At 43.2% G+C, this 133020-nt stretch overlaps 1 protein-coding gene across 1 annotated transcript; it reads right to left on the reverse strand.

Moving 5' to 3' along the window:
• Positions 1-12565: 12565 nt before the first annotated feature.
• On the reverse strand, positions 12566-88982 carry LOC147884650 (uncharacterized). The gene is made up of 28 exons (XM_087397479.1): positions 88921-88982; positions 87549-87653; positions 87035-87132; positions 86802-86930; positions 86312-86486; positions 85370-85643; positions 83348-83493; positions 83101-83190; positions 82934-83002; positions 80985-81101; positions 80595-80828; positions 79918-80064; positions 79642-79756; positions 78522-78709; positions 78274-78393; positions 57442-57496; positions 57190-57326; positions 56938-57031; positions 49665-49723; positions 49459-49569; positions 49057-49180; positions 48764-48876; positions 40048-40246; positions 27055-27183; positions 26898-26926; positions 26562-26722; positions 26155-26385; positions 12566-12996 (listed from the first exon to the last, which is right to left on the reverse strand). The coding sequence occupies exons 2-27, from the start codon at positions 87552-87554 to the stop codon at positions 26157-26159; spliced, it is 3348 nt and encodes a 1115-aa protein (XP_087253605.1). The 5' UTR covers positions 87555-87653; positions 88921-88982; the 3' UTR covers positions 12566-12996; positions 26155-26156.
• Between the last annotated feature and the right edge of the window lie 44038 nt (positions 88983-133020).

The following is a 133020-nucleotide window of genomic DNA, read 5'->3' on the forward strand; positions in this document are numbered from 1 at the left end:
GAGGGCTAATGCCCTCTCTTGGGTAAGACTTAACTTCCCATTAACTCTCCTTAACCTCCTTAACCACTCTCCATTAACCACTCTCCTTAACCATCTCCTTAACCACTCTCCATTAACCCCCATTAACCTCCCCCTTAACCACTCACCATTAAGCAATCTCCATTAACCCCCCATTAATCCCCCCCTTAACCACCCCTTAGACCTCCTTAACCACCTCTCCTTAACCACTTCCCTTTAACCACCCTCTGAGACCCCTCCTTAACGATTCACCTCGTCCTTAACTGTCCTTAACCACCCCCTTAACCACTTCCCTTTAATCACTCTTTAAACCCCTCCTTAATCATCCCCTTAGATTGTTGGCTCTCTCTTTAAACCCCTCCTTAATCATCCCCTTAGATTGTTGGCTCTTTCTCATGGCTTCCACAAGAAGAGCAAGGTATTCTCATCAGTATGTAGGGTTTCAAGGCTTTTTGTCACCTACAGATATATCGGTGCAGTCGTTTGTAGTATAAGTGTAGCTTAGGATCTTGAGTCATATTCCGGTGAGAGACATAGGCTTAAGTGTGGTAAGAAAACATAGTGCATGCATGTGTGAAAGGAACATGCATCATCATGGTTGAGGTAATGAAGGCTTTCGCCTTCATTGGAGGTTGAAGGGTTTAGAAGGAGTTTAAGGGTTAGAGGGAGGTTTAGGGTTTAGAAGGATGTTCCAAGGTTTAAAGATAGGTTCCAAAGTTTAGAAGAGGCTCTAGAGTTTAGAAGGGGTTCAAGGGTTAGAAGAAGGATCCAAGGTTTAGGGTAGAGTACATGGTCGAGAACTCATCTCCCTCATAGTTCATGGAGGTTAAGGGTTGAGGAACTAAGGGTTTAGGGGGAGCATAGGAGTGGGAGAGAAAGAAGATGTAAGAGCATTGGGGGAAAGAAGAGAGAGGAGGGAGGAGGAGGAGAAGGAGGAGGAGGGAGGAGGAGGAGGGAGGACGAGGGAGGACGAGGAGGAGGAGAGGGAGAGGATGGGTTGCAAGGTTGGAGGAGAGGGGAGGAGGAGTTATAAGGTTAGGACATGCTTTTGGACGTGGAGTGCAAGGAAGCATGGACACTTGAGACAGTTTCTTGGAATACCAAAGTGGAACTCAACACAATGCCCCAAAGAGTGTGGGCTTCATTCCATTATGGGGTATTTATACAAGTTGGAGAGCTTCTCTGTCTACATGTAGGAATTGTAAGACATTCTCTCTCTACATGTAGAACTTGATATAGAAGCTGCAAGGAGTTGCAAGCTACATGTAGGAATTGCATGTTGCATGTAGGAGTTGCATGTAGAACTCGCATGTTGCATGTAGGAGTTGTATGTAGAACTCGCATGTAGGAATCACATGTAGGACTTGCATGTAGGAGTTGCATGTAGAACTCGCATGTAAGAATCACATGTAGGAGTTGTATGTAGAACTCACATGTAGAAGGTGTATGTAGAACTCGCATGTAGGAATCGCGTGTAGGACTTGCATGTAGAACATGCATGTAGGAGTTGCAAGCAGAACTTGCATGTTGAGGATTCCTAAGAGAGATTATTCCTAGCCTTATGCAAGTACAAGCGGAGCTTTGCCACTACTCTACACACACATTTTGTACTACCTAAGTCCATGTTGGTGCAGAGACAGCATACTCTCGGATCCATTTTATTACTCGTCCTCGAGTTATGGCTTATTGTGAGCACATAGCTGGGTTGCCATGTGTGTAATCCACTGGTTGTGAAACTTGTGTCATGCCAGTCGATCCTGTTGTAAAGCCTTGGCACCATACAATTTTTGCTCAGTTTCCAGGTAGCGTGTATCCACCATTTGTTCGAGCAGAGATATGTGGCATGCTTCTAAAAAGATGCCTCTTTGATAGAGTCGGCTTGTAATCTGAGCATCGATCCGTTCAATGGGATTGAAATTGAGTGGAGGCAAATGGGGCTATCGAGGTGACATGGGACCTTTAGAATGAATTCCAATGTTTTGTAGAAGATAGCACTTAGGCGAAGGAAGCGATCAATGTTGTCGTGCATTATTTACTCATGTTGTTGAAGTGCTCGAATCATTGTGCCTTTGATATTCCATTCTATACTAGAGTATGGTTGGATCATTGGCCAATTAATGGTGCGATCTTCACCCAAAGTGTGTATGTTGGCTTCCCATCTGTGACATCATGGAATTGCATAGAACTTGGGATGAGTCCTGAGACATGGAGGTGCATGTAGGTACTCTTTCAAGAAGATTACATCAAAGAGCTTGGGACGGCTCCAATTAGGTTGTGGATCAAATTGTTTATCCAATCTTCACTAATTTGATGCTGACAAAGGTTGGTAGGGAAGTTGTCCAGGGTCCATCCACCTTGAGTTTTCATATCAGGATTTGCTCCAAAATTCCTTGATGGGGTTACTGGGAAGTGGTATCTCATGAAAATCATACCCATCATTGGAATTTGGCATGGGAGCACGAATTGGATTATTCGGATCCTGATATTCAAAATCAAATACTGTGTGTGCAGAGTTTTTGTCCTTATGGAACGTTCCCATTTGATTGTTGGATGAGTGGATATGATCCTGATTTGGAGTTGGTTCCATTGGATAAGCACTGATGCATTGAGGTGATCTTCTACTTGTAGAGCAGCCACAAGCTCTTGTTATCACTGTTGTGCATTGTAGTGGGGCTTAATTGGTGTTGTATTCCATTGTCTCCTTGTTGTGCACTAGCAATTGGAGTTCAAGCTTGGAGATGATTATCTTTTGGGATTGCATCTCATCCATTTTTTCTTTATATTTATGGTAGATGGATGTATATGCCTCCTTAAGCTTTCTCATTTGCAAGGTGACCTTCGCTTATTGAGGAATGTCTTTAGTGGTGGTATTGGACCATTGGTCCAAGACTTGTGCTTCTGAAGTGCTGGCCTTTTGAGCAGTAGCAAGTTGGTCCTTTAAGATTCTGCATTCCCTTGTAAGCTCCTCAATGTGTGTATATTGCCATAGACGTCGCATGTCTTCAAGCTTGTCTTGGAAATCCTGGAGCTCTTCTTCTTTGTGAATTAGAGCGAGGCGAGCTTGTGCCAGTGCTTTCGTTTGCTAAGCATGTGTAGAGGTCAAGGAGTTATAGTAGGTTTATAGGATTGCCATTGCTTGTACTGCTACTATCAGTTGTGTTTGGCTTTGGTGGAGGTTACATCCCTCACTGCCTTCTCTTGAGCTTGGAGAGCTTGGTTCATGTGCACTTCTTCAACCTCCTTCTCATCTATTTGCACCTGAAGTGCCTTGACCTCTATGGCGATTGCTTGGAATTGGTCTTCGATTTCTGTTGCAGTCCATCTGTCCAATTCTCTTGCATATTCCTCCTTGGCCAAGCTAGTGAATAGTTCAGACATTTGTATCATTTAGCTAGCTTGATGATGGAGAATGACAGACAGTGATGAGGACTGGTGATATTACTGATATAATTGGTGCCCATGTAGCCATCCTAATGATTCTGTAGTACTTGTGGGGGGTTGTTCCAATGGTATTTCAGTCCACTGGGGTACAATAGTCATATTGTTGATCTGGCACTAGCTCCCCTTGTCGTTCATGGACTGCAATGGCGTCGATGGGTGATGCTGGTGCTAATGTAGCCTCAGGCTTTGGTGCCGACGATCTTGCCTCAGGCTCTAGTGCCAATCCTACCTCAAGCTCTAGCTATTGCTGCTGTTGGAGATATATTGGTTGCAGTTGTGCATTGACCTGTAGCATCTCGTGGGGTAGTTCCTCAATTTCAACCTCTAGAATAGGCATTTCTTCTGAGGTATTTGCATTTGCCAATGTGATAGTAGGAGAAGTTGGTGACGGCTCCCATACTATTGAGAAGGGAATGTCCAACTCCTCAATAGGTTTTGGTGACTGGGTAGAGTCATTTCTCATTCTTGTAGCTCTTTTTTTATGATTATAGCCAATAAGTGTGGAATTTTACATTTTTGGCCGCATGAACCATCTAGCTTTTTTCTGAAGAAGATGACTAAGTGTTGGATCTAGTCTTTCTTTAGTTTCCTACTCAACAAAACAAATGTGCAGAGTGGAAGGGATCGATTCTTACTACACTTAACCCCCAGGATTGTGGATAGGAATTGTGCTACTTCCTTGAGGCGAGGGTTAAGGATGGTGCGAAGTAATATCCCATCCCTATGGAACATTGTGCCCTTGGCAAGGAGAAGCTATACTTCAAGAAATTTAGCATCGACAGGCCATGTAGGGTATTTGGCACCTTGTGTTGGGAGTGAGAAAGCCCTTTGAATTACTTTACTGTGGAGGATAATGTTGAGTGGGCTTTGATGTACAGTGATGGTGCCATACTTGCCAACTTGTGTATTGCTGGAGTGGTAAGAATGGAGAAAGTCCCTTATGTATGTGGTCATTGTAGGACTGTCCTCCAAGGAATTTAGGCTCTCATACAAACTACCCAGACCCCTTAGCTCTAAGAAAGATATTATTGTGTTGGAGAGAGCATAAGTCGATATAGGTGGCCACACAAGTTCTAATGATTGGGCCATGTCAATGGCTGTGTAGACTGGTGGTGACTAGGGTGGCATTTGGGTCTCCATGTCATGCACAGATTCCTCCTCAGAGCTATCACTCTGGACCACAAATGCATGTGGTCACCGTGGTTGAGAGGAGGTAGATGGCTTCAAACTCTATAGGGGGTCTCGTGGTTAAGGCAGTGGGCTCTTTCTGTGCATCCTCTTTAGTGGCGGCATTTTGCTGAACCTGCTTTTATGTGCATATGGTGTAGCATTGATCATTAGATTAGTTGGCCTGAAGGTATGACATTTGTGCATGTTGGTGAGAGATCTTATTTTTACACATGCTTTGAGAGTGTGGAATGAAAGTGTGTGGCACAATTATTCATGCAATCGACTATGTGTCTAAGCGAAAGCGTGTGAGTGCACGTGACCTAGGAGCTAGGTAAGGACTAACTATATAACTATTTTTTTGTTGCTAGGATTTCATAGGGCAGCTAGAACTCAGGCATCACTTCTAAGCCCTAGGTTGAAATCGATTGATGCTACCTATATGTGCGAAGATGTACATATGCAAGTGAGTGCTCATGATACAATCTAATCCTAACTAAGGAAGACTTGGGTTTCCCAAATCTTCATTTGTGTCTAGGATGGCTTGCGTGTTGAAGTAGTAGTGCTTCAGTCGGCTCTTGTTGATGGTTGTGTTGAATTGGACTCCATCCAATGTTTCTAGTAGCACAACTCCGATGGGATTCATCTTTCTGACTCGATAGGGTCCTTGACCTAGTAGATACTTGAGTTTACCCTTATATACTTTGGCATTGTATAAAAAGCCCAAGTCACCTTCCTTGATGTCTTTAGCTTTAAGATTTCTGTCAAACCATGCCTTTCTTCTGCGTTTTTCTGTTTTCATGGCATGGTAGGCGACTACTCTTGTCTTCGTATGCTTCTGCAATTGATAGAGTCTTTCTTTCAAGGATTCATGATCTCCCATGCATTCTTGTACTGCTATGCATAGGCTTGGTATTACAAATTCTACTGGGACCACAACTTCAAGGCCATACACCAATTGAAAATGTGTGTTCCCTGTACTAACCTTCAGTGTGGTTCGGTATGCCCATAAGGCTGCATTTAGTTTCTCTACCCAATTAGAACACTGTGGTTCTACTACCTTGGTGAGGATAATGCACAGTATTTTGTTAGTGGATTCGGCCTATCCATTCCCTTGGGGGTAGTAGGGTATGCTTTTTCTATGGATTACCATAAAGCTAGACGAGTTCTTGGATTACCTCATTAACAAAATGTGTGCCTCTATTCGACACAGTTTCAATGGGGCATTTGTATTGGGTGATCACATTCTCGTATAAGAATCTTGTTGTACTTCTGGCATCTGCCTTTTTGACAGGTTTAGCTTCAGTCCATTTTGTAAAGTAATCAGTGGCCACAATGATGTAGCATGCCTATGTTCCCTTTGCTGTTGGATGGATGGGATCCACATAGTCAATCCCCTATTTTTCAAATGGTTTTTGTGCAATAACTATTGTTAGGGGATTGAAGTCTTTGTATTGTGGTTTAGTAGTCTGTTGGCATACATCATAGCCTTTGACATAATCATAGGCATCTGCCTAAAGTGTTGGCCACCAATAACCTGCGAGGATGACTTTTCTTGCTGTGGCTTCCCCTTGGAAGTGTCCTCCTACAATGCCTTCATGGACTTCACTCAGAATTGGCGTGATCTCATGAGGCATTACACATCTTCTTAAGACTTGGTCCTTGCCCATCTTGTATAGTTGTCTTGCAATGATTTGATAGGGTGCAGCTTTTAAACTTAGTTTTCTAGCATCCATTGCTTTCATTTCAGGGGGTGGTCTTACTTGCCAGATGCCACACTATTTCAAATAGATGCTATTCCAAATTGGTGTGGAGATATCATTGGGTACTTAATGGCATGCCTTTGCTATCTATTGATAGCTCTTTCTTCAATCACTGCATCATGAATATTGGGATCATTTTGTGCTGGAAGAGGAACCTACAAATTAGCATGGGGTACTGGTTGATCATTGCTTGTGGGAGGGCCTGCAAGAGGCTCATGTTGCTGGTCAAACTCCCCCTCTGAGGGAAGAAGAGGTAACCAAGAGTCAAAGGCATCAAACATGTCAATTTCTGGCTTAGCTTTGCAGTCCACAAGAGGAGAAGTTGAATGTTTATCAAAGATGACATCTCTACTGACAATAATCTTCCTAGTATTTGGTTGGTATAACTGATACCCTTTGCTCTCCTACCTGTAACCGATAAATATGCACCAAGCTTATGTCTCAGTTGAGATGGTACATGAACATATGCAAGAGACAAAAAAACTCTCATGTGTGAAAGTGAAGGCTTCCTGCCTTGCCATGCTTCATAAGGTGTAACAGTCCTCAATGCCCTTGTAGGTGATCTACTCAGCACATACTTGGCACACATCACTGCATCAAGCCAAAATTTATTGGGCAAGGACTTGGCCTTAAGCATGCATCTGGCCATTTCCATAGTGGACCTATTCTTCCTTTCAGGAATAGGATTATGCTGAGGAGTGTAAGGAGTAGTGCATGAGTGAACAATACCTCGTGAAGACAAAAATGTATCAAACTCCTTCGACATATACTCTCCCCCCTATCTGTGTTGAGGGTGACAAGCTTGCATCCTGATTCATTCTCAACCATAGCTAGCAAAGGGTGTTGACTCGTCGTTGACACAAGAACCTCACCAGGTGTTGGACAACCAGACACCCAGGTTGGCTCAGGAGGTAGTCAAGCGCCAAGCGGTGGAGTTCTAGGAGGTCGAAGGGACGGGCTGGCGGGCTTTATTTAGTAGGTCGGTTGCTAGATCCACCTGGTAGATGGAATCAGTTTATGAATCGATGATTGTAATAGAGACACAGGCTGCTTCTAGCTCATAGTGTCTTGTATGAGAGGAAAGTCCAAGTGAGTCTACAGTCTTGTTGCTTTGTTAGAGGGAGTGCTAAAGATGATCCCCCACTATGTTTGGGGTTGCCCGATGGCTCAAAGGATCTAGATAATAGCCCTCAAGATCTAGATAGCAGCTCAATGGCTCAAAGGATCTAGATAGCAGCCCTCAGGATTGTGGCTAATGTAGTAAAACTTCACTTGGGGAATGGTGGCATGGCTTTTCTATCGATCCAATTTTTCCATATTTAGGATTCACAACTAGGAGGCCTCTCAAATTGAGATTTGTTCCATGCATGATAGATGTTGTCTAGAGGATAGTGTTTGGGAGATGGCATCACCGCCTGGAACATCTGGGTAGCCAGATGTAGCCACTTGATGGGAGACCATCAGGTCTCTCCAACGGCTACCCTAGTTGCCATCTAGCAAGACATCATTTTCACCCTTTGCACCATTTAGGAGCTTGTAGGTATGCCCTCCATGGTGACGTTTATAGGCACATAGAAACGACATTTGGTAATGAACTATTCAATTTGAGATAATTTACTTAGATCAAATGATGACATTTAAAGTACCTATAAGGATAACTCTAAATCACAAATGAAAAATACATGGAATTTAACTATACTTTAAATGTAGTTTGAGGGTGACTTTTTATTCCATATGGCAAAACTTGCAAAACATCTCACATCCTGTAGGGAATGGTCTTGAAGGAAATCAGTTCAAGAAATTTTTCATCCTCTATTAAGGTTCTTCTTATCGATTCATATAAAGGTATTATTATGAATATCAAGAGAAAAATTGCATCAAAACATTTTGTAAGAGGTATGGGCAATGTTCATTCTTTCTTGATATTGAAATTTGGAGATTAGGTAGTCATATATTCTTAACAGAGTATGCCAAGAACCTTCTATAGCAATTTTGAATGCATGGTGCAAAGCCGATAAATATGTAATTGAATGCAATGTGAGATATTCATTGTATGCCCATTCTCTAGAGACAGTTTCAAAAGGTATCGTTGCTACTTAAACAGATCGATATACTTCACAGTCACATGGTAGACTCAAATTATGTAGTTAGAGCACTCTACCAAATTGGGAGAGGAGAAGAGATGGAGATAGGATACTTTGCTATCTCAAGTTGTACATATAACCCTACGTTGGGAACCAACTTTACATTAGGACCATGTCATTCTTTACCATCCTTAGATACACACTGATATATGTGCACCCAGTGTAATGTACAATCTTGATAGCCCCTATTAAATTTAGTTTTCATAAGATGAGAGCGGATTACACAATTAAGACTTTCGTGAGCATCTCTTTAAAAAAATTGAACAAAATTACAAATATTGGAGCAATGTCTCTATTACTCGCTCTTTTCAACATTATTTAGTTTTACATGTATTGAGTGAGTACTCGAACGACATATTTTAAATTTGGCCTTGTTATTGTTAAGTACATCAAGCTAGATATGGGTTTTAAATAGCTATTGAATTGTTTTTGCATGCTTCATCTAAGTGAGTGTAATCAACCAATTGATATCCAATTCTCAATCCTAAGAAAATAATGAAGCTAGCCATATGGCTACGAGTTTTGCACTTGATATAATAATAGGTTGGAAAAGCTCCCTTACACTAAGCTACATTTGCTATTATAGCATACGAATAAAGAAACAATTTCCTTATATTTGGCCCATAAGGAGTGCTATTAGCATTTTTCATTCTACTATAGGTATTGATATCATAGGACATATTTTTTTTTAAATTAAACAAGATTTCATATGGTCTAAGAGAGATTTGATTACTTTGATAAAGGTGGATTAAATCTTTTTAAGCATATACTCTACTCAACTAGGAGAAGAGATTATTATATTCATGAGATACTATGGAGTAAGATGGTGGCAAGCTGGATGTGCCAACCCGCTCTTCTATATCACATGTCCATATGCAAATTATCTTCAATTGCCACACAATATTAACTCACATTAGCCACCTTGTTGACTGAATTGCCACATGGGAGGGCTAGTCATCTGTATACTGTTGAAAGGCTATCGGCTTGAAGCTTTTCTAATCTCCTATATAAGGACCCTCACCCCCACCACTTCCAAGCAAGCCTCATGAGGAGATAGATCTTGCTAGCCATTCTACATCCTCCCCAATCCCACCCCCTTTGGGCATTCAAGACTCCCTACTAGCCTCTCATCCCATGATACACTCCCTTAGTTTCCACTTTCATCCTCTTGAGCTCCCCTCATTCCGCGGCACTGCATCCCCCTAGTTGCTTGCTTTTATGATGTATCTCCCCCCTTCGCTCATGCTATCCCATCTTCTCTTGCATATGGACAAGCATCTACATGAATCCCATATGTTGCTTTACCTCTCCTCACTCCATGTAGCTTACATGGTTATTATCAACCCCATCTTAAAGATTCCCCCCTAAGGTTTTGAGATGCAAATGGTGGCCTACTTCTATGAAATTTTTAACCTTATGGGGGAGAGAGGGGGGGGGTCAATGAATGGACTGTTATTTCCTATGTCTCACCTCTACCCCTAATGAGTCTCCCCGTTGTTGTTGTGAGTGTAGCATTGTAGATTATGTTGTTTCAACCTTCTTGAGTGAGGTTGAGATTCGCCTCCCTCATGGGTGAATCTACTAGTGTGAATCGAGCTATCCATCCTACCCAAATTTATGAATGCAAGTTCCCTGTGAGACTGATTATTGCCCCACTCCCTTCACTCTTTATTTAATTCAAGCCCTTTCCCCTTTATCCCACTCCCCCCTCCCCCAACACAAACTAATTAATTAATTGGCCCCAAATTCAATCTTGGGGTACCTATTTTATTCCTATTTGTTTTGGACCATGGAGGCTAATTAATATGTTTGTCCATGGATTAATTAATTCAATTGGGTTAATTTATTTATTTAAGCTATGTCTAAGAGGAGTGCACATTATTCGAGAGGGTAGGATTCTAACCCACAATTTTGTCTTTCCCACATGTGAGCACTAAGCTATAGGGTGGAAGAGCATACCTAGTGCTAACTAAAATATTATAAATGGTCCCTCTTCCCCCTCCCCCTTCAATACGTGAGTTCTTCTTTAAGGCCCCCTCAAATGGTCCCTAGTCCTCCTCCCCCTTTAGCACATGCCTTCTTCTTTAATGCCCCCTTCTTAAGTGGTCCTTCTTAATTGAAACTCCTCCCTCCCCCCTTTATCCCTTAGTTTAATCATGCTCTTTCCCTCATCTTTTTCACCCCTCTTCTCTTCTCCACAACTAATTAATGGGAATTTCCCGTTTTTCAATTTATGGGGGGACATACTAGATGGTTGGTATTTTTGTCTTCTCCTCCATTTGTCCCTTCCTAGCATTGGTTCCATCATAGCTACATGACATTCAAACCTCTCGCTGTCAACTTTACTTTGGATGGAATGCCTATGTTCCAACAAGCTATAATGTAAAACAAGCCCGACCCTACAAGTTCCTCCAGACTTAGACGAGGTTGGCTTCTTTTAAGCTCTTTCGAAGAGTAAGGATATGTCCTACGAAAGAAAAATCTGCAAGGAGAGTCGGAAATAATTTGAAAGCACAGTCTCATCCTGGTTGGGCGAGTCTATGTTCCCACAAGCTACAATGTTACATAAGCCTTCTTGGTGTAAATCTACCTAGACTGACGGTGTAATCTTCTTGTATGCTCTAGTTTGGCATACCCTGTGTGGAAAGAAAGAGAGAAAGAAAGTCTATTAAAGTCTGCAAAAGAGCTAGAATATCTCCTATAGAAGGTGGAGTTAAAAACGTGGGAAATACAACCTAAGATTGAAATGAGTTCTGAAGATAATTGGGTGCCATTGCTCATATGGTGACATGTTACTGCTTGAGGCGTATCCTTCTCCCTCCATATGACATAGAATTGTGTCAAACTAGGCACATAGTGCATAGCGCTTAAAAACTTATGCAGTGGAAGCCAGGTCAATCATTAAACAAAGGTAGCATACAGAGGTAGAACAAGCTTTGATCTACAACGATGGAAGCCGTGCTGAGGGGCTGTAGCAAGATAAGGACCATGAGAGGTGGCATTGCTAGCTACAAAAATGAAAGAACCAGAAGGGAAAACTTAAGAAAAGTTTTAGGACCGCTTTAGCTGGACATCATGAAGACCTTCATATGGTCAATGTTCTATTATGGGATACAACGACAACATTAGTGGGTGACAAAAGCAGGTGGACGAGAGCTACATGAAGGTTCTTATAACAGGGAACAGCCACAGATGGAGAAGCCACGGAAAGAAATTCAGCAGAGAACCTCTTCTCTTCTTGATGACTACCCAAAATTCTTCAGTCTCCTTTATATTTTTAATTTTAAGAAGAAAAATCGAAGGGGCTGATCCAAGCTTCTACTGCTGCCTAAGTCAAAGTCTCTTAAAGCCTTGTTCGTTTCAAGATTCGCATTTGTCTACCTGACTAATCCCTCTATCATCCCCCCATATGATTGCTATCTGCTCGTCTTCCCCATGTAACGGTCCCTTCATCTTTCAATAAACATTTTGATTATAGTCAATTATTACCCCCATCCTACTTTAGCTTCATTCCCCTATGCGCTTGGAAAGTTAGAGATTCTTCAACCCCCACATGGAATGGAAGTATCGTCCTAGAGAGGTTTCTTTCTCACCCTGCTAGAAGTGGCCCATGAGACAATCTTCCATCAAATTGAGAGCTTCAATGTATTTGGCTGTGCTACAATGGGGTTATCCTCACGAGTCACCATTAAGCGTCATTCTAGCTTCTTTGATGACCAAATTATGGGCTCCCATTGAGCTATTTTCTACCTATTATGTAGTTGTGGAAATTCTATTTGAGATTGCCTACACCAATTTTAATTCAGTAATCCGTCGCTCTGAATTGTGTTTGGTACCACCCTTTAAGTGAGACACATGGCAGAGTCTCTTTTGAATGCGTGATCTAGTGTTGCCTTCACCAAATTAGAATGACAGTTTTCAAGTTGCTTCCAGATAACAGAATAATTACTGTGCATGCTTTTGCATCTTGCTGAGAGAATGCCCCACAAAGTTGTAACAATTCAGGACTAGACAATAATACACATACCTGGTGTCAGGTCCAACAATTAATGCCAAATAATAAGTTAAAAAATATATTGCAGTGTACTTCCAACGCATCCACTGGGTTGCAATACCGTTGCCATAGCAAGGAGTTTTGGACTGTCAAAAATGTAACAGTTTCACTTATATATAAGACGTATAGGAAGAAAATCCATCGCATTATGAGTCTGACATGAAGTAGAGGACTGTTCTGTCGTGAAGGCTTCATTATCCAAGGTGTGGTTACAAAAATATCTCTTCTTCAGCATCAAGGGGTAACCCAAGCATGAGAGGGACATCTAATCCCCATAAAGATGACAAAGGGGGCACCCTAAGCATGACAGGAACATCTAATCCCCGTAAAGATGAGAAAAGTGTCATGCTGAAAATTACCAAAGCATCGTACTCAAGCTTATTGGGAAGGGACACCAAGGTCAACTCATCTGCCACCATCCCAAAAAAACAATAGTATTTAGCAATTCCAAAAGGACTGCAAAAAAGTTAGACAAGCTTCACAACTAGTATAACATTGTTATCCTTGTAAGCCCAATACGACTGCAATTTAGTGTTGAAAATTGCTGAAAAGGAAAATTCAAATCCTTGTAGATTACCACTGCTCTTTGTAAGCAACATTTGCCTTTTTAAAAATCTTGTAATATATATGTTCATAACATCAACAAGGCAGTATATATATTTACCAAAGTCAAATCACTGAAGGTGCAATAATATCCATGTACATCCAACCACAGGTTTTAGAACAAACTTTTATTTCACTTATTGGTATACAGTACATCGTTCAACCAATCAACATGTGACACAGTAAACTATACTACACTAAAACATTCAAGTCCCTTCAACCAAACAGTGGCTTGGCAAACTGAATAGGTAAGGTCAAAATCCAAACCTACAAGTAGAAACTCTACAACCTTATTCTAAATCTTAAACAATAAATCTTGTAACCAAGCAAGACAAGGTTGTATTCTGGCGTTACATTATTTAGAAATATAGTTCCCTGTGCACATGTCGAAAAGTTAATAATCCAGAAACAAGTAGTATGCTCTATGCTTAGATCTGCACCTCTTTGATCTTAACGGTTGATCCTTGTTGTTCAGGCCAGATATTTTGTTAAGCTCAAACCGTAGCAAGTAGTCACGAACTATAAAAAGCCCCCTTCCCGCCCACATACTCCATCAGCCACAGAAGCCCTCTAAGGCAGCGCAGAGCAGGAGAAGACACACGAAGAGTTCTCACCTTGAGCTATGTTTTGCCGACTATTTGGTGGAGGAATAATATCTGCATCTTCTCTCCCTTGTGTACGGTGTTTATGCTCTATCTTTTGAGTGAGGTATTCAAGTGTGGTCTGCATCATTGAGTGTGAGACGGAGCTGTTCCTATTCTGCATAGGTTGTGAGGTTAGAGAGATTCATTCCTTCATTTCCAACACTTCGTTGAGTCATACTATGAGGATAATGTTCCTCCTCCTTACAGACCTACACATGCTAGATCTTAGAGAGCATTTCAGCATGGCACATATGCAGGTCTAGATGCACAGAGGCAGTTGATGGCTCCCACGTCCACTCCTCTCAAACTATGGCCAGTATTTGGACAGACACTGTACACTCTGATGGCCATTTGGTTGAACATGTAGAGGTCTTCCTGGGTGGCCTCTTTTTTTTCGGAGTCCACCACAGCCTCAACCTTGGTGCTTTACTAGCTGTTGCTTCATCCCTCCCTTACCTACCCACCATTTTTGTGGTCGAGTGTGCAGTCTCTTCTTGTTATTCTTCCTCCTGTTTGATTTTTGCATGTCCTGCACGTGGATCGGTTGCTAGAACCACCTGGTAGATGGAATCAGTTTATGAGTCGATGATTGTAATAGAGACACGGGCTGCTTCTAGCTCATAGTGTCTTGTATGAGAGGAAAGTCCAAGTGAGTCTACAGTCTTGTTGCAAGGTTGAGTGATTTGCCTCGAGTCGAGTCGTGATTCTGTGCAGCCCCTGGCTTCGTACTGGCCGAGTGCCTTTGATAATACAAGTACCGCATTTCATTACCATATTGCTTAATACCTTCCTATACTCGCGTTGTTTCTCTTCTACTCACATTCATATAGTTTCCATCCACACAACATAGATCCGACGTGATTCTGCAACCAAGCACCAGTAGAACACGAACCAGTCACTGAGGAGTGCACGAGAGGGCATCTTCCACTGACGCACACTATTCACTGGGCACTGAGCACCGGGCATCTTGTAAGGTGAAGGAACCGGGAGCAGAGCCAAGCATCAACATTTAGCGATCCTGCTAGGGAAGGATACGTGTTGAAAGGTTTGAGCGGGAAAATTGAGTGGATTGAGAATAGAAGTCTTAGCTATGAGTGCGTAGAAAGAACCCCCAAGCAGCAGTTAATGCTCACGAGTTATGACAATTACTTGGTCAAGTGCAATATTTCAGAAAATTCATCCAAGTATGTGCTGTTGATTTCAGCATCTTATAGACCTGCTTGAGGACTGGTGTCTGGACTCACGAGTGCTCCCAAGCAATCGAAGATGTCTTTTTTTCAGGTGCTGAAAGTGTCATGACAAGAGAAACCACTAATCCGTGATTAGTAGACATTAAAACATTATTATATATAATACGCCAATGGTGTAACATGTATGTGTATTTATGATAGACACCAACCGATTTGTTATGGTGGTGGATCATCTAAGTAGATAGGACTAGTCAAGCCAGAGCCGTTGCTTCAGACGGCATCAAATTTGCACATGTGACACTTATTCTATTAATAAAAATGTGCACACACATGTCTAGGTCCTAGGGGCAATAGGAAGGGAAGAGTGCATTAAGGTGCATTGAATGGTAGATGTATGGGTCATAGGCTAAGGGTAGGTGTAAATCGGAAGATGGAACTTGAGTGATCTCAAGGGACATTAATGAAAGGGTATCACCCTTTCATTGTGAATCTCACATAGCATTCTTCATTCACCTTGCATTCATCTGCCATTTCTCTCCCTCCTTGCATGTAGGTTGAAATAGAAACAAGCATTCTCACGAGGGTGCTCTTCCCCATTGGAGGGCCAATTGGCATTCAAATTCTGCATGCATTGCACACATTAGCATTCTTGAGAAATTAGTTCTTCACAAAAAGAAGACAACGATATGTGGCCAAGAGAGAGGAATACCTACGTCGAGGCTACAAGGGTAGCAAGACTTGGGAGGGAGCAGTTGATATGGAAGAAGGCCCACTCCTAAGTGGCGAAGGCATGGGAAATTTTCCAAGAAATGAAGTTCAGTCTGAACTTGGCCGAACTATTGCAGATTGCTCCATATTGCCGTGAGTTCTTTCTACAACATCTCTAAACCGAAGATAAGCCATCCAAGAATGTGGGATCCCTGGTTGACCATACAGGTCATTGATACTCCAGTGGTAGATGGCCAAGCCCCAGTTATCTCAGTTAAAATCAGTTTATGGTGTCATCGTTGATGGAGGATCTGGAGTTAATATCATCTCAGAGGCTGTTGCTAACCGACTCAAGCTTAAGCGGTTTAAGCCATTTAGGATACGAATGGTAGATCAACGACCAGTGGAACCAAAGGTATGTTACAAGATGTTGTCATTATAGTTGGTGGAACCCACTATATAGTAAGTCTACAGTCATATCTATGGAAGAGAACGAATACCCGATCCTGTTGGGATGACCCTGTCTTAAGAGTGCAAAGGTAATGCAAGATACTTGATGACTATCAAGACAGGAGACGCTGAGATTCAAATCCCTACAAATCCAAGTAGTATACCGAGTAGTTGTTGTCCAACAAACCTAGACGTTCTAGACCAATTTCCTCAAGACATTGAAACTCGATTAATGGAGATGCAAAGCTTACCAGCAGGTGAAATTGATGTGTTCCAGGTCGCAACCGAGCTCAAGGAAAAACTCGAAGCCGAGAAGTTGGCCAAGCAACAACACTGTTACCCAAGCAATTTCACAAAAGATGTGGTTGGTGATGAACTAGCCGAGAATCCAATTACTATTACTTGGCTTGGTTCATAACATCTAATCCCAGAACCAACACAAAAACCCAACTTAGAAGCTGAGGAAAATCCTCGGACAGTAATCGCTGGCGTACATTTAAAAGGTGATCAGCTCCAAGCACTTAAGGATTTCTAATCCCAGAACCAACACAAGAACTCAACTTGGAAACTCAGGAAGATCCACGCACACTAATCGCTAGTGCACATTTAAAAGGTGATCAGCTCCAAGCACTTAAGGATTTATTTTTGTAATACAGGGATGTGTTTGCATGGAGTTATACTGATATGTGCGGCATGCCACCACACATCTATCAGTACAGAATACCCCTGGTTCCAAATGCCAAACCCATTCAACAACACCGATATTGTATGAACCCAAATTATGCCAAGCAAGTCAAAGCCAAACTGGATAAATTGATTTAGGCGGGATTTTTTTATACCAATGATCGAAGTGATTGGTTATTTTCAATAGTTGTAGAGTTACCAAGAAGAATGGAAAGCTCCGAGTTTGTGTGGACTACCGGAAGCTTAATGCTCAAAAAGTGCCAGATCCGTTTCCAATTCCTTTCACAGATGGAATTCTGGACGAAGTTGCAGGACGTGAGATGTACTCATTCATAGATGGTTACAGTGGGTACAACCAGATATCAATCACATGAAGACCAATCTAAGGCAGCATTTATTACATATGCCACAAAAGTGATGCCTTTGGATTACGAAATGCTCCTTCTACTTTCAGAGGTCACGGCGGACATATTCTGGGACTATCTTACGAGTTTTTTGCTATTTATTTGGATGATTTCTATGTACATTTAGAGACTAACCAACCTCATGTACCGGGGGAAGGTTTTCGCCAGGTGCAAACAAGCAAGTATATCACTTAGCCCGGCTAAAAGTGTTTTTGTGTATGTGTCGGTGTATTGCTCGAACACGTGATTTCTAAAGACAGTATTCGCACCCAGCCAGGTAAGATTCAGGCTATGGAAAAGATGTCAGAACCTGAGTTAGATAATTTGTGGGGTTTATTAGCTTCTATAAGAGACTCACTAAAAATTTTGCTTTCCCGGCTTCAGTGTGGGCATAGTCATTTATTTGGAGACAAGCACACGGTGCAATAAATGACAATCGCATCGCCACTAGTGCCATTTTTACTGAATCTGTCCTTACTATAGAGGTTCCCCATACATCTTCACCCCCTCTTGTTTTACAGGTTCATCCCCTGCTATTGTTTCCTTGACTGCAGGTCTGGAGTCCCCATCTACCTAGCCTCTTCAACTGGGGGAGCGACCTCAAATGGGCGAAGGATCTTGACCACCCAAGCTGTGTTTCCTCCACTAGGTTCTTCTCAGTGACAGGGAATGAACAAAATTTTCTTTGTTGAAGACTACTCTCTATCAGGAGAGTCAGGAGACCAGTATATAGAAGTGTGCCGACAGATACGTACTGAAGTCGCCAACGCCATACGGGCCATCTATCATGTCTCGCATGATACGAGCAACCAAGTACATCATGCAAGTCAAACTCACCTACAGATGGATTACAATGCATTGCAAATCGAGTTTCAAGCGCTGGCAAAGAGCAAAGAAAAGCTGAAGGCATAGCACAATACCTTGCACCTCCAACAGGAAGAAGAGAAGAAGGTGCTCGATGAAGCTGAGTAGCGGATTAACATCCTCAAGGAGAGGAACCAAGGGCACTTTCAGCGCAAGATCTGGAGGCCACTCAGGATTGGCCGACCCAGCCTGCTGAAATAGTGCACTTACAGGCCGAGAATGCGGAGCTTAGACAGTAGAATCTAGAGTACAAGGATTGCCTCCACACTCTCAAACGCATTGAGAAAATGTTCTGGCCACCACCTAAGGAGCACCATGCCAAAAGGCCGAGGAGGGACACAAAAGATGATGAAGATCAGACGGGCAAGGGATGGTCAGCTTATGGAACTCCTTCTGCGGGGGGGCGGCTACACCAGGGAAGATGGCGCGCACTTTCGGGCCCAAGCCAGCTGGCACCTGTCGTACCCAAGCAACTCGCAGCACTCGTGCCCACTGTACGTAGCACACCTTGGACACTTCTACAGCTTGTGCCCTATTAATGTTAGATGAGCTAGATATTGCCGGGCAGTCACCCATTTGGGAGGAACCTTCAATTTGAAATTTTCCGGAAGGTACTCTTGAGCCATCCCATCATGTTGTTGGGCCTCTATCTACTCCTTTGGAAGTTTTGCCTATGGCATTGTATATGCCAACAGATATTTTGCGTGCTATTCCTAGGAAGGAAGATTTTCGGGTCACTTACAGAACGATGGAGCCTGGAGGTAGCTACCAACCTCCCTCCCAAGGCCCAAGTTTTGTATCAGCCGTCGCTAGCCCGAGTCATTTCTTTGGAGTAGTTACTAGCAAAAGTATATTTTTGTGACCGGGCTGCGCATGAATTCGATCAGCAAATAAAAGCTAAGGAAGTTGGGCTAATTACAAGATCAAGCGTTGGGGATTTTGCAAAGCATAAACGAGCTAGCCCGTCCTATAGCTTCTACTCTGCCCGAGTATTTCAAGGCACTCCCACGACTAATCGAGAAATTATTGCAGGTGGCTGACTGAGAACGACAGTTTGTGGCAACATTTTGCCCAAATTTACTGCTCACCGCTTGCCAAGTTTACTGAGCCACATATGCCACAGAAGCCGTATAAATATAAGTTCAAGGACCTTGGCATCACAGACCAAGTCATGGTCCATGTAGTGGAGAAATGGAAGGAGGAATGGCAGATCCACCCCGACAAATTACCTGTCAGTATCAATGCCTTGCATCTGTGGCTGCCAGGCCCGATACCAGGTAGCCCTGATCCACTTCATGCCTATCTATTCGATCAAGATTCCCCGGATCCTCCTTAACTAAACCATCTGCCTCAGTGGACTGTGCCCCATCCAGCACCCGGAAAGCGGATGAGGTGGCTTCAAAGATGCTCCGCGTCCCATAGATCGCCTAATTTCAGAGACTGACTTCAATATGTTTCCTTCTGAAGACCTTGTCATCCGTTGAGACACGGATGAAGTTAAGCCGAGGTGAAATGTTGACTCGTGGTTGACACAAGCACTTGACCAGGCGCCGGACAATCAGGCACCCTGGTCGGCCGCTCTGCAGTACCCAAGTGCCAAGCGGTGGAGTTCTGAGCTGCAAGGATAAGCAATGCGTTGACACCGAAGTGGTCCAATAGTAGTTAGCGGTTGTGTAAGGCTCCCAGTTATGAACTAGCAGGTCGGTTGCTAGAACCACCTGCTAGATAGAACCAGCCTGTAAATTTTTGATTGTAATAGAGAAACGGGCTGCTTTTGGCTCATAGTGTCCTGTATGAGAGGCAAGTCCAAGTGAGTCTAGAGTCAAGGTTGAGTAGTTCGCTTTGAGTCGATGCGTGATTCTATGCAGCCCCTGGCTGTTTGTATTGCCTGAGTGCCTTTGATAATACAAGTATTGCATTTCATTACCATATTGCTGAATACCTTCCTGTACTCACGTTGTTTATCTTCCAACCGTCTCCATATGGTTTTCTTCCACACAACAGATCCATTAGTGCACGATGTGATTCTGCAACCAAGCATTAGTAGCAACGTGAGCCAGTCACTTAGGAGTGCGAGAGGGGGCATCTTCCACCGAAGCACTGTGCACACACTATTCACCAGGAATTGAGCACCGGGCACCTTGTGAGGTGAAGGAATTGGGACTAGAACCAAGCGTCAACAACGGGTGTTGGGCCACAACGGTATCCAAAGCAAGGATGCTTATTACTAATATTTGGCTTCTCGATCTCTCAATGTCCTCTATCATAATCTGGGATCCTCTTAAGTCCTTGAGCTCTCTGTCTCTGCCCAATGGTGTGTCCAGTTGCCATTCTCATAAGGTTATTGAAAAGGAGGGATGTCTTTGATCAAGTGTCTCTTGCACTGCATCCCAAGCCCTACGAATAGATGTTGCAAATCTCTCCTTTGAACTCTTACCGAAGCGAGTAGCCCTCATCTAGCCCTCATCCTAGAACAAATCCACCTAGTGTTGGATTCCCAAGGGCCCTCCAACTCTAGTAAAATCTCATGAAGTATGAGGAGTAGCAGCTCCTTTCACGGCTCATTGCCAGGCACCATGCCTCTAACAAATAATTTCATGAGCAAAGCTTTGCTCTGGCATTCTAGGTCTGCAATCCAAATAAAGTTCCCAATGACTCACTTCACGTGGCTGATGCAAGATCTAGAAAAGGCCCAACAAGAAGTTATGTACCACATAGTAGCAACCAAACCCTGGTTGGCAACCACTACTCATTGTGCCAAGGATAGCTTGGCGGAGCTCCAAAGCAAGACCTTCCTACGAATGCTCAAAAGTAATAGTGCCAATACCTGCTACAAAGTGATGTCCTTCCCTACATGTATCACAATGCAATCCCTGTAGGTACCCAATCCAGTCTGGGTGTGGAGTATCACTAACCCAAATCCCATAGGACTTGTGCCAATTGATAAGACCTCCTGAGGTGAGGCGAAACACCCCATGGCAGAATCCAATCTGGGTGTGGAGTATCACTGAACCAAATCCCATAGGACTTGTGCCAATTGATAAGAGCTCCTGAGGTGAGGTGAAACACCCCCATGGCAGATGTAAATGCCCTCAATTTTCCTATCCCTCCATCAAGATATACTGCCGTATCATCTGCAAACTCTATATCAAGAAGCTCCTCCAAAGCTGCAATGGGCAGCCTAATGCCATGAATACCCGAGCCTCTGTCTCTCAGAAAACTGCTTGTAGCTTCTGCAATAAATAGTAAAAGAAGAGGAGCCAAGGGACACCCCTATGTCACTGATCAGCTATATGAAATCTGTCCCCTTGTGCTCCCCTGACTAAAACTTGGGCTATGTGCCGAGGAATAGAGTGCTAACACCCTTGCTATCCACTGTCTTGGAAAGCCCATCTGCCCAGAGTCCCCTCAAGAAACTCTCATTCTGCCCTTCTCAAAACCAAGAAGAAAAGCAAATAAATCCTCTTGGCAGCACCATTCCAGTGCTGTGGCATCCCAAAAGGTCAACTTGGTAGTTAGAAAAACACTTTTATTATAATAGGGCAGCTAATTTATAATGCTAGTAGTCTCAACCTTCCCTTTTCTGATAACCAGAAATTTGCACCGGTCATTGAAGGAAAGTTACATAACCAAAAGGTAATTGGAGTAAGGCTGATTATGTAACTCCTGGGAATCCAGTGCAATAAATACAACATGGATTTTTATGCTAATGAGTATCAGAGTATCTTGACATGCTGAGGAGGAAGCCAGCAAAGGCTCATCAAAGACTAATTCCATAAAATCCTCATGCCAAACAGAATCCTTGTAAATCATGCAAACCATTAACTAAATGTCTTTTGTTATCCCAAATGGACATGCAAGGGTGTGCGTAGTCTACCACAAATGCACACTAACAACTAGATGCTTCCACATAAAAGAGCAATCACTGCACATACATTTGCAGCTTGCCAATACAATGCCCCCAAACCCCACTCCCTGTGTTTGTCATATGGCAGCATTTGGGCAATTTTCCAACATGGTATTAGAGCAGGGGCGGCCCTACAGATGGTGACTATTTGAACAAGTTGACACGTGTACTTGATGACGGATTCTGCAACTAATCCTTGACAATTATGCACTCACCAGTGGTGGTGACCCGCATGTGCTCTGATTGCAATAATGACCACCAGAGAATGGCAGTGGCATTAGTAGAAATAAAGAAACTTTTATTTTTTCCCTCCTGTTGCACAATGTTCAGAGCAGGGTATTGAAAAAAAAAAGCGGCTCGCGTGGGAGTTGATGGCTTGCATTAGCATCTTGTGAATTGACTGGCATTTGAATGGTTGAGCGTGCCCTGTGTGGATGCTTGACATCTGTTTGTTTGACCCTACCCTGTGTGGGTGGTTAGAGTTTGCGTGGCTGGTCTTGCCCTGTGTGGGTGATTAGTGATATTGCCCTAATTGCTCTCACTATGGTGTTTGGCCCATGGGGGGTGTTTGGATGTTGGGCCTTTGGGGCCTTGGTATGGTCCAATCACCCTTGTGTGGTACCTTGGAATAAAATGTGTATTTGGAGGGATAAAAAGCCTCCTTGATGCGACGAGTGACATGTGGTATTGGATGTGGCTTATCCCATATACAAATATGTATATCTAAGGACCTTGAATATAATAAGAGATAAAAACCCTCTAGAGCTATCGAGAGAGCTTTGAAGAGATGCATGGCTATGGGACGGGGTTTGGAGACCCCCGCCTGTGCTCCCTAAGACTGCCACGTGGTGGCACTTGGGCAGTTTTCCAACAGGCTAGAGTAAAATTTGGCCTTCTCATTAAAGGTGAGGGCAACTGCACTAAAAATAATCACATGCAAGCCCGTCCAATTATAGAATCATGAGCCGCTATTTAATCACATGCCACCACAATGATGTGTAATTAGTTTCACTAAAAATAATTTAAAAAATCACTTCTCAATGGGATATAGAATCACATGCAATCCAATCCAAATATGGCAAGCATACAAGGATCTGTTCAAGCCTTTGATACTTGCAGCAAAGTTTTCTTATTGTTACATGGTTTAGCCGCCAATTAATCAAACACACCTGGCCAACCATCATGGGGATTGCTAAATAGGCCCCAAGTAACCTCCAAGTAACCACCATGGTGGCCCTTACTTGAGACAACCACCACAGTGGCCCTCACTCTACTTAAGCCTCCACTATTCCATTTCATTTACTATTTCCAAATCCTTTCACTGTTTCATCTAGACCTTACTCCGTTGCCATTGTCCAGCAGCTCATGAAAGTTTATGCGTTGACTAAATCCGAGAGAGGTAGTTCCACTTTAGAAGGAGGCTCTGTTTGAATCCACACTGGGAGGCAAAAGCATCCAGATGGCTGGCAGAGTTCCCCCGGATCACCTTTAGACCTTTGATGCTATCAAAATCGTAATTCTAAGGTTGTTTTGTAAGGAGAAAATGATTTTGCAAACTCTGGAGGGATTGCAGGTCTTAAAGCAAGGAGATTAGGATGTGGAGGACTATGTGGCACAATTTTGAACCCTACTACAGTAGGTGCCATAGGCTCAATAGCTGGCAATGGAGGTGCTGAATGAGAGCTTCATCTTTGGACTTTCACGGGATTTGTGAGAGGTTGTGGCAACATTGGGCAAAGCCACCACGGCACTGGACGTAGTGATTGATCAAGTGACTCGAGCGGGTGAGTCACTACAAAGTCGACAGATCACAAATCTTCAAGTCCCATCAGGCAGAGCTGACACATTACACTCAGGAGCAGGCCCAATACACCCAGGAGCAGGCCTGCATTATACACGAGCACGGGACCCTTATCCAGGGGCTCAGACACGACATCACACAGCTTCAAGAGGAGCTCGGGACCCTGAGAGCAGCGCCTGGAGGGACCCTAGTCACAGAAATGGAGGCACAGATAGCCATGATACAGTCGGCTATAGCAGAGACGACTAGGTGGATGGACGTGGCGAAACGGGAGCCCGCAAAGGCAACCGTTTCAGCCGCCATATAGGAGCAGCAACAAAGGGCTTCGAAGGCCCACAACATCCGGATAAGAGGGATCACGCGAGACAACACCAGCACCACTATGACACCCATGGAGGAGGCGATCACCTTTGTGACCACCACCATGGGGGTCCTCGACCACGGCATAGAGGGAGCATGGCATGTTGGGAGAGACCCCAACCGAGAGCAGCCCCTAGTCATTCGCTTCAAAGATTCACATGCTCGACTAGCGACACTCCAACGTACTAGCGACACTCCGACGTCGAGCTGCTCTATGAGAGCATCCCACCCTGTCCATGGATGAGGATTTGACACCACTACAGATTGAGGAGCGACGAGTTCTTCTCCAGCAGCGGGATGTTGCCCGCAAGGAGGAAAAATGGTCGAGATGGTAGGTTGTTGACCGGCACCCGTCGGGCCCCCACCCGTACCCCTAGGGGGATGGGGCCTATGAGACTCAGGTTTCCGAGACCCTAGCCTGCACCATTTGGAACTGTAATGGTACCTTATGGTCAGACCCAGGGAACTTCTTGGAATCTTACACGAGACATAGTCTTTTACACGGAGACACACCAGAGCCCAGAGCGTCCACTATCGATAGTCAGTGGCTACACATGGGAGTCATCCTTCAGGGATGAGACGAGGGATACAGGAGGAGTTCGAGGTCAGGCGGGGTCGCAGTATTGTACAGGTCTTCCCTCGCTAGAGCCATCTCCATTGAGGAAGGACGCACACTCCCGATTCATGTGGATCCGGATCTGACGCACAGCCCCTCGTGACCTTTTCGCTCCTTTCCAGAACCCTCGCCTACCCAGATCAAAGATGCCTCGCGGCCTTCATTCATGAGGGGGTCCGACACAAAGAGCACTTACTCAGGTGACGGGGCTTGGCCACACCATCAGACACCTCTCAAAGCAGGATCATAGAGTTCTTCCCATCGAGTGACATTGATCGTCCAGTCTCTAGCCGCAGACGTGACAGAGACCCCGACCCGACGACCGTAGCACGACACACGAGACATCGAGGGGATACACAGATCACTCTGGGGGACCTCCCGTCATTGTTTAGACCCGAGATACGTCCCATAGGAGTCACAGTGGCTCTGGTCTTGCGCCGAGCCCCCTCTAGGAAACCGAGGTGCACGGGACCCCTTGATGGACGCCAACGTCCTATCACCGGCTATGCACCAACCATGGCGACATGACATACGAAGGATTCCATTCCGCTCCAGTCTTTTTTCTTTTCATTGTCATACCCAAATGTATTTGATTATGTATGATCAGACTTAGGATTCAGCACGGGTGATGATGCTCGTTTTAGTAGCTCCACCCTTACTGTGATTTGTATCAGGTTTTCTTTCAGTCTCATAGACCCATCGGTCTTCCGAAGACTCTAATAAAATTTCTTTCTTTCTTTCTTTCACCTTACAATGGCGATGGTTCTTGCTACTTGGGACTTCTTTTTTTACTTTCTCCTGTCCCTACTCACTAGAGCTTTACACAGCAATGAATGTTAATGAGACGCCGTGGCTTGAGGTATTATGTACGATTAGTGTGTTTAGAAGTAAGATGTGACTATGTTTCCACGCTCACTACTCAAATTGCTTCTCACAATTCTGCTTGTTTAGCAGCAAGGCACTACCTTGGTTTTATCTATGAAATGAGGAACCTTTAAGCCTTGACATGGTGAAGCATTCTAATTATCTCCTATAGTTATACTGGGGTCTTTTAGTTCTTTATTTTCCTAGGGCCTCTTAGGTTCCGTCCAAAATATACCAAGAGCTTGAAATTCTAACCATGATTTTGGTGTCAGACTAACGCCAAGGCGGAATCACTTTCACAATTTCAAAATAGATTGTGATCTACATTGACAAGATGCAAGCCTGGGATATTGCAATTAGTATCACTCTAAATGACCACCTGGTATGGGAAGCTAACAAGAAGTAAAGATATGAATGACTTTTGATAAAAAGGAAAGGCATATTACATATATATCGCATTAAGGGCACTCACTTTCAATTGACTTCCACACTGCTATCATGTCCATTTGTCTCATTTTTTATGTCTATTCCACTTTCACTTTGTACGGTATGCATTTCAGTCCCTGGTTGCTGTTGTACATGAAGTACTGGCGCAGGTCCAAACCATGAGAGTAAGACAGGTAATAGAACAAATCCATTCAAAAATCCGAGCACTCCCATAATTGTAAACATTGCAAAATAATATTCACGAAAAGCATGGTACCTGCAAATCGATAAAGCATGGTGAGTTATATCTCAAGTACTCTATGCTTGGTGAAGGCAAAAGGATGGTTTGGAAAGGGATTACAGAATGAACACCACGCATTGATTTTCACTATCCGAGGGGATCAATAATTAATTATGCAAACGTAAGTTGCATTCTGTTAATTTGATTCTTACTTGAGAAAAATAAGGGGAAAAGTTGCAGCCACTTGAGTTCCAAAGCCATGAAGCAAGGGCTCAAATGTCCACTCCAATGCCTTTCCCACTCGATGGTTTCTTGTACCATCCACAACTAAGAAAGACCTTGCTAAATAGGTGAACTCAGATGCCATGCCAACCTGCATTTGAAAATATTATTTTTTCATTTGAATAAATGTATATGTGTCATTTACTGAAAGATTTGCACCTATCGAACAGAACTGTATTCTATATTCAAGGAGAAATACAATCAAATAAAAAAGAATGAACACGGACTTTACATCAACATAAATCACATTTTTTAATCCCACTTACCACAATGCCTAGATTGACAAGGGAGAGAGCTGGCATGGGCACATTATTAAATCCACCATCGACATCAGTGAACACATATCAGTAACTAGGCAATGTCAAGATGCAAAAGCTACAACAGAAAATTCAAGAACAATTGTGTTTGAGAATTGGTGCTTACAGTTCAATTTGGCACCTATAATAAATAGAAAACCATAAACCTCAATGTCCACCATGAGCAAAACAAGGGCTATGATAAGGGAGATAACAAGACTAAACTGGAATATAAGCACAGCAAGGAATACTCCAACTGCAACCAAGCGAAGGTAGTTAGCACCTACATGTTGTATAAATTTCAAGACATTTAGTGTAAAATGAACCCAATAGACATAAAACATGATTTTTGGTGGATAAGATTTTCCTTAGAGTTAAACAAAAATGACTTCTATATCTCCCCCTATATGCCCTATTCGTTTTGCCAAAAGCATGTCAGCCACTTGCCATATTTTCACTGATACCACGACCCACACACCTCCTTGGCCAATGCAAAAACCTGGGCAATATACATTTCAATCTGTTTTCAAGATTTGCCTCTAGTCATTCTTTGTGAGCCACAATAATTATTTTATCATCTGACAGAGGGACAAGTGACACTTTTGGATAACGGACTTACTGATTTCTGGAAATCCTCACCAAGGCAGATTTTCTGAAAATCCACACCAAGGCAGATTTGCTAAAATGAGAAGCCAACAACTCATCATTGAACCTTACTTTATTCATCGTGGTTTAATAACCTTAAGCCACACCTTGAGAGGAATAACAGTATACTGAAGCTGCTGATGCTTGAATGCCGTTATCTTATGAACAAGACGAGCAAATTGAATCAAAATATATTCATATGACCACATGTACTGTATTGTATACTTCTGATGAAAATATCCTTAAAAAGTTCAGAATTTGTGAAATACGTTTTTTACATGATCAGCAAAATGATCAGCATAATTCTTCTTTTTCCATGAAAAGGGCTTCTATTAAGTATGAAAAACCAAGAGCAAAATGCTCAAGGCAAGAGTACATCATGCATAGCATGAGGAAAACCACAGAGGTTCAGAGACCCACTCAACAAAAAGAGCCTAGAAAAGAACCAGGGATGAGGTTGAGAATGCCGCCTCAACCTATAGAACCCTGAGGGGAAAAGGAAAAGCCTCTCCACTCACTAAGGAAGAAAGTCCTTTTGGTAGAAGCAGCCCTGGATGATCCCTGCATACTTGACATGTGACCATGAAATTGTGTACAATGTCTGTCCATATACTGGAGATGTTGTGAGAGGGTTGAACCTGGGAGCCATCACTTGGCTCTATGCATCTGGACCTCAAAATATGCCAGGCAGAAATGCTTGCTATGATCTCCCAACAAGTGTCCACAAGGCATGTGCAGGTCTCTAGGGCCCCAGTACCTTGAGGATAGAGGAGTCTCACATGCACTGAGGATTGCCATTGGATAGATGTGGGTCTCATCCCATCAACTGAGGATTGAGGCACGGAGAAATGCGGGCATACCCAAAGAGCAACGAATCTGCAAGCTATGTCAGTTTGGGGAGGTCGAGACAGAGGAGCATTCGTTATGTGCCTGCCCAATCTACTATGAGTTTTGAGGACGATAACATTGCCTCTTTCAGGAGGGACACGAGTTTGGGCCACTCTCACGGCTGATCCACTTCTAGGACCAGGTCTGCATTGGGCTCTATCTAATTGAGATGTGATGACATAGAGAAACACTATCGCGACATATCAGAGAGCAATAGGAGATGACTGCGACACACGATGTTGTGGTAGACTAAGCACAATGACATGTCAACGACTTTAATGCGTTTGAGTTAGCTCGAGAAGATGGTGGAGTGGAGGAGGAGCTAGCTGATATGAGGACATTAAGGATCAACGGGGAGAGATGATGCGATGATGCCGTGTAAAGGATACAAAGACCACACGTGACATGGAGAGTGACCAGAGCATGCACGATCAACCACCAAAGACGATGCAACGTTGCTGTGCAAGGGACGCAGAGACCACATGCGAGATGGAAGTGACCAGAGCACGCACGATTGAGGTCCGGTCTATCTCAGCTCTTCTCAGAGGAGAGCACCAAAGACATGGCGTCATAGCCCATCGGATACAGAGGTTGAGGAGACCACGTCCTCCGCCGTGTGAGAGACAACTCGACAGACACAGATCCAAGTTATCTTTGCAGCCCACCGAAGAGCCACCACAGTGCTGGGTTTCGGATTTTGAGTCTCAAAGTTCAGTTTTTAGTTTTGTCTTAAGTTTTTTTTTAAGCTCTTGAGCTTAGCATAGCACTCAAGAAGTTCCCTAGCGCGCGCCCTTTGCTTCAGCCCACCGAGGCCTGTATGAGTTTCCTTTTTTTTGTGTACTTTGTCCCATAGCCCGTGAGGGCTCCCGAGGATGTTAATCTCTCTCTCTCTCTCTCCCCCTCTTCCCCCCCCTCCCCCCCCGGCCCCCCCCACAAAAAAAAAAAATCCCTTCTTCATCTTGTCTCTTTCTTTCTCATATAGTGTGGACTAGTAGTCCCCACGCTCAGCCTCACCACCCCTACCCTCACTATTCCCACCACTGCTCAGCACCCAATCACTCCATCCACCCCCCTTGCAACCCTGCCCCACCCTCTACGATATATTCTGCAATCCTGCCCCCATTGCAGGCCCGACCCCCCCCCCCCGCGGCCCCCCCCACAAAAACAAAACTCCCTTCTTCATCTTGTCTCTTTCTTTCTCATATAGTGTGGACTAGTAGTCCCCACGCTCAGCCTCACCACCCCTACCCTCACTATTCCCGCCACTGCTCAGCACCCAATCACTCCATCCACCCCCCTTGCAACCCTGCCCCACCCTCTACGATATATTCTGCAATCCTGCCCCCATTGCAGGCCCGACCCCCCCCCCCCCCCTCTCATTGGCCATCCTGTTCAATCTCCCTTCCTATTCCTTATCCCCATCTCAGCACGAGCCATAGTTTGAGGATCAATGAGATCAATCAGATGAGAGACAAGAGGATAGGATAGGAGGTCCACCACATCCCCCCCCCCCCCGGAGATAGGACCAGACTTCCAAACATGGCAAGGATATGGAGAAAGAGAAGGAAAAAGAAAAAAGGAAGCATAGGTAGTCGAAACAGCAGGGCAAGGAAAATGGGCAGCATGAGAAAGACACAGAAAAGGAGAAGGGAAATTTTTTAACACCTCAAATTCGAGACCAAGCATCGCCTTCTTACTAAGGCAGCGACCAAACAAGAATATCACCGTCTGGCCCATCGAAAGAAGAGGGATTTCATCCATCAAATTGAGGAGGACTTACTAAAAGTTCTGTTTCGTAGTAACTCCCATTTGGGGAAAGTCTCTTGAGCAGAGGTCCATGTCCCCCCTTCCTCACACATCCTCTAGCATTCATATGCATGCACACTTTATGGCAGCAGTCATCAGCTAGCCCCAGGCCTCTCACAGCTACCCTACCCAAACCTCTTGTTCACTTTTTACCACCAATGATATCAAGCATGCAAACCTTAAGTTATACAATGATCAAGTCAAAGAAAAAGGGACTATACACTGAGTACCCTAGCCACGATCATGAGGGGCTTTGCACTAATTACATCGCATATGGACTGAGTACACTAGCCCCGATCTTAGCAAACCTCAACACCATCACAATTGGACCCTCAACACCATCATCCTAATCCACAAGGCATGAGCCCAAAAAACTATAGGACCATTATGATTGAAAATGTGATGTCCAAAATTTATCCCTTAATAGTCACTTTGAGCATGAGGAATTCAAAGTTGTTGGATATAGGCACGTTTGGAGAAGACCATGTGACAATGAACTAGATCTTCCTTATTGTTGCTTTGTGGAGTTTCGTAAGGCCTTTGACATAATGCCCGCCATGGGCTCAACTCCATAGGCATCTACAAGGTTTAGGGTACAATTGGGCATCATTTCAGCAATCATGATACTCTACGAGTGGGAATCCGGATCACGAATGGATGGACAAGAAGATCTTTGGGCAATCATGATACTCTACGAATGGGAGTCCGGATGGCGACTAGATGGACAAAGGAGACCATGAGCACGGTCAAACAGGGTTGCCCTTCATCATCGACATTGTTTGGGCTGTACATTGATGAACTTGAGTTGTTCATCGTTCATGACATTGGGTGAGGCAAGCTCACTCTTATCTAGGTCTTTGTTCCTAATTCTCCTATATGCAGATGATATGGCCTTACTCCTCATCCTCTAAGGGTCTCCAATGAAATCTAGATGCACTTCAAACTTTTTGTGAGACATGTGATCTAAAGGTCAACCTTAGCAAAACCAAGGTTATGATCTTCAACACGTCCTATAAGTACCTGCCCGCCGCATGATGGGCACTAGTGGAGGTTGTTCCATCTTATTCAATGGAGTTCTCTTTTCAAGCCCAATCTTTGGCAAAGACCAATTAAGCAGGACAGTTTGAGCAGAGGGTATACCGCAATTGCTAGACTTGAGCGTCAATGCTTCCAATTCTGTTTTAGGATCCCAGAACCAAGTCTCTCCTTTTTGGCTCCCAAGTGAAGAGACTACGTGTTTTACTTCTTGCACATAAGATCCACACCATATGCTGCTATCGGAGTTTGGGCTACTCCCCTATAGCTTGATGCAACCTTTCAGATAATCATGTACCTCCATAGAGTCAAGGACTTAGGCACTATGACATTAGGACAGGAACAGGCTTCCTTGGCTGGCCCTGACCTCATCTATGGCATTAGCAATAGAGGGAGACCAAAGGAGTTGGTACACTCAGACATGTTGAAGGTTTGAATGACTGGGACGCCATATGGACAGATTGCCTCCAATTCAATATAGCCTTGAGAAACCATCCCACTCACCTATCATGAAGGGGAGCCACATTATCAAAGAGGATCTCCCATGACAAACTTCATAATGCATAGCAAGGACTAGCTACTACGACATCCCCACTGACATCATCAACACCTAACGGTGGTTGTAAACCACAGTATAAACAAACGCTCTTACATACATATCAGCACAGCCACACATACTTGAGCATTGATTTATATAAAGTCTTCGTATTGATGTTTTGTTAGCATTGCTGAGGAAGGGCACACTCAACCATAAAAACAGTGTCTTCATATTGATGTTTTGTTAGCATTGCCGAGGAAGGGCACACTCAACCATGAAAACAAAACAGAGGGCTGATCACAAGTAGGCAATATTCTCTTCATTCAAGCTAAAATTGCTTGTGAAGACTATAGCATTTCATTTTAAATAAGCATTCCTAAGCAAACAATGCCTGTAAAAGATAGCTACCAACCCCATGGTCAAAGGACCATATCGAATAAATCCAAACTATGGTAAGGTGGTAAACATTGACATTGAGATAATGGAGCAAGCAGATTGGTTTACCTAGATTGGGTGGGTGGTATCGTCATTGTACCCAAGGCAAAGACATGCAGGCTTCAGTTTGTACGGACTAGATTATTTTAAACGCAGCCACTTTGTCAAAAAGGTCTCCTCTTCCTTTTATTGATAAGGAGCACAATTTGCAAGGCATATTCTCTATTCCATACATTGATATAGTGGGTATGACTAAGCGATATTTAAGGAAGCAGATCAATCCAAGACCCTTTTATAACACAATGGGAAGCTTATGTGATACCACCCAGGCTATGCCTTGGCAATTTCCAATGACTGGGTACAAAAGAGAACCTAGAGAAGTTTATCTACATCTTCCTCGATGGAGTCTCAACCTTCAATGGCAAGAGGACTTCACACCTTAGTCCTGTAGTGCAACTTAGTACAACTCAATCACCTACAAAAGTCGAGGTGGGTCTTTGACGAGTGTAGAGAGTGTTATGCTCAAGTTGAGGTAACATGACCTCGGAAGGGTTAGTCGACATTTTCCTTTAAAGAATCAATGTTTGTATTATATTTGTTGGGCTTTACGTAAATGATCAGAAAGGAATTAAAGTCAAGGTCCTTGGTGAGGGTGATATGGCACTAGACTAGGTGGATCTAAGGCCAAAGGGTCTAAATGCATTAAATGTGCCAAGGGGCAAATGATTCAATGTTATCCCAAGAGAGGGGTAAATGATGCATTTAGGAGGTACCTTAGAATGAAGACATGTGGCATACTAGATCCATCTAGGGAATTTTGGGGCTTGGTGGAATTTGTAAGCAGGAGCCTTCACGTAGCAAAAAAAGATATAGTGAGCTTACTACCACCGAGGTTGGCTGGGAGGATAATCCTTGTGCCTATGCTCGTGATTGAGTAAAAGTTTAGGCATTGACAGAATTTCACGTTTCATTTGGTATCAGAGCGGTGCAGGTGGATCACGAGAGTTGGAGTGTGGCTAGTTAGAAGAGCTATGGCTGGGTGTAGGTGTGCTGTGGTGCATCATTGCAGAAGTCACTGAAGAGCGGCGTGTAGAGGTGATTGGCTAAGCTCGCTGGCAAGACTTTGGTGGGAAGCCTTAGGTGCTTGACTGGAGGTTGTGCACGTTGCTTAGGGTCGTCATTTGCAAAGCCCGTGGTTGGAATGTTGCTTAGTCGTTGGAGAGCTGCTGGTCGTCGTCTTTGGGCTTGTCGTTGAAGAGCAATTGTTGGAGTATCTGCTCAAGCCGATAGTTTGAGTTGCCCATTGTATTGGTCGTGCAACGTTGATGCTCGCAAGGTCGTTTGTTAGCAGACGTTGTCGCATGTGTACAACTTGGTACCTTCAGGGCTCTTTGGCATCGCGTGAGGAATTTGGTTAGTGCTGAAGACTGGGACAAAACATTATATAATTGGCTGGTGTTCGTCTCATGGGTCGATTGCGGTGCGAAGTCCGTGAGTAAAATAGTCACGTAGATCAGTTTTCTTCGTCATCGAACATGCGTAGGGCTCTCTTCATTTGAAGGCGAGGTTACTAGAGTTACGACTACCTGCAAAGAGCTACTATGTGGTCACGAAACTTGCTTGTGATATTTTGTTATTTGGAGATTTCGGTTATCAACGAGTACTATGCAAATAACAGACGATAACTGTTGAAGTGAGAGCTGGGGTGTTTTGGGTCTCCAACGAGGGTGTAGCTGAGCCACAGCAGGAATATTCATCTGGTTCAAATACAGGAACAACTTGATCTCTCTATGCTACATGAATGACCAGGGAGTTTTCTATGCCTTCTAAGCTTATTTGCCTCCGTGTTTAAGTTAATTCAGATTATAGGAGTTTCCCCAGCATAGGAAAAAATGGGTTTGGTTGCAGTGTGATTTCTAATGTTGAGTTAGCTGTAAAATTGGGGTTTGGACTTTCGACTTGTAAATACAGTTTCAAGCCGTGTTTTATTATTTATATTTATTCAAAAAAAACACCCATCGACCTAAATGGAAGTCGAAGAAGAAGCTTCTAGGATGGATTCCGTAGAGTCGGGAGTCCGACCGACCCCGCAGGTGTCGCGCCCAGCAGGCCATACACTATTTGACAGAATTGCAATGTTAGAGGATGCCTTGCAGGAGATTTTAGCGCAACAGTTACAAGCAAATGTAGGGTAATCTGAGCTCAGAAAAATGGTTCATAGTATGTCTACTAGACCATCTCGTGAAGAGAAGGGTGAAACCCGAGTCCAGTGTTCATACGGTTGAGCCTAGGAGGACTAAGGTGCCTAATATTGCCAATTATAGGCCAAAAAAGTATTCTGGTCGGATATCTGACCGTAGTTCCGATATCATTGAGACCTGGTTACACAAATGGGACGAGGCTTTTGCCATTTGTGAAATCAGGAATGATATGAAGAAAATCCGCGAGGCCACCCATATGTTTAATGAGGCAGTGGATAGGTGGTGGATAAAACAGTCAGAATGGCATATGGAAGTTCAACTGAAGTATCAGAGAAAGTTTGTAGTACACTTTATTGACGATATTCTGGTATTCAATAAAAGTATTACTGAGCATCACGAACACTTAAGAATAGTGTTCAATACTTTGAGGAAAGCCAGTCTTTATGTAAATAAAAAGAAAACTATACTGTGTATGGTAAGACTTGAATATTTAGGATTCATAATTACTCCTGAGGAGGTAGATATGGATCCAAAGAAAGTGGCTGCGATACTGACTAGGCCAATCCCTCAGAGTTTGACCGCTTTGCGATCATTCTTGGGATTTGTCCAATTTTATCGAAGACATATCAAAGGATATTCCGAAATAGTATCGCCATTGACTGATCTGACCTCAGATAAAGTACCTTTTATATGGGGACACAATCAACAGAAAAGTTTTAACACCATAAAACAAGATGTGGTCTCAGGACCGGTGTTAAAAATAGTTAATCCCCAGAAACCGTTTTTCCTTGAAACCGATGCAAGTGGCAATGCAGTAGGAGCAGTTCTCCTCCAAGAGGGAAGGCCAGTAGCCTTTGAAAGCAAGAAGCTTTCTCCCTCTCAACGAAATTGGCCAACTCATGAATTAGAGTTGTATGCAGTTGTCCATGCTCTGAAAACATGGAGACACTATTTGTATGGGTCAGAGTTTTATGTTGATGTTGATCATGATACTCTGAAACATTTTTATAAACAACCTGACCTGAGAGGCCGCCAAGCTAGGTGGGCAGAACTCATGCAGGAGTTTAACTTGATGATTCGGTACAGAAGAGGGAAGGATAATAAAGTTGCTGATGCGTTGTCACGCATTATGCATAATATGAGTTTCACGGTATTAGAGAGTGCTCTAATGACCGAGATTAGAGAAACTCAAAAGGTGGACGAGTTCGTCCAGAGTCTTTGGCCTAAGGCTCAGGTATTCAAAACCCAGGGAAAAGGATGACCTGGCATCTAGAAAAGGCCAAATTTATGCAAGATATGCCATAAGGGATGGTATGCTGAAAAGAAATGGCAAGTTAGTAGTACCTAATCAGAATGATCTTAGGGAGAGAGTCATTCAACAATGCCATGATAGCCCATGTGCAGGATATCCAGGAGTTGAGAAGACATGTGATCTCATGAAGCGAGATTTCTTTTGGCCAAAGATGAAAAAGCATATTCATGAATATGTGACACGTTGTTTTTCGTGTCAGGTAAGTAAAGCAGAACGGGTGAAGCCACCCGGACTTTTACAACCCTTGGAAATACCACTAGGTAGGTGGGAGAGCATTTCCATGGACTTTATTGTAGGTTTGCCTACGACACAAGGTGGATATGATTCTATCCTTGTGATGGTTAATCGTCTTACCAAGATGGCTCACTTCATTCCAACTAGAGAGTCTGTTAGTGCCCCGCAAGTGGCGGATTTGTTTTTAGACATATATTTCGTTTGCATGGATTACCCAAATCCATTAGTGTCAGACAGGGATGTCAAATTTACCGGTCATTTTTGGACTGCGGTGTTTGAGACACTAAGGACTGAGTTGGGAATGAGTAGAGGGGATCATCCAGAAACAAATGGTCAGACGGAAAGAATCAACCAAATTTTAGAGGATATGCTTAGAGCATATGTGTCATTGAGGCAACATACATGGGACAAGTGGTTGCCATTGTTAGAATTTGCCTACAATGATAGAAAACATTCCTCTACAGGGTTCAGTCCGTTTGAGCTGAACTATGGTTATAGACCAGCGAATCCAACTATAGTTGAAATACCTCAGAAAGTGCCTAGTGCCGCGAACTTTGTGGTTCAGATGTGGGAGATGCTAGCACTTGCGAGAGCTAACATCCGCCAAGCTATGGATAGAGCTAAGGCGTATGTGGATGAAAACAGATCCGTTAGAGAATTTAAGGAAGGAGAAAAAGTTTTTCTCAAAATTCCTTCGCACTCAGTCTTTAACTGCAGGAGAGTGTGCTAAGTTATCACCTCGATATTGTGGGCCATGTTTGATTCTAAAAAGAATAGGCAAGGTAGCCTATAAATTAGAATTGCCACAGGATTGTAAGGTGCACCCAGTGTTTCATGTTTCTCGTTTAAAGAAATTTTTGCATACAGGTGACTCACTAATCGAGTGTGTTGTTTTGTTTCAGGAGAGAGAGGATAATGCAAGACACAAACCAACAGGAATCCTCGACCGAGGAACAATGCAAGTACACAATCAAAAGATACCCACGGTGTTGGTTGCATGGCATAATTTACCTCTATCAGAAGCTACCTGGGAATCCGTATACCAGTTACGGAGAGTGTTCCCAGACTTTATCATCGAGGACGCTGATGCTTGAACAGGGAAGGAATGTTACACTCAAGTTGAGGTAACATGACCTCGGAAGGGGCAGTCAACATTTTCCTTTAAAGGATCAATGTTTGTATTATATTTATTGGGCTTTACGTAAATGATCAGAAAGGAATTAAAGTCAAGGTCCTTGGTGAGGGTGATATGGCACTAGACTAGGTGGATCTAAGGCCAAAGGGTCTAAATGCATTAAATGTGCCAAGGGGCAAATGATTCAATGTTATCCCAAGAGAGGGGTAAATGATGCATTTAGGAGGTACCTTAGAATGAAGACATGTGGCATACTAGATCCATCTAGGGAATTTTGGGGCGTGGTGGAATTTGTAAGCAGGAGCCTTCACGTAGCAAAAAAAGATATAGTGAGCTTACTACCACTGAGGTTGGCTGGGAGGATAATCCTTGTGCCTATGCCCGTGATTGAGTAAAAGTTTAGGCGTTGACAGAATTTCACGTTTCAGAGAGGCACACCTACGCTTAGGTCCAAACATGTTCTTTTTCTTGGCACTCAAGATGTTCTTTCGGGCAATATCGTTTTAGCGAAAGGCATGGCTATAAATCCAGACAAATTGTAGGTCATCACCCATCGGAAGGTCAAACTCTTCGTAAGGCATGTATGTTATTACATATAATTTATTTCTTTTTATGTGGGTATTGCTGAGCTTGTTAGAACTTCTTTACTTGGATAGCACTCAACAACTCTTCCTTAAAGACTAGTAAAAGCACACATACTATGTCAACCCAAGTGAGAATCATCTTACATGTCCATGTGATGATTATTGCATGGCAACTGGTGCAGCCTTGGACCAAGGTTACAAGGTGGGTACTCAACGATTGCCAAACAAAATTATAGTAGAACTAAGAGAGAGGATTTGGCAATGCTCTCTGTCATGACGAAACATAGGCATTACATATTTGGGGAATAAATTCATGGTGATCACAAATCAATAAGCTCTAAAGTACTTGTTAAACGAACCCATTCTTTATCCCAAGAATTGATTTTGAAATTTGGGTGCTGCCTAAGTTAAGATTAACCAGCGGACCATTTGTCAAGAAGATCTTTGGGAGAGGCAATCACCATAGAGGTGATTGTAAAATTAGATGCATGTTTGTTTGTGGAATAGTGCCTCACCATGGTACAAAAATGTAGTTCACATCTTGTCCGCAAGAAAACTGCTAGAATGGCTTGTCACCAACTAGGAATGTGAAAAGAAGCCAACACATGGTATGATCCTTCTCTAGCTTGTAAAATTTCCTTGTGGTCAACTTCAAAGGTGTGGTTTGAGCTCCCACATGGAACCCAAGCAATCTTACTAGACACCCTTTCAAGGTTAGGTGGAGGACACGTAACTCTAGAAGCCATTGCCAGATATGGGTTCTAGACTCTAGACTTCGTGGGACCAATTATTCTGGCTTAAAAAAAGGATACATATTTATTGAGGTGTGGCCACAAACTATGGATGGAAGCTTGGGCACCTCCATGTTTTGTATGGATGGTGGCTACATTCTTATATAATCCTGGATATCCAATGAAACAAATGACTCATTGAGGCAATCATTTTCTAAATGAGGTAGTTGAGGAGCCGGCCAGACAGTCAAAAATTCTGCAGAAGACATCTACACCCTATTATCCACGGTACAACAGTTTGGCAAATAGCTCCAACAATTTTCAGCTCAAGCTCTACAAGAGTTGTCTGTCTAGAAGTTGGGATATATTGCTTCCCACTACATTGTTTGCTTATTGAAGGACCTACACGTTTGGAATTGAGTACTCTCCGTTTGAGTTATCATAGAAGCCACTTTGACCCATGTATAGTGGGCACTTTGACCCATGTACATGTATTGACCCATGTACATACCACTATAGAAGCCACTTAGCTACTATGCTAACAGACGTACGGCTTAACTATTTCTAGCACGCTCCCTTCAGCTGAGCATCTGTAGAAGTGCACTTCTCTTCCAACAGTCTGAAAGATCAGCTTTTAGAAGGGTCCTCGTTCATTGGCTGCGTTTGCCTCCACCTTTCCATTCTTGATGTCTTCAAAGTTCTTTACAAAGTGATGGGGCTTATTTCTTTATTCAAGTTTCCTTTGGCCCAACTTGCTAGAATTCGAACTTGCATGGACAATTTCTGCGTAAAACACTCCTCCTGACATCGATTCGATGTCAATCCATTGCTTTTGGCTATTCCCTTCTTGAAGCACTACATTCAAATGCTCATAAGATCCTGGGTGTGGGTGTTGATATTATGCGCCGCTTCCAAAGGTGGCTATTTTCTCCTTTGAAACGATCCACTCCCTTCAGAAGGCCTGTTGAACTGGGAGTCGCTTTAAGGTTCTGACGTTAAGATGAATCTGGAGTAGCACTCCTTTTGAATTTGGGTTTGGAAGGCGTCACGTTGGCGTGACCCTCAACTTTCAATCTTCGAAGTGCTCCTCCTTCCCAAAGTTACTCCTTTGCTAACTTGATTTGAGCGTGCTATCCGTCGTCGTCAAAATGAACATCTTTTGTATCTTTTTTTCCTTAAGTCGAGGCTACAAATTCTTCAAAAGGAGTGCAACTCTCTCTCTCTCTCTCTCTCTCTCTCTCTCTCTCTCTCTCTCTTTTAGAGGGGAACAGATGAGGGAAGAGAGCTGGAGGGGAGCAGCGAGGGGTCTCAAGCGTCCTTTGCTCATCGCTTTTGCTTTTCCAATCCCCCTCTCATCCTCTTGTTGCCTCATACACCCACGCCGCTCTTCCTCGGATTATCTCGTTTGCTTGCTGCCCGGTTTCACAAACAAGACGGCTGGCAAAGAGTTCCTACTAGACTTTAATCATATTATTATCCAAGGAAAACACTAGGAGTGAAAGATAAAAACATGTTATCAAATTTCTTGAAAGGCGCATGCAGGAACAATTAAATTTGGGAATACAAAGAGGAATACCTAGAGCGAATCCAACAACCAGGTACAAGTCATGCGAGCTATGTAGGTATTGCTCAAAGAAAAGAAACGGGTAGCCATATACATATGCAACTTTAGTTCCATTGAACTGCAATTCATTGAATGTATCCACAAATTCCCGGGTCTGCCTAATCATATCCAGATTAGGTTTTGTGTTGGCTCCTAAGTGTTCCGCAAATATCTGAAACAAAACCAATCAGGTCTAATTAGACAAATTGCAGAGTGAATGGGTACAGATTAATCATTTGCTGGATGCTTGAAGACTCCCCTATGTAATTTTCGCAAAAATGTGCAACAAAATTCATGGAGTACTAGTATCATGATCAAAATTTTGTCTACACTGCATACTATGGACAAGCCTATGTAAGTAATCCTTTTCTTGAAGAATGAGTCCCCAATTACGTCAAATTTATCCTCTCTTTTTTTTGGCAAAAAAGTGAACAACTATTAAGTATGACTGAAATACATAGGAACATTATAAAATCATGTAAAGCCTCACACAATATCATGGAGTACTAGTATCATGCTCAAAAAAATGTATACACTTCATACTATGGACAAGCCTATGTACGTAATCCTCTTCTTGGAGAAAGAGTCCCCAATTAAGTCAAATTTATGCTCTCTGTTTTTTTGAGCAAAAAAGAGAACTCCTATTAAGTATGGCCAAAATACATAGAAACATTATAAAATCAAGTACAGCCTCACACAATATCATGCGGAAAAGATATGAGGCTGTTATAGCCAATCCGGAGAGTAGAAGTGCAATGAAGGCCCTCTGAATCCATATGGGAAGAATGAAGTCCTACTCACTCATGGATGAAGCTCTCCTAGCCGCTGGCAGCATGTGAGGAGTCTTGAATCTTGCCCCAAGCGGCCATAAGGGTGTACAAGATCATCTTCCATGTAGTAACACTAGCATGATCTCTCAAGCCAAGGTATAAAAGGAGACTCAGGTCTGTGTAAAGAAACACGCCTCCTCTGTGCAACTCCAAATGCAAAGATGAATGGACTCTAAAGCTGTGAGAGATTGCAGGCATCTAGGGTCTGCACAGCAAAAGCCTAGCTCCTAGTAAAGAGCGTGAATCCATGCTGGTGAAGCAAGAAGAACATCGAAATCTCTCTTTTGTTAGGATGTCCAAACCCATCTCTGAAAGTGAGCATTCTTATATACCTAGATGAATCCAGGAACATTCCCAAACTCATCCTCTAAAAACACAACATAGTGCAGTTTCAATCTCATGATAGTCACTCACAAGGTTGAAAACCATAAACTCCATCATGCATAGCGGGGACTAGCTACTATGACATTCTTAATTGCTCTCTGGATGGGTATGTATTGCAGGCTCTGAAACTCACCTCATCTAGCATCGTTTCCTGTGTAATCAAAGAATTAGAGTATTCTACAGGGCAATGCTTCATCAATCATTGCCACTCTCCAGGATCCATGGTAGGTGGGCATCCACCATAACGCCAAAGACGCCATGGGTTACCCATGATGAGTCACAAGATCTCGGAGGGAGAGGGTCTATGTACCGTCAGCCATTAATAAAGTGAACTGCTCTGATCGTGTGGAGAATAGCATCCTTAGTGACTAGATTTATCACTCTGACTAGTCTCAGCTGTCTACAATCTCGTAAAGAACTCTCTCCCCTCCTGGTCCAAAGGATGCATATAACTTGTAAAGGAACAATTGTACCGGAGAAGATGCCCAGCCATTGAATCTGTATACCCATAGTCTAATCTGCTCTCTCAAGCCAATCAAGGGATATTGCTGCATCAATCTGTAGGGTGCGCATGTGTGTGCCTCACAAGCCCAAAGCTATCATGCAACGCTAGAGCGAGGTCTGCTCCCTAAAAACTCTCCAAGCACCACCTTGGTGGTCTATCCCCTCTCCCATCTGGACCATTGCAAATCCTGTGTCTACGAAGGAACCCATGAGAGGGCTAGTTTGATATGCGACCAAGCTCTGATGATCGCAGCCAAGAGGGAAGAAGAAGGGGGTCTATTGTGGTCATCCGTGAAGATCCATCTCGTGTTTGGCATCCAACCATCACCTTTGTGGGAAGTACACCTCTGTATCTGCTGAGAGAATAATATCCACTGCTTGCAAGTTGAGTTCCCTCTGATCCACTTTCTCATGGGCCTCCTCAAAGTCATGCAGAAATATGACCAGAAGCTCCTTGGCCCATTAAATTGGTAGCCAGAATGAGAAGATATTATCAAAGATGCTCTTGTTCTGTATGAAGTCTGCCTGAGGCGACATCCAAGTGAGTCCTGATCTCTGCTCTGACCAAACTAGGCATGTGCTCCCAAACTCTATGCTGATCTTTGCATCTGGCTAGGATGGAGGCCTTGGTAGAATAGAGAGCGTAATAGTAGTCCGCAGCAATTCGTCTGAAGAACACTGAGAGAAGTGTGTGGCTGCCTGAAACCCTTCTTTCTATGTCTCTGTCCCATGTGTCCGGTTTCCTCACTGAAAGATCTTCCACCAAATCATAATCTCCCTTCTCCTTCCCCATGGGATAATCTGCTGTTCTGTACTTCCTTCTGGGCTTCCTGCTCTTCTTCTTTTGGTAGGTCATCATCTCCTCAGACTGCTTCCCCTTCTTTGCACTCAGACTAACCTCCTCTTCTGTATCTCTCTTCCCTAATGGCATGACATCTTTAACTTCCTCCAACTCCAACAAGCCAAATGTAATTGCCTTACCTTTCCCTTTCTCTTCTGCAGTGGCTTTATGGATTCCAGAGGTACTAGGCTGACCTGCATCTTTTACTTCTACACTATGATCATTCACCCTATTATTTAACCCTGTTGGCAATAGATAAACATCACCTCCAGCACGAGGAGGCTTATCACAGTGTGTGCTGTAATGTCCCCACTCTCCACAATTAAAGCATTGGACACAAGGTGCAAATGACCCTTGACCTCGTCCTGCCTGCCACGGGCCTGAATTATTTGAAGAAGGCATGCTGCCTCTGCCATAAGAACCCGATGATCTACCTCTTCCCCTACCTTCATAAAATTCAAACTCAAACTCTTCATAAGCTCTGACATTTCATGAATTTCTTCTTTTATATTCTCCTCCTTCTTGACTTCTGGCTTCTGTATTTATGGCTTCACATGAGAGAGAATTTCAGGCACATGCTGAACCATTGGCATCTCTTGCATCGTTTGTGACAATCTTATCTGCTTCCTCTCCTTCTCTTTTGCTACCTTAAGAGGATCCTCATAAGTGACCAGCTCTTTACATTCAATCTTTATCCTAATCTCCAGCTTCAGACCAGCAAAACAAACCTATTCTTTGTTATGACTATGGGAGAAACTTCAGGTAGTAAGGCCACCTGCCATTTATTCCACAACACAGTGAACTTACCGACATACTCATCCACTAATTGAGTCGGCTGTTGCTGCAATAAACATAGCTCTCTCCAAATTCCATCAGAATCTCTAACACACACAAACCTGTCCAGGAAAGCTGTCCTCACCTCTGGATAAGTCGGGTTTCTCTGAGCACCCTGATCATCACGCATCCTTGCAGAGAAAGTCTGCAGCCAAGTTCTCGCTTCTCCCAACAGACAAAAGGATAGAATCTGAAGAAGGACTTCTGGAGCATTCTTGTCTTTAATAGGAGCTGTGAACTCCAAGCACTCTTAAAACCTCTCTGGGTCTTCATTGGGCAACCCGTGAAATCGAGGAAATTCATGAGCCATCTCTCCTCTTGACTAACTTTTCTCAAACACACTTCCAACCAGAAATACCACCCAACCTCTTCTGGGAAGAAAACAAAAATAATCACTCTACTGAAGAAAACTTAACCTGCATCTGACTGGCATTCTTCTTCCTAAGACCAATCACTTTCAAAGCCTTTTGAACCTTAGCACGGAGACGTATCACCCGAAGTTCAACATCAAGGCATCTATCTCTCTTGTGTTCACACTCCCCACATAACTCACAATGAATCACTCTCATGCAAGGCTTTGTCTTCATAGTTTCAATCCCTAACCACACAGAAATTCAAGCAAAATTCCCCAGTCAATTCTTCTAGGCCGTTTTGTCTTGAGTACCCAATCTCAATTCAAACTCCTCCTGTCCCCAGCAGGATCGCCAAAAAGATGATAAGGGAAAAAAAGGAAAGACAACTAGGAATTATGTACTTCACCACATCAGATAGGTGAGACTTCATAGGGATCAGCTGCAATGTGGGCTCGTAGATGATGAGCTTATGAACGAGATTCCAGAGTATGTGTCTTTGTAATAGGCACCGAGACAAACCCCCACAAAAAAAAAACTGAGTGAACAGGATGACACAGACTCAAAGAGAGACAAAAGACTACACGGCCTGATACAAATAAACTTAGAACTGAACTTCCCCCCGAAAATTGGAGAACAGTCAGCCTCAGAATACTATAAACCCACAGCCAAAACTCCTAAGCTTCCATCAAGGACAACAGCTCGTAACTCTCCCCAAAGCTGCAGGCAACGACCAAAGAGTGAAAGGGACTGGAATATCAGATCGCATCAACCATCTCTACCTTACAAATCCACTTCCAGCGTATGTATCCTTCTCTTGCCCACAGAGTACTCCACGCTCATACTTCACGTTGCCAACAGTCCTTCAGCCAGCAGAAAATGATACACAGCTACGCCTCAAGCTTTACTAATCCATAGCTCATCAGCAATCACGCACAAACCCAACGGAAGACACCTCCAGCAACAGCCCTTTCATATGATCATAGCCAGACAACGCATTCTCTACATCATTTCTGTTATCACCCACATTCCTTCCTGTAACATTGGATAGACAAAAGCAGTAGAGCCTAATCCGCCTTCACAGCCACCCTCATCCACGTTTAAGACAATAGAACAACACCATCACAAGGAAAAGCAGAGTTACGAGCTGTTGTCCTTGATGGAAGCTTAGGAGTTTTGGCTGTGGGTTTATAGTATTCTGAGGCTGACTGTTCTCCAGATTTTTGGGGGGAAGTTCAGTTCCAAGTTTATCTGTATCGGGCTGTGTAGTCTATTGTCTCTCTTTGAGTCTGTGTCATCCATGTTCGGTCAGTTTTTTTTTGTGGGGGTTTGTCTCGGTGCCTATTACAAAGACACATACTCTGGAATCTGGTTCATAAGCTCATCATCTACGAGCCCACATTGCAGCTGATCCCTATGAAGTCTCACCTATTTGACGTGGTGAAGTACATAATTCCTGGTTGTCTTTCTTTTTTTTCTTATCACCCTGACTACCCTAGCCACATCAACGATAGCAATGGTGCTAACACCAGCAAACCCTCTTTCAGTTAGATCATATCACATCTGGGATACAGAAGCCTTGGCTATCATTGTACATATGACAGAGGATATAGTGCTTCCTCACATACACATGGCTGACTCTTCTTTCGAGGCTTGGACAACATTGAGGGATATGTACGAGGTGAGATTTTGGACCTCGAGACAGAGCTGTATGGAATGAGGATGTATGAAGAGGAATCGACACAGGAGCACATCACCAAGATGGAGGTGGTGCGGGATCAGCTGGCGGCAATTGGTCAAAGGACGAGCTCGACCACATGGCAAGGCTATTGATGGGAATGCTCGCTCCCCTAGCGCTATAGTAGTTTTGTGACTACGATGATTGCAGGCCAGAAGACAGCATCGGTGATTTTCAAGGAGCTGGTTCCATCGGTGATTTTCAAGGAGCGAAAAGAAGAATGATGGTACGGATAAGGATGACAAGGCCCTAATAGCTCAGCACAAGAGCAAAGGCAAGGGCAAGGGTAAGCCTAGCAAAGGCAAGCCCAAGGACGAATCTGACCAAGGAACAGACTTTTCACGTGAAGACAAGAAGAAGAAGAGAAAGAAAGAGAAGAAGTGAGCCATGTCATTGTGTGAAGGATTGCAAAAAGAAGAAGGCTGATCATCAGAAGAAGGGTGCTAGCTCAGAGTCAAAGTAGTCAGCTCAGCTGGTGGTCATAGAGGAACTTTTCTTGGTGGCAACTCTGAGTGCTACTGTGATTAGGTGTATGGACACTAGTGTTACTGTCAAGATGTCCAACATTGAGGATTGGTCAGGAGAGTAGTCTGAAAACCTTGTGAAGGTGATGGATAGTGATGAGTGCCTGAAGTCATCTAGGTGCTTGGCTGGTGTTGCTAATTCTTCGACGTGACCTCCTAAGGACTCAGGGTCAGACAGAGGCTGAGACTTAGAGGGGGACAACACAAAACCACAATTAGAGGTTCATGGTCCAGGTAATGCTTGGGAAATGATGTCTCGGGTATGTTGTTTGGTTGCAGACCTAGCCCAGATGGAGGACGGGTTGAAATAGACCCTGAGAGCTTGGTGCTTGGAGGACTTCAAGCTATTCACTCCTCATGAGGAGCATAGTTGGAGAATGCTAGTAACTAGAGTGCTCGAGTTCGAAGGCCGCCTCGTAACGGAAGGTGGAGGTGCCATCAAGTGTGGTAAGGATGGACCTGTGTACCAGAATGGTGTGCGAAAGCAGAATCGGACCTGGCGGAGAAGGAGCCACTAGTTGAAATCCCAGGAAAAGACTATTGAGGATACCAAAGTGTTCCAAAAAACTACGACACGGGAGCTACTCGAGCATCTTCATTGACAGATTTGGATTGGGCCAATGTGGGTTGGTGAGACGGGGTGTTGGATTAGGGTTGGTCACCTCCCGGCCCCCATATGAGGAGTGCATTGGGAGGGTGAACCATAGAATATGATAGGATAGGACATGGGCCTGCCACATGGGCAGCACATGAGCTGCCATGTGGGCAGCAGAGAGGAAGAGAGGAGATCCCTGGCACAGGAGAGCCACCATGGAGGGAAGATCTGGTAAGGCTGTCTACAGATGGAAAGAGCAGATCTGGGCAGGGTTTCCAGCAAGCAAAGAATACAAGCACAAGGTGCTGACATCAGCATAGGCCACGTTGCTGTCCGGAAAGCCAGCCTAGGTGGGAAGCACCTCAAGCGTAGCCTGCAGCCGCTTTCTGGGTCTCCTTCACCTCCTGGATAAGGCCCAAGGAATCCCTAACTGCTGTCTGAGGGCTGCTCCAAGTGATACTGAATGAGGCCCTTGGGGCCCCCTTTTATAGGGCTGAAGCCCCTGCAAAATAGCCGACTAAACAGGCCAACTCAGCCTGTCCCTGCCAGCGGACTTGAAGGAGACGGCTATAAATGTCCTCCTGAGCCTCAATTGGGGGCCTTTGCTGGCCTGTTGGACCACGTGGCTTCCAACCACTGGCCTAGGCTGCTCTAGCCAACTTTCTTGCCCCCAACCACCTCCTATACTCCCGCACACCTGTGCACCTTCTTCCTGCGTCTGCTCCGCATCAAACCAGCTCCAAAAATGATCCAGAGATGCCCATACGGTCTGGCGCCAATTCCTCTCTCCCCTCTTCCCATAGCTCCCCCGCCCTTGCTTGTCTACCTTCCACCCCTTCTCCTGACCCCATAGCTTGATCATACCCGTCGAGGCATCCACTCTCCCTCTTCCCCTCCTCCCCTCCCCACCCCCTCCTAGCCCTCTTCCCCACATTCCCCTCATATCTTCCAGCCTTTCCCGTCTCCTCCATCTCTGCAACACCTCCTATTGTCTCTCCCTCTTCGATGCCAAAGGTGGGCCACTATTAGGAGCTCATTAAGATCTACATGGCAGGTTATTTCGATGCCGTAAGAAAAAAGGAATCTGCTCCCTCAGTAGCATCTGGAGGCTAGGGAGCTAGCTGTGCAGCCTCGAGGTCCAATGCCTGCAGTCGATCCCTATAAAGAGTTCTCCCTTCCCTACTCCCAGCCCTATGCCTTCACGGGGGAGATCGAGGGTCCATCTCCAAGTACCCCAGTCTACTTCCCTACGTGCTTTCCTTAATTGGCTCTCCACTTCCCATTTTTGTCCACCTTGTGTCTATGTCCCATCTGCCTTGCTTTGTGAGTCTAAATCAGGAGAATTATATAATTGAGTAGAAAGCTTAAATGCCCTTTATCTACTCAAACTCAAGTCAAAATATTAAGGATCATCCATGCTAGAGTCACTAGAAAGAAGAAGATCAGAAGCTTTCTTTCATCCTGAGTATGGGAAGTGGGAAGAGGATACGGATGTCCTGCTTTTGTTTATGCCCCTCACCAAATATGCTGAGCTTGAGACTCCTTATTGGTGAGGTGATCTGAGCCAAATTGCATTCGATCTAAATCAAAGGAGCAAGGACATTCTAATGCAGCAATATATGGCCTGGTAAGGATGCAAGAGTCAAGCCCAAATTTGTTGGATGGAATTCATGCCTACAGTAAATTAGAGCAGATGGAAGGTAAGCTTTCTTATTTAGCTAGGTTCAATATCACAAGAGGTTAACTCGAGTTCCCTATCCAGGGAGGAGGATTAAGTGTTCCCAAACCCCAGCAGACCGTACTCTTTCAGGAGCTTTTGGATCCCATAAAGAAGAACATACTTCCATTGTGAAGAGAATTACCAAGATGACATGATTTGGAGGCGCTCTAAAGGTTCCATTTACTTTGAACATTAAATCAGCTCAGTTTACAGTATGGAATGTGGTGTGTAAGAATGATACCCTCTGATAAGTTTAGTTTTTTCCTACTTCCAATGTATAAGCATGCTACATGCACTAAATGCACATTTGAATCCCATAGGTTTTCCTTGTTTATTCTACTGGCATTGGGATCAAAACGAAGTACATACTGCTGACTTTGTAGCCCCAATGCCCCAGTGAGAATCAGCTTGTTCAGCAAAGCAACTCGTTTGGACTCCTGTCAATGTGTTGAGACAGTACAAATCCTGAAGCGAAAGGATTCCTGTGCAATAATTCCCAGTGATTACTCTACTTCAGTCTCACAGAAAATACATCATGGAGCATGTATATATGTCTAATATCATGGATTTTAATGACTGTAATAGATGGCTAGAACATTCAAATTTTGGAAAATTATAAAACGCCCTAAGTCAAGAGATAGCCATCAGCAGATAATTCATACCAAGAGTAGATGTAGTCCAAAGTTGAGTCAAGTTGTAGAAAGATGGGGGTGGCAAGGGATATGCAAGACCAACTGACTGATTCATGGCCAAATATAGATTTCCCAGCCATGAAAATTCAAAAACCTGCACAAATTACATGGTGTTTGTGTCATCGATACTAAAACACTACAAGCAATGAAGACAACATGTTCCTGCCTATAATTATCAACAGAGCGAAGAAATAATGTATAAGAATGTAGTTTTTTTTCTCTTTGAGGTCCTGGAAAAATGGAATAGTAAAGGAAATACATATTTGAAACAGAAAGAATTGCGATATTCTGACAACGTGATGCCATAGAACTCTTGATCACAACGATTACAGAATGAATTGTTCCAGCTATGATCATGTATACAATCCTTACTTTGGGTTGAGCTGGTGTCCAGTAAGAAAGATTTTTCTGAGCCAAGGTGTATAGATTTATAAGATTCTGCTGCGCTTCTGAATAGTCAGCTATATTTTGTGTCACAACCCACTGGAAACAAGGAAATATTGTATCAGATAAGGCACCCAATATGAAGACCATGTCATGTGGAGCCATTTGTAACAGACAGGCTATTGATGTCTTACAATGTCATAGTCAGGAAATCTGTCTTCTGTCACGACTGCATAATCATGTTGATAGGAACCTGCAAGAGTGTGATGGTTGTCACTACATGAACTGGTTTAAAACTCATAACACCGAAGTATATCAAGTTTGAAATCAACGGCTCATATATGAGCTAAAGAATCGAACCTCAGAGTGAAGAACTTAAAAAATCACAATTCGTCCTCAATAACGACTCCTACAGTCTAACAGGCTCAATACTGAGAATTTCAACTTAATAGTGCAAGAAGTCGTGAGTCCACAGGAAGATGTGGAAAACTAACTTCAAACCTATTGGCTACATTTAACTATATTAATCTATTTATCTATTGGGAACCAGAAGACTACATTGATTTAGGCAAAAAAGATTAGAATAAATAAAGATATCCACTTTAGGTAGCATTTACAGACCAAACAGACCATTAACACAAGACACACAGGCAAACAAGGCCATATCCATCCTTCTATAAAAGATGTGGAGACATCTCTTTCTCAAGACTCCAAGGACCTTGTGGTCTCCCCCTGACCATTCGCAAGCTGCCCCTCTCAACAAAAATCTGCTGTAGCTTGCCATGTGTGTAAAAGCACAGCTCTTCTGAGCCTGGCCAGGTGACAGAAATTTAGAGAGCAACCTTGTGTTGTCAACTAAAAATCCATCATTGGTTAGCCCAGTTCCAGGGACCTCTGTCATATGGATAAAAATCCATCTCTCACCTTGGTTAATTCGTCGACCTCCTGACCTGAGTCTAGCTTCTATCCCTCCTCTTCCAATCCGCACTCCTACTATTTTTAACAGTGGCTTGCTTCCCAAGGGCTATAGCCTATAGGTCTTGGTATTCTCTGATCTTAACCTTGGCATTCTCGGAGGTTGTATTGTCAATATAAGTGATCCCATTTATCTTCTTTATTCCGACTTCCTTTTTTCTGTTATTGTGGTGATATTCTTCCCTGCTTGTCGTAATGCTCTTCTTGGGTGTTGACTCTCTCTCTCTCTCTCTCTATATATATATATATATATATATATATATATATATGTCTGGCTGCTCTCATTCGTGAATTGTCAGAGTAATTTTGTGATGATAATATGGATGTTGCAACTTTGATTAGTTGCGAGAGAATGGAAATTTACATCCCTTACAATTTTAGCATGGATATTTCCTTTGGCCTTTGGGTTGTTATATATGATGTGGGATATGTTCGAAATTTTAACTTCTTCTATCCTCCTCTCTCTCCACTATCTCTCTACAGCCTTTTCCGCCCCTTCCTTTATCACTCATCCCCACCATCCACCTTTTCCTCTCCTTATCTCCCTCACCTTGTTGTCGTCCTGCTCCATCACGATTCCACCTCATCCTCTAGGTGCTTGTACAAAGTAGTACCTATAGACTCAATGGAAGAGTGAACATTGAAAATAAATGATTCAACTGAATATATCATCCCCAAGCAAAGATCCCCTTCAATTTCAAGCATGGCCACTTCTAGGCCTCTCCACAAGCCATCATAGAATAAGACCTCAACCAAAGATTAGCAATAACAAGAAGAGGGCCTACAAAGGAAGAGGCGCACAGTTGCAATTTTAAGGTCCCAAGCATGTCGTTAAGTTGTACATTTCACACAGAATACACCTACCATAGCTAAATATAAATACAACAATCTGCTTGCAATTATGTACTCATAGGTATAGTAGAACTCGTGGATGTATAAAGACGACTCAAAGGCCAATGCCCAAACTGCCAACTTAGGGGCAGGAGGGGGGCAGGAGGAAAAAGAACTTCATTTCCTTGTCACCTTGTAGTGCCTCAAAAAGGGAGTAAAGGTAAGAGAGGCAACCAAAGAAAAACCTTGAAGGTAAGCCTGGCTAGCCGGTAGTAATTAAACAACACTGAATCACCACCATTTCAAGCATTGTCTTTTATAGGCTGTAGTTCTATAAGCAAAAAGTTTTAACTTATCTAATCTGATTGATATTGATGTGAAAGATTGGGATTTCTGATGACACCATGACAAGGAACAAAAAGAACAAGGATTTGGTTTCCATGGAGGATGCCACTTCGGACTGATTGACGCATAAACATGGGTACAAAGTACGCTGCCCACGGCCTGTTCGCTCTCCTGCTGCCCGCCCTGCCTCCCCTGCTCCACCTCCGCCCCCTGCTCCACCTCTGCCCCCTGCTCCACCTCCGCCCTCGCCCCTACGCTCCACCCTTACCCTCTGCCCTTACCCTCGCCCTCGCCTTACCGTCCGCCCTCTCTGCCTCCCCCCGCTCTGCCTACCCCGCTTTGCCTCCCCCCGCTCCACCTCCGCCTACCTCCGCCCCCCACTCCGCCCTGCCTCCCCCGCTCCTCCTCCCTCTCCACCTCCGCCATCTCCCCCGCTCCACCTTTGACCCCCGCCCTGCTTTCTCCCCTGCTCCATCTCTGCCCCCCCACCTGTTGCCTTCCCCGCTCCGCCCCCCCCTTGCTGCTCCCCCGCCCCCTCCCTTCCGCCTCCTCGCCTCCCCTCCTTGCCGCCTCGCACCTCTTCCCGCCCTTCTGCCCTCCCGCCAGCGCGCCCCCCCGCCATCCCACCTCCTCCCACCTTCTTCTCCTCTTCTCCCGCCTCTCCTGCCTCCTTCCTTTTCTTCATTCCTTCCTCCTCCTCCTCCCCTTGCTCCCTCCTTCCTCCCCTAGCCTCTCCTTCTCTCTCCTCTGCCTCTCCGATTCGTCCCTTTTTCATTTGCCTCCTTGCAGTGGGAGCACTCGTGTTTGCTATGGTGAAAGAAAATCTTGGTGGTGACATTTGGTCTGGCCATAGGGGCTCTATGGCAACACCCTCAACTCCCACAGCCGTTAAGGTTCTTCTTTCCCCAGCTGACAAGCAACAGGTACAGTAGGCAGTCCAATCCCTCCAGGACAAGGCGCTTGTGGGTAGAGTTGCGGGCCTCACGCCTACACGGAGACAGGTGTGAGAGTGGATTTAGGCGAGCTTGACATTAGAGGGTGGCCACATCCAGGAGGTCACCATCTATGGACGAGGTGTTCTCCTCATCCAGTTGAGCTCCCTTGACACCGCCTCGACACTTGTGGAGCAAAGCCCCATTTTCCTTGGCCTGCACCTTGTCTACCTCTTTTCTTGGTATCATGGATTCACAGTGGAGGACATGGATACGACACACCATGTTCCACGGTTTTCGGTTACACTCGGCTTCCCAGGGCTCCCCAAGGAGTATCAAGCCATCCTCCCTTCCATTGGCCGAGCATTTGGCACGCTGTTCGAGTCCCCGCCAGACCGCCTCTGTCCTAGCAGATGATGGAGTCCCCAGGATCAACTAGTGGTGGAGAGCCCGGAGTCCCTTCTAGAGCTGATCCTTCTCGAGACCCTGGCAGGGGGCACAGTTCACTAGAGGGTGGAGATCTCTGGGCTATCAGGCCAGTGTCTTCGTTGCAGACAGATGGGTCACCTCGCCAGAGATTGTCCCCGTGGCCACCCTCGTGCACCTCCCCCCCCTCCTCCACAAAGTAAACAGAGTCAGCAGGCCCGAGTTCAGCGCCCTCTCAGGCAGGAGCAGCAGGAGTCCCAGACCCCATGGGTTACCCCCTCCGAAGGGAATTGGGCACAGGTTAAAAAGAAAAAGAAATCAAGCAAGCAGGTGCGCAAACGCCACAAACACAGGGCCAACAACAAGGAGAGGGATAGGGTTGACCGAGAGGCCTCAAAAGAGGAGCAGCAGGAGTCACCTCCCCCACCAGCAGAGGCCACTATCCATCAAGTCAATCCTCCAACTTCGGAAGTTCATCCTCCGCACCCACCCTTGTAGCAGCAGAGAGCCCCAGGAGCTCCAGATGCGGCAATGCTGGAAGCCACAGATGCTAGCCCGACGAGGGCCGTGAAGGAGCCAATCCAGAGCCCCGGCGAGCCTGATCAGCAAGGGGGCCTGTGGTCGCCCTTTTCCCTCCTCCCCCTGCCCCCCCTCCCCCAGACCCCTCCCCCTCCTCCTCTTCACTTCCCCCTTCCCCGAATTTTATAGCCAGCTCTTTCAGATAGAGAGGATGACCCCAGCTGGTCTTGTGGCCTGAGAGCTAGTTTGATATCATGTTCCGATAGTAGTCTTGCGGGACTTATGCAGCAGACTTGAGGAGCCCTTCACAGATGAGGAGCTTTGGGAAGCCCTCAAGGCTCTCCCGACCCAGAAGTGCCCGGGGGAGGATGGCTTGACTCCAGCCTTCTTCTGGAACTTGTGGGAGATTATCCTACCCCCTTCTGTTTAGCTTGCTAGGAGATTTTCAACACAGGCCTTCTTCCTCAGTCCTTGTGCAACGGGTGGATTTGTTTGATCTCGAAAGGGGGAGATAGGTAAGATATTCAACAGTGGAGGCCGATCACTCTGCTTCATATTGCATACAAGATCATCACCAAGGTCTTGAGTTTGCAGTTACAGCCTCATCTTACCGACATCGTCCATGACACACAGACTAGGTTTGTCCAGGAGCACAGCATCCTCGACAACATCTTCACATTCTGGGAGGTAGTGGATTGGTCCAGGGAGGAGTCACAGCCACTGGCCATCCTTCTCTTGGACTTTGAGAAGGCCTACGACATGGTGGAGTGGTCTTTCCTAGAGGGCACTATGAGGAGATTGGGTTTCTCAGAAAGATGGGTCAAAGGAGTTTCAGCACTATATGCAAGGAGCTCTAGTCGGATGATAGGACACACAGGTGAGGCCTTTCCTCTCTCTCGGTCGTTCGCCAAGGCTGCCCACTAGCTCCCTTCCTCTTCCTGTTTGTAGCGGAGGCTCTGGGCTACTTTTTGAGATCACACGTGGCGGGTCTCAAAGGGTTGAGGCTCCCAATCAGGTAGGAGGAGGAGCTCCTTGACTTAGAGTTCGCAGATGACACGACCTTTATGTTGAGGGCACCACAGCGAGTCTAGAGAGAGTTAGAGGCACCTTGGCTATCTATTGTAAGGCCTCGGGGACATGGATCAATTGGATAAAATCCATAGGCTTCTTCACGGGATTTGAGGAGACACAGGAGATCCGTGAGTGGGGGAGTGACTTTGGTTTCAGATGGATACCGCGGGGCCAGACAGCAAGATACCTCGGATGCCAGGTGGGTATTAACATTATAGCAAAGCAGCAGATTGTTGTCCCGGTCCTTGAGAGAGTTCGGCCCAAGCTTCTCTATTGGAGCTCGGCCAAGCTCTCCGTTGCAGGTTGCGCCTTAGTGGCAAACCAGGTCCTTCTTGCCACTTCCTGGTATATTGCCTCCTGTTGGTGCTTTCACAGAGGATGCATTGGGCAGCTCTGACGGTTGGTACGGCAGATAGCACGAGGAATACTAGGGCCCGAGTAGCTTGGCAGACGGTGATCATGTTGTAGGCACTGGGAGGCTTGGGTATCATTGATTCGGAGATGTAGAGCAGGGCCCTTCTGGGCAAGCTGGGGGTTCGTGGCCTCACCCCAGGTGCCGAGCCTTGGAAGCTCCTCTTACAGAGAGGGCTTTTGAGAAACACCCCACACACTGGGGGACAGTGGCAACCTTCACATAGATGGATCTTCTCAGAGGCCCCCCTTACGGGGAAGGGCTCCCCCCTAATGAGGAGTCTTCACAGGGTTTGGCAGAGACTAGCAAGGGGTCTCATCCATGCTTTGCCCAGATGCAGAGAGGAGTTCGAGCGTCAGCCCCTTATGTGGCAGCTAGAGATTAGAGATCAGGAGGGACGTATGCTTGGGCAGTGGACTCACATTGGTTGGGCATAGTGGGACAATGGTCCAACAGGGTCTTTTGGTCGCTGGAGCAGACTACCTATGGAGGCAGAGACGAGGCTTGACGCCCTAGCGCATCTGAGAGGGGCAGGGCAGCGGATGGGCGAGATCGAATTAGCCATTCCTAAGTCATGGTGGGAAGGACTTCACATTTGGAGAGAGAGCACATGGCTGGGGCAGTTTTTCCCTACTGGTGTTCCCTTGAGGATTTTGATGCAGCGCGGCAGCACGCACCCCGGCTTCTTCCATGTAGGACCTGGAGGCCTGCTACAGCCCCTCACTGGGAGTGACCCTAAGATGGATGGGAGTCTTGATGGGATACATTGGTAGATGATCAAAGTGGTAGGATGCTTGGGGAAGGAGTGGCACATCGATCCTCCCAGTATCTCAGAGCAGGACGCCTCTAGATGGCGCCCGGCTATGGGAGGGTAGACCCTTGAGGGAGGTCTAGTGGGACCCCGAGGAGTGGTTCTGGCCCTCCAAGGGCAGCCTAGCTGAGACGATAGATGACGTGCCTTTCTTTTCCTACACCACACGGATTGGCAGGAGACTTCAGATGGATTCGTCGCAATGGACTCCCTCAAGGGAGAGACACTGGGAGACCCAGAGAGTGCCCCGAGATGTTCGCTCTAGGTTTTGGATGCAGTTGTGGCCTGGTTTGCGGCCGAGGAAGATTTCTTACTTCTTCTGGCTGGTAGCCCAAGGAGGATTGCCCATCGGCCCGTGGTTGGAGCAGATGCGAGTGGAGGGGCAGTGCCATTGCTGCTGAAATGGTGTCCTGGAGACTATCCCACACTGCCTATGGAGCTATTGTAGTGCAGCAAGGATCTGGATGAGAGCCCTCAGGATCATGACACGCATGCAGAGTCCTCACAGAGACTACACCTGGGAGATGGTGGCTTGGCTGACAGAGGGAGGACACGCATTCCAGATTGATGAGATCTCCCAAGCCTACTAGATACAAGGTCAGAGCATTCAGAGGATTGCACTCCACGAGGCAACCCCCCCTGACGCCCTAGCTCCTCCTTCCCCTAGGGAAGACAGTGTTTGGGAGGTGGTAGCCACCATCACGGCTTGGAACATTTAGGTGGATCGCTACAGTCTCGTGATGGAAGAGCACCCGGTTCCACCCTCGGCTACCTTGGTTGCCATCTGACAGGATATCATTTATACTCTACGGTCCACCTGGGAGTGTGGGACGCCAAGCTCTAGGGTGACTATTGAGAGGCGTGCTCGTTTCTGCAAGGCTTGGCCTGCAGGTGTTTTCCACATCTTCACTCCACGAGGGTTTCTTCACCTTCGGGGCTGTTGTCTTGTATGAAATCTTTCAAGCATTAATAGAAGGTTCCTTTCTTTGGAAAAAAAAAAAAAAAAGATTGGGATTTCTGCCCTATTTCACTATGATCAATGACTACAAAAATGTTTTAGGACTATAGTCTAGTTTTAGTTACAGTAATTCACTCATATACAAGATATAAGCCTCCAAAGTTTATAAATTCGACAATGATATCACCTTTGAGTGTAACCTCAGATAGTTTGAGACCATGCTCTACTTTCCAAAAGCCTAGATAAGTCATTGATCCCAATAATGCTGCAAAAAATACAATCTGACACAAGTGGATGGTTGAGCTATAAGAGCAGTGCTAGAATACTTCAAAGATAAAATTAACATTCAAGAAATCTTTGGTAGACTATTCACCTTAGTAAAGAAGTACACTTGATGGTACAAAAAACAGATTTGCACAAATAGATAACAAGACATTACCACAGAAACTTTGAAAATATTGCTGTTGAAGAGTGGTGCATAATATTTGGCCACTGCAATAGATATTGGTGATGTTGCACTGCTCTCTTGAAAGGATGACCTCTTTACCTCCCAACTTTCTGTATTTTTTGCAATCTCTGTGGATAGGTTACATGATTCTTGTTATCAAATGAGAATGTATGCACATTGAATTGGATATTTTTCTGATAAATCATAAGGAACCCACGTTAAAGGAAAGCAAAACATGCTTACCTTTTTTACTCCGTATCCCAAAAAGTAGCCACAGATTTGGATCATTGATCTGCGACTGCAAAATGGAAGTAAAGGGATATAATTTAAAACAAGCTACCTTGCAAATATAGAGATGTGTCAATGTCATATGGGATGTTGATGTTTGCACGAGTTACTCTTGGTTTCTTTGTAACTTTGGTTATACTTAATACAAGTCTACTTTTGCACATGTACATTATACTTAATACAAGTCTTTGTAGCTTTGGTTATACCAGTCTACTTTGGTTATACTTAATAGAGGTCTACTTTTGCACATGTACATATGCATACAACATACGTGCATGCATGTGTGCGTGCGCGTGCGTGCGTGTGTGTGAGTGTGTGTGTGTGTGTGACCTATGAGACCAAAATTTAAAATACATTATGCTCATACACCTCAAGTAGGGAAACTAGATGTGCCTAGCACACCTCTACTATATATAGTGAAAGTAAATTATAAAACCAATACTAGAAAAGCAATACATCTTAAGAATCAAGTGTAGGAGAGAGCTAGGCTACTAATGTCTCGGGGGAGAGACCCTTGTTGGTCCTCACTAACCTCATACTGAGTTCAAAATGGTCTGGGTGTTTCGGCGAGTAGGGCATATGTTTAGGAGTGAGAGGAGAATCAGCATCTTTCTCATATTGTACCTCGAACACCTCTCACAAAATCACCTTTACTCAGCCATTAGTAAACTAGGATGCCTCGGGAGTGTTTGGTAGTTAGATCCATCCATACTAGAGTTGTTGCTGAGACGAGGTTGTTGAGGCTTTGGATATTTCAAGGGAAACCTCTTGGTTAGTTTGACTGGGATCCAAGGGAGTGGTCTTGGCTAGCTTCCACTACCCCTGATTTTATTGTTCCATTATTTTGGTATTCTACAAGGCTTGGATACAATTTCAACAACAGAGAGCCACCCATCATCTACCCACAGATGTTCAGTACTGGCAGGCACACAGAGCACCATCTGTCGAGTTTTTGGTCTCATTTCTCAACATCATGTGTTCATATTGTGTATAGCACTAGCATAAAGAGTGCTATAAAGGCCCAAGGGTTGGAAACCTAACCATAATCCTAAAAAGGTATGTATACATTCGTTCTTTTTTAACTAATATACTCTACAATTAGTCATTTGTGGTGTGCTCTCTCATTGTGCCCTCTCGTCTCATCTCCCCTCTAGCCATGCAATACTTGTGAGGGTGTGAGAGATTCAAAAGAGAGATTCCTTTGAGTGTTCACTCCACACCATTCTATATCCTATGTTGAGACTCTCTTCTATTCCTAGTTTTGTTTTTCAAAAAAGAGAGAGAGCACTTTGAGAGAAACTTATCCTATCTAAAGTCTACTTATGAACGACAAGAAAAGGTTTATGTATCTACTTCAAAGTTGAACACCAAGCATCAATACTCTTTTCCTTGTCAAGGTGCCCTTGCTTGGTCTCAGAGTGCTACCATCATAGTGTATTACTAGAGGAATGAGCAATTTAATGATATGAAATTCATAAAACCCAATGGCTAAGAGAAAGCCAAAATGCACCTTGCCTAAGTGCATTGTAGTCATCATCATAGCAACTAATCTAGAAAACAAACCCGTCTCCAATATCATGTGACTATAGCCTGCTTTCATGTGCATCTTAAGATTTGCTATTTAAGACATTGATGTGCCGATATTGTGAACAATTTTCTAGTAATTGCCATGGCTATGTGATTAATTATACTAATAATTTTATTGGATGGTCTTGTTCTAGTAATTGCCATGGCTATGTGATTAATTATACTAATAATATTATTAGGATGGTCTTGTTGTGTGGCCTAGACCTGGATTGGGAGCCCTCGAGTATTGATGAGATAGGATGATATAAATGATCCCAACAAATGGTGTAATATTGGCCAATATTTATCAATAAAAATATGTACTCATACATCTAGATCCTAGGGCTGTAGGACAGGAAAGGGTGCACTATTCACCTCCAATGATGTCAAACATGCAGCTTTGAAGCTACATAAATGCCGAGCCAAATGTGAAGCATTCTTTTCAAGATGCAAGGTTGCCAAAGCAAGATTTCTTTATTGGCCTTGAGTATTACAGCTCAAAGTGTCTAACCAATTCAAGAGTTTATCTGGCTCTGTTTTCTTGTCAGATTTTGAAATATAACCCTTTCCTTTTTTTCAAATTTAAGTTTTTTAGAGATTGACGCTTCCCAATATGGAGTGTCCACAAATATTTGACATATGGTGGACATATTTTCTTAATGGATTATTCAATGAGAGTATTCATGTGGCCCACTAATCACTCGAACATATCGCTCTTAGGTGGAGGAGATGAATCTCTAGCCAATGGTACAAGCAGTAAAGGAGGTTGCTTTGTTGGGCTGCTATTAAAACATGTTATTGCCCTATGACTAATTGACTGTCCCAAATGCTAACTACAACTAATGCCCTAGGCCTACAAAGAAAAGTACTCCTAGATATATGTAGGATGCGACGACCTCCACCGATAATCTATCAAAGGTGAATTGCTCTCCATGCATGACTACCCTAGATGTGTTGAGATCATAACCTTGGGTTTACCAAGGTTGACCTTCAAGTCATGTGCCTCGCATGGATTGTGTCGTTCGAGATAAGAGCGGTGCAAGACCACATCATCTGCACGGAGGAGAATCTCAAAGAAGGAGCGGACAAATTTTGAGATTGCCCCTCCTAGTGTCTAAGGCTTGTCGATGTAGAGGCCAAACATAGTTGGTGATAATGGATAACCTTGTTTGACCATGGAGTTGTTCAGAATCTCCTCTCTATCCACCCTGTAGGCCATCCAAATCCTACCTAAGACTCTCATTAAGTGCCAAGACTACCCAGATGATCTCTTGACTGTACCCTAGATGTTGTAACAAGCGCCTGATGAGGCGAGCTCTTGGCACTTTATCAAAAGCCTTGCAAAAATCCACAAAGAAAAAATAAACCGTATGTTCCGTGCTCTGGCCTCCTCAATGACAACTCATAGTGTGAGGATGTGATCTAGAGTCACATGACTAGTGCAAAAGCATGCCTGTCCCATCAGTTCTGAGTCTAAAAACCTCATCTTTAGATTTATGAGAAAGAGATGGCAGCACAACTCAGATCAAGCTTCTGATACTTTCCTTGGAATTTAGGGAGGAAAAGAGGAAGATAAAATTGTTAAGGACAAGACAAGTCCCAAGTTGAGTAAGGTTCTCAAGCTTGTTGAATTGACTGAAAATTGCCCTAATCTATCACAAGAAACAAAAACCCTTTAGCAAGTTCATAGTAATAAGTGTTGCCAACTCCTCAACATTCTCAGTCTATGGAAGTGGAAGTTTTCCATGAGGATGGAGCACATGCTTGCTTCATTACCTCGTGGTGATCCACTTTTGGTTCCCGTGACCTACTTGGGATTTATGGGATTCCTAATGGGAATTGCAGCCAAACACGAGCCTCTCCTACTAGACAAAAGGTCAGTATCTGTAGTAGCACTGCAGGTGCATTCCTATCTTTGATCAGAGCTGTAAACTCCAGATTTTCAATAAACTTTTCAGGATCCTCATGTGGCAACCCATAGAAGCGGGGAAATTCATGAGCCATACCTTCCGGTTCTTGCTTATCTCTTGTACATAGTAGTCCCTCTCAGAATCCCCATCCTTCAGTGCCAAGCTGTAAACTCCAGATTTTCAATAAACTTTTCAGGATCCTCATGTGGCAACCCATAAAACTTTGATCAGAGCTGTAAACTCCAGATTTTCAATAAACTTTTCAGGATCCTCATGTGGCAACCCATAGAAGCGGGGAAATTCATGAGCCATACCTTCCGGTTCTTGCTTATCTCTTGTACATAGTAGTCCCTCTCAAAATCCCCATCCTTCAGTGCCAAGCTTGCATCTAACTCTGCATCTTTTTCTTCTGGGTAGCTTCTTTGAGGACTCTTTGGATTATAGCTCGAAGACGAATCACACGTAGTCGGTAATCAATGCAATCTTTGCTCCAAGGACCACACTTTTTACATTCCTTGCAAATGATCACCCGCATACGAGGCTTCGTCATCAGATTCTTCTCTCCACACTTCTGGGCATCCTTGTCATGGATACACACATCCCAATTCAAGACACACATGGGTGTCCCTAGCAGGATTGCCAAAACAGATGATGAAAGAAAAGTGGTAGGGGAACTAGTGAAGAGCCTATGCAACTGAAGACAGGACGGGTGTGAAGCAACTCTCTTTCATTCCATGGAAATGTTTACCAGTTCAGCATGCATGGTCATGCCTCAAACAACCAGGAGTAACTTTCATGAAAGCAAAAGGAGAGAAAAAAAGCAACCAGCGATCACCATTATTCAATTAGTATTACGAGAATTGAAATTATCCCATTAATTTAATCCTTTAGTATTTAGTTTAGTGAGATCCAGCATTTTTGTCGCGTAGTTGATGCATGTGTGCTCGCTGTTCCGTAGTGATGCATGTGTGCTCCTACATGGCTGGATATATGGCTGCGGGCTAAATGAGTGTATAGCATTGTGTACACCACTTACGTGATGACGGTATGTGTAGCATGTGTGCACCATCTGTATGATTTTATTCATGTGTAGCATCAGGTACACCATGAGATGGTATGTGTCGCATGTGTGCACCATTCATCAGTGATTTATTGATTTGCGTTGCTATAATACTGAAAGGTTGATTGATTGTGGTGATTAATTCCAAGATTATCTTATGCTTGAAATATTTCATTACTATTGATCGTGTGAATCCACGGGAAGAGTAATTGATCGGGCGATGGCATCTGGCAAGCATGATCCGCCATATTTTGGGCACATAGGCACAACTCCAGTGATGCGGGGATGAATAAGGCTTATGCCTAATTTTTGATATTACAAAAGCTTATGTACATATTTGAATTTTGGAATATTAGTGGCCTGGCTAAGTGTATAAACTAAAGTTAGAAAAAGCTTTATTTTTAGAAAAAGCTAGCTATTCTAGAAGGTGGATGGGCTTTTTGTAAAATGGTGCATGGAGGAAAGCACAGAGGCTTTGTATGATTTTTGCTCAGAAGCTTTTTGAGAAATATATATAAATACATAGGAGGTGGAAGGAGAGCACCACTTCTATGGGGGGAGATTGTACCCAGCACGCTTGTTTTGTCTCTTCCGTTTGTGAGTTTTGAGAGTTTGTGCATATTTTTGAAGAGTATTGCTGTGTTTTTCAAGGATTTGTAGGTTCTGTGAGTGTTTCCCATCGCAATGGTATCAGAGCCAAGGTTCAGCGTCCATAGCACGGGAAGCGCACGCACCCCGCGTCCTCGAACAAGAAACTGCATTGTGAGTTTTTAGAGTTTGTGCATATTTTCGAAGAGTATTGCTATGTTTTTCAAGGATTTGCAGGTTCAGTGAGCGTTTCCCATCGCAATGGTATCAGAGCTAGGGTTCAACGTCCATAGCACGGGAAGCACACGCACCCCGTGTCCTCGAACAAGAAACCGCAACACACATCAGATTGCGGACACCGCGCACAAGAGCGCAGTTCGAAGCAATAAAAGCAAACAACGTAGAACGGTTACGAAAAAAAATCGCAGCAAAAGAAGTCATTCGTATGTAGACAGGTCAAAACCTGTGAATGCACACCCGTGCCTTAGGTCCTCCAAGCATACGACAAAGGCGGCGACCAAGGCATAGTCCTTGGCATACCTGGCACTGAAGGCACCGTTGGCTGCATGCGAGGAAGCCTTGGGAGATTGCTCTTAAAACTTCCCGGGAGGTCCCCCATCCCGGTACTATTCTAGCTCAAGTCCCCTTAACAATTGGTGACCATCCATTAGGTCAAGTCACTTTGTTGCTCTATTCTTTGAAGTTCCTAGTCATAAAGATATCCTTCAAGGCAAAAGTGCAAACACGGGAGCAACCCAACGGATTTTGGAAGAGGAGAATCTCAAAAGCAAGTGTTCACAAGAGTAGGAGGCAATCTACAAGTGCTATCAGACACGAGCTTTGCTTTGTACCTTGCAATGTGGATTCACTTGTTGAAATCATGTGAGTTCGAGAGCCCATAGAGATACTATTCGACAAATAGCCGCTTTCAAAGCTTGAAAATCGAATTAAGATAAGTCTTATGTTTGTGTGTATTTCCTTTCATAGTGATTTCTTCTTTGCACCGTGCACATACTTAACTATGTTTGGAAGGCGTATTCCATCAGAGATAGGTTATCTTGAAGATTTACATCATGATGAGGATGTGGAAAACGATCACCATCGGTCAAGAAGAAGTTCAACACCGATGACACTTACCGAGGAAGAATGGCGAGAACGCTATCAGCAGGAGAAGCAACAACGTCAAGAGATTGAAGATGCTCTATGCCAAGTGACAACAACTTGGAAGCCACCTATATTGATTGAGGACGAGGAACCTACACATGCATCATATTCACTGGATGCATGGAAACATCATGCACGGGACCTTGAGCAGGAACTTGAGTACATGCGCAACATGTGCGACACGCATAAAGCCAACGAAGAATGCACAAATCGAGTGTTAAAAGAGATGATTGAAGTCACAAAGAAGCGTATGAAGGACAGAGATGATGAAAAAAGTGAAAGCAACAAATCATCATACACCAGTGATAGTGAGCATGGAAGAAGCAAGACGAGACATCAAAGGAAGAAGAAGCGACATGTGAAGACTTCATTGCGACGACATCATGACACTACTCCTTCACATGAGTCCAGCGATAAAGACAATGTGAGAAATGCCATCTTGAAAGCACTCAAGCTTCGTGATAAGAAGAAGTCTGGTAAGATTAATCGCAAAACTTTTTCTTTTCCAAAATATGATGGTAAAAGAGATGGACAAGCTTTACTTGCATGGATTAGTTCTTTCAATCAATACTTTTTGGGAGAATGGTACGAAGAGATCGAGAAGGTAAAACTTGCTGCGAGTCACATGACAAGCAGTGCACAATTATGGTGGAGTGTGGTTGCCAAAAGCACTCATGTTCCATGTTGGGATATCTCAAGGTGTATGCCTCAGGCACACCTTATGTTTCTATGTGTGAGTGCTAGAGACACAGTTAGGTGCCCACAAGCACAGTTAGGTGGTGGAGAGCCACATAGGATGATTGAGAGAATCTAGGAGCAGATTGAGGAGATGATTGTGGAGCTCTGAAGTCATCAGTGATGTCAGTGAGCATGTATGAGGTGCCTACTTAAGGACCTCACTCTTCTTCATTCCATAAGCAAGTATTCTGAGTTTGTGTCCACTCTACTCTTTCTTTCAGTGTTCCAACATGGTATCAGAGCCATTTGATCCCCCTTGAGCCCATTTCTGTCACATCATCATCTTCTTCTTCATCTTCTTCTTCACCATCTCTCCCTCTTCTTCCAAAATTTGCTTAAGCCTGTTCTCCTCCGGTTCTCAACCATTTCCCACGCCCTTCCTGCTGGAGATCCACCTTGAAGGGGCGAACTTCTGGCTGAGAGGAATTGAAGAAAGGCGCGCCCGTTTCGTCGCCATTACACGCAGTTCGTCGACCTCTGTTCCTGCGTTTTCTCTCAGCACACTCCATACTTGTCTAATTCCTTTCAAGGGAAGCTGGTCCATACCTAGAGCTATCCTGTGCTGAAATCTGAGCAGCAATGGCTGCATATTCAAGGAGAAAACAGAGAAAAACCAGTCGACTTTGAAGAGGGAAGATAAGGCGACCTGACGCGTTTTTGCACCTCTTCTTCCCAGAGGATCTTCTCTGGTATACCAGCTCTCTTTTGCCTCAAAAACCCCTCTTTCCTTTGCTTTGAGGAGTGAGCTACAAGCCTTGGAAAGTTCAGTCTTTTAGTTTTGACAGTTTTGGACAAGTTTTGAAGATGATGCTACATAAAATGCTACTCTAGCATTTCTGAGTTTTTGAAGTTTTCAATAGCATCAATACAAGTGTGGCTTCAGTTTTGCTTTGATTTGTTAGACCTGTTTTTGATTGGAAAGTACTCATTTTAAGCCACCTCTGTGAAGCATGTAAGAAGAAGCATCATTGATTGAATATTGGTCACTAGTATTTACTACATCAAGTGCTTATGTTTTGCAAGTCTTTCAGTTATTGTTTTTGCCTTGTAAGAGAGAAAGACACTGCCCAATATCTGGGTTAGACCCTCTCATGGCTACCCTATTGAATCTAGAGAAGTTCAATGGAAAGGGCTTCCACACATGGCAGATGAAGGTGAAATTTGCATTGATGAGGGAGAACTTATGGGGACTTGTCAAACCTACTCCTACCACTACTTCTACGGCCTCCAATGCTGGAGAATCCTCAACTCCGACACGACCGGCAAGGGATCCAGCTAGAGAAGAAAAAGCATACGGTATCATTGCTCTTGCTTTAGGAGATGATTATGTTCACCATATCTCTGACTTGGAGTCCCCTTCAGAAGCTTGGCAGAAGCTTGACTTAATTTTTGGTGCTAGCTCTCACATCTCTAAACTATCACTTAAAATCTCTTTCTTTGAATTGAAGATGGCTAGTGGTACTACTTTGGCAGCTCATGTCAACTATATGCGGAGTCTTATGACTCAATTAGCTTCTATCAACTCTCCTATTTCTCCAGATGATGCTATGGCAGTGTTACTTAAGAGTATGCCTGAAGATTATGATCACATAGTTACCACTTTGAAAAATCTTCCTAATTCTAATCTTGAAGGTATTATCTTTGCTCTCCAAGAAGAAGAAAGGCATATGGAGCTCAGGAAAGGCAATGACACTAGGACAGGCAATGACACTGTTTACGCTGTAAAATTCCAGAAGGGCAAGTATACCCCTTGCAATCACTATGGAAAGACAAATCACCTTTCAAAGGACTGCTTCAAAATTAATCCATGCAAGCACTGTGGCAAGAACAACCATAATGAGAAGTTTTGCAGAGACAAAGCAAAGACAGAAAATGCACTTACAGTTAATGAGCCTCCACAAGATGAGGCATCCTTTGAAGATTATGCATTTTAAACATCTCTATGTATGCTCCAGATCTCTCTTTTTATGTCAAGGTACTCAGCCTGGATAGTCCTCCAAAATGAATGAAAATAAACTATTGTGTTTTGTGTGTTTTGTAAACACCTCTGGTCACCTTATGATGTAGGCCATGTGTATGTTTTGTTCCATGGTACCTCCTGCAGACATTATGTGCATGTACATGCAGGGGAGATAACCATTGGAAGGTCTGTCTGTATCTTTTTGTTTACCTTATACCCAAGGGAACCCTTGCTAGCATGAGAACCTAGCCATAGATTTATCCTTGACCACCATGAGATGGCATGAGAAACTATAAGACTAGATGTATCCTTGACATAGCCTGAGGCATTTCCTTGAGGGGGGGTTTGTTGGGATATCTCAAGGTGTATGCCTCAGGTACACCTTATGTTTCTATGTGTGAGTGCTAGAGGCACAGTAAGGTGCCCACAAGCACAGTTAGGTGGTGGAGAGCCACATAGGATGATTGAGAGAATCTAGGAGCAGATTGAGGAGATGATTGTGGAGCTCTGAAGTCATCAGTGATGTCAGTGAGCATGTATGAGGTGCCTACTTAAGGACCTCACTCTTCTTCATTCCATAAGCAAGTATTCTGAGTTTGTGTCCACTCTACTCTTTCTTTCAGTATTCCAACATTCCAAAGATATGGGAAGCATTCAAAGATAAAATCAAGAAGCGCTTCCTACCTACACAGTTTGAAGAGGATACTCGCAGGCAATGGCGAAGATTGAGGTAGTTGGATAATGAGAGTGTGGATGCATACACTGAGAAATGTCTTCCTCTCTCCTTCAATTGCAAACTATTGAGAAAGTGTCCAGAAAGGAGCAATGTCGTACCTTTGTAGAGGGTTTACGCCCTACTATTCGTGCTGATGTACTTATGCTTCGACCATCTACAGCTTCTGATGCTATGGATTTGGCATTAGAGTCAGAAAGAAAGCAGGGAAGAAGCTTTGCTACTTGCATCCCTCGAGCAAAGAAGCATACTTCATACTTCAAGCAGGAGGGTGTAAGTGGTAAAGTTGGTAGATATAATGGTAAGTCTAATTGGAAACCTGCTAAGTCACGTATTAATCGAAGAACCAAAGAACTTGTCACATGTTACCAATGCAAAGAGAAGGGACACTACTCTTATGAATGTCCAAAGAATCCACTTGCTACACACAAGACAGGTACCCAAGCAAAGAATGCTACCAACAACAACGGAGGCAATGGAGGGAGAACCAATGGACATACCAACAGTAATAGTCACCGCAACAACTCCGCACGGATCAACTACATTGATGATGGATCCCATGATAAATCTTTCAAGCAAGAGGGCGAGGATGAGGACAACGACACTGAAGATGCTGACTACACTCCTTCAGGTACGTGTTATTCAGGTAAAAGTGCATCTTATTTTCGTACTTCTTTGTTACATATGACTGCACTATTACACGAAAAAGAACATAGTGCCTTATTTGATGATGGAAGCACCCATGATTTCATTTCGCAACGTTTAGTTGAAAAGTTAGGGCTTGCAACCATCAAAACAAAATATAAAGTCAAATCAGCTTTTCAAGGATCAAATTATAATTGTTTGCAAATGGTTAAGGATCTTGAGGTGACTTTAGGGCCATTAGTTGAGAGCCGTGATTTCTTAGTCACTCCTTTGCGTGAGCAAGATCTCATTCTAGGATGCCCTGGCACGTCGATCATAATGCCAAACCTGATTATCTTGAACGCACCATTATTGTGACTCAAGGCACTGAGACTATGACTCTAGAATGCAACAAGAATCTTCCCTCTTGGCCTATATTGTCACATACCCAAGAAAAAGAGCTTTACGTAAATGTGAGAAGACATATCTGGTTATGGTCAATAAGATTGAGGCTAGTCGTGAGACTAAGAAAACTAAGCAAGAGCCTTTGGATCCTTTTCTAGCTACCTATGACGATTGCTTTATGGAAGCCCTTGGCCTACCTCAATCTAGACCTGAGGATCATAAGGTTGACCTTATTCCAAGTAGCGCACCACCATGTAAATCACCATATAGACACAATCCTACTGAGCAGCACGAGATTCAATCCCAAATAGAAGATCTTTTGGTTAGAGGCCTAATTCAACCTAGTAGCTCACCATTTGGGGCACCCGTTCTTGTCAAGAAGAAAAATGGAACTTTCCGAATGTGCATCGATTATCGTGTCTTAAATAAAATCACTGTGAAAATTCGATACCCCATTCTGAGAGTTGATGATCTACTCGACAAGTTGAAAGGATCCACAATCTTTAGCAAGATCGATCTTAAGCCAGGATATCATCAAGTGAGAGTGATCGAGCCCGATATTTTCAAGACTGCTTTTAGAACCCAAACTGGTCACTATGAATTTCTTGTTATGCCTTTTGGATTGACCAATGCACCTGCCACATTTAGTCGGATGATGAATTGTATCTTCCTACCCTATCAAGACTTTGTGGTAGTTTTCTTTGATGATATCATGATTTATAGCAAGAGTCGAGAGAAACATGAGAAACACTTGGATCTTGTTTTCTCTCTCTTACGTGAGAATCAATTGTATGCCAACCCAGAGAAAAGTTCTTTTTTCCAGCCTGAAATTGAATATCTTGGATACATTGTTTCAGCTGAAGGCATTCGAGTAGATCCCAAGAAGGTAGAAGTGATAGTAAACTGGCCACAGCCTAAAGATATCCATGAGTTATGATCTTTTCTAGATCTGTGTAGTTTCTATCACAGATTTGTTAGAAATTTTGCACATAAGGCACGTCCATTGACTGAACTACTACGTAAGACTCGTGCTTTCTCTTCGGGTGAGCAACACACTTTACATTTCAACGACTTAAGGGTGCAATGACGCACACACCAGTTTTGACCATGCCGGACTTTACAAGACCCTTCTTTGTCATGGTTACTGATGCTAGTGGATAGGGTTTTGGGACTGTGCTCATGCAAGATAACCATCCAATTGCATTCGAGTCACATAAATTAAAACCAGCAGAGCTAAACTATTCCACGTATGATAAAGAATTAGCCGATGTGATGCATGCCCTTAAACTCTGAAAACACTATCTTATGGGTTCCAAGTTACTCATTAAGACTGATCACCAGAGTTTGACATCTCCTTACTCAGCCGGTGATCTCGGATTGGTACATTAAATGGGCCGCCTTTATTAACAGTTTTAAACCGATGATCCAATATCAACCAGGCAAAGACAATGTAGTTGCTAATGCACTGAGCTGTCGACCTAGCATAAATAATATCTCAGTCATCGAGGGAGACCCTTTCGAGCCTATGAAGGCGGACTATCCTATTGATTGAGACTTTTCAGAAATCTGGCACAAGATTAAGCAAGCTAATAGCACCCCTATGGCCTCGTATTCCATTCATAATGACTATCTATTCTACGAAAAGCGCTTGTGTCACTGCACCATTTCGACGCTTGGTACTAGAAGAGGTACATCAGCCACCCTACATGGGACATAGAGGCGTCGCTACTACATATCAGACTGTAATTCAAGATTTTTTCTGGCCTAAGCTTAAAGTTGATGTTGCAACTTTTGTTGCACAATGTCTTATTTGTCAAAAAGTCAAGAGCTACAAGGGCAAATATCAAGGTTTACTTATGCCTTTACCAATTCCTGATGCCCATGGGAGCAAATTTCTATGGACTTTATTACTGGATTTCCTACAACTAGCTCAGGTTTTGATATGATTTGGACTATCATTGATAGATTTAGCAAGCAGGCTTACTTTATTCCTTGTAAGAAGACCTTGACCGTAGTTCAGGCTGCTCATTTGTTCATCAAGCACATCTTTATACATCATGGCCTTCCAAAAGTAATCGTGTCAGACCGGGATAGTAAATTTTGTAGTAACTTTTGGACCGCACTCTTTGATAATCTTGGTACGAAGTTAGATTTTTCCACTGCTTTTCATCTCGAGTCTAATGGTCAAACCGAGGTCACACAAAATACTATTTGTGACATGTTACGTGCTTAAGTGTTTGGTCAGCCAGGCAAATGGGACAAATTTATACACATATTACAATTTGCCTACAACAACACTAAGTACTCTGCTACGGGCAAATCTCCATTCCAAATTGTCTATGAAAAGACCATTCCTACTCCATTGACCCGCCTTAAGTACCAAGTAGAGGCTGCTGATTGATTTACTAAAGATTTCTCTAGCATTTTGACTACTGTCAAAAAGAATATCGAGCATGCTCAAGTTATGTATACTGCACGTGCAAACAAGGGTAGAAAGAAAGTTGTATTTGCTGAAGGTGACCTAGTCATGTTACGTATTGAGAAGCGCAGACTTAAGAGTATTGAGACACACCCTGTAGTTAAGTTTACCCCTAAATCCTATGGTCCCTTTAAAGTTTTGGAGCGCATTAATGACAATGCCTATTGGCTCGAATTACCACCCGATTGAAAAATTCATAATTCTTTTCATGTGCACCTCCTGAAACCTTTCCATGGAGACCCACCAGTTCGACCTATTTTAGATGATGCACCTTTGCTTCAAGGAGAGACCCAGCTCTTAGAGCCATACCAAATCATTGATCAACAAATCACTCAAATGAAACGAGGAAACTCGTATCCTATTTATCTTCTTACATTTAAGAACCACCCCGTTGAGGATGCTAAGTGGATGCCCGAGCGATATTTTCGCCAGTACCCTGATTTATTGACTACTTTTTTATCCCGCAATTGAGAGCAATTGCGATTTCAAGCAAGAGGGATGTTACGAGAATTGGAATTATCCCATTAATTCAATCCTTCAGTATTTAGTTTAGTGAGATCTAGCATTTTTGTCATGCAGTTGATGCATGTATGCTCGTTGTTCCATAGTGATGCATGTGTGCTCCTACATGGCTGGATATACGGCTGCGGGCTGTATGAGTGTATAGCATTGTGTGTACCACTTATGCGATGACGGTATGTGTAGCATGTGTGCACCATCCGTACGATTTTATTCATGTGTAGCATCAAGTGCACCATGAGATGGTATGTGTCGCATGTGTGCACCATTCATCTGTGATTTATTGATTTTGCATTGCTATAATACTGAAAGGTTGATTGATTGTTGTGACGTCAAAAATTGATATTTTTAACTTGGCATTGATATTGTTTTTCTCTATGTTTGATAAGGGTTTGAGTATTAAGTGATAGCCTAGCAGCTCTCACTTATTTCTATTTTGTATGATATTGTATGGGATGGAGAGGATGAGTGGAATGGCTCATTGTAAATACCATAGGTATGAATTATAAATACCTTGGTATGGGGTGAGAGTTATTTGTGTATGGGATATTATGAGTTTTCTAGAAAATAGGAAGAGTGAGTCATATAAAGAGATGGGCTCATGTCCATGTGTTCCAATAATATAAGAGAGGCCACATGCCAAGCGTGTGGAAGGCATGTGGAGGAGTGTGAAGTCAAGAGAAATCTTTCTAGAACTCCTATGTGGAACAAGGAGGATGTGGACATGTGGAAAAGAGAGGGTCCCTATGGGCTCCATGTGAGGAGACTCTTGACTTTCTCAATATTTTAAGAGTCTTGAGCATCTTTTGATGGGACACATGGCAAGAGTAGCCAAAAAGGACATGGATGGTGACATACGTGCTTATGTGATTGATGGGGAAAGGAATCTACAGGCAGCAATTGTAAATGGGTGAAGGAGGGTAACAAAATCTCTATAAAAGGAGCCCTCCTCTCCCTTGTTCATTAGAATCTCTTCCACCATTGGGCCTTATGTTGCTGTAGTTCTAGTCTCCCCAAGCCTCTTCCATGAGCCTTCTCTTCCTCTTGTAGATATTCTCTTATGTAGACTCTTGAGTCCTTCTCTCTCTAGTTTATTCTCTCTCTATGAGTAGTCTTGGAGCTTCCGCTCCCTCTTGTATGTATGAAACCTCTTCTTCTCCCTTGTGTTTGTAGTGTTGAGGTGGATTCTCACTCTATTTGTAATGAAGGTCACTTCAGGTTCTCTCTCTCTCTTGAGTGTCTCTTCCCTTTTCTTTCTTTCAAAGCCTTAAAAGTTCTTTCTATTCGGCTGCTCACTGTGCACACAACACTGTGCACACATGGTCCATTTGTTTCCCGAGCTACTATGCAAACTTCTTCCCCTCTTCTAGGCGAAATCTATGAGGGGGGATCGTTGATGAAGGTGGAGTCTTGAGGGAGCATCCTACTCAGGCGAAATTAGCCTGGGTGGAGGGTAGTTTTCATGATAGTTTGACCCCCTATTAGTGTTTTGCTCATAACTTTCTGCTCGATAGTCCGATTGTAATGAAATTTATATCAGCGCGAAGCTCTCTTCAAGGCGCATGTTGCTATATAATCAGATCTTGAATCAGATACTACTGCAAAAAGTTATGAGTCTCTGTGTTTGACAGTCTGTTTTCATGACAGTTTTTACCCCCTTCCAGTAAACTGTCCATATCTCTTCAACCGTCTGTCTGTTTTCAATGAAACTTATATCAGCGCGAAGCCCATCTCAAGGCGCATCTCTTTGTGTACTTGAATCTTTGATATCATGTCTCTACTGAAAGTTATAGGCCTCTGTGTCTAATGACAGTTTGTAGAGTGTTTTGAGCTAAGTATAAAGGTGTCTATGAAGGAGGTGCAATGTTTCCTCGGAATCTACCCATCCGACCTAATCAGCCCCTTCAAACTCCTAGATATATATCAGTTCATGTCATGTTGAGCCGCAAGATCTTCTTTCAACAACGTATCGCTCTTCTCTTTGGTGCAGATCGGCTCGCTGAGATTATGGCCTCTACTGATCCTTTCCTTCTCCCTATGCTTGACTACAACATCACTTGGGATGTTACCATCTTCATTCTCATCTAAGGGAGGAAAGTATGGTGTGGTATCTTGGCATAAAAGCTTCTTTCTAATGTCTCATTCTCAATGATAAGTATCTTTGGCAGTCAGTTCGAATGCTGCAGGAAGTGAAGAGGTGCGTGAAGTTTATTACCCCCAACTTCATGTCACAATTGTCGTGATTAATTCCAAGGTTATCTTATGCTTGAAATATTTCATTAGTATTGATCGTGTGAATCCAAGGGAAGAGTAATTGATCAGGCGATGACATTTGGCAAGCATGATCCGCCATATTTTGGGCGCGTAGGCATAACTCCAGTGATGCGGGGATGAATAAGGCTTATGCCTAATTTTTTATATTACAAAAGCTTATATACATATTTGAAATTTGGAATATTAGTGGCTTGGCTAAGTATATGAACTAAAGTTAGAAAAAGATTTATTTTTAGTAAAAGCCAGCTATTCTAGAAGGTGGATGGGCTTTTTGTAAAATGGTGCATGGAGGAAAGCACAGAGGCTTTTGTATGATTTTTGCTCACAAGCTTTTGGAGAAATATACATAAATACATAGGAGGTGGAAGGGGAGCACCACTCCTATGGGGGGAGATTGTACCCAGCACGCTTGTTATGTCTCTTCCGTTTGTGAGTTTTGAGAGTTTGTGTGTATTTTCGAAGAGTGTTGCTGTGTTCTTCAAGGATTTGCAGGTTCCGTGAGCATTTCCTGTCGCAATTAGCTCTGTAGATGAGGTCGGAACTCCCTATGGGATTAGACTACCATTATGGGCTCCAATAGAAATAGAACGAATGCACAATGCCTAGAGCATGTACTCGGACCACAATGACTTGAGATGATACCCTCAACAGGCCACAAACAAGCACAAAGACACCAGAAATACTCTCAATCGAGATGGTACAAATGACACAATGAACAAGACATGGTCAAACAGAAACAATGCACATCTGTGCTACCACAATCGATAGGAATGAGCCACAACTCATGCAGATCATCCAAGATCCTCCAGACTTCAGTTGAGTAGGTCTTCATTCTTCCTTGTCCACACGTATGGACAGCTTCCCTTTCAGCGTTGTCTTCACGTATACATCAACCTCTCCTTAGTGTATGAAGAATCTCCTGCGCAATCCTCTGGCTCTTCTCCTCAAATTCTTGTTCACCTCAAGAAAAAGCAATCAGCAGCTCCTCAAGAACCAACGACAGAAATCCATCGAAGGGGGTCAGCTTCGTGCGTATGCCTCAAGCAAGCAAAGTCTCTCTCTCACAATCAACGCACAGGCACCCTTCTAAGCGCACTGGCAGCGTAGCGACGTGCATCGGTGCACTCCTCTTCTCAAAATTCTAGAGTCGTCACCTTCTCGCCCGCTTGTGGAAAGCCTCTCTCTCCTTCTCTACACTCCGTGCTCCCCCTTTTCCAATCGCAGCCTTGACTCGTTTTTGGAAATCCCTTCATGCCACCCATGTAATGAGCCAAGTCTCCACGTAAAACATAGCTTCCTCATGCAAGCCACCTCTCCACTTCATTTTCCATGTCATTGCCTCCTTTTACCACTCTTCTACCTTGCCTCAAAAGCCATTGCACCAAGACTATTGCTCTCACAATTGGGGTCACATTTCACTAGCACTAAGCAACATAAGTCGTATGCCAAATTTGTAGTTATCTTTTTGCATGATATTCTTCTTTTCAATAAGACAAAGCACGAGTATTTGCAGCACTTGAAGTTTGTCTTCAAGTTGCTCAAGCACCATAAGATGTATGCCAAACAACCTAAGTGTGACTTATTTTGTAAAGAAGTCAAGTGTATGGTTTTTATATTATCTCTAAAGAAGGCATATGCACCTAAATAAAGTTAAATCTATTCTAGAGTGACCTCTTACTACTTTGAAGGACCTTCAAATATTCCTTTATCTTCCGAATTTTTACCAAAGATTTGTCAAGGATTATGCAAAAACCATAGTATATAAAGGACGGATCAGATTAAGGAAAAGAAAAACATCTTTACTTGGACTAAGGGAGCTAGAGGGGGGGGGGTAAAGTGAGAAGTTATTAACCAACTGGTAGTTACTGCCACAATTTGGGAGTAGTTGATCCTAATGAACCTTTAATACTTGAAACTAATGCAAGTGGTAGCTATGAATGCTTTGTTGATCCAATATGGATGACTGATTGCAATTGAAAGCAAGCCACTAGCCCCAGCTCAGAAAATTTATTTAGGATATGAGAAATAACTTATTATCCATGCTTTGAAAGCATGGAGGCTCTATTTGTAATGTGCTACATTGGAGATTCTTTTTGATCAATAAATTGTCAAGTGGTTGTGCATGGAATGCCAAATGGATTGAATTGATTCAAGAGTTTGATATCTAGTCAAGATATCATAAAGGGAAGTATACAACGGTAGTATATGCATTGAGTTTAATGCCCATGGTAAATGGATTGAGCTTCACTTAGGCTCATAATGAGTTACTCAAGTCCTTGAAGGGTAAGTTTGAGCATGAGCACTTTTACTTGAAAATCTGAAAATTGGTTGGTGAAAGGGCCTCAAGGAGGCTTCATATGTGATGAAGTAATTGTACTTATGGTTGGTGACGCACCTATAGTTGCCGACTAAGGACAAAAATGGGACAACTACACACCGTAGTAGATGATTATCTACTTCATAAGCGTAGATTTGTGTCCCACATAATAAACACATTAGGCACCAAAATTGATACAAGTCTCATGATAGTCCGAGAATAAGAACATCCAAGGATTCAAAAGACTAATACTCTTCTTAAAACACAAATTCAAAAAAGCATAGTCCTTCCAGCCTCATATGAATAGAGACATCCAAGACTATGTTGTAAGTGTCAAAAATGCCAAGTTAATAGGGTAGAATGTCTCCTATATCCACTAGAGATTCCATCTAGCAAATAGAAAAGTATCTCTATGGACTTTATTATTGATTTATCAAGAATGTATAGAAGTCATGACTATGTGGATCGACCATGATGACTCATTTTACTCCAACTAAGAAAATATGTGAAAACTCGTAAGTTGGCAAGATTATTTGTCAAAGGGCTTTTCAAGTTATATTGTCTACCTACTGGAACTGTTAGTTACTGAGATAGTAAGTTTGATAGCCATTTTTTGAGGATTCTCTGTCATGAGTTAGAAACTAAGCAGGTTTAATTATCCAGAGTCAAATGCTAGATAGATCATGACAAGCAAGCTTTGTAAGATATGTTGCGTGCTCATGTTAGTAGTAAATGGTAAACGAATTGGACAAAGAATCTTCTAATTTTAGAGTTTGCATGTAATAGTGCAATGAATTCAACCTCCACAGAGGAGATGACTTCAAAAAGATCCATGAAGCATTGAGCTAAGAGAAGATGGAATGAGGAACAAGAGAAAGTGAGGGAGTAAGGAGAGATGGAAGAAGAGTACAAGAGTAAGGTTGTGAGATGGAAGAAGAGTGCGAGAATGGTAATGAGAGTACACTCCAAGGCGAGATAGAAGAAGAGATTGAGAGCAAGGTTGCGGGTGAGATGGAAGGAGGAGTAAGGCTGAGGATAGGAGAATGGTAATGAGAGCAAAACGGAAGAAGAGTTCGAGAGTAAGACTGTGGCAGGATGGAAGGAGGAGTCAGGCTGAGGATAGGACAATAGCAATGAAAGCAAAACTCCGAGGTGAGATAGAAGACGAATGACTAGAGAGGGATTTAAGGAAGTACAGACTCATAATGTGAGATGAAAGATTTAGAATAAAGAATTGGGAGAGGCTGAGATGTCGTTATGATGATGGTTGGAGAACGCTATTACTAGATTGGGTGAAGTAATAGATGCAAGACCGTAATGTGAGACATGTGAGATGATAGATTTCGAATACATTGAAATCTGTGAAATAAATATATGGATTTTACCCTAGGGCTCTACCATCTATAGGGCTTGAGAGAGAAAAGATACTAGTGGCCATAGGCTTTCTCCAAGATGTGCATCAGATGTTGAATTACCATCAGCTTTACCCAACACAGATGTTAAGAAGGTCTTCAACATCTTCCAATCTTGAAAGCTCAACACAAACATTGAACCCACGTTATACCTCTAGTAGTGACTCATGAAGGACAGCTTTGCCGCTCCAATTACGATAGAAGACCCTTCAAGCAATGATAAGTTGACTGAACCAACGTTCGACATGATGCAAGGTTGTGTAAGCTAGTAGCTCAAAGGGGCTATGAAGGTCGATCCCTTAGCAATAACATGTCCGTTATGTACGCTGACGACAATTCCAACTTTCCAATCTCCTCCGCTCCCGACACTCTTCTGCCATGACAGTTAGTCTTTTCGGAATTTTAATGCTGTTGATCCACACAAAGAGAGAACCAAAGTTTGTCTTTACAAAATTTCCATGGTGCAATTTTATCATCTTCTACATGCATGCATGTGCACGTGCATGTGCATGTGTATGAGAAGGACAAGTACAAAGACCTAAAAGAGAAGGCATGTGTAACTAACAGCCAAACGATTTGTGAGAGGACTATTTTCCAAGTATTGACAGCAAGAGACTCTTCATGTTCAGCTTTCTATATTGTGAAATTATATAGTAAAACAGTATTAAAAGCAATACCGCGTTATCAATACTTCTCTGACACTAGGAGAAATTATATGTCTGGTTTTAGCTTTATTCCTGTTCAGCTGAATTGCAATTCTTGAGTCTTAGCCATTGTGTTTAGATAATGTTTGTGCCTAACAAGGAGAAAGGGCGTGAAAATGAAACTGTTCAGAGCAAAGAAAGGAACTGCAGATCATTGCGTCTGGTTTTTATTGACAGATGCCACTGTTTGCCAGAGACAATAAATTGCCCTCAATGTCCGTGAGCATTAAACACTGGCAATTTTGAATGGAAAGCTGTATATGGATCTAATGAAAGCTTAATCATTAAAGTTTGAAAAGGGGCGGGGGGGCGAGAGAGAGAGAGAGAGAGAGACCTTTACTCGTCTTGCATCTAAGGCCATCAATGGAATGAAGATAAGTAGCATCCCGCATGTATGAATTGATGCTGTAATTCCCATTTGCCAACAAAACCAGCGAACTAGCGGCATTGGATTCTGTTTGAGAAGAAGAAACATTATGTAAAGCAATCAAAACCTTAAAAAGAAACAATGTGTAAAGCAATCGAAACTTTCAAATGTCAGAGATTATAATGGCTCCTGAGCACAGTCACCATCTTACTCACAATAGAGGAAATGAAAAACGATGCCAGAACTGACAATGTTGTTAGTACAACAGAAGGTCCAGCCAGGGCAGTGGTCAATCTCATTTCATGCTCTGGAATAGTTGAACCATGTAGATCGATTGCTTTCACTTTGTCATCTTCCAAAAATGTCCTTAGTATGCTCACAAGTACAAATATGTCATCAATACCTGCAAACAATTCCATATTACTTGTCAATCTTAGCAGGTTTGGCATTTTCCACATCAAATATGGCTAAGGAGCAGGGAATCAAATGCAACAAGAAATTAGCTCCGCTTTTTTTTGGGTGCAAAAAAGTAAACAACTATTAGAGCATGACCAAAGTGCATAGATGAGAGAGAAAATGGCCATAGAGGATTTGACTCTTTCAATTACTTTCTCATGATTGGTTGCGACTACGAACATGTGAATCCCATGAGATTGTTCTTGATGTATAGGACAACAAGAAGCGGCCAAGACACTCCAAGAACATGGGAATCTCATCAGATTGTCCTTGATGTAGTAGAACAACAAGAAGTCACCGAGACTCACTCTTTGGACTATAGGATCTATTGTTGTATTGGTAAGGGATAGATAAACTTGTTCAGCAGCTGTCCAGCCTCTTTTTTTCTGACTTAGGAAGGAATACCCTTGCTTACTCAAGGGGAACGAGCTTCTCATAATAACAGTGCCAAGAGGAGCCAGCTTCGCAAGTTTGTCCAGGAATCTTGAATCAGATCTAGGGCAACCAAATGACTCAGCCTCAACTATCTCAATAGGTTAGGATGAAGTTTGGGGAGATGATTTTGCATGGCATATCTGGAGGGATTATTGTCGTAAGGTGCCACATGGACATACTGCTGATGGCTCGAAGATTCTTGCATACATTCAGACCAATTCAAATTGGGGCCATTATTAGGATCTCATGTCACCCACCATTCGTGCTCCCCTCATTCTGATTTTTTATTACTCTCAATCTGGTTGCCATTCCTTCATTTTTTATCTCATTATAGAGGAACCTTTATGCGAATTTTTGTAAAAGAAGACGTTTCCAAGAGCTTTTTCAATTGTGCTAACGAAAGCAAGCCAGTCTAAAGCATCTCTGTAAAGTTGATAAACATACCTAGACCCAGCGCAAGAAATGGCACAACTGAACCTGCCAAAGGGGTAAGTTTGATACCAACAGCAGATGTCAAGCCAAAACCAGCTACAACCGCAAAACACACCACAAGCAATCCCTGAAGAAAGAACCAAAGGTGAAATGTTGAATGAGAAAAGACCCTGCAAAGGAACAATTCTTCATGGTGATAGTTTGGCTGTATAGTATCTGATACGTCACCAGATTCTGAATGCATATGTGCATATTGCAATAAAGAAAACTCTGCCAGAGCACTCTTACCGTGAGTACAAGCCAAGTGTGAGAGTGGACAGGGTTTCGAAGGTTGAGAAATGCCAAGAAAGCATACAAGGAAACTAGAACAGCACTCAACAGAAGTTGCCAAATAGGAGTCTTGTTGGCATCCTTGAGAACATCTTCTGATGATCTCTGCAAGAAAACAGGAAAGAGCTCTCTTAGTATAGTAGAACCGTGTTCAAGTTGTCAATACCCTTTCCTTGTAAGTTAGAGCCTTTTCTTGTTATCAACACCCTCTCCTTGTACATTACCTCTTACAAGTGAAAGATCCCCGTCATTTTTCTCGGATCAATCTAGTGTATTGAAATTGATATTCCTGGCAAATGCAGATGTACAAGCAATGTTGGCTCAAGAAGTATGGCCTTTGCACTTGTGATTGTGTGGGATAGAAGGGTCTTACTAAGCTGCGGGCCACAGATTGGTCCTGCTTCTTATAGGAGTACATATTTTCAAGGGAGGTTTAAAATATTTTAATAATCGTTTCACTCCTCACAACCCCCTCGCTACATAATAAAATAAAAAATTATAGTGGCACAATAAGAAATACCTTTCGGGTTGGAATTTATTCAGCAGATTTGGATTTAGGAAATTGACTCTATATTGGCTCTATATGCTTAAAATGCAAAGGTCGTCCTATTTTCTTGATACAGCTTTTGACTTACCCACATGCTGAACTGAACTTGTAGGTCATTATAATCCCCTCCAGCTGCAAACTTTGTTCCATCTTCATTTTCCCTTAATGGAGCAAGCCTATCGATCATAAGATTTTCCCAACCCACTACCAGATCCTTTCTCTCAGCTGTAGAAAGGCTCCCATTTAACCTGTTGGTTACGTATTCCACAAAAAGAGGATGATCTTGATTCCAATGATTTGCTCCCCATCGGATAGCCCCAATCTGCAGTAAATCACTAAAGATTATTTTTGCATGAAAGATAGTTCCTATCCGCAGTGCATTTAATGATTCAAACAAAAGTATCCTGTTTACCCAAAAACATGAATGCATGTGTTCTTTTGCAAAGATAACCCAAATAACACCCTACAGGATTCATACCCCAGTTATATTTCCAGAAGTATCATATTCAACGCTACCAAATGCAGCTGTGATGGGAATATGCACACCAAACCACGTCAAACAGCATGGCTTATTGTCCTGTATGCAGTGTAGAACCTGCAACATCAAGTCAGGAATCTTATTAGCACTGTGTAGACAAGTTAAACACATAATAATTATTTGCTCATTCGTTTAGCCAAATTTAAGTGAGCGTTCAAGGGCTACTGGTGGCTTTATACTGATCAGACATGTGGAAGCCTCTATGCGACACCATAGAAGTAAAGAATACTTAAGTACCTTACATCATGCATCAGGTTGTATTTGTATGAAGTTTCCAAAAGAATTAATGTGTCATTAAAACAAAGCACTCTTTTCCAAGGGAGTAATTATATTCTTGGTGATGTGTCAGAAGCATGGGTGAGATAAAGTGACACGTTGACAGCTATATCATTTATGGTACAACTGATTGAAATTTTTAGTCTCTTTGTCCCCTTGGGTTGCGTTGGCTCCTGAATTAAGAATTAACCAACTGTTTACTTCATCGACTAACAGAAGGATATTCTCAAGGATCCTGGTATGAATGCTTGTATATTTCAAAATCGGACCATATGCAGCTGGAAACAACTTGGAGAGAAATGGGTGGGTCCCTTCAGTACATTTAGTCATTGATGCAGCAATTGGCACGTTTGAATGCTCTGGTTGATGATGAGCTTGCAAACAATTGTTGCTTACAAACACAGTTCAAGAGTATCCAACCATATAGCTACTACTACTAGCATCAGTGAAGGTTTGGATGTGTTATGATCAGACTGTGCCACCCATGCAGGTGAAATTCGAGCATACTGACAATACAGCATATCTTATATGAAGCTGGATACAATCAAGCTGAAGGCCAATTTTTTCACTTTGCAGCTTTGTTTTTTATCATTTAATGAGCTGCTGTAAGCTTGGTGGTCTTTCCATGCATTACTGTAGGAAATTCACACATGTCCCTGGGTAGGTTTAAGTGAGCTTCCTATTGCAATCTTGGGTGACCGCCCCACTCCAAAATAGAGGAGGTGTTGGCTTATGTGATTGAGCATGATCAACATCATAGTATGTAACATGTCCTTTCTTAATAGCCATAGAGGGTGGAAGATTATAATTCACCAATATCACTGGCCATACACTGTAAGAGGTGCTGAGATCAGTACCGCATCTTCTAAGTATATCAAATAGGGACAGTGGTGGTCAATGCGTCAATGCTAGTGATATTATAAAGTGAGCTTATATAGGTGACTCACAATTGGCCATTTCCTGCAGTAAGTTAGGTGGTTAGGTTAGTAGTTGCCAATCAAGCGGAAGATATGTGAAGGCATTTGTATTGAAGTTGATGGGAGGTTCATCTCTGTTGTTCTCTTTATACGTATGCAACATTCTTGCTCCTCCTTCCTTCAATGAGAGTCTACCTACACAGCCTTCCGGTTTCTACATGTTCCTGTACATTCACAAGCAAGTCTGCTACAGCCATCCATACATGTTCTTATTGTGCAAACATTGACTGTCTCATAGCTTGAGAGCGATCGTATCTTCACAGGTACTCTAGTTGCTGATGACGTTTGTGTAGCTTGCTGTAGGTGTATGCAATCTAAGCCCAAGAAATGCCTTGAAACAGAGGATTGATCACAAAGGTCGAGTTTTCACATTCTTCTATGATGAAGTTGTCAATTTATAACACAACAGAGGACAAACTGTTTTATGTGGGAAGCACAATATCATTAGCACAACGAAGAAGCTTATTTTACACCAATAAGCATCCCAAGGATCTAGATAAAACAAGTACATGTGCCTTGAATCTTTAAAGTGTAATATGTAAAAGGTATATAAAAGCAGGAAAATAGCAATGGTGTTAGAGTAGGCTAGACGCTCTCTCTTTATCAGGAATTTGACATAAATTAAAGAGAGATTACCGCAGGATCTGTGGGATCTGTACTCGCACTCTTTCCATTTTCGATTGCATTATTGAAGTATTCCAAGATCTGAAGATACACAAAACCAAAAAGTTGATCACCAATCTTGTGAGGCATAATCATTATCTGAAAACTTTGAATGAGACAAAAGATCATAAATTATTTACCTGACTGCTTGTCATTGACTTATATGATGCACGCCAGTTATAGCCCCAAACTGCAAAGAGTGCCATCAGACTCTTTAGACTGCCTATAATCTGCAAAGTTTCCAAGGATGATGAACTTGGTCTTTCGACGACAACAGCTGAGGATTTTTAATATGTTCTTGAGAAAAACAGAGCAGGTAAAAAATAATCATCTACATCCATATGCTAGTGAATGTTTAGATCTCTGCATGGAATGGGTGAAACTTACATTGTTAATCTGCTCTGAGCTATAGTTTCCACTTTTGGTTAAGTCATAGCTCAGTACAGAAAGACACGGATAACTGTTGTTAGATATAGTCGTTTCATAGGCGAATACGAGCTGATTCAGTGGTACTGTTCGGTTACCCACAGTCACTACAAATAAAGATAGAATCTGAATTAGTAATCCTATTGCACTATTTGTCAACCCTGACCTTTGAATAACAGTTAAATATAGAAGGCAAATACATTAAAGATATCTTAATTCCACAATGCCAAGAAGGGCACCTGGTGTTGGAAAGATCACCTCCCCATCTGTATGCCCCCAAATGAGGAGAGCGTGGGGGATGGAGACCTAGAGCAGAAGATGCCCAAAGAAGAAAGAGAAAAGGATTGTACCTGGAAGGACCATTATGGCTGCAACAATTGGAGCCTGTGGAAGAAGCAGATAGCAGGGACATAAGGCCCTGGATCTGGCCAGACAAAAGGCAAAACATGAACAGCAGCATGGCAGGGTTGACCAGGAGCATAGGCGCCTATGTGGTGAGCTGTTTGGAGGGGTCTGTGGGCAAGTACACGACCTGCAACAGGGCCTAGAAATGGTGCAAGATGGCAGGACAAACCAGCAGATAAGTCGGCCTGATTAGGGAGCTGGTTGGGCTGGGAATAGCCAGCCAACCAGGCTTATTTATGGGCTGGGTACTAGGCCAGGCCATGCATGGAAGTGTGGGCCAAAGCTCTAGTAATGTGAGCCCCTCAGGGGCAGTTTTGCTGGTTGGCCTGTTTGGGTCAGTCAGAATCAGCCTGCTGGTTGGTTTTCTTGAGCAGGGATTTTGCCCTATAAAAAGAGGCACTTGGGCCTCATAACATCATTCACTTGGAGCAGCAGTTGGGAAGCAGACAGCTGCAGCCATAAGCCCACCCTTTGACCTACACACAGGAGGAGAAGGAGGCTGACATAGGGCTGCAGACTGAGCTCAAGATGCTGCCCACCTGGGCTGGCTTCTAGACAGCAAGGTGGAAGGGATCTGGACGGAGAGTCTACATACGCTCGAGGTGGAGCACGCGGACTCAGGCTTCTCGAGGAGACTAGCAGATAGAAAAGGACCTTTTGGTAAAATCAGAGTACCACACCTTGGTGCGACTTTGGATCTATCTCTTGTATTGTGTCCATAGCTTTGGACGGAAATATATTGTTTTGGAGGATTCTATATCTAGCTTTGTCTATTGTCTATTTCGTGATCTGCACATGTGTGAAGCACGTTAAGTAAAGAAGTTTGTGATTCCACTCCCCACACACATTGTGTGAGCTCCAGGGCTATTCTACTTGTGTGTGGATATGTCTGTGTGCACTCTATGTATTTTCCAAGTATGTAGATGCGTGCGCGCGTGCAAGAGAGAGAGAGAGAGAGAGAGAGAGAGAGAGAGCATGAGCAAGCACGGATATGTGCAAACGTGTGCATATTTGTCATATACTATGATTAAAAGATGCACCAAGGATAAGAATTATTGGCTTATTTATATTATTGGCATTACAGATGCTCTTATGCATCCTGCATGAGCACTATGACACACAAACATGCACACACCACCACAAAAATGCATGCCTGCACAGTGAGTGTGCGCGACAAACACACACACACACACATTTTTTGTGAAAATTGAGTTGCTTTATATTACAAAATCATCATCCCAAAATAGGCTAATGAGAAAAACACACACACACACTTTCTTTCTTTTTTTAGTGAAAACTCTGAATGCTTTATATTACAAGGAAAAAAAAACTGGCAAGCTGAAATATTACATCAAGCGAAAATGTCCATGTAGGACAAATATACATCCTGATCTATGCAGTGAGTTTGCAAACAATCGAAGAGCGATTGCTGCAAAGAACGACAGAAGAAAACAAAAGAACTGGATCACCAAAGACTGTGATTTCTAGCTTTCCAGACAGTCCAGAGTGCCCAGTAGCGAACCCAGATAAAGAAAACACACACACACACACACACAGAAGAACTGATGACGTTCTCACCAGGTTGTTCAAGCTGCTGAAGTGCTTCAGGATAGTCGAAGTTTTGGCCTTCCCTAAAACAATCCATCGGGGTGAGCTTAAAACAGGGGAATCTATCAAAGCCCCAATCAGGTGGAAGCTCATACTTTGTGCTGTTGTAGCCCGGAATCGGAACAGCACCTATGAACTTCAAAACACAAGATGATATGCTGCGGTAACCCGAAGCCAAGTAGTTTTCAGGACCTATCCCCTTCTGAAGAGATTTGGGTACTGGTGGACGCTCACAAAAATCACCCTGCACATCAACAAATATTGCTGCATCTTTTTAACTATGGAAATTATCATTCCTTGGTAAATTGGAAATGGACCAGAACCAACTACATTAATAAACAGATTAACAAGCTATGCCCGTATTTTAGAGACTGGGAACCATTCTTATAGGTTAATAGAATTCAACTTGGCTTAAGGAGAGTACAATACTTTTTAAATACATTGAGAATCTAAAAGCTAATTTTCGTCTTTCTCTCTCCTGCATCACAGAAGTAGAGTGCATTTGTCCTGAACTTTTAGGGCTAATACTATCTTGTAAATGACGTGGTTAGCGATCACTCTGATGTCATCACCCGATCTAGTATCGTGTCCTTTGAGAGAAGCATCCATGCCTGACATTTTGAACAGACCATATACTGATTTTGGACTTCGAGTATGATAGTAGTTACAGTTTAAGATTCAAGGTTTATGGTAAAGCCCCTTTAAGCTACTGGGCTTTCTGTTTCACACATATATATCAGATAAGCCCAGTAGAGTTCATCCAACTCCTTAGATTCCTGGATACGTGTAACTATACGACTTCCACTTGGCAAACTCTCCACGTCCTGATCATAAGTTGTAAACTGACGATATATAACCTTTAGAATTTCACAACAGCAATGATTGGCATTGCTTATCAAACCAGGGGCATACATTATTGAGCTCAAACTTGCTTTGACCACGTGTCACGTTCCAAGTAAGATCTGTATAGAGTGGTGCAATTGCATCTGTCAAAGCATCCATGGCATGCCCATAATCCTTAAAATGTTCATCCAGAGATTCCTTCAAATTTATGGTCACTCCCTCCTTCCGTGGAAGGCCTCCAAAGCTGCATCGAAGGAAAAGTTAACAGCATCTTTTAGGTGCAAGAAGCTGCGTGCAATCACTAGAAAAAATGACAAGCAGTATTCCAAAAGTTTAATGACTATGTGCGATGACAGCACAGACATGAAACAAAAAGTTTGATGTGACGGGGGAAAGTAACTGCAACCTTTAACTGAAGATTTTGGGATCATTGGACACAAAATTCGAATGCAAATTGACTCCATAGAGCCTTCAGGTTTTCTCGAGTTCCTATTATAGTGTTTCGCTTATGTTTCTGTTTTAATGTTGCAAATTACACATGTTAAATGTATTAACTTACTGGGAATCAAAAAACTCCTTTTCTGGAACAACACGGGAATTCTGTTCTACCCATAACTTTTCTAGATCTGTCTCCTTTTCTGCACGCATGAGCCCAATGCACAATGCCCCAAGCAATAGAATTCCGAGCCTGCAAGTTCCAAAGCCTCAAATTGGTTAATGATTCAGAACTGGAAAACGAAAAAAAAACATGAAATCTGCATAAAAATGCGAGAGAGGTTTCACAAAACATACCCGAGTGGTACGAAGGGACGATTTGCAACAAATATACCATATTGGGAGAATAAGTTGTTGATTGCAGCATGATACTTTCCCAACAGATTCTGGAGGGACTGTGCAACAGGAAATCACGTTCTCTATCAGAACCTCAGAGATAAATTAGACATGCAGACACGTACATACACAAGAAAATTTATTTAATGGGAAGGAAAAGGGAAAGACAAGGAAGAGTGGGTGGAAGATTGTTTAGGTTTGAACAACAAAGTCGTTGGCAAGTTGATTAACCTGCCACTGAAGTCACCATGTTATGACTACTTTGCGAGAAATTTGGTTTTGTAAGCTTGAATTGATATGTTGTTTATGGGGGGGGAGAGAGAGAGAGAGAGAGAGAGAGAGAGAGAGAGAGAGCTTCTATGAACATCCAATAAAACCATGAGACCAAGCAATAGTGATACGTATGTGCCAAAAGGGAAAGCCTATCTATGATTCTCCTGTCAACTGAAAACGAGAGAGAGACAGAGAGAGAGACCCCCATGCTCTATAATTGTCTGCTTCTGGGTACAAGTTTACACCAATGTGCTCTATAGCCAATGTTGTCCTTCAAAGCAGTTGTATGTCAGCCTTGACTGCACCTCTGTAATCAAAAGCACTTGCAAGTTTAGCCCAAAACGGCCTTGAGAAAACATTTTATCAAGGTCCACAGTAAGACCAAAATGGTCCATGAGACCAATAATTAATACATGTATATATGTGCCGAATGGGAGTGCTTCCGAATACTAATTATAAACCTGAAAGTAGAGAGAGAGAGAGAGAGAGCGCTATTCTAGATGTATGTCTGCCAATGTCTATCCGGTAACACATCTGCATTAGGGCGCCAGTGTACACTAATCTACTGATTCATCTATAAATGGATGTATGTATGAATTGTAATTTGTTTATTTGTTTCTATCTTAATCATTTCTATACCTTTGAGCTGAAATGGCACTGTTTTATGGGTCATTTAACGAGAAGAGGGATGGGGTTAAATGTGCAAGACCCATTCATTGGGATTAAAACTGAGTGTAGGCAAATGGGAATCGAGGTAACATGGGACCTCCAGAATGAATTCCAATGTTTTACAGAATATAGCACTTACGTGAAGGAAGCGATCAATGTTGCCGCGCATTATTTGCTCATGCTACTACTGAAGTGCACATACCATTGTGCCTTGGATATTCCATTCTCCCTTGACCTTCCCTCAAGAAAATGCAATATTTTTAAAAGGGAAGATTTCATTTCCAAATCCAGATAAGTGCATCATATCACGAGCTCTTGGGGGAGTGCCACGTCACTCATCCCAGACAATAATTTTAAAAGGTACAACAGGCGGCGGAGCTAGCAATAATCGGTCTCTGTCACGAACAATATTGATGGAGAACTAGAGTAGATCTTGAATGTAAACCCACATCATTCCATACTTTTGAGAGCGGAAAGAGATGCCGCACTCCTATACTTAAAGAAACTTCTCCAGGCTGTAAGGCGAAGTGGGAGTCACCGAAACAGTAACCATATCACCCCCGAATAATGTGTCCCATTACACAAAAGTATCATCTAATCCTTACGACATCACGCGAAAGTGGACCAGCAGCAGAAAGGCGAAAGACTCATTTTGCCGCACTGGTGCTACAAGCAGCATGAGATTTGCGATCTAATTAGGCTGCAGGAAGCCTTCGGCAAAAGTCTGGCATTTCGTGCAAATATCTAGTGATTGCTCAGGGAAGAAAAGACCACCCCTTTTACAAACGTTTGCGAAATAACGCTGGATCGTAAAGTGCATCCGTAGCTCTGAGATTGAAGAGGAAATGTATGACAATCATTGCAGATTAGAGTCTTTCAACAACTCAAGCTGGATTGCAACAAACCTGCACAAGGAGGCCACAAAACTTGCTTCACTTGCACGTATAGAGCTCGACGTCGTTTCGTGCAGGTCAACGAGTTGAGATATCAGAAATCAAGATCATATTTGGATTCGCGCACTTCATCTGTGCGCAGACGAGTACCAATGAAGCACGTCAGCAAAGTCCATGAGGCCCTTGGCGAGCAACTGTCAAGCGGATTGTGCATTAAGGAATGTTATGTAGTATGATCACCCGGCAGGCAGAACAGAGGCAATGACGACAGGAGTAGCTAGTAGCTACGAAAGCTCCTTGAGCAAAGGGAGTGGTTCACTGGCTCAACGGCTGGATCATGGATGTCCGATGGAGTGCCTAAGGATAGTGAATGTCAGTTGACCCTGGTAGGCATGCCAATTGAGTGCAAGGCCGTGGGAGGAGAACAAATTTGGAATTCTAGTCTGAATAGAGAATACGGTATCGCCGATCGGGTCGACTGCAGTAAAGAGTCATAAAGGCAAACAGCTGCTTAGAGCGGCAGAGTTGAAGGTTTGGTTGCTGAAGAGCGCGGTGAGTGAATGATAGTAATTAATGTGGAAGGTGGTCGATGAAGGACGGATGATTCAGGAACAGGAATGGAAGGGGATGAAATCTGTTTAGGTTGTTGTTGTTGTTGTTGTCGGAATTGTAATCGTTGGTTTTACGTACAGATTCCGTTTGTTGTCGTTGTTGGAATTGTAATTATTGTTGTTTACGACGGCGGCAGGCCGTTCCATCATCCATGCAACAACAAAATCGAATAAATTTTACATTGCTTATTATCGACCACGTTGTTGACAATCGTTGTTATTGCTTACATTGTTGACAATCGTTGTTGTTGTAACTTTACAATCGTTATTTGACGTCCTCCAGTTGTGTTTACATTGTTGACAATCGTTGCTGTACCTTTTAATTTGTAAAGTCGTAATTATAATCGTTGTTTACGACTGCAGCCGTCTGCATGCTCTGCTCTTAAAATCCCTTCGAACTTTCAAGTTTCCACCTCGTCTGCATAATATAACAAAACTTCCCATGCAACAAAAAATCAAACAATCCTGGCCATCTATCCATTCACCCACAATCCGACAATCACCTACTCCTCTCATGATTCTTTCATCATCTCAATTTCACATCTTTCGGTACGTATGTGTTGTTGACAACGTTGTTGTTATGGACCTATGGTTGCTGCAGCAATTATGATCGCTGTACAAGCAGCCCGTTTTCAAGCTCTAGAGTCTATAATAAATCCCTTCGAACTTCCTTTTTAAAAAACAAAATGCAATCCTTTAATTCATCCGTCAACCGACACAATCATTTTCTCCTTTCATCATCGTTATTTCAATTTTCACGTTCTCGACTGAGTGATTCAAATTTCCGTTCGTGTAATATGTATCATTTCTGTATACTTTACGTTGCCAACGTGTTGTAATTGTTGTAACTTGTATACAACTCTCTATGGTAGGCTGTCTTCATGATCTGTACTAAAATTTAAATCAGTTCGGCTTCGAGCTTCCCATGCACAACAAAAACAAAAAAACACATGTCTTGCCATCCATCAACCCACAATCGTACTCACTCGCTCCTCTCATCAGCTCTTAAATCAGTGTTCACGATTCACGATTCACGAATCACCTGGTCCTGTATCGCCTCCTCAATGACTGAATACGTGTATTACGATTCATCTCTCATCACGATTCACGTACTCTCATCAGCGCCATTTCATGTCCTCGAGATTGTGGGTTGACATGGGATGGAATCCGATGGATCGTTTATTGTTCCAGAGTTGCAATGTCGCGAAATGGAAAGTCGGGTTGGCAGACGGCCTGCCGTCGTATAGCGATTATCACGAGGCATTCCAATTTCCCAGGCAGCCGCCCGCATACGCCAACGCGAACGGCCAGGCCCTTCGATTCGGACCGCAAATCCTCAGCCCTCCAAGCAGTTCAAGCTTTCGCTTGCATGCCATTCTTTCCTCTTCTCCAATTCTCCAAGAATCTCGCGTCTTCGTGATTCGAATTTTGTCTCGACTTAAGATCCCATAAACGTGGAAATAGTCGACATGGATTTTTACAAGGCCTTCAAAGCCCATCTTTGCTCGAAGTTAGTACGTCACAACCACCACACCAAAGAAAAGGCGATTGTTCCCACCAAGGTCGTCCTCATTTTATGGCGAACATTCACACTTAACAAGATAAATGATAATAAATCATTCATAAGGCCTGCCCTACATCAAGGATTGGATGTGTAGCTCAAAAGAGAGGGCGGAGACTACGCGAGATGATGATGATGATGATGATGTGTGTGTGTGTGTGTGTGTGTGTGTGAGTGTGTGTGTCTGTGTGGGGCGTACGGTGTGTGTGTGCGTGTGCAAGGCGTGGATGGTTGCTGCTCAGCCTCCCCAAGCTCCCGTACAGGCCCGCGCCAAGCTTCCGTATAGGTCCGCGTCCTGCCCGTACAACTGTACAGACGCCGTACAAGGAGCCCATTTCCTCCCTGTGCAGCCCCGCCGTATCTGCTCGTCTTTTATCATTTCCCCTGCTGTATATCCGTACTCCCCGTCCCTTTTCGTACAGCTTGATTCACCGTACTGCGTCACCATCCCCGCTTGCCTCTGCTCTCCGTACAGCTCCTGCGCACTATGACAGCTCCCCGTACGACTCGGCCTCCCTCGTAGATCCTCTTCCGTACACCCGTACAGTTCGTACATTCCGTACAGTCTGTGTAGCTTGCAGTCCCACCCTTTCCCTCGTCCGTACTCTTTGTCTGTAGCAATCCTGCTGTACAGCTCCGTTCCTTTTCTGCAATTTCATCAATCCTGCCCTACTTACCTCCATGGAGAACCAGTTTAAAAGTTACTCCCGCGAGGAATTGACGCGAGACTCCAAAAGATAGCAAGTTGATTTCTCCACTGCAGATTCTGTAGATGCTCACTATGTTTTTGACATGCTTAAAGATGAATTTCATCACAGCCGGAAGGAGTGGGCCAAACCTCCCCCGGCCATTAAATATAAGTTGAAGCTGCCTTCATTGCTCCTTCATTGGTCGCTCCTCTTCAAAAGTTCTCTCAGTAAGCAGTTATCATTTTCTTCCCAGGAAAATTACCTTTAGCAAATGATGTGGCTCAGTGGGTTCAGGCTTTGTTGGGAGGTTGCTTTGTTGAAGGAGTATACTTTGCTTCTAGAGGTTTTTATGAAGTGCATTTTTTGGATGCCTCATATCGTCAACATATATTGGAGATGTCACCTCTATTCTATGGCAGACAAATGGTGCATGTCATGCCATGGTCGCCTAACAAGGACTACCACAGTCTCATTCATTAAGAAAAAAGGGAGCTCATTTTGGGGCCTTTTAGAAGAGAGAGAAAATAGGCTCTCAACCAATCAGGAGTGGGCCAATGTAACGCTGAAAATTCAACAAAAGAAGATGAAAATAAGAAAAAGAAATAGTACTATATGTTCGTAGAAGTATGTCACATTAATGAGGTGATCTGATTTGAATCTTTAAAAATTTTATTTTCTGTGCAGAATTTGGTGATTCTGACACCGCAGACGCATCCGGAACGGCCCAAAACCCTAAGAACGGCACTGGAAACGCTGGAATCGGACTTTCAAAAGTGCCAAATCGCGTTTTGCTGCAAATCGCATTTTTCGACCTTTTTTGGCCGTTTCCGGGCCTCCGGATGTCCGATTCCAGCGTTTCCAGTGCCGTGCCTAGGGTTTTGGGCCGTTCCGGACGTGTCTGTGGTGTTAGAATCACCAAATTCTGCACAGAAAAGTATTGCTCTTATATGAACATTGAATATGTGAAAGAATATATTTATTCCTTTTCACACTGACATTTCTTATGCAAGTATTTATATTTTCTTGCTTTTGTAGAGAGAGAAAAGAGAAAATAGTGAATTTCTTATAGGGCCCCAAAATGAGCTCCCTTTTTTCCTAATGCGACATCACTACCCCGTATGGGTTGAGGTAGTGGATTTTTCGGACTACATGAGGGCTGAGTTACCAAGTTTGGCAGCTACTTTGGGGCAAGTTGTATGCTCACCCCGTCCTTCGGGTAACCGCAATCGGTTTTGTGTTCTTTGCGATACAGATCACCCAACCCCTCCTTCCATTGCGGTAGAAGTGGAGGATGTTCCCCTCGGTGAAAAATATTTTGATTTGAAATGGGGAGTTTTTGTAGGTGCTTGTTTCACATGTCATAAGTTTGGCCACTTAGCCTCACAGTGGCTTGCAGTCCTGCATCAGCTCCCACCTACAGCTATTGCTCCAGAAAATACTCCCCCCCTAACTTATGGCCTAGGGCCCAAGGCTATGCCTACCAAACTAGGTGATGTGGCATCTAAATCTGTCCCTCCCAAAGAAAATGTGGTTCAGGGTTCAGCCAAGCAAAAGGATAAGGGGAAGGGCAAAATTTCAGAATCTCATGCCTCTCCCCAGGGTGCCTGGCAGCAACCCAAAAAGGTATTCGCACTCAAACCACGTCCGTTACAATCTCGCCATTGGGATGCTTAAACTTCTACCCCTGGTCAAACCTCTACCCCTTCTGACAGCCTCACTTCTCAACTGTGGGTTGATGTGTTAAAAAAGGGGCATCCCTGTATGTGACAATGATGAGGATCATAGAGCTAATGATCCAGGAGGCTAGGTGGATATTGATGTCATGCTGAGGCCTGACAGCTTTTACCTTACTCTGCTTTTTGATTTGACTGTACATATCTTCTATGTCTACTTCAATTACTTGCATTACATACAATGTTCAGGGTCTTTGCAATGTCAATAAGTGGAGACTTTTCTGGCATTATGTACATAGAATGCACCCCGATGTGATCTCTTTACAGGAACACAACCAACACTTCTTGGCTGGCCAGCAAGGCCACTATGCTGGTTATGATATCTTTTATGCTGGTACAATGCACTTTTCGGGGGTCTGCATGCTGGTAAAACATGATATGCAGCCCACAGTTGCTTACAATGACCCTCAGGGACGATGGATGGTGGTCAGATGCACCTGGCAGGCTGATCTCTATGAAATAGCATCTGTTTATGCCTCTCAAACTTCTGCGACTAGAGCTCAAATGTGGGCCTCCCTCAAACAATATCCATGGCTGTCCAATGCCTTTTTGTGTGGAGACTTTAACAATTCGCCTGCCATTCAAGACAATACCACTCATCGTTCTCACATGATCCCCACTGAGCTTCGACATTGGGAAGATATGCTCTCATTCCTGCATGCAGAAGACCTATGGCTCTCAAAAAGGGACAGAGATATGGATTATACATATCATCACAATGCCTTTACTCATTATTAGGCTCGACTTGACAGATGGTATTTGCTGCATGCTCAGCAATATGCTGATTTTACATGTGCACTATGGGTCGATCATTCCCTCTTGCTATCTGATCACTTTCCACTATGCTTGACATTATCTATAGCACGTTTGACAGATGATATGCCTTTTTTTGGTCATCGCCTACTCCATGTTAATAGTGCTTATCTACTTCACCAACAATTTCAGAACATGGTGAGAGTGGCTGTCCGCCCCCTCCTCTTACATGCTCAGGAGGACATGGATTTTGCTTAGATCAGTCTTACTCGTCGCTTGCAGGCTGTTATTCAAGATTATGGACGGAATTACATGGGAAACCTCAGGCTCAAGCTGAAATGGGCTCAATCTCACAAGCAACAAATGGATGTAATCAGTTCTCATAGGCAGCTTACCTCTTCTGAATAGGATTCTTGTGCTTATGCGGTTCATATCATCCATCCAAATGATCTTTGCAAATTAAAGAAGTGGCAAATCCGAGCTCGCATGAAACCCCTTTTGGATAAGGGCTGCTCCTCCAAAGCCTTTTTTAAAAGTCTCCATGCGGATAGGCGAAAGGAGGATATTTGCAGGATCAAGAAATATGATGGCACCTGGACCACCTCCAAATCAGAATTGGAATCACAATGTTCTAGTTATTTCCAGCATCTCTTTTCTCTTCAGCCTGATCATTTGATGCAAGTGAATGCAGCCAGGTCTCAATTTCTTATGCATGTCCAGCCCATATTGTCTCGGGAATAGGCTCATGCATTGGAGCAGCCTTTTATGCTTAGTGAACTGGATGATGCTTTGAGTCATTTACGCAAAGGCAGCTCTCCTGGTTGGGATGGATTGACTGTTGAATTTTTCCGTGCATTTTGGGGTGATCTCAAGAACACTTTTCTTCTAATGATCAATCATGCTTGGGCAGAACAATCTCTTCCTCCATCTTGGAAACATGGCCTTGTCAAATTGATTCCCAAAAAAAGGTTGTGTGAGACGATGGCTGATTGGCGGCCTATATCTCTTATGCATGTTATTTACAAACTCATTGCCAAAATGATTGTCCTCAGGGTTCGCTTCTTTTTGCAAGTAGGACTTCATCCTAGGGAGTATGGGTTTATCCCCAGAAGGCAGATCACTGACAATATCTCCAATGCTTTGCTTGCGATTGAGTATGCCAAATATTCCAAACAAGATGTTCTCATTCTGCAAGTAGACATTGTGAAAGCATTTGATACTGTCCATTGGGATTTTATTTCTCAGACTATGCATAAATTGGGATTTGGCCCTCGACTGGTCCATAGTATCTACTGGCTCTATTCTCATGCCACGGTGCAGTGTTTGCTTGGTGGCGGGTTGTCAAGAACGTGGACTATGACCCGCTCAGTGAGACAGGGTTGCCCTCTTAGTTCCTTACTGTATGCCATTGCTACCCATCTGTTACTGTTGCATATGGACCATCTTGCAGATACAGGATAGCTTCATGGCTTGCAAATTCCAGGGGCACAGTCATTTCTTGCACAGGCATATGCTGATGATTCATACTTTATGCCCAGGAATTCTCAAAGTGACCTTTCTCATTTGATGCATACACTGAATGACTTTGGCATAGCTGCTGGACTGCATATCAACTTTCAGAAATCAAAACTTCTAGCATTGAAAGAAGCTGATTGGCATGCACTTCTCTGGCCAGGCCACATTATCTCTTCCCATACTATTGTGAGGCATCTAGGATACCCCATTGGCTAGAATATTACCCTGCAACAACAGCTCAAATGGGTGCTTCAAAAGATCAACAAGAAGCTGGAATACTGGCATTTGTCCACTTGGCCTCTACATGTTCGACTTCGGATAGTACAGTCCATCATTATGGCATATGTGCAATTTTATTTGCCTCTTCTTCCCTGGTCTTTCAAGCATTTGGCTTCCTATATGTCCCAGGCTATGGAGATATTTTGGAAAAGCAAATCTCATAAAAAGGCTTTGCGACTACTACCTATGCAGTCTATTTGTTCACCCAAGACTCATGGGGGGTTGAATATTCTCAATCTTCAGGTTCATATGTTGGCAAGAAAGAGCACTATGATTGCTGATTTTTTTCAACAAAAACAGCCATGGGCTATTATGTTAGCAGCTATGTGTGGAAACATGACGTCCCATGCATATGGGCATTGGATTATAGATCACTGGGAAGCAGTCATGACCACATTTCAGGGGAAAATTCCTGGTTGTCATGTTTCTACTGCTTTTATTCATGATTGGAAGAGAATTCTCTCTTATGCTAAATGGACAGGTGCTTCCTCTCATCATGGTAATTCTTTTTGCTTGGAAAGCCTCCATTGGAGCAAGGTGTTTGAATCGCCTCTCGCTTTACAGGCACCTATTAAAGCATACAATCTGATGAAATTGGGCATAAGATTTGTTGGAGATGTTGTGGATCAACAAGGTTACATGCTTTCATTTCCACAAGCTTGCAGGACATTCTCCTTGGGTCTGCATCATAGGTCCATTTGGAGAATACTTTCAACTACGTTGCAGCCATTTGTTCCGGTTCCTCCACTGTTTGTACAGGACAGATTACTGGACTGGAATTTGACCTCCTTACTTCCTGCTATCCATTCGCTTTCAATGCATAATCTGGCCTCCTCGAAGGTCTACAGATTTCTTCTTCCACTGCCATGGATTGACAAGCATGCCAACACTCTTTGGAATTTGGATAGGCCTTTATCTTGGTGGCAATCATGACTCACGAAAATCTGCAAAGCCAAATTGCCATTGAAACAGAGGCTTTTCTTTTGGAGATGTATAGTGGGAGCTTTTTCCATTGGGGTGAAATTAGCAGCATGCCGCATTGCTTCCCCTTCCTGCCCCCGTTGCTCTCGTCACCGCGAGACAGTTCCTCATCTATTATGGTCTTGCCCGCACTCTTGCATATTGATCACTCATGTTTCTCATTTGCTGCGACTTTGGTTTCCCTCTATCAGATTTGGGAAACTCTTCTAGATGTTTGAATGCCTCTCATCTCAGATGTCTCCATTCCTCCTCTTCTTTCACTGGACTCACTTTTGGGTATTATGGACCATTTGGACACAGAGATTGCATTCTAGGATGGGTCAACAGTTTCCTCAAGCATATGTTTTCTTCAGAATGTCCCTCAAGCAATCCTTATATGATAGTTTTGCTGCAAGGGACTTGGATGCTACTAGCCTTGAAGTGTTTTCTGACTGCTTTTGAGTTCTTCCATTGGGCTCTCCTTTGGAGACTAATATCATGTACATTGATTTCATGTTAATAATATAGTAATGTGCTTTCACAAAAAAAGTGTGTGTGCATGTGCATGTGTGTGGTGAGAGCGTGAGAGAGTAGGTCACAAGACAGAGAAGGCTCCGTAGCATTCCCTCATCTGTTCGTACACCTGTACGCTCGCCGTACAGGTGCCGTACATCTGCACAACCAAGCCCGCTCCTTCCTGCGCAAACCCGTACAATCCCGCTCCACTCGTCTGTGTGTGCATCACCTTTGTTGATTCCTTCTGAAGCCTCTCTGTGCGTCCGTACATTCCTGCCTCTCCATACAATCTAGCCCCCCTGCCCTCTGCCAACATCTCTGCCATACTCATTCTGCTCCGTACAACCCTGTCTGTCCCGTCAGCAATCCATACAGTCCATACACTCCTGCCGTTCCGTACTGTTCGTACAGTCTTTATTGTCCATACTGTTTTCCCTATCTCTCCCGTGCTGTTTGCTTTGTTCAAACCCTATTGCATAGCTCTAGTCCTCTCTGCTCGTACAGCTCTAGTCCATGGAAGAACATCTCAAAAGCTATTCCCGGAAGGACCTGTCCCGGGACTCTAAAAGATAGCAAGTTCATTTCTCTACTTCAGCCTCTGTAGATGCTCACTATGTTTTTGACATGCTCAAGGATGAATTTCAGCACAGCCAAAAGGAGTGGGCCAAACCTCCTCCGGCACTTAAATACAAGCTGAAGTTGCCCTCTTTGTCACTCCTCTTCGAAAGTTTTCTTAGCAAGCAGTCATCATTTTCTTTCCAGTGGGTTCAAGCTTTGTTGGGAGGTTGCTTTGTTGAAGGAGTATATTTTGCTTCTCGAGGTTTTTATGAAGTGCACTTTTTGGATGCCTCATATCGTCAGCAGATATTGGAGATGTCCCCTCTATTCTATGGCAGACAGCCATGTCATGCCATGGTCGCCAAATAAGGATTATCATGGTCTCATTCGACATCACTGCCTAGTATGGGTTGAAGTCGTGGATTTTTCGGACTATATGAGGGCTGAGTTACCAAGCGTAGTAGTCCCTTTGGGGCAAGTTGTATGCCCACCCCGTCCTTCGAGTAATCGAAATTGATTTTGCATTCTTTGGGATACAGATCACCCCACCCACCCCTCTATTGTGGTAGAGGTGGAGGACGTCCCCTTGGGCGAAAAATACTTTAACTTGAAATGGGGAGTATTTGCAGGTGCTTGCTTCACATGCCATAAGTTTGGCCACCTAGCTTCACAGTGTCCTACAGTCCTGCATCAGCTCCCATCCACAGCTATTGCTCCAGAAAATATTTCCCCTTCAACTTATGGTCCGGGGCCTAAGGCTATGCCTAGTAAGTCGGGGGATATGGCATCTAAATCTACCCCACCCACAGAAAATGTGGTTCAGGTTCCAGCCAAGCAGCAAAAGGATAAGGGAAAGGGCAAAATTTCAAAATCTCATGCCACTCCTCAGGGTGCCTGGCAGCAACCCAAAAAGGTATTCGTGCTCAAGCCACGACCGTTACAATCTTGCCATTGGGATGCCTCCACTTCCACCCCTAGTCAGGCCTCTACCCCTGCTGATAGCCTCACTTCTCAACTCTGGGTTGATGTGCTCAAGAGGGGCATCCCTGTATGTGATAATGATGAGGATTATAGAGCTACTGATCTAGGAGGCCAAGTGGATGTTGATGTCATGGCTGAGGCCTGACAACCTACACCTTCACTATGCTTTTTGGCTCGGATCCCCACTGAGCTTCAACATTGGGAAGATATGCTTTCTTTCTTGCATCCATTGACAGATGGTATTTGTTGCATGCCCATCAATATGCTAGATTCACATGTGCACTATGGGTTGATCATTCCCTTTTGCTATCTGATCACTTTCCAGTATGCTTGACATTATCTATAGCACGTCTGACAGATGACATGCCTTTTTTTGGTCGTCGCCTGCTCCATGTTAATGATGCTTATTTGCTGCATCAACAATTTCAGAACATGGTGAGAGTGGCTGTCCGCCCCCTCCTTTCACATGCTCAGGAGGACATGGATTTTGCCTGGATCAGTCTTGCTCATCGTTTGCAGGCTGTCATTCAAGATTATGGATGGAGTTACATGGGAAACCTCAGGCTCAAGCTGAAATGGGCTCAATCTCATAAGCAACAAATGGATTTAATTAGCTCTCATAGGCAGCTCACCTCTTCTGAATAGGATTCCTGTGCCTATGCGGTTCACATCATCCATCAAAATGATCTTCGCAAATTAAAGAAGTGGTGAATCTGAGCTCGCATGAAACCCCTTTTGGATAAGGGCTGCTCCTCCAAAGCTTTCTTTAAATGCTTGCATGCGGATAGGCGAAAGGAGGATATTTGCAGAATCAGGCAAGATGATGGCACTTGGACCACCTCCAAATCAGAATTGGAATCAGAATGCTCTCGTCATTTCCAGCATCTCTTCTCTCCTCAGCCTGATCATTCAATGCAAGTGAATGCAGCTAGGTCTCAATTTGTGATGCATGTTCAGCCCATATTGTCCCCAAAATGGGCTCGTGCACTGGAGTAGCCCTTTATGCTCAATGAACTGGATGATGCTCTGAGTCACTTACGTAAAGGCAGCTCTCCTGGTTGGGATGGATTGACTGTAGAATTCTTCCGTGCATTTTGGGGTGATCTCAAGAACACACTGCTTCTAATGATCAATCATGCCTGGGCAGAACAATCTCTCCCTCCTTCTTGGAAGCATGGCCTTGTCAAATTGATCCCCAAAAAAAGGTTGTGTGAGACAATGGCTGATTGGCGACCCATATCTCTTATGCCAGTCATTTACAAACTCATTGCCAAAATGATTGTTCTCAGGGTCCGATTTATCTTGCAAGCAGGACTTCATCCTAGGCAGTATGGGTTTGTTCCCAGAAGACAGATTACTGATAATATCTCCAATGCTTTGCTTGCAATTGAGTATGCCAAATATTCTAAACAAGATGTTCTCATTCTGCAAGTTGACATTGCCAAAGCATTTGATATTGTCCATTGGGATTTTATTTCTCAGACTATGCATAAATTGGGATTTGGCCCTCGGCTAGTCCACATTATCTACTGGCTCTATTCTCATGCCATTGTGCAGTGTTTGCTTGGTGGTGGGTTGTCAAGAGCATGGACTATGACCCGCTCAGTGAGACAAGGTTGCCCTCTTAGTTTGTTACTATATGCCATTGCTACTCATCCGCTATTGCTGCATATGGACCATCTTACAACTACAGGGCAGATTCATGGCTTGCAAATTCCAGGGACACAGCCGTTTCTTGCACAGGCATATGCTGATGACTCATATTTCATGCCCACGAATTCTCAAACTGACCTCTCTCACTTGATGCATACTCTAAATGATTTCGGCATAGCTGCTGGACTGCATATTAACTTTCAAAAATCCAGTCTTTTAGCATTGAGAGAAGCTGATTGGCATGCACTTCTCTAGCCTGGCCAGATCCTCCCTTCCCACACTCTTGTGAGGCATCTAGGATATCCCATTGGCTAGAATATCACCCCTCACCAACAGCTCAAATGGGTGCTTCAAAAGATCAATAAGAAGCTGGAATACTGGCATTTGTCCACTTGGCCTCTACATGTTCGTCTTCGGATAGTACAGTCCATCATTATGGCATACGTGCAATTTTATTTGCCTCTTCTTCCCTGGTCTTTTAAGCATTTGGCTTCCTATATGTCCCAGGATATGGAGATATTTTGGAAAAGCAAATCTCACAAAAAGGCATTGCGACTTCTTCCCATGCAGACTGTTTGCTCTCCTAGGACTCATGGGGGACTGAATATTCTCAATCTTCAATTTCATATGCTGGCAAGAAAGAGCACTATGATTGCTGATTTTTTTCAGCAAAAACATCCATGGGCTATTATGTTAGCAGCTATGTGTGGAAATATGATGTCCCATGCATATGGGCATTGGATTACAGATCACTAGGAAGCAGTCATGACCACATTTCAGGGGAAAATTCCTGGTTGTCCTGTCTCTACTGCCTTTATTCATGATTGGAAGAGAATTCTCTCTTATGCTAAATGGATAGGTGTTTCTTCCAATCATGATAATTCTTTTCGCTTGGAAAGTATCCATTGGAGCAAGGTGTTTGAATCACCTCTCACTTTACAGAAGCCTATTAAAGCATATAATCTTATGAAACTGGGCATAAGATTTGTCAGAGATGTTGTGGATCATCATGGTTATGTGCTTTCATTCCCACAAGCTTGCAGGACATTCCCCTTGGGTCTGCATCATCAGCCCATTTGGAGAATACTTACAACTATGTTGTAGCCATTTGTTTCTGTTCCTCCACTATTTGTACAGGATAGATTGCTAGACTGGAATCTGACTTCCTTATCCCCTGCTACCTGTTCGCTCTCAATGCATAATCTGGCCTCTTTGATGGTGTACAGATTTCTTCTTCCACCTCCATGGATTGATAAGCATGCCAACAATCTTTGGAATTTGGATAGGCCTCTATCTTGGTGGCAATCACGACTCAAGAAAATTTGGAAAGCCAAATTGCCATTGAAACAGAGGCTTTTATTTTGGAGATGTATAGTGGGAGCCTTCTTCATTGGGGTGAAACTAGTAGCACGTTGCATTGCTTCCTCTTCCTGCCCCCGTTGTTCTTATCACCGTGAGACAGTTCCCCATTTGCTATGGTCTTATCAGCACTCTCGATTATTGATCACTCATGTCTCTCATTTGCTGCGGCTTTGGTTTCCCTCTATCACATTTGGGAAACTCTTCTGGATATTTGGATTCTATGTACATTGATCTCATGTTAATAATATAGTTACTGGTTTCACAAAAAAAAAAAGTGTGTGTGTGTGTGTGAGAGAGAGAGAGAGAGAGAAGGGGGGGGCGGAGATAGAGAGTAGAGAAAAATATGGAGGATTTCAAGGGAAGAAAATAGCAAGTGGATATAACAATCTCAAGATAAAGTAATTAAATCCAAAATTTCCCTTTCTCAAACCAATCTAAACTTTATTGTAGCCTTCCCATAAGGCAAGCCAAAAATTCTAAGTATGTACTTGAAGGGGTTCAACATGTAAAGACAAAATTTAACTTAAATTGGCTACCTTCAATCTAATTAGAATGCACGCTTCCCTCAAAACCTTAGCTAGACTATCCTTTTTACCTACTGCCCAATGGGAATAGGCCTAACTTGCCTAACTTCAATCCGAATTAAAATTAATAGAGAATTGAACCTCTACTACCCCTTTAAAAATAAAGTGAGTATTTTTAAATAACACTAAGCAAAAGAAGCTGGATGCAGCTGGCCATTCTTGTACATTGGAATATTTGAAAATATATCCATAATTGTACTAGTCATACTTTTCATAATGCCAAAATTTGAATTGTCATGTGGCACTCACCGTGTCCCTTCTTGTCTCTTTTTGGCCTAAAGCATGCAAAGTAAAGATATAGAGAATTTGTGATAGAGAACTTAATCTCTACTATATTTGTCGCAAGGTTTGGCAACCCCCTTTAAAAATAGCCAGATTTTTAAATATCACTTAGCAAATGATAGCCAGATTTTTGTAACTTAAAAAGCTTAATATCACAATGGTTGCTTTATCCATTCTTTTAAGGCCTCGCAAATGAGTATCCATGTAAATGAGAATCTCAACGAATATATCATTCATACTTTGAGGGGTTAAGTTTTCAAGCATCTTTATCATGCCATTAAGAGATTTAGCATAGGTAGATCCCCTCCACTTCCATTAAGAGAATTAACATAAGTTTTCAAGCAGCTTAACAATGCCATTAAGAGATTTAACATAAGTAGAGCCCCTCCACTCCCATTCAGATTGGACACTTCCCTCAAAAACCTTAAGTTGTCCTCCTTAAGTACTAGTGGGAATAAGCCCGAAATAGTGCCAAAGTTCAAGCCTTTGTTTTGATGGTTCATCTCTTGTGATCCTTGTTTCTTTGCTTGCAAGGAAAATATACTAATCAAATTACATCCTAGGTATTGAAATGAATGGATTAAACATGAACCGTTAAAAATATTAAATGGACATCTAGAGCACCCTTGATTAGATCAAGTGTCTTGAGCTAATCACATGTACCATGCATGTGTACATATGCACTCGAGTCGACAATGCAAATATCACAATTGGATTTCTTTGCTTCTAGCAAAGCTATTCATAGCTTGATGTCCTTGAGATGTTTGAGATCTCTCTTTCCCATTGCACAACACACCTTATATCCAATCTATCTAACACTTCAAAAGCAGAGTCCTATTTTGTGTGTGCTCAAACAAGTTCTTTCCTTTATTTCCTTGTCCACCTTTGGGCTTGCTTAGGTAATCTCTAGTAATGTGGCCATTTTTTGCATAATCATAGCACTTCCCTTAGTTTTTGCAATTGATTTTTGCTTGGACTACTATCTTTTCTTACTGTGATTGTTCTTGTTAAACCCAATCTTGGATTGCCCATACATTTAAAAGTTTTACATTCTTTTGCATAATCATTTAACCCTATTTTGTACATATATATGTGATTAATTTGAATTTAAATGTCCCCTCCTTACATGTATATACCATAGTTGAAACCCCCCCAATCCATAAACAACCCATAAGTCCCCCAAAGTTTAAAATCCCCTTCCATGAGTGAACCTAGTATCTTACATGTCTATAGAGTGATTGCCCTAGGGTTCAAGCATTGCTCCTCCAATTCATGGCCATAGCTTCCAGCCCATCTGTGCACATATTGATAGATTCTATGTTGATGCTTGGGCTCTCAATAGAGGCAACACTATTTGTATTATGCAAAGAGTCTCTGGTTTGGATCACTTTCTAGCAGACAACTTTAGAGTGCACTCTTTGCCAATATCAGCATTCCACATGCTTTACATGTAAAGGAGGATCTCTCTAAGGCTGTGTTATAGATTTGGGTACCTCATATGGGGTGCCTTCATCTTCAAATGTGGTAGTAACCCTTGCTCTATTATTGATTTTTATCATTCCACTACTAGTACTAGGAGACATGAGACATGAGCTTGGTATACATTAGCAATTAGTATCCCGATAGAGGGAAGAGAAGAAACGGCCTCTAAATTCTTGGCTTTAAGAACACATTATTGTAGCAAGGGCTCAAAAACACACTTTTGGATCATAGAGCTTAGTATGCCTTTCACACACACGGATCTTTTTGGGTTCATATTAGCAAAGAGTCAGTGTCTCTAGTCTTGGGCCAAGGTAAGGAAGAGAAAGTTGGTTGACTCTAATGGGTTTTTATAGTCAGATCCTAATACTGTCATGAATATTGATTTAGATTTTTATTCTTTCCTTCTCAATGTGCAAATCCTACATCTCTAGTTAGCGTTGGTGTAGGCATAAGGTTGGGCAAGTTAATTTAGTATTGGTGAAATAGGATATATGGGCTTTACTTGGTGCACCTTTCATCAATCTAGAATTCTCTTCTTGCCTTTGAAAAGGGCCAATATCTTTGTTTAGATGGGTTGATCCCCTCTTTCTTCGTTACTTTTTGGTACACGATTGAAGAGGTCTCCTTCACCTATCCCAAAGGGCGCATGCATAGAAATTCGGTTATCTAATGGAGGCTCATTGCACTCAAAGGCAATTACCTTGTAGTTGCACCCCTTTCTCCTGGATTGTATTCATGATACTGAGGATAGTTTGACATTTTTTCCCTTTGGGAGGCTTTATAGTGGGCTACAGCAATGGCAAAGGTTTCAATATTCTCCTCTTGGATTTCAAGAAATATTATTATAGAGTCGATTGGGATTTCTTAGAGGATACCTTGCTGCATTTTGGCTTTTTAGATTCTTGGATCAGGGGTGGGGGGGGGGCTCTAACTTGTGTAGAGCAACCCACAACCAAGTGCTTATTAGAGACAATACATAAGGTTTCAAATTTCTAGATCATTCTACCAAGGATGCCCTCTTTCTTGTACTTATTTATGGCTGAAGCTGGATGACCTTATTTTTGAGATCTCAAGTAGATATTTTTGGGCTAAGAATCTCCCTCAGGTAAACTAAGAAGCATCTAGATAGTGAGATTGCAAATCACGTCTTTGGTTTTTGGCCACCACTCCCCAAACTCTCTCCTTCTTTAGGAATGCTACGGGTTTCTTTTGTATTGTAATAGGTGCACTTATTAATTGGAATAAATCTAATGGATGTTGGATTTTTTATGAGTATACCTTAGATTGGGGTGCTAATTTTGGTTTCACTTGGATCCAAAGGGGGTCTTATCAAATATTTAGGCTATCAAGTTGGTGTGGGCATCTCTCCCTTTTAGCAAAAGTGCCATATAGATTGTAGGAAACCTAGAAAGAACCTTAAAATGCCCCCCAAGTGGGAGATTTTGCAAGGTAGGATGCCTTGCTTATAGCCCCTTTAGCATGATAGCTAGCCAAGATGGCTAAGGGTCAGGTAGGGCTAGAGGACAAGGCAAAAAGGCCCTATACCAGCAATAGAAAGCCATCAATGAGGGCAGGGTAGAAGAGCCGCTCAAGGAGCAAATTGAAGCAAGAAAAAGGAGGAAAAAACCTTGGTCCCCCTTAGAAGCTTTACGGCATCCCCAATAGTAGCCAGTGGTGTAGCGGGAGGGGGGGGGCAAAAAAACCAGTTGCACTTGAGCACGGTCTCGAGCTGTGTTGGAAAGTTGCAGGGGGGCAATTGAAATGTGCCTTAGGTGCATAGGAAACGAAGGCAAAAGGGAGAAGGAGGCAAGCAAGGGAGTGGAGGTGGAGGTGAGGGGGTTGGGTAGGGAGGTAGCAAACTAAGTGTGTCCACTTCTGGACCACTTGCGGGGGAGTGTGACACCCCCTCGAGTGAAAATATAAAGGTTTTGCTTCGGTGTGAAATACCTCGATCGAGGTATTATCTCCAATGAAATTGGCACACGAGGACAACCGAACCAATCCAATACCTCGATCGAGGTCTTCCATGTGCTTCCACCGAACTGAGCCTATACCTCGATCAAGGTATCGTGGCAAAACAACTATACCTCGATCGAGGTATCATGGCAAGTCTAAATACCTCGATCGAGGTATCGTGGATAGATGACATGGGTCATGTCAAATACCACGATCGAGGTATGTCGCATCCGACATGGCAGCTGACATACCTCGATCGAGGTACCATGGCAGGTCCACATACCTCGATCATGGTATGCTCGACCGATGACATGGTTGCATGTCAAATACCACGATCGAGGTATGTGGCATTCGACATGGCAGTTGACATACCTCGATTAACGTACGGTGGCAGGTCCACATACCTTGATCGTGGTATGCTCGACTGATGACATGGCCACATGTCAAATACCACGATCGAGGCATGTGGCTCCGACATGTACCGCACTGGTAGTTGACATACCTTGATCGAGGTATGGTGGCATCTCAATACCTCGATCGAGGTACGATGGCATGTCAATACCTCGATCGAGGTATGTTGAACCGATGATGTATGTGGCATGTCAATACCTTGATCGAGGTAATGCTGGACTGATGATGTATTTGGCATGTCAATACCTCGATCGAGGTACGTGGCATACCTCGATTGTGGTATTGAAATCCTAAATTTTTGTATATAAAGAGAGGGACCCCCCTCATTCTTCAAACCTCAATCGAGCTCCTCCTCATCGAATTCGACAGAGAACGACGGACGAAAATCGACGGAGAACGACGTAACGATGGAGCGACGGAGATGGACGGAGCGGGAGATTCCAGGTAAGGTTTTTTAAGTGCATCATTTTTTTTTTGCAAAAATTTATTTAAATTTTAGTGTATAGGAGTATCTAATTTAATTATCAAATATTTTAAATTTTAAAATGCATTTAATAAATTTTTAAATTACTTAAGTTTTTATTTAAATGTCAAAACGTATATATTTTGTTTTTTTAAATCATCTTTTAAAAAAAAGAGATTAAAGTAGTTTTTTTGTTATTTTTTAAATTAGTGAAGTTTTTAATTAAATATAAAAACGTTTAAATTTTGTTGTTAAGAATTATCTATTAAAAAAAAGAAAATAAGAGTTTAAAGTAGCTTTTATATTATTTTTAAAGTTAGTGAAGTTTTTATTTAAATGTCAAAACATATATATATATATATATATATATATATTTTTTTTAAACATCTATTTCTTTTATTTTAAAAAAGAGATTAAAGTAGTTTTTATATTATTTTTCAAATTAGGGAAGTGTAGCATCTTTAACACAAAGTTTGAAATTTCTTTGAAAATGAAATAAGACCAAGGGTGTACATCTAAATCCCTTTGTTAATAACACCATTAAATAACTATTGTTTGTGCATCTTCCATTGTGGAGCAACTTAGAGCATGTAGGGAGTGCATGTGTTGCATTTGCAACATAGCACTGTTGTAGGCATAGCCACACATTTGGCCCATCTACCGTTAGGTGCATAGGATGATCCCAACGACATCCTACCTCATCAAGGAGTACGTGACTAAGTGTAATCAATCAAACAAATAGGATGATTTGAACAACACATTCGCCTACACATCATTTTCAAATCATATGGTGCGAGAGGTTGATGCAAGGAGAGGGTAGATCATGTGGCTAGCAATCCCTTTAGGTGGCACATGAAACTATAGAAATAGGAAACTAGGGAAGGTTGTAGATCTACGTATGGATATAGTTACATAGACAAATACAAAGACTTATGTGATTCCATGAAACCTTGTCATGAGCTTTTGCAAAAATTCAATCAAAATTGGCTAGCTAAAAGTTTTCATTACCCAAATAGATTATTAAGTCCCATTGAATAGAATATTAATTTTCATTACCCAAATAGAATATTAATTTCCATGTGTTTTTTTGTGCATGCACCAGCCAACGTGCAGGTTCTAGCACCACTGTTCATATGCAGATAGCGATTTTGAGAGCTGAGATGAGGGCACTACAGGATGCTGGGGCACCCCCTCACTTGGTTGCGAGTCTCGATTTAGTCATTGATGCTCTAAGTCGATTAGACACAGTTGAGGACGTTTTGGATACCTTTCAGGCACAGGTTGAGGCAGAGATCGGTGGTCATGGCTTGGATTGGAGAGCCATTCGAGAGTTGTTTAAGCATGAGCCACCTCATAGGCCTTAAAGGATATGTTTTGGGATGGTCACACTGAGGCGATGCGACCACGATCAGGGCAGCCCTTTTATATTTTACGTTGTAGGCACCCCGTCATAGCAGCACACATTTATTCGATATCTCACTGTGAATGGTGGTCGATTGCCTCACAACCGTTAGATAGCCAGGTCATTTGCCATGCAGCTATACATCGATTTTGTGCTTGGTCATCAAGTAGACTACCTTAGTACCTGCCCAGGATTAGGAGCGGGACATGGTAGGATGGGGCGTTAAGAGCGTCAGACTGTAGGTGTTCGGCATCGACGCAAGGCACGAAAGCTGCACACTATCCCTGCACCGACGTTGTGAGCTGTTAGAGGATGGATTAGGGGGGATGTTCATTCAGTGGCCTCATCCTTGCATGACATGGTCTTTGCCCTATCGAGATCACTTTCGATTCCACCTCCCCCACCTCCCACATCTATGGAGCCTCCCACATCTACACCACCTCCCACATCTAGACCGCATCAGCATGAGTTGGATACTCGAGATGCAAGGATTGCAGAGTTGGAGGCATTGTTGGCTGAGTCTAGGGTCGAGGTTAGTGATTCTGATTATTTTAGTTATTTTTTTGTTGCGTGTTTTGAATTGAAGTTTTTTTGTTCATTCTCACCATGTACACAACATGTTTGCTTGGCAGGCACATCTATTGCGACAGGATATGGAGTCTCGTGTACGACAGTTGGAGGCAGATTTGGAGGAGCAGAGGATTCGGACATGCATAGCCTACCATCGAGAGGAGCACTATATTTTGCAGTTGAGACATATTAGTCGTGATCCATCTCGCCATAGGATCCACCCCAGTGTGGCCCTATACCCCGCTCCTCCTATAGATGTGCCGCCGACTAGGACACCCATAGATGCACCAGTCATAGCTAGGCTTCTTACTGCCACTTGCATCCTTTGCCACGAGGATTTTGACATTGTAGGGTGGTTTGGACTAGTGCAGCCACATCGCACATCTCCATTGCATGACCCACCACATGGTGGCACGATCAGTGTGCACTGTATGCTTTGCTGACATTGATGTGGCCACATACAGAGGGCTAGGCATGGATGATATGTATCCTGGTCATCGTCAGGCCATTGATCCATTTGCTCGTGTGGTCTTGACAGAGCACTATAGGGAGGAGGCATAGAGAGCTTTGCTGCAACAGGAGGGTGCTGATACTTCAGTGGTTGCAGCGTGTGTTCCACGACGCTTCTCATATGGTGATTTCATGCTAGGTGATGAGGCGCGAGCAGAGGAGGCACGTCGTATTGAGTGAGAGGCAGAGCTTCATATATCATTGCGACAATGGGTGGAGTAACAGCTTGGGCGGGGCTGAGACCAGTGTCTTCTACATGTAGAGACAATTACTAGAGCTGGATTTGAGGCACGAGTATTTGCAGATGCACGACTTTGGGAGCTAAGGCACGCATACATAGAGGAGGCGAGGGAGGCAGAGATGGCAGTGGTGGCTCATGCAACATGCCCTCCTCTTCATCAGGATGAGGCTAGCCCATCTGATCCAGGAGATGAGGCTAGCCCATCTGGTCTGAGGGCACACAGCGGCGGACGGTTGTGCAGCAGGTCATACAGGAGCCATGTCAGAGGATGACTAGAGGAACATATGTGGAGTTATCAAATTCTGATTTAGGATGATTGTTTAGGCTTCACACATATCTTGTTTAGCGATGTACTTTTGCATGATGATGATGATGATGTACACATTCATTTTGGTACTTTCATGATGTTGTTCTTACTTTTATGATGTATGAGCATTTTGGTACTTTCATGATGTTGTTTTTACTTTGTTTATCTCAGTTTATAGTTTGTTCAAATCTAACATAAACATTTAAAATTAGGAGTATCATTTTGAATTTCAGATATCTCAATTCACACATCTAATAGATAAGGTATTTTAAAAATAATGCCATGTGAAGTAATTGTAAACATTAAGCATTGAAAAGGTATTCAAGTGTAAGGTCTCTCTCTCTCTCTCTCTCTCTCTCTCTCTCTTGCTATGAACTTTATCATTTTGAATATCATATTGAATTTCATATATATCAATGCTTGTAATTATTACACTAATATTGTCACTAATTTTTGTAAATTGTAGATTAAGAAAAAAATGTCAATGTTTAGCATGGAATGGTGCTCATTGGTAGTAATATGTGTCAAACATTAATACATGATTATGTACTATTGGTCCAAAATCATATAATACATGTATAATTTTTCATAGGTAGTCACTAGTAGTGGGTGCATACAAAAATGTACACATTATACCTTCCACATGGTACATACCAAATCAGTTGGAGACTGAATCTTGCATGGATGTAGGTCTAGGGTAGCCTAAGAGCCGTGCGAAGTTTCATTCCCAACAAATAAGTCCACATGTGTATTTGGTTAGTACGTGCACCATTTTCTATACGTAGTCACTAGTAAGAAGTGCTTGAAAAAATGTACACATTATACCTTCCACGTTGCACATACCAAATCACTTGGAGAACAAATCTTGCATGGATGTAGGTCTAGGGTAGCCTACGAGCTGTGCAAAGTTTCATCCTCAACAGATAAGTCCACATGCGTATTTGGTTAGTACGTGCACCATTTTTCATACCTAGTCACTAGTAGGGAGTGCATGCAAGAATGTACGCATTATACCTTCCATGTGGCCATACCAAATCAGTTGGAGACCGAATCTTGCATGGATGTAGGTCTAGGGTAGCCTAAGAGCTGTACGAATTTCATCCCCAATAGATTAGTCCACATGCGTATTTGGTTAGTACGTGCGCCATTTTTCATACGTAGTCACTAGTAGTGAGTGCATGCAAAAATGTATGCATTATACCTTCCATGTGGCACATACCAAATCAGTTGGAGACTGAATCTTGTATGGATGTAGGTCTAGGGTAGCCTAAGAGCCGTGCAATGTTTCATCCCCAACAGATAAGTCCACATGCGTATTTGGTTAGTACGTGCACGAATTTTCTTAGTCATATTTTTAGAATGTCCTAAAGCACAAATCACAATTACAACATTACTATAATAAACAATTTTTTGTTTTATAGAAACAAGAAATCCCATTGAGAAGACAACGGACATCATGTATAAAATAGAATCTAATACAATGATGTGTATGAACGTGTATAAAACCATCATAGTGAAATAAAAATATGAGTCCATGAAAATTACAATGGTACAGTCACACAGTGAGCCTATACATATCGAATACAAAAATATGTAATCAACTAGTGATACCCAATAAAAATCCATCTGATCAACTGATGATCCCAAAACTATGATATGTAATGTGCTACTCCTCAGGATCGGCTCTCATGCCAATAGTTGCAAGTATGCTATCGTGATCCTCCACTGCAAGGCGCCATCGTGGATTGGATATTGCCTTGCGAGTGCGAACATGACTCAAAGTAATCTTGATCGCAACAACAAGATGAGAATACATGTATGCCTCCTGATCAGCCATGTACTCTTGGAACTCAATATAGCGACCATGCCTTTGTATCTACTCAAAATAGTGGCCACCTACGATCATGCTATGAGCATTGAGTGCATCCCATGCCCATCCACTGTATCCTCATTCAACACACTTTTCACCATAGAGCATCGCAACAAGTAATAATCCACACCCTCCTCATTGCCCTCCGAAGCAATGACCTTGAAGATATCACCAATACGCAACATATCTATAAGCTGGTCATAATCTCTAGAGGAACTGAATCCTGCATCCTGATCATCATCATGTACCTCCTCCCAAGGCTGGAAGGGAGAAAGCACTCACCATGCCCATGGATCGGCCCATGGTATCATGGAGCACCCTCCCCAATCATCATCAATGCATGCGGAGCAAAAACATGCAAATCGTCAAGAAAAGATCGCGGGGTGAGACTCACCTATGCTTCTAATGGAATGGAAATCAAGAGTGCCAGATACTGAATGACAATCAAAAGGCCTAGACCGATCAAGACTCCCAATGTCCATGCACCAAAAATATCGACTCACCACCCTATCATCACGCGATTGAAACGAGGAGATAGCACTAGTGGATAAGTGCTGGCTGCACCACCGTACCACATCATGTGCATCCTTGAAGCAATCGGCACTATGACGCAACTAGTATTGATGCAAAGCATGCTTCATGCAAGCACCTGCACCATCTTGCTCTCCCTTACCTTGCCTTGTCTCGAAGTAGCTCCATGTGATCGGAATGCCTATCTCATGGTGCCATCTACAGAACCAATAAAACTGTCTAGTAGATTTGAACTAACCACCACAGCCGTCTGACTAGATCTAGCACCGCTACCATGTGACACCATGATCCCTCAAGAAACTATCATGCAAAGTGAAGCAATGCTGCACAAAATGGGCATCATGTGATCGATCATCACTAATGTAGAAGTGATACTCTCGTACAATGATGCATGAGTCCATGATGCTATCAATGTCATCCACATGAGCTTGTGCATGACGATAGCTAATGTGCACAAATATAGCAACCTGCAATATGGCATTGAAAAAAAATATGACTATTGAAATAATTCAATATAATGAGGCCATAAAAAAACCAATAACTCAATCACACATCACCTGTTTGGAGAAATAATGCTCCGATTGGATCTCATGCTATGGTGCAAAAGTATAATTCTCCGCAAAGTCCACCACTGAGACAACCACCCCTATAGGAAATGTCCTCAAACATGCACGAAACTGACAATCCTCCCACTTCACAGTGTGCGAGTGGTGTATGTAGTGGTATAGCTTCCCTCGAAAACTGTCAATGAATACAACACATGGTGTCTCCTTCCCCACAAGCTGCAACCTCCTCGACTGTGCACCACCATCTAATGTCAAGGTACTGTACTCATACTACTGCCAACGAACCATCTGCATGTCACAAGTATCTAGTGCAACTCATGGCACTCTAGCAAAGTCACCACACAAAGTACACCTGCATTCCACACAATCAAGGGAGTGGAATAAAGCATCGCCATCTCGTGTACACAATATGGAATGAATGAAGTCACGAGGGCTAGTAGGAACCACTCCCCTATGACCATCAAGGGAACAGAATACGTCATACATCAATCCAAAATCCACATGGTAGCGACAACAGCATGTGTCACGCTCCTAAGAGCATCGCACAAACAATGCTCAAATGGGCTCTGCCCAATCCTGAACTCCAGGTGCGCCTCTACAAACTGAGTGTACAACTCAGTCTAGGTACACTCCAAAAAACATGCACCATGCTCAATGTACACACCGCATGACACCCTCTTCTGCAATGCCTTCTTGAACACCGGGGATGCTCTCTGCAATGCTCCTCCTAAAACTATTGTATGAAGGACCTAGTGGAATCATCCAATAATCGATCATTGTGAGGTGCACGACCACTCGAAGCCCAAAGAGCATCAGTCTCACTATCCTCTAGACTCTGCCTCCTAATCATGCCTGCTCGCAATGTGCACGGTGCAATCTGAAGAAGACATGAAGCGGTATGCACATGGCCTGTCATATGAGGTCTACTAATGGCAGCCACAATAGCACGATGTGCTGCCAAGGCATCACTAAAGTTCCTCACTACATACAACCCTATCTCTACGTGCACCAAGACCAGCAAGCCTCCTACACTCTACCAAGTTAGGGTGATCAATCAGGGATGTGAGAAGAGCAGACTGCAAAGCTAGCATAAGGTCACTAAAAAAAGACTACACAATCTTGCTAGTACGACGACGGATAGTGGACTTAGGCAAGTCATGCATGAAGCAACATTGCTGCTACAAGGTGGGGCAAGGGGATCAATGGGGGATGGTAGGGTGGAGGGGGGAAGCGAGGCACCAAGGGGAAGGGGGGGAGGGGGAGGGGGAGGGGGAGGGGGAGGGGGGAGGGTGGAGGGGGAAGAGGTAGAGGTGGAGGGAAAAATGTAGGTGGCTAGGGGAAGGGCAGAAGCTGGAGGTAGGGGAGTGGATGAGGATGTGGAGGGGGGGACAATGGAGGTGGGGGTGGGGGTTTGGGTGGGGGTGGGGATGCAGGTGGAGGTGGGATGTAGAGGTGGAGGTGGATCAGTGGTGGCAGCACGAGCTCTAGATCTAGAGGCTTCTTGCACTCGTGAGCCTTCCACTTGCACTCCTCATCAATGAGATTTGGGGGGGGGTTCCTACATCTTTCACGTCTACTAGCTCTATGGCTTTGAGAACCCATTCTCAATGAAAGTAGGATGGAAGGAGTGACAAAGTGATGGGGAGGCAAGAATGGCTAGGAATGGGTGAAATGAACCAAAACGTGGTGTCTTATAGAGAGCCTGAACTCATCCACTAGATTGCTCTTGATTATTATTGGTGGAGAAGGTGCTAAGATTGAAAATAATTGGCTACTAAAATTCCGTTTGATTTTGTTTTGAAACTAATTTTTGTGGTCTACTCAAATAAGTTGATTTTAGTCATATTATATATACATGGAATCCAATGTATAATATAATATGACTAAAATCAACTTATTTGAGTAGACCACAAAAATACTAATGGGAAAATTCAGCATGAATTAGTCCACTAATAAGATGGCTATTAGCAATGGTAGTAGTAGTCCTACCACCAGTAACTATGCATTAACAATGTGCTAATTACCATTAATATTTAACATTTTTACCAATTCTATATAAGCACCTCACCAGTTTAATCTTAATTTCTTTCTATTTGAAAGATAATCCTCCTCTTCATAAGCCCCAATCTAGGGCATATCCCATAGAGTAGTCTTGGTTCTTGTGTTCACAAGGCACAACAGCTAGATGGGACCACTCCTAGGTTCAGGTCCATGGACTCTCTTAAAGAGGGAGGTGGTTTTTTCAAGTATTTTTTCACACACTTTGTCTCATGCATTGTATTTTCTACATCACATGTTGTACTACCATGTGGGTTTTTAAATATGCAGATATTATATCCAATTTTCACTTCCAATAGTTTTTCCTTCACTCTCCTACCTTTGATTGCATACGATGGAAGGTTTTGAGGCACTAAGCGAAGGCATTCGTTAACATCAAAGAAAGCAAGCTTGTTAACCATTTCGATAGCAATTATTAAAGTACATAAACATCTTGTAAGGGAGACAGATGGAGAGAACAATAGAAAGCATGGACAAGATGCAAAATTTCAAGATAAAGATTATGTATGACACAAAGACAAACAGGGTGCCCTAATAATGAGCTTGCTAGCATGGTGCATTGGGAGCCAAAAGCATTTATTTGGATGGAATTGCAAATCAATAACGTTCACATACCATTTAAGGACATGAGTGTTAAACACCATTTGATAGAGCAAAGATGAAAGAATGGGATGCAATATGGGCTAATCACAAAGATAAAGTCCTACGATCAGACAATAAGAACCGCATGATTGAGAGCTAGGAGAAGTGATCAGCATTGAGATATGGAATTGTGAGGGAATTGTAGAGGAGTCAGATAAGAGCCAGAGAAGGGAGGCATTGCAGTTTTAATAGGCATGGTGCTTATAGCACACAAAGCTCTAGGAACAAGCTAGTCACATAGGGAATGTGACTTTTAGAGCACATATCATGGAGCAATAGATATTTGGGGAGAGAAGATAGTGATTGAAACCTATGGAAACATGTATCGAGTCCATCTAATAGGTTTCTCTGGCTTCAATCAATGAAGGTGATGCATTGGCAAGCAATATAGTGCTAGCACACGTAGATGAGAATCACAAATTGAGGGGGGAATGCAAGTAATGCACCTAGTAGTTCTTGTAGCAACCATAGAAGGGATCATGTGGACCATCACACCATATTTCAATGGTTGGATCATGTCCCAAATTTTCCTCTAGCTGCCATACAATCAAGGGTCCTTCAAGCATTACACTAATATGCCCTTCAAGGGAGGAGCATAGAGGAGGCTGCAGGAAGAACAAAGAATTGAGGATGCACTTAGTGGGATTAGGAGATGTGCATCAAAGAATAATTTTTTTGTGTGCAAATGTGCTCCATTTTTTTGCATGCAAATGTGCTCCATTTTATTCAATTTTACTGCAAATGGTGCATACACTGTGATTGGGGCATGGCACAAGATATTACAGAGGAGCCTAGAAAAGCTTTTGGTAAAATGAAGTGATTGCAAAATGAGAGTTTAGAAGAGTCGCATCGACGACTTTTTAAAGCAAGAAAGGACATGCTAAAAAATAGTAGCTTGCACTAGAGTTGCAAGCTTTTGAAAGAAGAGGAGATACAGTCCAAAATCAGACACTTTTGCCCTTGGTTGGGATTATCAAAGAGATGGTGAAGTTTTTCTTGGATGCTTATAAATGTTGAACTTTGGGTCTCCTATGACTAACCAATCACTTGTGGTTAAATATTATGGAAACACATTGGCGATAGGATTATGGTGTGACAGATGACTCATTGGACAAGCTTACGCTTGAACGTTCCAGTTGTTTTGTTTGAATATCGCCTCTAAGGTCCCACTACCTCTCATTGTTGCTTTGGAAATAGTGTCGAATTTGAGAACCTTAATATCTCCTTATGCATCAGGGATGTGTAGAATGTCAAGTACACAGCTTTTAGAGTTCTCAAACCATTATTAACTAGTTCACATGTTGTTAGACCACATGACTATGGATCACATGTATAGTTATGGGAGTCACTGACTCCTATTTTGTCCTTTATTGTTGGTGCTAGTGAGCTACACTTATATTTCATAAATATGAGGGTTCAACACAAGTAAACTAGTTGCTAGCATAAACCACTCAGCCTTTCCCACTTATCAAACCTATCATCATACCTAGATTGAATGTATAGCTTGATCACATGTACAAACAAAGAGCAAATATTAACATGAAATCTCAGGGGGTTCACCTCCAAAAAATTTAGTGTACCATGTGCATTCAAAAGGGGAGATATTTTAAAAAATTTAATAGGATCATGATCCCAGGAGGGGGCTTTTTATTCGAATTTATAAAAAATATTGTTAGTTCATAAGTAAAGGGGGTTGGTTTTATTAGGGGGGAAATTTTAGTTGATGAGTTTTTAAAATAACCCTTGAACGCACGTGATACTTAGAATTTCTTAGTAGTGCACCGCTCAAGCATGAAATGGACTAGTTACAATCAAAATCACATCAAGGACTACATCCTCAACCCACACAACCTACTCACATTGATTTTTTCTTGAAAAACAATACATTTCTTCTGCATAATTACCTGCTTCACTTAACTTTATCCAATTATTTTAATGCAAAATCGATTAAAAATAAATTGAAAATTACATCCTTGTGCTAATTTAACAACAATCACTCAAGGCTCATTAGTTATTGGTACAAATTAATATGTACTTATGAATAATTTGGGAGCTATGACCTCAATTAAAGGAGCACAAAGCTCAACCAAAATTGGGCGGAATCAATGCTTCATGCCATGAAATCAATGCACACAAAAACACACTACTAATACTAGTCCAATCTCTCAATTTGGCAAACACACACACAGACACATTAGACAAATACTATTCTAATCTTTCATTCTCATCAATGCACACAAAAACACACTACTAACATAGTGTAATCTTTCAATTTTACAACCAAGAAATGGCATAAACAAGGAGAAGTTATATAAGGGATTTGGGATGTCCAATTAGATTGGCAGTTTCTTTGAAGGATAAATTTGAATGGTGCATGACAAAGCTACCTGACAAGTTTCACAAATGGAAAGGTGTTAAAGATTCCTTTACAGGGAGGCCAGTGGTTAACTGCTAAGCATATCATGTCCTCATTTGTAGTGTATGTCCTACCAATACATTTCCATTCCCAAAGAATGTTTTTAAAAGGGTAGACCACTTGATGCGTGATTTCCTATAGAGAAAATAGTGGCATTCTTTTGTCTGGGATCTAGTTGTGATGGAGAAGTTGGATGGTGGTTAGGATTACAAGTAATAAAGCATAAATGTTATGCTTTTTACTATAAATGTGCATTGAAGCTTGGGGTAAGGTGGCAAGATACTAGTTTTGCAATAACGGACCTCATGGGATTAGATGACCCTACCATTGGATATTGCCCTATGTGGCAATTAGATTAAGGTTCCCCAATGTAAATATTTGAATAGATTGATGCAAGTTTGGAAGATAATCTTTGCTAAAACGATGTGGATTGGTCTAAGATCTCTGTATTGAGATGCCTCTTTGGGAAAATCAATACGATCATGAGCATTCAAGGATGATTTCTTCCAGTTGAGAGAGCACTTAGATATGCTAAGAAACTTTATGGAAAGGGTGTAAGGGAATTTTATGATATTTGGGATCCAATTGGAAGGACACAAAGGTGTATATTATGGATAGATATAAATTAAGGTATTCAAAGAAAAGGGTTTTCCAGAATCTCTTGAACAATTTGAGTGATTCCTTAAATTAATGTATTCCGTTGTGCAACCAAGCAAAATGCAATTAACGATATGGCCCTTGAGGGGTCCCCTCTAGGGGCAAGGGCCATATCAACATGCATTATACAATATCCAGGATGCCACTAGACAGAAATGGCATGTCGATATGACCCTTGCCCCTAGAGGGGACCCCTCAAGTGCCATATCGTCAATTGCATTTTCTAAAAGTTTCATTGTTTTTTTCTAGATGTATCTCTACGCAACCACAACGGTGGGTCATTGGAGTTATTTTGGCGTTATTTTGGTCATAAACCAAGGAAATTGTAGTCCTTTCCTAGTATTTTAGTCCTTGTTGCTATAAATATAAATGAGGGAAAAAGTACAATTTATCGAGTGAAAATTGAGCAAAAGAGATTACAATGTACATCTATATCCAATAATAGGTTATATAAAAATTAACAACTTATACCGAGCAAAAATTGAAGAGAGGATCTTACATTTATAAAAACTCGGCAATTGCTAAGAGCCTTTAGCATTTCTACTCCAGGTGAGTGCAACGCAATCACCTTCTATGAGAAGGTAGATAACATTGAGATCACAGAGCATTGAGGGGGGTGGTAGTACGCATGGTGAAGATGAGTGGGTGAGCAGTAGATGAGCAAGGGAGCAGATGAGTGCCAAGAATTGGAGGAGGGAGTGTGGAGCAAAGTAGAGTAGGGGTGGAAAAGAGCTGGAGGAGGGGTGTGGAGAAAAGCAAAAAAGCATGTGGAGCAAAGTAGCAGAGCAGGGGGGGATGAGAGCAACATAGTAAAATGCCAAATGCCATGGATCTTATATATATTATAAAGTTCGAGCCATCGTGGTGGCTGGAGCTCGGGGTTCCATCCATATTAATTGTAGGCCACAACGGTGGAATATTAGGCATCACCCCAGATGCGATGGTAATCATGAAGCAGACACCATGTGGTGAATGAGCAGGCCACTCTAGTGGCTGGTAATTAACTGCCATGTGGTTATTGAGCAGGCCACTCCAATGGCTAGTAATTAACTATCAGCCTAGTTGAATCTTAGCCATGACAGACATGGCTGATGAGAGCCACCACCACTTGGCAGTAATTCCCACAAAGGTAAATCATGAAGTGCTAATCACTCATTACCATGCACTCTAGATCTCTACTAAGCATGCGAGCCATTTGATTGGTAATTTTTAATGCACTCATAGTGATCATGCATTCTTAAGCTTGGCCGTGAGCGGTGGCTGGTAATTTTAACTGCCAACCCAGTGGAATCATAGCCACGATAGACATGGCCATTAATCACTCATTACCATGCACTCTAGTACTCTACTAAGCATGTGATTCCAGTGACTGGTAATTTTTACTGCACTCATATTGATCATGCATGCTTAAGCTCGATGGTGGGTGAGCGATGGTTAGTAATTTTAACTGCTAGCTCGTTGGAATCGTAGCCATGACAAACATGGTTGATGATAGCCACCACCACTGGGGAGTAATTCCCACAAAAGAAAATCATGAAACCTAATCACCTCTTATCCCTCATTACCATGCACTCTAGTACTCTCTTGAGCATGCATGCCTGATGACTGGTAATTTATTGCACTTGTGGTAATTATGCATGCAAGCCCGGTGGTGGTAATTGGAAGGTGAGTAATTGTAGGCCATTATGGTAGCTGGTAATTAACTGCCAGCCTGCTGGGTCTTAGATGCCACCACCTCTAATCACTCATTACCATGCAAGTCAGTACTACCGCTCGAATTAATCAAAATTTGGGCCAACCGCCATGGTGGCTCTCACCTTGATAGTGTAGTCGGGCTACAACTACCACGATGGCTCTCACCTTGATAGTGAAGTCAGGTTACAAACCGCTATTCTGTTCCCTTAACCATTTTGTCTTCTATCCCTCTTGACCGTTTCATTCTCCCTTGCAATTGGACTGCAAACTCAAGCCTCCACTATTCCATTTCCTTCACAGTTTCACCTTCTATCCCTCTTGACCATTTCTTTCTCCCTCGCGATCGGACTGTAAACTCAAGCCTCCACTATTCCATTTCCTTCACTGTTTTGTCTTCTATCCCTCTCGACCATTTCTATCTCCCTTGCACTTTTCCTGCAACTTCTATCCCCTCTCATAATGGACCCTGCACAGTCTAGGAGCTCCTCACACAATCTTTCCTCCCCCTCTATAGCACAGTGCGAGAGCCCCTCCTCCCCTGATCTTGAAATCATGACGTATGGAAGCTCCTCTCTCGCTCTTCAAAAGCCCAATTTGGATGCTCTCCAAAACTTCACCAGGTTGATACAGGAGGTGAACATGAAAGAGGGGCAACTAGTCTATCAAGGTCAGTAGATTACCATCAATGAAAGTGTGATTGGAAATGCTCTAGGAATTTCTAGAGGTAGTTTGCAAGCACACTTTTTCGAGAAGCACTGGAAGAGACAGCATATTCTAGATGTCTACCCCAACACTCAGATTAGTAAAGATGGTGGAGTCAAGATTTCAAGCTTGCCAACAGACCTCCAAGCTGTGTTGAAGAAGACCATTCACTTCTTTCCTGATACGAGAGGAATTTGCAAGTTCTGGCAGGTTCAAGCAGTAGTAGAGCAACTGAAAGGACGTGGTGTATCTTTCTCAAGGAAAATCTCCAAGTGCATGTTAACCAACCTGAAGAATTGCATGGATGGAAAATCCCAATTGTCATCTCAGTCTGTTGGAGTTGCAATGCACCTAATGGCATCTACTCTCAAAGGGATTTTTGACCAATACGATAAGTAGATGTCTCAGAAGGTGACATTTCTACAAGAGAAATCCAACGATGCAGCAAAGGCAACACAACTTGAGAAAAGTCTTAGGGAAGGTGCAGAAGCCAAGGTAGAGGAGACACAAGAGCAAGCTGAGGCCGCTACAAAAAAGGTCGACATGGAAAGGCATTTAAGAGAAGAAGCAGAGAAGCGCATGAAGGAGCTTCGAGATAGGCTTGAAGAAGTGAGAAATGATGGGGACATGGCAGACAAGGAACTAGAAAAGATGCAAAAGGATCTTGAAGAACAGAGAGCTGAAAAAGAGGGTCTTTACAAATGGCTCTGCAACATGCAGAATGCATTGAACATTGAAAAAGACCAGATGATGGAGGAGCTAAAAAGGGAGAATGCAGAAACTAGAAAGGTGATGCAAGAACTGCAAGAGAGCTTCAAGGCCAGGAAGGATGGGGCAGAGAGCAATCAAGGTGGAGAAGACAACGAGGCAGCTCTCCAGGCCAGGAAGGATGCAGAGAGCAGCCATGGTGGAGCAAGTTGCAACAGCCACCACGGTGGAGCAATTTGCAGCAGCCATAGTGAGGGTTGTTTTTTTAAAACACTATTGGAAGTCCAAAGAGTAAGCTATTGTAAGACCCTACAAGAAGATTGCAATAGGGCTATGCACAAGCTTGCCGTGGATTTTGACAGTTATGAAAAGCAGTTCATCATCCTGAGAGATTTCCAAACTAAAGTGGAAGTCTTGGAAATGGCCCATGAAGATGTTTTTGAGCAATTTAAGCAGCTTCAATAGATGCTGAGGGATTTAGATGAAGCTGTAGCACACAGTGAGCAAAAAGTGGAGGACACACCCATCTAGACTAGTACCTTTCATGCTTGAAAGGGGCACACTTTTCCTTTAGCATATTTTTGATCTACTCAACTTGGAAGAAACATGATCCTTTGCATGTCAAGTTGCGTTATGCTTCACTGTTGTTGCATTAGAATTATCTAATTGATGGATTGTCAGATTGTCAGAGTTTTTTAATAATTCGAATTCTTTGGCTTCATTCTACTCTAGAATTGGATGATAGCATCAACATTCATTCCCTGGCTTTGTTCAATAGATCCATCAACCATTGAAACCATACCTGATGCATCTTATGTTACCGTCTGGGCTTTTGCCAACGATCGACTAAGCTTTTCCTATATTGCTTAGTGTTGCCCTCTTGCAAGTACCACCTTGCACAAAGTTTGTTTTGCTACCTTTGCCATAGCTACTTTAGTCTCAAATGTTACTATTCTTTTATCTACACTAGCCATAGCTACTCCAGTCCCCGTTGTCTGGATCTTGGTGGTGGGGATACCCCCCACATCGATTAGTTTTGAAAAGGAATGCTCCTATGATTTTGTTGTGCAATATGAATCCTCGCAAGGGTCTGTGCAATGGGACACAATTGATATGCAAGAGTTTCGCACAAAAGTGTTAGAAGCTGAAATCATTACCGGTACCAATGCTGGCGATAAAACATTCATTCCAAGGATAACATTCATTCCAACCAACCTTAAACTTCCATTCGACATGAGGAGAAGGCAATTTACTATCCAATTGGCATTCGGCATGGCAATCAACAAGTCACAGGGCCAAACATTGTCGGGGCTATACTTAGCGACAATGGTATTCAGTCATGGGTAGCTATACATGGCATTTTTGTCACATCGAATGCTATTAAGGTATTCATTCCAGAGAGTGTTTCTGATGCTATTGGCGAGGAGGTGGATAACATTTCTACCACAAATGTTGTGTACAAGGAAGTTTTGCATTGGCAACAGCAAGAGCCTAGAAGTATGCCATTGCTATTTCAAGCCCTCCTAAGACTTTCTTGGGTGGCAAATTTTCATTTGGGTAATATTTGTATATATTTTTTTAAGTTCATTCAATATTTCATCCAAGAAACTTCATATGTCTTGGGGAATGCCAGCTATATATACAAATCTTAAGTGAGATGTAATCTTTCATGATTTTGAGTGTTTTTAATATGTGGCTTTTATGAGTTTTGTGTGTACTTTATGAAATTTCATTTTCCATTTGAGTTGTGGGTTTGCAATATATTACATAGTATTTTCTTTGACAATTGAGCCTTGAGGCTTAGAAAGTCTATTTTTTTCTCCTGTATATGTAGATTGACACATGTGTTTCTTTTATGCAGCACGGCAATTCATCGAAGCAAGAGCACAGGTAGAAGGTACATAACTACTTGATAGCCACGTTTTATGTCAACCTATTTCAGAGTAGAGTCATTGACTTTTAGAAATCTATAGATCATACAAGGTGGAGATCTCTAGAGAGAGCACAACTCTGCTATTGGATCTACTTAAGCTGGAGAGCTACCTTGGGTAGGAAACGTGTATATTGTTTGTTACTTTATTTTTGTTAAAACAAAGGTTATTTGGATTACATATGAGTGGAAAACTTGCTATTTTTTTTCTTTTAGTCATGTTCCTAATTCAAGGTTTGTAATGAATCTCCACATCCACTGTCCTTTAGCAGGATGAGTCCACTTGGGATATTACGTTTTCCTGGCTCATCGGCTTCATGGGGATGATGGACCATAGACCATCACTATCTGCTATGGCTAGGATACTATGCACATGTGCAAACATGGATTTTCTATCAAGGATAGAATTTAGACTATATGTCACCACCCAGCATACAAGCCTTGCCAACAGTGCTAGCGCCCCGAAGGTGAAGAAACCCTCGTGGAGTGAAGATGTGGAAAACACTTGCAGGCCAAGCCTTGCAGAAACGAGCACGGAGTGATGTTGATTGGGGTGTGGACCTTGACAGGTGCACCTAAATGTGCAATAATGCCAAGGGGCAAGTGGTTTTTAATGTGCCCAAGAGAGGGGTGAAAAGGTGCACCAAGTGGAGAGGCCAAAATGCTGATATTTGGCAAGGAGAACCATCTAGGGAATTGAGGGTCTCATGGATAAGCATGAAGAAAAATAACGAAAAAACGTACGTGATCTGACGATAGCTATCTATGAGAGTTTGGCTGGGTGGAAAAATTGCAAAGCCATCGCCCGTGACTGTACTAACGTAGGAGCAAGAGATTCAGGTTGGTGATAGAAGGGTGTTACATTTTGGTATCAGAGCTAAGGTTAAGGAAGAGTTCGACGGACAGTAGACGACCGGTGTGGGTGAGGTGTTGATCACCGTGAGGCGTAGAGTTCGACGGACAGTAGACGACCGGTGTGGGTGAGGTGCTGATCACCGTGAGGCGTAGAGTTCGACAGCTTGGGAAAAGAATCGATTTCACGCTCGATGAAGCAAGTGATCTGCGCCAGGAGAGGGTCAGATGTGACACAGTGTTGGCGACTGGTTTTTTTTGGACTTGAGATCGGGATAGTGAGCAGAATTGTGACGTGCCTGATTCAAATTGATGCCCGCAACCCGTTGAATCGGTCTGTTCCGCTCCTCAAGTGTGGGCTGGTTGCAAGGCTTTAGCCTTGGTGACTAGACCGGCTATAGTTGGCGTTGTGGCCACAAGGCCTAGCCTTTGTAAGGCAGTTGGCTGGTTGTGGGCAAGCAGAGATGGGTCGTGGAAACACGAGCATGGAGCAGGATGGGCGACGCGACCTTCTAACGTGATTTTTCTGGAATCGCTATTCTCAGGAGATCATAACCGCGAAAGTCAGGAGCGCACGAACTCGGATCGCGTGGAGAATCCAGGGAGCATTTTTTCCTCTTTCGAAAAAAAAAATTCTGAGTTGCAGTTAATTCGTTCTATACAGCAGGGATTGTCGTTTATCTTTTCTGTATAAAAAAAACAAAAGGGGGAAATCCACCATTATATTTTAAAAAACAAAAAACAAAAAAAAACCCCCAAAAAAAAAAAAAAACCCCATCTTCCACTGTGAACCTATGGAAGCAGAAGGACAGAATTCAAGAGTGAATCCTAGTGAGTCTAGAGTACAGTCTACACAACAGATGTCGCATCAGGCAGCACCTACTTTGATTGGGAGGATTTCAATATTAGAGGATGCTTTACAGCAGATTATGAACCAGCAGCTTCAAGTGAATGCTGGTCAAAATGAGATCAGGGAGATGGTGCAAGCCTTGTCGGCTAGACCGTCTAGGATTGATAAGGGCAAAGCTCCAGCAGAGCCAGAGCCCAGTATACATTCCTTAGAGCGCGCAAGGGTCAAAGTGCCTAATATCGCTAATTATAGACCGGAGAAGTACGCTGGTCGGATGACCGAGCGCAGCTCTGATGTGATCGAGGTTTGGTTGCACAAGTGGGAAGAAGCCTTCGCCATTTGTGAGATTAAATCTGATCTAAAGAAAATCCGTGAGGCCACACACCTGTTTATTGAGGCAGCGGACAGATGGTGGATAAAGCAACAGAAGGATCAAGTTGCTCCAACCACCTGGGAAGGGTTTAAAGCTGAGTTCAAGAAACACTTTCTCCCACTTGATGAAGAATCCCGAGCTTGGGATGCTTATAGAAATCTTCGTCAGAGGAGCTTGTCAGTGGCAGAGTACACTGACAAATTCAGGGAATGTGTCATGAAGATAACAGACCCTCTCCCTATGTCGGTTCAGTTAAAGGACTATATCTATGGACTGAACGACAAGATCAAAATGGAAGTTCGGGCTAAATATGTGACTACACTAGATGAATCTATAGCAGTAGCCCTGAACTATGAGGATGCCAGAGGCAGATCTGGTGGATTTGTGCAGGCAGGGACTCAGTATGAGCACCCGAGAAAAGGGGGATTTCAGAGGAAATGGGTTTCAAAGACAAGTGTCTCGCAGCCAAGTGGCCAAACCAAGCAAGTAAAGCCGGTTGAGGGACCAGTAAAAACAAGTACCACCGTTGGGGTGAAAAGGAAAATAACTCCAATGGCAGCCCGGGCTTGGTCAAAGTCCTCGTTGACCCCTGAACAAAAAGAGAAAGCTAGAAAAGAAGGATTGTGCTTCGGCTGCCTTCAGCGACATCAGTGGAAGGATTGTCCACTGAATAAGGACCGTCGCACGGCTAATATGATAATATCTCAATGCGACGTAGAAATGCAGATCTGGTGGATTTGTGCAGGCAGGGACTCAGTATGAGCACCCGAGAAAAGGGGGATTTCAGAGGAAATGGGTTTCAAAGACAAGTGTCTCGCAGCCAAGTGGCCAAACCAAGCAAGTAAAGCCGGTTGAGGGACCAGTAAAAACAAGTACCACCGTTGGGGTGAAAAGGAAAATAACTTCAATGGCAGCCCGGGCTTGGTCAAAGTCCTCGTTGACCCCTGAACAAAAAGAGAAAGCTAGAAAAGAAGGATTGTGCTTCGGCTGCCTTCAGCGACATCAGTGGAAGGATTGTCCACTGAATAAGGACCGTCGCACGGCTAATATGATAATATCTCAATGCGACGTAGAAATGCAGGAGAGTCCCAGTGCGGAACATATGTAGATGCAACTGGCGGGACCTTCTCAGAGGTTAGTACCTTGTTTGTTATGTGTATCTGTTGCTAAGTTAGTGACGAGTGCACCTGATAACATCCTATCTAAGCCCGCAGCAACGGGGTATGCAGCCTTTAATGATACGGAGTTAATTAAAATGAAAGGGCAAGTGGCCAGTCATGATGTCATTGTGTTGTTTGACTCGGCGTCAACTCACAATGTAATTAACTCCAAGCTCGTGAAGAGGCTGAAACTAAAGACAAGTCCATCTGACTATGCGTATACAGTCAGGATGGCTGATGGAAGTTCAACTGAAGTATGGGACCAAAGGGTTACCCAGTTGGAGCTTCGGATTCAGGACTATGCTGAGAAGCTTGATTTTCAAATGACCAAGCTTGCTCATGCAGATATAGCCCTGGGAATGGCGTGGCATTCTAGGAAGAATCCAGCCATTGATTGGAAAAAGCACGTATATCAATTCAAGATGAATGATGTGCTTTATGTCTTGCGAGGTGAAAAAGATATACCTCAGGGACCGTTGGTTTCCGTGATAGAAATCAGAAAGGCTCAAGTAGAGTTTTTGTACCTTTGCATAGCATCGGTAGAGTCGGTGGATGATTCTTCGACTAGCACTGATATTACGCAAAGTGGTGAGATGGCCAAGCTGGCTAATCTTATAACAGAGGAGTTCTCTGAATGTTTTAGGGACGAACTACCTTATGGGTTACCTCTAGAGCGGAAAGTTCAACATAAGATTGAACTAATCCCGGGGGCAGAACCTATAAATAGACCTCCCTATACAATGAGTTTTACTGAAGAAGCGGAGGTGCGTAGGCAACTCGAAGAATACCTCAAGTTGGGGCAGATTCAACCAAGTTTCTCACCTTTTGCTTCGCCAGTGATATTAAAGAAGAAAAAGGATGATACGTTTCGCCTCTGTATAGATTATAGAGCATTGAATAATATCACTGTTAAGCACAGGTATCCGATGGCTCGGATTGATGATTTGCTAGATGCATTACATGGAGCCGTGATTTTCAGCAAGATAGATCTTAAGTGCGGCTATCATCAGATCCGGATTAGAGCCGAGGATGTGCATAAAACCGCTTTTAGAAGCAGATTTGGTCATTATGAGTTTTTGGTAATGCCCTTCGGACTTACCAATGCTCCAGCGACCTTCGTCATGCTTATGAACGATTTACTACGTCCGTATATCGGAAAGTTCGTAGTACATTTTATTGACGATATCCTGATATTCAGTAAGAGTGTTACTGAACATCGTGAACACTTAAGGATAGTGTTCAGTACTTTGAGGAAAGCCAGTCTTTATGTGAATAAAAAGAAAACTATACTGTGTATGGTTAGGCTTGAGTATTTAGGGTTCATAATTACTCCACAGGGGGTAGAAATGGATCCGAAGAAAGTGGCTGCGATACTAACTTGGCCAATCCCTCAGAGTCTGACCGCGTTGTTGCGATCATTCTTGGGATTTGTCCAATTTTATAGAAGGCATATCAAAGGATATTCCGGAATAGTATCGCCATTGACTGATCTGACCTCAGATAAAGTACCTTTTATTTGGGGACAAAATCAACAAGAAAGTTTTAACACCATAAAACAAGCTGTGGTCTCAGGACCGGTGTTAAAAATAGTTGATCCCCAGAAACCGTTGTTCCTAGAAACCGATGCAAGTGGCATTGCGGTAAGAGCAGTCCTCCTTCAAGAGGGAAGGCCAGTAGCCTTCGAAAGCAAGAAGCTTTCTCCCTCTCAAAGGAATTGGCCAACTCATGAATTGGAGTTGTATGCAGTTATCCATGCTTTGAAAACATGGAGGCATTATTTGTATGGTTCAGAGTTTTATGTGGATGTGGATCATGATACTCTGAAACATTTTTGTAAACAACCTGACTTGAGGGGCCGCCAAGCTAGGTGGGCCGAGCTCATGCAGGAGTTTAATCTAACGATTCGGTACCGAAGAGGAAAAGACAATAAGGTAGCTGATGCGTTGTCTCGCATTATGCACAACCTGAGTTTCACGGTATTAGAGAGTGCTCTAATGACCGAGATAAGAGAAACTCAAAAAGTGGACGAGTTTGTCCAGAGCTTATGGCCTAAGGCTCATGTGTTAAAACCCGGGGAAAGTGAAAAGGATGACCTGGCATCCAGAAAAGGCCAAACTTATGCAAGATATACCATAAGGGATGGTATGCTAGTTAGAAATGGCAAGGTTGTAGTACCTGGTCAGAATGATCTCAGGCAGAGAATCATTCGACAGTGCCATGATAGCCCGTGTGCGGGACATCCAGGAGTCGAGAAGACATATGATCTCGTGAAGCGAGATTTCTTTTGGCCAAAGATGAAAACGCATATTCATGAATATGTGACACGGTGTTTCTCGTGTCAGGTAAGTAAGGCTGAGCGGGTGAAGCCACCCGGACTTTTATAGCCCTTGGAAATACCACTAAGTAAGTGGGAGAGCATTTCCATGGATTTTATTGTAGGGCTACCTGTAACCCAAGGAGGGTATAATTCTATTCTTGTAGTGGTTGATCGTCTAACCAAGATGGCTCACTTCATTCCGACTAGAGAGTCTGTTAGTGCCCCGCAAGTGGCGGATTTGTTTATTAGACATATATTTCGTCCGCATTGATTGCCTAGATGCATAGTGTCAGACAGAGATGTCAGATTTACCGGTCATTTTTGGACACAGCGGTATTTGAGACACTGAGGACTGAGTTAGGAATGAGTAGTGGGGATCATCTTGAGACGGATGGTCAGACGGAGAGAGTCAACCAGACTTTAGAGGATATGCTGAGGGCATATGTGTCATTGAGGCAACATACATGGGACAAGTGGTTGCCATTGTTGGAGTTTGCCTACAATGATAGGAAACATTCCTCTACCGGGTTCAGTCCGTTTGAACTGAACTATGGTTATAGACCAGCCAATCCGACTATAGTTGGAGTACCTCAGAAAGTGCCTAGTGCCGCGAACTTTGTAGTTCAGATGCGGGAGATGCTAGCATTTGCGAGAGCTAATATCTGCCAGGCTATGGATAGAGCCAAGGTGTATGCGGATGAAAATCGGTCTATAAGAGTATTTGAAGAAGGAGAAAAAGTTTTTCTCAGAATTCCTTCGCACTCGAAGTCGTTGACTTCAGGAGAGTGTGCTAAGTTATCACCTCGATACTGTGGGCCGTGGTTAATTCTAAAGAGAATAGGCAGTGTAGCCTATAAATTAGAATTGCCACAGGGGTGTAAGGTGCACCCGGTTTTCCATGTTTCGCGCTTAAAGAAATTTTTGCATACAGGTGACTCACTAATCGAAGGTGTGGTTTTGTTTCAAAAGATAGAGGATATTGCAAGGCGCAAACCAACCAGAATCTTGGACCGAGGAACAATGCAGATACGAAATCGGAAGATACCCACGATGTTGGTTGCATGGCATGGTCAGCCTCTATCGGAAGCTACCTGGGAATCCGTATACCAGTTCGGAGAGCGTTCCCAGATTTCATCATCGAGGACGCTGATGCTTAAAGAGGGAAGGAATGTTATGCTCTAGCCGAGATAGCATGACCTCGGATAGATCGGTGGGCATTTTCTCTTAGATGACCAACTTTTGTAATAGTTAATGTGCGTAATTGAAATGGTCAAGAGAAGTAACTGCCAAGGTCCTAGGTGAGGGCAGAATGGCATTGACTAGATAGTTCTGAGTACTAAGGCCTAGGTGCACCTAATGTGCAATAATGTCAAGGGGCAAGTGGTTTTTAATGTGCCCAAGAGAGGGGTGAAAAGGTGCACCAAGTGGAGAGGCCAAAATGCTGATATTTGGCAAGGAGAACCATCTAGGGAATTGAGGGTCTCATGGATAAGCATGAAGAAAAATAACGAAAAAACGTACGTGATCTGACGATAGCTATCTATGAGAGTTTGGCTGGGTGGAAAAATTGCAAAGCCATCGCCCGTGACTGTACTAATGTAGGAGGAAGAGATTCAGGTTGGTGATAGAAGGGTGTTACAAGCACCTTTGGCCATAGGAGAGTTCTGTGTGCGATTAGCACTCTGCTTCCCTGTGTTTAGGAAATCTGTAATGCGCTCTGCGTAAGCAATAGCGCCATCTGTGGTGGTGATGTTTGCTTTAAGAACATCAATGCGTAACGAGGGATTTAGGCCTGAGATGAAAGCATGAAGGCGATCATCCTCAGTTAAACCATCAATCTCCAGCACCAATGTGGTGAACTGAGAGATGTAGGAAGACAGGGAACCCGTTTGCTCCAACTGTCGAAGTTTTGAATGTGCTTGGAAGTCCGCATTGGCAGGTACAAACTGCTTACGGAGCACGTGTTCAAAATGTTCCCATGTTAACACACTTTTTCCGTCCTTTAAGCGTCTTTGCCACCATAGAAATGCTGTATCCTTCAGGAGGGAGGCTGCCAAGGCGATCTTTTTGCCTTCCGTGAGGTCAACAGTGTCAAAATACATGCGCATTTTAGCGAGCCATTGGTCAACAGTTCGGCGATTACGTTGACCAGTGTAGGCTTCCGGAAGTTTGACGTCAAGTCGTTTTGTTTTGGAAGCTTGAAGTAATCGGTAGAGAGCACGTAGTTCAGTGTTTTCTACCTCTGGTGGGATAGAGTCCGCATCGTCGTCGGGTTGCGTCACGTCATCCTCTGTATGTGCTGGACTTCGAGAATCTTGGAGTTGTTGAACTTTTTGAACCAGGTCGGAGATGCTGTCCTGAAGCTGAGATATTTGAAGTTGCAATAGTGATTCACTTTGGACGTTGCCTTCAGGGGTCTTTTTGGGACTTGATTCTTTAATCTCTGGAGAGGCTTCACGCGAGCGGTGCGACATGTCGGAAATCCCTGTGAGAAAAGCGCGAACTTGCACTCTAGTTTGAACCATTCCTGGAAGAGGATTTGGGCTGCTCCCTGAGGTTGCTCATATTGGAGGGGGCAGGCAAGGCAGGATGGAACCACCCGTGGAAATCTGGTAAGGGAGGTCCTGTCGGAGGTAACACTGGAGATTCTGAAAATGGTGTTACTGCTCGTGATAAGACAGGGGTAGGTAGCAGAGTCCACGGATCTAAAAAAGGGTAAGGAGCTGCTGTCGGAAGAGGAGGATATCCAAGAGAGGGAGTGCCTTCAGAATGTAAATACTGACTTGGAGAAGGTACAACTTGTAGAGGAGGATATCTGGGAGCTGAAGGAGGTGGAGAGTACCCTGGGGATGCCGAAGGTGAAGGGTAAAACTCTCTCCAAAAATGAACAGCAAACTCCTGAGGAATATGGTGTTCCGGATATCTTCGTGTCTCGTGGAACACAACCTGTACTGTGCTGAGGAAATAATGTAACTGAGGTGCCTCACGTAGAAGGTAGAGGATGTGATCCAAGTCACTCGGAGGGCACGTGACACAGAAGACCCAAGATGCAAAGGCTCCAAAATGGGTTGGCTGTGCAATTTGAACATGATATTGTGTAGTAGCAGGTGCCTGAGGTGTCCTTGAATGGCCGGTTGAATTACCAGGGGTTTCCATGCTTTAATGTGGATTCTTTCATTTGCTGTAATTTGTTAAAGAGAATCCGTAAAAAGCAGATTGGAAAGACTCCACCTAGCAATACTTTAATCTGCCAAGTGATTGCGTGGAAGAAGGCTGCAAATCGTTGTCCGGAGGTCCATGTTGCAGTGTTTTGCGAGGAGTGCTCGAGGCTTGTCTGGTCCGGGCTGTCAACGGGCTGTCTTCATCGCGAGAATAGTTGCAACTGGTGCTGAAATGGCAGGGTAAA

The sequence above is a fragment of the Dipteris shenzhenensis genome, chromosome 26 (genome assembly GCF_047967505.1).
Source record: "Dipteris shenzhenensis isolate YYH24624 ecotype China chromosome 26, Dip_SZ_1.0, whole genome shotgun sequence".
NCBI lineage: Eukaryota > Viridiplantae > Streptophyta > Polypodiopsida > Gleicheniales > Dipteridaceae > Dipteris > Dipteris shenzhenensis.

What these genes read in the sequence shown, in the direction of transcription:
- LOC147884650 (XM_087397479.1), bottom strand. An exon ending in GCAAGTTTGAGCTCAATAAT is followed by an intron (nt 85,644 to 86,311) that starts GTATGCCCCTGG and finishes GTTGATGTGCAG; the next exon opens with GGTGATTTTTGTGAGCGTCC. An exon ending in TAGATGCAAGACGAGTAAAG is followed by an intron (nt 57,497 to 78,273) that starts GTCTCTCTCTCT and finishes TCCATTTTGCAG; the next exon opens with TCGCAGATCAATGATCCAAA.